The following is a 121896-nucleotide window of genomic DNA, read 5'->3' as shown; positions in this document are numbered from 1 at the left end:
TGTCCCTGTGAGCACATACGTGATCCCGCACGGCCGGCCCAGTGCTTGTGCTGCTGTGTCTCTCCTGTGCTCTCCAGGTTCCACTTGGCCAACTCAAGCCACCCTCGAGGCAGTCACCGGCTTCCCTGGGGCTGAACGGTGTAAATGCAGCACAATTTCAAACTGGGTGGCATGGGGAATGACAATGTCTGATGGCATGGGGACCATGTGGTTCTTCAAATAGGTTTTAATATCATACATCAGAAGCCAAAGTGGTTATTTCACCTAGAACATGCCTTGTCTGTGAAGGCAGCCTGAGACTTTCCTAATCCTAAGACAAACAGGCCCATGTTCTGCCATTAAGTGCTGTTCTGCCAGTCCTTTGGGGGGTGGGTGTTAGTAAGGGCTCTACAGTCACTTTGGCAGCACCCTGTAATTCACTTTATGTTGGCAAACAGCTTATTTGGTGCAAGTGTAGTTTTCCCAGGTAACAATATGGAATGCCAGTTCTGTGTCATTGTCCTGCACTGCTGTGCTGTGGGAAATCCCAGGACAGGATGGGGGCTGCAGCCTGCCCAGTGCTGAGCTCTAAATGGAGCAGTTCACCCTGCCCTGAGCGCTCCTGCCAACCTCCTGTGCAAGCTCTCACCTCAATGGCTCTTCTGTCCTCTTCTGCTTGCTCAGGGTATGCTTGACACCTATACTCTTATCCAGGAGCAATGGTCTTGACATTTATTCCATCCCTCAAGTGCCTGTCCTCTTAACTGCCAAACCCAAACTGAAGTAGTTCTCATAAAATTCCCTTGGAAACAAAATACACAGTCCCTGTACACAAAGGGAAGGGGCTGCTGGAGCCCGGGGGCATCATGTAGCCCACAAACAGCTCCATGGCTTCCTGCCCCTGCTGCCTGCGAACACATGCTGCTCCTGCTAGTCTGGCTGCTGCTCACTCTTGCCGGGCCATAAGACAGCTACTGTCTCTGCAAACAGCATTTACTGCCAGATGGGGAGTGCTACCCTGGAACTGAAAGCAGGCAGCAGTCACCTCAACATAGATTAAATATTACTCAGCTGTTGGATTAAAAAAACCAAGGTACATAGCCAGTTGCTCTTCCCTGGGAGTAGAGGTAGGTAACAGTCTCTGTAATTCCAGTATTCTGACCATGATTGCATTTTTCTTTTGCCTCTTTGAGAAAAGTGTTTCCAGCATCTAGATTAGTGCAAATTGGAGGGTATTCCCCCTTCACAGTTCAGCAGAACCACATAAATGCAATTCCTTCTGAAACACTATTACTGCCCAGCACTTCAAAAGGGAGCTGTATGGCTTACCTTTAATTGTTTAGCTGAGAAACACAATAGCTGTGTTTTCCAGAATCTAACTCTTTTAGGGGTACCAGAATGGTAAATGGAATTGCTATTTTTTTCCCTCTTAAGAAGCTGAGTTGTAGTTCAGGCCTGTTTAGTATCTGCTGAACAGATCAAAATCCCATTGCTAATGTGCTCTGGGCTACAGTAAAACTAAAGCCAGGTAATATTCAAAGCAAAATCAGGTTCATAGCAGCTGTCTCCTGCAGGATGTATTGCAGAAGTAGCCCTCAGCTTGAGTTGTCAGTCACCTGCCATCCAGATCAGCAGGAAGAGTCTCCATCTCATCTGGCAAAAAAGGGAATGAGTGCCCCCAGTCACTGCTGAGCAGCTCACAGTGAGTGGCTGCTTTTGGAGCAGCCCCACAGCAAAGTGCACCAGACCAATCCCACACAGCTGAAGGCACCTGGAGGTGCTGAGGGAAGCAAAGCTCCTTAGCAATTAGGTCACAAGTCAATCCAGGAGCTGGTCACTTGTAGCTTCCAATTTAGTGCTCCTCAAGGGAGGACTTAAAAATCATCAAATGGCCTCCAGAGAGACTGGCCTACTTAAAGGCCATTAAAGTGCAAAGAAACTGTCAGTGAATGGTTTATTTGAGCAGCCCGAGTCAAGTTCTAAATCCAAAGACCATGTGGGAAGATCTGGGCAGCCATGCAGGGCTGCACCCCTCCCAGGACTCTGCTGCCTGCTCCCAGACAGTGCCAGCTCCCTGGGACCAAATGAAGGTGATAGGCTGGTGTGGGGAATGGCGAAGCCGTAACACACACCGCTGGGGTTTCTCTTTTTTTCCTTTCTTGAGGGGCAGGGGAATCCAACAACTGTACAGAACACACCCTTCACCTTTAACTTTAATTAAAATAGAGTTTATTAGCTTTTCTTTTAATACAAACATGAGAAAGGAAAACCACCTGAAGATGTAGTGTTATTTTCAATATTGAATTGTGATCAATACCTGAAGTGCCAAGTTCGGTGGGTTTGGGAGCCAGGGGCTGGCACATTTGCATACTGCAAAAGGCTGTATGCATCACTGAACAGCTGAGTGCAGCCACACTGATGATGGCACTCACACAGCCCCACTCCCAAAGGCAGATGGACTTGTTCAGTGTGAGTTTCTGGGCCTTGGCTGTAAGAGGAAGTGCACAAAACCCGTGTCATTCGGAGGGAGAGCTGCTCCTAGGACGTACAGCCTAGAACCTATTTGGATCCAAGAAGGGAAGATACTACGAAGACTTGTAACAGGAAGAGTCTAATAATACTTATCCTGTTTAGAGTTCAGTTTCAGAGCTTGAAAGTAAGCTCTGTTCCCAAGTCTCAGAAAGAGCAAACCCCAAGCCTCTAGAGCAGTTGCACAAGATAAAATTCACTTTGGGGGAAAAAAAAAAAAAAAAGTTTATAGAAAGCTTTTTGATAATTCTCAGTTGAACACAATATTTTTCCATCTACCTTGATAGGTAGTCCAGGATTCTCAAACTCATTATTGTCTCATTATGAATATAACTTCCTCCCAGGGAACTGAAACCCAAGGAGAGCCAGATGGATGCACAATATCAGCTTTAGGAACTCACTGTATATAGCACAAGAGATCTGCAGTAGAACTCAGAGAAGCAGTGCTGCACACACGCCATTCACCACTGGATTGCTACACTGTTTGGGATGGTGATGATGTTTCCAGACCAACTTTTTCATTCAATGCCTCAGAAAAATACACAGATTACATCTCTTCCAGAGCAATATAAGTATTAGAAAATGAGAGAAGCACCATAATTCACAAGAAATGCAGCATGGACCCTATACATTTTAACAATACATAAAACCGTATCTGCCCCCAGTCAAAACATTCAAAGTCTTTTGACAATCTTTACTGGAGTGAAGTTGTGGGTGCAGAGATGGAATTCCTTCCTGCTGGGCAGCTTCTTGGTATGAACACATCACCAATAGTAGCAGCTTTTAGTAGCCAAACCAGGGAAAAGCCATCAACACGTGTCTATACTACTGTTTTCAGCTCCAGAGTGGCTTTATACTTTAAGAGTCCCATACGTTGTTTTTGTTAACACTGCATTGACCTGAAATACAAATGCAGTGAGACTCTGGATGACAGGGGAGAGGAGGGAAGAACATTGTAACTATAGTCATGTGGTTAGTGTTTAAATTCTAAAATTTAAAACTACTTATTATTAAAAACCTCAAGAGTTCACAGCTATAGGCCTACATAGTAAGCAAACATCTGTGGGGGAGAGAAGGAGATAAGTTTGTTTTTGCACCTCTGGATACATTAGAAGGAGGAGGGAGTTGATTTGACAAAGGTCTTGTCTTTTGCACCAAGTATGTTCCTCAAGCTCTGGGCTCCCTTGGCTGATTTACTCTCCTTGCTTCCTCCTGCTGGAAGACACCATCACCGCTGGCTTGTGTGCATGGAGTGGTGGATTCCTCCGGTTCTATGGATGCTGGTTCATGGTGCTGCACCTTGCTCTCTCCTCAGGAGAGGATGGCATTAGAACGGCGGATACCAACTAAGTTATCAGCACTGAAAGATCGTCTCATAGCAGCTTTTGACAAGTCTTTGTATTTGTCTTCACACAGTCGGGAGATTGCCTGGGTACCACAGACAGACACAAATGAGAAGTCCGCATTAGTAAAGTCTGAGTGCTCCAAGGGAGGTGTTCCAAGTGTAAAATACCTACAGCACAGGTGCTCTGCAGCAGTGACACAGCTGGCTTTTTACCCAGAATGACAGTAAATAAGAACTACTCTGGAGGGAAAATAGCATTGGGCTCTGCCCCAGGTTAACATGAACCCCAGCCATCAGAAAGGTAGACCTAAAGAAGGTGTGTGGTTTCCATATCCAAGTATCTTCTTCATTTTACTAGTCTCACTATCTAATGAAAAACTTGGATCCATTTCAGACTTTTTAAGTTTGTGGAAGTCATGTTGAAAATCACCCCTAGTAGCTGGGTGTGGTGCACGCAGCAGCACAAAAATTTTATTTTAACAGTGCAGAAATGCACACGGGCATTTCTCTGAGAGAAAAGGTTCAAACTGAAAAGGTTTCTGCACTTCCTTGGGCATCTTACCCTTGGCCACTCAGGGCAAGCAAGCTGAGGAAATGAAGTTCTACTAGGGTGTCTGTTTTGCCTTTACCTTCTCTACACCCTCACTCCCAACATATTCTTACCAGGATCACCCCCATGATCTGAGAAGGGAGGGCAGCCATGGTACTTTATTATAGCAATTAAATATTAGCACATGTAGACAATCTAGTGTTGAACTGTTTTCATCCATTTATTGGCTTGCCTCTGCCCTGCTTATCTAGTTATTCTAGTTACAAGACTAATTATTTAAATCCTAGTAACACAATTGTCAGAAAATACTGTGTCCCCTCCCCTGCAAGGCCTATTTCTGATTGGAGCCTTCAGGCATTATCAATGTAAATTAATAAGAATACCTGTAATAAAAAAGTCGAACTGAATTTCAGTCCTGAACATTTACTTCCATTAATAATTTACCACCTATTACCAGATGAACTTTCAGAGTCCTGTGATCAGCTACAAGCCTACACCTTCCCTTTAAGGCAGCACCCATTCAGCACAGCCCAATGTTCTGCAAGTTCAAAAGGTGAAAAGCACTCTGAGCATGAATAAAGTTCTAAGTGTATTTTAAAATAATTATTTACATTTATATCTGCCGACCTTCTGGAGGCATGCATTTGGCTCAAGAGTGGCATTCTTTGAGACACTGGCGGCATGAGCTCCTGGTGCAAAACCAGACAGACTCTCCATCCTGCTTTAATGCTAGCACATCAATCACACAGCAACCTGTGTTGACATATTTAGCCCCAGTTGCCCATATGGTGTAAATCAGTTTTCAGTTTCTGGAATTCACTAATTCACTGCTTTATACAGGCTCCTATCAGCTGCTTATGTGCTTCTAACAGAAAGGTAGAACTAAAAATTTTAGCAAATGGTTTAAATATTTATCACATTTTAGAATTAAACCCCAAAATGTCCAATAGACATGCATTAGTAAGTGCATGATAGCAAATTACATACTGTACTGAAAATTAATCTGGTTTTAAATCCCAAGCCCCCAAATACTAAGAAGAAAAAAAACAGGCTCACAATCTGTAAATCATCCACTTATGCCCTGGCACTGAGCAGTTCAGTAAACAATTTCCTATGGACTATGAACTGCCCTACAACCACATTTACACTTAGTGACAGTGTTAGCTTAAAGTGCAAGTAACAAAGGTGAGACAAAGCAGAAGAGCTGCATTGCTTAACTTTAAATAGAGGAATTCATAGGCATATCATACTTATCATTCCAAAGGACCAGGAGGGATCATACTTACTCCAGAAGTTCAGGCACTTATGGGACACAATAAAATCCCTAGCCCGTGGCAGAATTATTGGGGGTGGACGACAGAACAATGTAAGCCAGGAATACCGCAGCACACCCCTCTCTGAAAGGGACTATGGTATCAGTATACACAGGGCCTGCGGTAATGCTTTTGTTGAAAGGTCAACAAAACAACATGCAGAGTCATCAGTTAAACCTGGACAGATGAAAGGTTGCATTGATCCAACAAGAAATTTCCCTGGGAACCCAGGTAATTTATGTATTTTCAAAATGTCTTAAATATCTCCGGCAACTCGGAAGACTGACTCCGCAAAAGTTAAAGCTTTTTAAAATGAGCCGTCATGCCAAGAAGGCTGCGGGGCCTCCCCACAAGGACAGCCCTTCCCATCGAGCAGAAAGGGACAGTAATCTGCATTTACACTCCTCTGGGCATTCTGAAGGATTCCCAAGAAGGGGCTGTTCCAGAAGTTTATCTTAAAGCAACATTTCTCTGGAAAGGTAGGAATCCACAATTTATTTCTGCAGCTGTCCCCAGACAAATTGTTTATTAAACCATAAGAGCAGTAAGAGTGCTCCCTCTAAATCTAAAAGCAGCTATGCAGTGGGATGCAGTGGGAAACCTTCAGCTGGCAGTATTTAGAAGGGTGTGAGTGTGACTGTCTCTAGGTGCTTGGAATACAGACTGACCAGGGAAGGAGAGACAATCCATTACATATGACACTAATCCTTTCAATCTTAAGTAGCCTAGAACTTAAGCTGAACTACACCCAAAATAACATCCATTTTATTTTGCAATCTGCTAGACTTCTGTAATCTCTTCCAAAACCCTTCCTTTCTTCAGAATACTTGCTTAGCTTAGGCATGGTTTTAGAAGTGCTAACTGTATTTATAAAGGGGTTAAATTACCCTGTAATACACTAATCTAAAAGCTTTTTAGTTTTTCTAACCACCACTTAACATGATTAGCAACAGATGCTCTTACTACTCATACAGACAGAGTCCCCTGCTCAGCCACTCTCAGACCATTTACCTCCAGCTTCTGTGCTCTCTCTTTACTGAGAGGCTCCAGCAGAAAGCTCAGGTTATTGTCATCTGCTAGGGAGCGAAGATCAAAGTAGTATTTGGCGTAAACACTGGCAGGAACATTGATATTAAACTGCAGTAGCTCCAAGAAGTGTCTTTCCATCTCGTTCCTAGGAGGCGCAAGGGACAGAAGACAAAGGAAAAAAAGATTGTTTTAGCTGGCTGAAAACACTGAAGAGACCTCAAGCTTGTTTTAAAACCAGCAACTTTGAAACAGGTCACCGAGAGCTCTGCATTATTAGTTTCGAGAGGCAGGTCATTCCCTGGTGCTCAAAACAAGGTGCAGCTTTTGAGTCCTGGCACCTCCGGCTCGGAGAGGAAGGCAGTGCCCTGTCGTGCACTCTCTCGGCTGAGCGGGGAGGTTCATTCTTCGGAGTTCCATTAGTGCAGCTGTACAATTCATGCGCCATTCTCACTCTCATACGGCCCCACACTATAGTGATCAGATGAAAGGAATGATGTATGCTGTTTATTAGCTCTGAAGAACTTGCAGACATTTTCACCAGGCTGATAACAGGAAGGGGGTTTATTGAAGTAGAGGCGGACTAACAAAAGGAGTAGGCAGATCACCACGGCAACAAATGGATCTATGAAGAGCTGCTGCTATTATCTCACAGAAAAAAGCCTCTTGAAGCAACATGGATTCATCTCCAATAAATAAATAAATAAGCAGCATTAGGTGGGAGAAGGAATTTTCTCCTCAATAGCATTAGGAAGGATAACAAAGTACTATGTCAAAGGGCACTGTCCAGTTTTTACTCTCTTGTCTGTTTTCACTGGGCAAAATACTCGGAGGAAAGCGTGGAGAGTGCCATGACACGAAAAAAGCTGCTTCAGCTACTGTACTGTGGTCAGCTAAACCAGAGATATTCTACAGAGGAAAAACAATGTTTTACAGATTAACCTAAAAAGAAACTGGTGGTACCCAAACCAAGCAGTTCAGTTCAACAACTCAACAACAGTCTGCACAGGTAGCAGATCTGTTCCAACAGAATTTAGCAGCTGTATAGGCCAACTGTGAATACATCGGAAGATGAGTTGCACCAAGTCAGAGTCAGGTTGTTACTGCTTTTTTGGGAGCTTTTAAAATGGATGCTTTACCTATCAGCGTGGCAGCAAATAAATCAAGGAATCATCTGTGTTGTCCTGTATTGGGTGGTGGGTCTCAATATGAATAGCAGCTTTGTGCTTCTTTCTAGCATAGCAGACTTAAGTATCATTGAACCTAGTGCCAAAATTAATTTCCTGTTCATATGGCCATAAGCCTATAGAGATGTAAATCAGATAATGTTTTGATGATCAGCTGATCAGAGCTTGATTTACCCTGTGAGTAAATGCTCTTCACTGCCCCTTTTGTACTCACTAGGCTAATACATTTTAATTCTGTAAAAATACAATTCTTCATTGGATTAACAAGTCTATTAACAGTGGTTTAAAACCTGGGAAAGGATAATGCCCATGTTTTTTCTGTGCCTTTTTTACAAATATATGTAGCCTAAAGAATGAACAGCATGTCCCCCCTTACAAACAATCATGGCAAGATTAGCAGCTGTACAGTTAATTTTTCAGCAATTATGGATTCGCTCTCATCAAAGCAAGCAAGTTCCGACAAAGGATGACTTCCAAATATCACTGAATTTCTTTTGATTTTTTCCCATCAGAAATAAGTGAAACAAACCAAAAGACCCACCTCCCAAAACCCAAAAGAAAAACGTCTTTCATTAAAAAACCCCACCTTTGCCTTGGTCAAATAGAAAAGGGCTTGTGACAGAAAAAGTAAGATGAACACTTCAGCTATGTTGAGTAGGATGAGGCAAAGGCAAACGGACCGCATGTGGCAGTTGCCAGGCCTGGATCTCGTATCCCTTCACAACCTGAGAGCCCCCAGCTCCTCTAACAAAGCTGTGAGGGGGGCTGCCAGCACAACTCTGAGCAGTGGGGAGAGAGTTTGGTGGGGAGGAGGTGCACCTACGCTGCCTTCAGAAGGGGTGCCTGGCTTGTGAGCACACACACACACACTTGCAAACTGGGTGAACTAAATCAGGTAAGAAACTTTTGCCAGTTCCAGAGTGGTGCAGCCCCCGTGCCTGGCTTGCAGTGGTTCAACAAGAGTGTCTGTCAGGTTAGTGAGTCATTCTAGATACAGAGAGCCAAGAGGAAAATTCACAGGAGTTCACAAACAAAGCTTGCCACCAGTCTTGTAGATAGGCTGTTCCTGCACAGGAATGGCCCACCCAGGGAGCCATACCTGGAAGACCCCTGCCAAACGATCTTTAGCTGGGGAGCTGCTGGGATTTTGGGTGGATTTTTAGGCAGCATCACCAGCCATCTCCAACATTAGAATGCAACTGTGACTGAAATCCTTTGTCAATGTTTTTCTCTTACTAACTCTTGTATTTGGAATAGCTAATACTCACCATCAACTGACTGGTTTAAAAAATACTGCAACTACTAAGACTGACAATTAACTATAGTACAAACCATGAACTGAAAGTAGACTTACAAACTTAAGACAATTTTGCTGAGTATTTTAAGCAGTTTGCCAAGGTCCCCATTATGGTGATGTTATCTAGCCAAGGAGTGGTAAAGTCTGCCCAGTTACAGAGCCCAGGATGAACACCCTGTGCCACTGTCTGGGAGGGGGTAGTACAGTGTCTGCCCATATCTAAATTCAAAGGTCTAAGTCATCTCAAATGAGATGGGATTACAAAAATCCCATCTTCAAATTGGAGAAAAAAAATATACCTAAATTCCATCTATTTTCCTTACCACTATCACTGCTTTGAAAATGCAAGTACCGACAATTTCAGGAGACCCAGCATCGGCAATAGAGAATAAATATTCTGCTTGTTACAGGTATTTTCAGTGCTATCAATTTGATTTGTCCCAAATAGGGCTAGAAGAGGAGACATCAAAAAGAGCAAGATGTACACTCCAGCACTCCTGGCTTTGCTGACCCCACTTCAGCCATCTCAGAGTTATTTGCAGCAACGCTTCAAGTACGTTCCTCAGATAGATGAGCACTCGGGACCAGGTTGAGTGAAGATGTACATTGTATAAAATCACTAATTATGCCTCCCTGAAAGCAGGGCTGGCACAGTCCTGCATTTTGAGACAAAGAACTCCCAGGCAAGGGGTATGTATAAAACAAGTAACAGTGGTTGCTGTTGCTGTTTGAGATGTGAAATAATTTGAATAATAAAAATTGTTTTGGTGCAGAAAACTCCCTTACTTTTAGAAATACAGCCCACAAAAGGACGAAAACTAGATATTCATCCTCCTAAAGAGTCCCAAATGAATAATTACTTGCTGTATTTTAAACATTAGTTTGGGCTGAATCCAGGGAAGAGAGCTTGGGGCAAGAACACTGCCCCATCACACAGGCAGCCTCCCAGTGCTGTGTGCCAGCTCAGTCTGCTCCTGTGCTAGAACTGGCTGTCACTGCATAGGCCTGGACACATGCTCAGGGCACAGCACTGGGATTAGACTCAAACCCACCCAAAGCATGTCATGAAAGCAAGGCCAGAAAGCCTGGTGTAATAAGCTGGCCTTGTATCATTTCTACCACTGTGATAAGAGAAATAGGAGAACAAGCTGGCAGATAGAATTAAAACAATAATGCTGATGTTTCAAAGCTCTGAGATAGAACTTTGTGAGAAGGAATTTAACAGAAAACCTAATGGCCAACCACAGTCCACATAAACACACCTCCAGCCCATAGTATGAGCCTGGAGCCATGAGGATGAACATCTTCCCATACTGCAAAATCTGGCTTAAAGCTGAGTGCAGCAAGAAAAGACAGCAGATTCAAAATTTCTGAAAAACTGAAATTGACATCTAAGACAAAAATACATCCAAGGAACAGCCTTACAAAAACAAGCAGTAATAAGACTGAGGACTTTGTTTTCAGCCCTGTAGGCACGTCTAAGAACCCACCCAGAGAGGATAAGCAGTAGCTGTGTGTAACACAGGCAACCATAGCTACCCACACAAACAACACCTGCCTGCCAGCAGCAGCACTAGGAATTCAGACCTTGAGATGTTTAGGCCTTAGCTGGATACACAAGCAGACATGAAAGTCACAAATTATGATTTATCTTGCAATTCTTCAAATTCTAAAACAGAAAAGGCAGGGGGACAAATTTAGTTCACTTTGTTTCCTTCTTAAAAAACCTTCTGATGAGACTATAAATTGGGCAGTTTAGTTCCATGGCTCGTCACTGAGAGAAAGAACGTAAAGAAAACTAACTTTGAAGTCGCTCATGCAAGTCACTGAAATTATTAATACAGATTTGTCTCAAAGTAGGGTAATTATCCAAAGTTTCTTGAGGTAAAAAAGGGAATGAGGCCAGACACCAAATATACACTATATACATATAGCATAGCAACGGAGAGGTATTTTTTTCAGCATGATCACAAAAATTGCTGTTTAAAAAACCCACAAACAAATGAAAAAAATCACACAAAAAAAATCCCAAACACCAAATCACTGCTGTAGATTACCCAAACCTTGCAACTTACATGTCCTCAACAGTAATGTCCTTCAGTATTTGGCAATAATCCACATTCCACACAGCTTGATCATCCCAGACTTTAGAAGCCAGCAGAATAGCTCCTAGGACTATCCTCTTCCAGTTACTAGGGCATATGTCAATCTCTGCATAGGTTAACAGCCTTTCCAAATAAACCTACAGAAGGAAGAAGGAAAAAAAAACAAACAACAAAACCGCACAATTGTATGCGTGTAATTAAGACCTGGAGCAGAGCTGAGCAGCAAACATGCCAGTCCAATATGACTATTTGTCACTGTTAAGTGTCTCAAAATAAGTATTAGTGATTACTACTTACACTTAAGAATCCAAATTTTCAGGAGTTACAGGTTCCATTTTTTACTATCCCACGAGAGCTGGACCACCAGGGTGCACAATAGCTAGTGAGGTGTTCCTCTGAGCAATGAGCACTGCTCCTTCAGGGAGACACTGCTCCAGCTCTGTCACCGAGTCACACATCACGGGCAGGTTCTCATTAGGGCCTACCTGGGATAGCAAATCACTCAACATCACATTAGCTTTTCAGCATGGTTAAGGTTCAGCACTTGTAGCTTAACAGGAAGTGCTAAAACCTGCACTTTGATCTCTGGTTATGGGACAAAGATGTGTTAATCGCTGTCTTTCCACAATGAAAGGCCTTTAGTGCTGTTTCTATTTTGTATTGAACAGACTTCAATCCCTTGATCTCCATCACCAACCACTTAGGCAGTGAGACATACTCAAGTCCAAAGACGTTCCTTGGTCTTTTACTCATTCCTCCCATGAAATCTCAAACCAGCTCTAGGATGCTGAATCTCTCCCTTCCTTGAAAGTTCTCTACTATTTACACTCCTATAATGATCCACGTACTAAGTAATTTGCACTTTCAAATTCGAATATAAATTGTTTTTAATTTTCTATTCCCTCACCTAAATCCAAGTTTCCAATGTAGATAAATTAGTGGGTGAGGGAAGCTTTTAAGGTCTAAGGGAAGGAAGGATTAATCTTTGTCACTGAGGTCTGCCGATGCTTTCTTCCCATCCTTGGTTCGTAGCCTTCTAACAGCCTAAAGGTGTTCCTATAATAACAGGGCCATCTAGTGGTAAAATCCACTTTAAAAACTAACTCCATTTTTTGCAAACACTTCAGCTAGTTTGCCCAGGGTGAGCTGTCATCTTGTTCTGTCAAAATTGCTTTCCTGTCTTTGAAAAAGCAAAAACCTCCAACTCATTTCAGAGTTTCAATAGCTCTTAAATATCCAGCCTTTTTAATTACTCATTTCCTTATTAAAGAGAGTCCTTCTAGCTAAGTTTCCTTAATTGCTATATTGCCTTTTGGTGACAGTTCTGTTGTCCTTTCACACAGTTTTTCAGAAAGAAGCCACAATGAAGACTGAAGTTTAGTGTGCAACAAAGTGCAGTTTGAGAGACTGTCTAAAGTAGCAATTATACATGTTGCAGTTTTTAAATTTCCTTTCATATACATATATGCATATATATACACACACAAATAAAAAATCAGTATCATTGACAAATTTTAAAATCCATCGTGCTTTCTGAAATCAAACAATGAACTGTAATGAGATTATTATCTTAATATTGTTCTTAAATTCTAAGTACCTCCATGTCACCTGGGGAAAAAAGTTATAGCCTCTTTGGCTTAAGTTAAAAGAAGTTTGGTAGAAAGGTGGCAATGACTGAAGGATATAATAATGAGAATGCTCCTCTCAATCCCATAGGATTGACTCTTGATCCCTTAAGGCAGTATTACTTGTTCTAGTTAATATAAACTCAAAACTCACACTTTCCCCTCCACAAAACTGAAATAAAAGATGTCTTTGTGTAGGATCTCATCACACCCCACTGTTCTGCTCTTCTCAAGCTTCTTCACGAGTTATGTATTATGAAACAAACAGGGGTTTACTGGATAAGTAATTAAGAATTACATATTTATATACAGAAAAGGGAATTGCCCTTTTATTTAATCACTTCTGTGGCTACTTAGAAATCTCTAATGAACTCACTTGTACTGTGCCTTCATTAATAAGGTTTCATGAGATACTCTTAGCTATTTAAATGTCGGTTCAGCCCAGTTCTCTTAATGAGGAGAGGGGAAAGTCCTCCATAAGCTCGAGTTTCAGCACTCTGGTGCCTCTTACCAGTGTCACTATTGCACATTCCGCTGTCAGCTGTGCCGCGCTGAAGAGCGTCCGAACAAACCGGTAGATGTGCTTGTGGTCAGGGTCATGCTTGTAGTAGTCATCTGGGACTTCTTCGCGCTGAAAGAAAGTTCTTGGAGTTACTGAAAACCTCTCTTACTTAACACTAACTCTAAAGAACAGGTTGTTTCTTCTCACTGAGGTGTATACACCCATTTTCTGTCACAGAGGCAGAACAGAGTCATGCACTGAAAGAAGCAGCCTTGCAATACTGCAAACATTCCAAACAAAACACAGTTGCTTTAGCTGGTATCTCTCTTCTGAACACTTGTTTGATCTGTAGGACTAACAGACAAGAGCATGAACTACCATCATCACTGCAGGTGCTAGCTATTGTCCATGGAACATTTTACAGACTGGAAGAGATGTAAAAAAAGAAGTTTGCCCCTGCAAGAAAATCACAGGTATATACACACCAGGGAAACAATGGCTCTTCAAAAGACAAAATTAACAGACTTCACAAGGTTCCTCTTCCAGCAGAGGAAGTGCTGAAGAACACGTGGCAATAATTCTGTCACAGGCAGCACTAGAAGGTAATTTACACTGTTTTCATAGAATGCATTCTTGAGAGACTCCAGAAAGACAACAAAGCTAATGAACAACTAGATTTAACTCTGACACAGTGCTAAACTGTTTCTAAATACAGGGGAGAAGAAAAGCTCAGAAAGAAACAGTCTGTAAAAGCAATCCTAAAATAAGTGTTTGAGAGACATTTCTGATATTCAGCACTTTTTCTGGAGGGATGAAACTTCAAGAGCTCCAACTCTGCACACTGGTTCTGCAAGACTGATACTGAATAGATTTCTGTCTGCAGTCCAAGGTAGACCTACAGTATGGTAAAGACAGCTGCTGAGAACAGCATACCTGCTTGACACTAAGATAGTAGTTGCAAGGTAAGCAAAGTAGCAAGTGTTTTCCTGTGTTTTTCTAGTTTAAAATAGCCAGGGAGCATAGTCAAGTAAAATGCAGAGGTAAGTTAACTTTGTACTGTCCACACAGCCTTCTAATACACCACTAACCAACGGAGGTTATCTCTGCAAGGGGGACATGCAACGTTAGGAATAGCATGAGCAGGAATGCTCATTGTTCCTGTGTTACACATGGTACAGAAGCACATCTGGAAGTACATTTCTGCTGACTGGATGTCCTGAGGTAACCCAAAATGTTATTGTATTCCCCATCTATCAGTGCCCAAAAACTGTCACTGTCTCTTTAGGACCCTGCTGCGGGAAGCTGGGGATGGGTGGGTGCTATCCCAGGTGCTTTTAAACTTGGTCCTGGCAGGCAGCTGGGCCCTACTGCTGTGTGGTCTTGGTCTTGCCTTAAGCACAGGCTTTGCACTTTTTGGGTTCTCTTTTTGGTTTTTGTCTCCCTCATCTCTAAGAGACTGCAGTTAGTGGTTTTCTCACCTTGGGAAGGGTATTTCTGGCATTTCAGGTCTCTCCTTATTCCCACGGGGTGTGAGATTCAGCAGTTTGGTATCTAGCAGTTATTTACTGTTAGTTTTTGCCTGTTGCTGTTCTGCTTGTTAGTAAACTTTTATTTTTTCACTTATATCTACTTGTATTCATTCCTTATTGGTGGAAAGGGATTTGTTGAACCTATACAGAGAGGCAACTTATTCCAGAGTGTTGTCCTTTTAAATTGTCTTAAACCAAGACACTGGAACTGAGGCAGGAAGCACCAAGACTGATATTTGTGACTAAATCCATTATACCAGTAACTGGGTCACATTAGGGTCAACAGAGCCTGGTTTGGATTCCTTGCGACTGCATCTTTAGGTGTTCAGAGATTTCTTCCTGCTAATTAACCTTTCTGATGGAACAGCAGGTACCCAGGCAAAACACCATTGCTATAGAAACTAACAAGCCATGTGTGCCTTTCCCTCAGAAGTGTGACAATCAGCCATAACTCTGTCTGTATGCTGCAGTAAGAATAGAAGAGACCTTTAAGTGTTCCCCAGAGGACACAATGATTTTCTTCTCATTAAATAGGAGGTAGGCTATATGAAAGGATCAAACAATGTCAGGTTGTTAAATAAAGAAATTGTCCAATGAAGTGGAGTTCATCTTACATAATTTTGAATGCAAAACAACAGATTTGGGCATTTAAAGTAGTTTAGGTCCACACTTTTTGCTCTGAAGTGCTACAGTCCATACAAGAAATCTTGGATATAGATCTTGTCCTGAAGTTCTTTTTGTTTTTTAAATTGAGTAAAGAGTTGTATTTATTTATATTGTATTGGGCTGTACAATTTCTAGCACAATGGGTCATATTTAGGGATGAAACTCTAACAGACTTAAAATATTAAATTGTTTATTAAAATCTGTTTTGCTTTTATAAGCAAAAACGGTGAAATAGGTTGAACTACATTCACTCAGGTAAGTCCCAGAGCAAATTCAATTTTTAAAGCCCCTGGATCTCTGCTGAATTAATTTCAAATGAAAAACATAGGAAGTGGTTCTGTAGAACGGGCATTAAGCCAGGAGTGCTCAAACTGGATGTAAAAAGCACACGCTCCACTCCTGAGCTTCCCTGTACTATGAGGTTTTGCATCTTTAAGAGTGTCTAAAAAGGTGTACCAGGACCAGTCACATTAAAATCACATCCTGAATGCTCCTTGCTGTTACTGCAAGCAGTCTAAAGCATATTTGCTTTAAAATGTTGCCTTTCAGGTTTTTTAAAGGCTGAACCCATTGTTGCCTACTTTTTGTAATGCTTCGTGTATTCTATTCTTCTGTTTGCAGTCATTTAAAAGGTTAGGCACATACCTACTAACCATGTCTTCCTAAATAAATAGAAAACACTTTCGATAAAGCAGTATTAAAGAGGGGAAGAAAATAGATGGACGAGAAACTTCAGACATGGAATACAAAAGAATTTGGCATATGCTTCTTTCTATTTATAGTCAAAGCATAGAAAACCAAACATAGTTTGCAACATTTAGAAAGATTGGGCTCTGTTTATGATCTAGCTGATCTCAAAAGTCACTGTGCACTTTGTATTACATATAAAGACACAATTTAATACCAATTTGATTGTGGCCTGTTGCTAATACATTTTTACGACTTATACAATACAAATCAAGATGTTATTGATACACATTCAGAGGACCAAAAAATTACACTTACTGTGAGAGGATGAGATTTTTCATCAAAAATATCCAATGATCTGTCAGAATCTCTACAAAACAAAAATCTCTGGTTTAGCAAAAAGAGTTAATTGGTAATGCTATGCTCTACTAAAAATCACTGTTCATTAAAGAGGATCAAGGGAACTATTTTACAGTTCAGCTTTTCCTAGAATATGGTATGGAGCTACCTCATATTTTTGCAAAGCATTTAATGATGCGTCCTTACAATTAAATATTTCACGTGCTAAACAATTAATAGCTTTCCATGTTCTTGTATTATGCTTACTACAGTTCTGCCTCAAAATGTGAAACCAGGTGAAACTCATTAATAGCATTTACTTCAAAAAGTCAGCTATAATTCAGAAGCATATGCTGGAACTAGTTGTAATGGCAAGAGTGATTTGTACATGGACAGAGTGTTCCTTCACCCATCAAAACTAATCCATACTTCTGTATTCAGGAAAAGGTGAACAAAGTCCAAAGGTTGATTTGTGGTGAGTTAAGTGACCTCACTCCTTGTTTTGGAGTTTTATGTGCTGTTGGATGGGTGAATTACTGACCCTTCCACAGCTGCTCAAGAGGAGGTACAAAGAGGAAGCAGATACAGCATGAAGTGCCAGATTTTTCACCTCCTTGGTCACTGAAGTGACCAAGACCATATTTGACTCTACAATCTAAGAGGTTTTTTTTCTAGTCTTAAGTGATTCTATGATTCTATATCCCTGGCTCAAAAAGAAAGTAATTATATTTCAGCAAAGAAAGAGTTCACTCACCTGTTCTTTATATGGTAGAATATTGCTAATGTTACACTAAAAAGCAGAAAAGGAAAAAAAAAAAAGATTTAACAAAGCATATTCCGTGCAACTATTCCACTGCAAAAGCTTGTCATTCAGCTCAAACTGTTACAAATCCATTTTGCAGTGACCTCCTCTCACATCCCCAGGTACTACACATCTCATTTCTGGTGTTTAAGTGTCTGGACAGAAATTGGCCAAATCAAATCTGCCAGCCAAGCTACCTTTACATTCATTGTATAGATATTTGTGCAACAAAATAAGTGTTAAGCGACATTTTCAACATATTCCTCCATTTCCTGATTAGGTGATATTTAGTGAAAATGTGGACTATTCCCAACTAAAATATAAGTCCTATTTGGTGTTACATATACCATTGCAGAGATTCTGCAGATGTTTCAACCCTGAGTGGCTGTCTAATTTAGGACCTGTCTAAAAAGGAGAATAATACAGATGGTATCATGCCAGCATAATCCAAGAAGTGGACAAGAATGGACTTCAGTCTCTGCTAAGTGAGGCAATAGGTTTCATATATTAACACTTGTCTACTGTGGCCAAATATCAGATTCTTTACTTGTCGTGATAACAGAACGCTGCCATCACAGGAACCTGTCACAAGAAAGTTCTGACCCGCTGTCAAGCTGTACAGCACTTCAAAATGGCACAAGCATCATTTTTTAGGTTTTTGTTTCTCTAGAGAAGGAAAAGTGACATGCTGCATACCTTTGTCTGAAACCAAATTTTAAAGTAACAAATCAACTTAGACAGTTCCAAACTGTACTACACTATTAAATCAGTAAAGCCCTCTGGGACTCAATCCACTTTCCCCTCAAGCACGATAAAACTCCCTTCTCAGTTCTCAGCTGGTATCACCTAAGTGCAAATAACTGGCTTTCTGGTACTCAGGTCCAGCAGCCATTTACACTGGAGAACAGAATTATCACCTACCTAAAATAACATGTATGTGAAGAAAAAGCAGAAAAGGCCAGAACTAAACCCCAAGTCAGCAACATGCTGGTTTTCCACAACTAGAGGGCAGACTAATACCACTGGCAAGTACCAAACGCAGTCCTGCAACTTTTCCTGCAATTCCATACAAAATCCATTTCAAGTTTTCCCAGGTTAAGAATTTCTTGATTTGGCTTTCAATGTGAACTAAACTCCCCAGCTCAACACATACTTTCAAACCCAAAATGCTGACACACTTCTGCACTGCCTCAAGTGCAGGATGAGAATGACTTTGAAATAGGACAGTGCATGAGCTCTGTGACTGAAACAAGAGCTCCTCCAGCAGTCAGTTATCCAGACCTCTACACCCCTTCATGACCAACCTGCAGAAGCAGTGCTGTGCTTCTCTCATTCAAGAGTGCAGTTGACTTTGGAACAGACAAGACCCCCAGAAAATGCCAAATAACCTTTACAATGCCACTCAATGCCTTGTTGATGACAAGGGTCCTTACCACTTTATTGTGCTTCTAAGGTTAGGCTGACTGACGGTGCTGTCATCTATAAATATCGTTGAGCATGAGCTGTATTTTTTCGTGAGCTGCCCAGGAGAAACCTTGGGGTACAAAAAAAAAAAGAAGAAAAGAACTGAAATACATTCAAGAAGAGGGATTCTGTAAGATTCTGTTTAGCACACTGAATACTGGCTTTACACCTCAAGTGGTTACTGCACAGGAGGTCTCTGTGGGTGGTTGCTGCTGCAGTGTAAGCTACCCTGTAGCCATCTAGTTCCTTTGTGTAAGATACATTTACAAATCATCCCTTGGAATACACAACATGATTTTAGATAATTTACAGCAGAAATAGCTGAGCTAAAGCAGCAAGTCCTCTGATCTTCTCAGTTCTCTCCCATTCCATTCTTGTCAGTTTGTGTCTCAGTCTTCCCTCTCTGTGACGTACTCTATTAGATTTCCCTGTGACTCCATAATCAGCATCTCCCTTCTTTTACATCCTATACCTTTACACTGGCTGGTTATCCAGTATTGCCCCCTGCGAAGACAGTTTTGCATTTGGGGTTTTGTCATGTTAAAGTTTCAAAAAAAAGGAACTCTTTCCTGACATGGCTCCCTTCACACATGTCCTGTTTAGCATCTGGAATGTGGAAACAGAGTACCGCTATGACCTTACTTTTACTATTATTACTTAGAGCTAGCAATATGCTCCATCATCCATCCTCACCTGAACATTTTGTACTGTAAGAAATCTTCCAAAATAACCCTATCCAGGCTTCCCTGAGCATTTTAGAGAATACCTTGCACTAGAGATAGGACATCATAATTGAGGGAGGAATTTTAATCAAACAATTCAAGATTCATTAGATTCATTAGTTTTCACCAGAATTTTTTTTAAATGCCATGTCTAAAACTTGAAAGTCTTCCATATGAAAATGTTGACACCCTTCACAACTCAATAGCTGCCTGGGAATATCTCCCATTTCAGCTGAAGTTTGCCAGCAAAAACAATCCAATCACACTTCACCTTGGTAGTGGCAGACCAAAGCTGGAATTGTAACAAAAAAAGAAAGAGGAAAAAAAAGGGGAAAGAATCACCCCCCCCCTTGCATAATCAGGCTAAATAAAAGAGACTTGAAATCCTATTATCTTATCAGCACTTTATCAGTAGACACTTTTGCTGGACAATATTTTTTAAGCTTTATGTTACTAACTTCTCTTACCTTTACTAGTCAATGATTTTTTATCCACTTATTAATGACATCGCATCTTTTTTGCTTTGGCTTTTTTTTTGGTGAGTGAAGTGTCCAAACTGACTAATATTTGTGGAAGAAGCTCAGAGCATATTTTCAGACCTTAAAACTAATGGATTATCGCTTGTTTATCATACTGATGATATTTGTTCATTATTCTCTTTTCATACTGGATGCACTTCTTAAAAGTTCTATAGCAGTACTCAATCAGCAGCAAGTCCTTCAAGAACTGCCATCTCAGCTGAGAAATGAATGCAGTTTTGTTTCTGTTTAAAAAAAAATACAGACTGGTTTGCTTATATTTTCTTCTTTAGTTTCTGAAATGCTTAAGACTGACGCAACAAAAAAAATTCATTCTTATTTCTATGCTTTGTGATATTGTGCCTGATTATTTTTTAGAGATGGGCAAAGACAATTCAGCTTTACCTTTCTAAGGAGGATTTGGAACATGTGTAAGACTATATACCTAGAACTACTACAATTGTTTCCTTGAATTTGTCTTTGGCCCAACATCCTAATATTATTTATATAGAATCCGGTTCACTTACATGATTTATATGGTTACTCTTCCTCTTCTCTCGCACTAGAAAGAGGGAAAAAGAATGTGAACTCAAAGGTTTCCCAATTTACATTCAATAAAGTCATTCTATTAACCTAGTTTTCTAAAGTACGTGAGTATGAAAAGTTTCAAATTTTACTTTAGGTGTCTGGAAAAGTAGTTTGAGGAAAAATACCAAGTTTTTTCCAGCTAGTAAGCTACATATTACTTCTGTCTACCCACATGTACATTTAGGAACAACTACTTCCCATCACACTAAGGGGAAAAATGTCTTAGCTTCGAAAAGATGCTGAGTATCATGAAAAACAGGGTAATTTCAGATAGTTCAAACAGACAATGTCCAACATCCAACAGCAAACAGAAGCAAAACCAGCACACCCTGAGCCTGCCAAAGGCACACAAAGAGGAAGTGAGGTGCCCAGCATTTTTTACATGTTCTCTCTTCCCCTACTAGATGGCAGAAGGTAAAAGGGTATTTCACTATACAGAAGATACTGGCACAAGCTGTGCACCTATTTGTCATGTAACTGCAACCATGTCATTTGATCAATTTAAACTGTGTTAGTCTTTCAAAAGAGACTGCAAGGTTAAACTTCCAGCTGTGACAGCAGCAATACAGCAGTGTGTTAGGGAGAGCTGAGAGCTGCACACATGCACAAAGTATACAAATGTGACCTGCATGGACAGGCACCTCTCCAAAGTTTTAACCTCAGATCATTACCACTCTTTAGCAGGACACATTCTCTTATATACTTACTCTTTAGAAAAACTGATAATTGGAAAAGAGTATCCACATTTTTTTAGTCTTTTTGCATAAATCAAAACTCATAATCCTGATAACATCTCACTGAGAGAGAACTTATGGATATTAATTCTACTAATTCTATGGAAGGTCAACTGAAGAAGAACAAGGGAAATTAGAAAATAAATTATTCTGCCTGACTTCTCCATAAAAATCAATTAATTAAATACAAAGTTCAGAGAATAGTTTAAGAGTTACTACCTCACCTAGCAGAGCCTTTTTTTACATGAACACAAGTCTACACAATTCAATACATTTCATTTGAAGAAAACCAAACCATGTTTGAAAGCAATACTACCCCCAACAAGCCTGTTCACGTAGTTTGAACACTATCTGCAGCAAGGCACAGTAACAGTGTTCATGAACTCTGTCAGCTTGTGAGCTGCACCTTCAGCACTCATCTGAGAGGTGTCTGAAATGAGCGGCTCAGACCCTCTGGTTGTGTGAAGACTGATCTTAGAGGCCCCAAAAAAAGGGGTCTTTACATTTCCTTGGTATCTCCCCTTCTGGAGAACCAGGCTAGTGCTTGTTTCCACTGCTCACAGACTATCTGAGCACTGCAAAGTTGATACAACTGACAATTTAACCACTTGCCACAAAACTGAATAGCAGGACAGCAACTGACAGACCTGTCAAAGTAATTCTTTTCTGTGGCAAAGCTGTGACAAGTTAAAAGACACACTGCAGCTTTTCATCAACACATTCAAACTCAAGTGCATCACTTTCTTAGCAAAACAGTGCTTCAAACAAGAACCAACTATAAAAGAAACAGAAGCATTTTAAAAAGACTGTCTTAAAACTTTTCTTCAGTTGCAACTTCAAAATGTCCTGTTGTCAGAATTTCGTTTTATTTGTGCAATATAGAAATGCCCCCACTTTTTAACAGCACTTTGGAATGCACAAGCTATAGCAATTGTTTCAAAACTGAGTTATTAAGTAAATATAGGATGTGCAAAGAAATTGAAAATCCCAATACATCTATATAATTAAAACCAGGACTGGAGAATATTTATCCTCTGAAATTATTCAAACAATTTAAAACAACATATTCAAAAGCAATGGATACAGATTAATGGCTTAGGCTTATTATTTATTACAGAAAATTTAATTTATTTTTTAGAAACTACATTTTTTTTTACTTTAAAACAATTTTTAAAACAGTCCTTGGTCATAAAAAACACCACCATTGCCTGAAGCTTGAATTACACTAATGAAGAGAGCCTTGCTCCTTCAGACTACTAGGATCTGCACTCTGAAATCTGGTATTTAAGCATTTTGAAGAATAAGTGATTTTAAGTGTTAAGTGAAATGGTCTACAAACACGTTTCTGTGTAAATACATAAATTACTAATCCCTATGCTTTGAAAGAATTGAAGCACGATGTTTTTGAGATGTTACTTTTGGTTATTTTTCCAATTTTTTTCCTGTTTTTTGTTAAATTGGAAAAAATCTCAGCTTACCATCTGTTTGTGACTTGCTCAGGAAAATTGTGCTTGCTCTGGGATGATCAGATGGATTAGATTCCAAGGCTAAATCTGAAACAGAAGGGACAAAAAAAAGAAGATACCTTTAACAAATGATGATAACTGCAACAATTGCCACCCAGCCTCAAAGTGCTCAAGCACAGTGATGGAAACAAGATCAAACCCACATAGAATGGGCTGTCTCTCTGAAATAAAACCTTACTTTTGCCAAGATGAATAAAAATTTTACATTTTTCCCTCTGAAAAAAAAATCTGGACAGGGAGATCTCAAAAAACAACATTCATCTTCAGAAATCAATCTGTGCCCCTGCATGTTAGGGTAGGTGGGTGTGGGACATGTCCTCAGTAGTGGGCAGAAAGCTAAAACTTTATCAAGAGAGTAATTGAAAAAAAAACCATACCAAAACAACAAAAAATTATCAGTGCTGATCTTTCCCTCTGTGGTCTTTCCCTCTATGCTTTATGTACCAAATACAGCAGGAAACAATCTGTGATCTTACAAAAGAACCTAATAAGTAACATTTACAGTGCTGATAAATATCAAAACATGAAGCTTACACTGTTTGGTTCTTTTGGAATTTCAAGTAAAACCATGTAAAGCTAAAACAGAGTTATTGAAGAACAAAATGATTTCTTTAATCCTGTGCCACAACAGAGCAATGATGGCACTAGAAGAGGATATATTACTCCCTTAGATTAAGATGGAAGTGATCACAAAAGTTGGTTGGTGAAACTGTGACCATCATGATGAAATTCTGAGCTGCCTTAGCTTTGACAGAAGAAACAGCTGTTCCCAGGAAGTCATGCTACAGACACAGTGACTTATGGGAACACATGAACAGAACAATCTGGGCCTGTGATCCTCTTAAGTCCTTGAAAGAGCAATTTTGCATCCATTTACAGTTGTCATGCCACGCCAGCCATACAAGCACACACACTCGTGCATGAGCACTTGGACTTTTAAGTGTTTAAGGTGGGACACCAACACAGTTGCCACACCCCTAAAAAGCAAAGCCATCTAAGAATCACCTTTTAATTAAAAAACCCCATAATCTTTTATGCACCCAACCAACAGAACTCTGCCAAACCACAAACTGCCTGCATGCTGGAAGTCTTACCTGGGTGAATGTTTGTGCTACTGCGCCTACCCCACAGCACAGCCACAGCCCCCATGTGGCAGCAAGGGAACATAACTGCAAAAGTACACTGTAATTTTTAATCTCTACTGTGTAAGTCATGTAGCCAACATCTGTTCAGGAACACCATGACTGTTCAAAAGGGAATTTCCCCCTCCTCTCAAAAAAGACCAGAGTCAGCCATGAAAGCAGACCATCTTGTGAAGATTTAAAAAGCTAATTTATAAACCCAGTATTTCTGTTGTTGCCTTACTATGCTCATTCACAGCACACAGTGAACAGATATCCGAATTTAATCATGCAGTTAAAATAGAAGAAGTCCTGGCTTAGAAACCCTAGAATGGAACTTGCCTCACAGCTCATACCTCAAGTACTACTGATATACAGTTGATTCTCTGAAAAAATAAAATAAAAATCCAGCACGCAATAGCATGCCATACTGCCACATTTTAAGTACCATTTGTCACATCTTAACAAAATAGTATAACTTGTTTAAAAATTGTCCACGAGTTTGAGGAGTTTCTAAAACTGATTGAACAAAATCACATTTAAGAGACAGTATACAGCTTCTAATGCTAGCACTGCATTAACAAACAAATCAACAAACCCAACACAAACAGTGATTCAGAAGTGGAAGTATTTTGCCAGCCTACCAAGTAACTGAAGTGTCATCAACAGGCAGAACAAGACTGCAATATGCAGACTTAAAATACAGATTATTATCAGCAAGTTATGATGCAAAGAGAGCAAACAACTCAGAACTTATTTATTTACAGTTCAGCAGCAACTTTTAGAATAACTGCGTAAGTCAAGTTAGAACAGACCTCAGAGGTCTCTAGTTCAACCTCTTGCTGAATCAGCTTTTGGTAGAACACGAGGCTGCTCAAGACATTACCGAGCTGAGCCTTGAAAACTTCCAGTGAGGGTCCACAGAGCTTAGATCACTTTTCCCATTAGGGGGACTAATGCCTACAGGGCTGTGAGACTCACTGTGGAATGGTAGGGAAGAGCCTGTAGGACTGTACAAGACTTGTGCCGTATTTAGGGGAAGACAGCAAAGGAAAACTGGGGAGGAACAAGCACAGGAAAACTGAAGGAAAAGGGCTACTGACGTCAGTAACTCTTTACACAGGACTCCATGTTTCGCCTTGCTGAATTTCATAGGGCTGGTGTTGGCCCAGTCCTGTCCAGATCCCTCTGAATAAGCAGCCTCCAGCACATTGACGGTTGGCTGTCATCTGCAATTTGGGCATCCTCCATCGCCTCCTCCAGGTCACTGATAAATGTTAAACAGGACAGATGCTTTTTTTCCCAGGGAAGGGACAGTACAGGGTAACACCCATCTTCCCTCACCTCATAAAAAATACACTACTATCTTGACTTCCCTATGGTTTTGATTTATTTTGAAACCATAAGACTTGTTAATGCTCACTTCTTACATAGCTTCTGCCTCTTCCTGGGCTCTGCCAGTCCCTATACCCATGCGTCTTACATAGAAATCAGATCTAGGACTAAAAGCACAAGAATGAATATAACTAACTTTCATCCCAGACAAGAAGTGTCTGCAATGTCTTCTTGTCATTCCAAAGAAGATCCACAGCACTGCAGCATGCACTGAGTGACACAAAATTGACAAGGACACACAAGTCAACCCCCGAACCAAGCAGACCCACACATTTAAGGAGAGGAACAGAATTGAAAGGATAATAGACTTTACTGGCTCCAGTTCCATGGTGGCTCTGCCAGACACTAGGAGCTTTCTGTTGGACAAAGTCTGGTGTACCAGCACCCACAGCACATTAAACCCACAACACAGATTATACAACCAGAGTTAAGGCACTAATGAAGTCCAAGACGTATCACACAGCTCTCAGTACAAAACCCCACCAGAAATGATCAGGGCCAACTGTAGCTGGGTTTGTTATTCCAGGGTAACATGGCATGAGCAGACACAGTGCACCTGCTTTGGTCTTGCAAGAGACTGCAAAGAAAGATGCATTTAACAGACCACCTCCCTGTAGCTTTCCCCTTATAAGCAGCCAGAGAATTTTAACCATCCTACCTGTGCCATTTTCCCTGGACAATGCTTTTTTCTAAGCAATGGAAAAATTAGTCATGTGATTTGTTTGTCCTAAACTGCCAGTGTTGCTCATGAAATACCAAAAGCAACAGCAATACATCTGATGAAGGAAATATAAGGCAAAAGGCAGATAAGGACGTGAGCAGAGGTAAAATGTAATGGGAAACAGCAAAAGAAATGGCAGAGGAAGAGATAAATCTGCAAACAATTTGACTCACAACCAAGCATAACTCCTTATACTTCATCCTGATAGCACTTATGTGTCCGAAGCCAAGATACTAGCCCTGAAAGTAAGGGTGAGTCTTGAGTAGGAGCATCAGAAGTTGTACGACAGAAAACTCAAGCTTCACAGAAAGCTAACAGAAAAAGAAAGCACGTATGCCACAGGATAAACAGGAATAACAGAAATTAAAGCATGCAGAAACAACAATGAGAGAAGTGAGAGGAACAACAGGATGATATAAAAAACAAGAAAACAGCTCCAGAACATTTTTGTTCTAGAGGCTATTAACTCAGTAGAAATCAAAACACTTTCTATCAGATCCTCATACTTAGTGATAAAGAGGTGAGAAGGGAAAATTCCCACCTGGAATTAAATCTATGAGAGCAGCACAATAATGCTGCTACACAAGGGCCCTTCCCCTGTCTCTGAGAAGTGTATTAAAAACAACCTTTCCCCTTTGTTTCTCTGCATCTCTCAGAGCCATTTACTCGTGTGTACTACCAAGCTTGTCAGATCAACCCTGCCTCCAAGTGGAGCAGAGAGAAGCCTGAACTTGCTTCCCTCTGCCATTGTTCCCCCTTTGATTGCCTTTCAGACAATCTCAGCCACCTCTGCTGCTGCTGAGCACTCACAGTCCCCCACAGGGCAGATCACGTCAATTTTAAAAGCAATCCTGTGACCTAGCTCAAGATCTTACATCCTTTCCACAACATAAAATCCACATGAAGACTTTACTTCTATCCATGCCACGTAAGAATGTGGGTAGGTTTTAGGAATTTATAATGCTAGCTACTTATCTATGGTTTACACACCTCCACGGGTGACTTCTAATTATTACAAACACATTTTACACATTGCATCATGCTATGTGTATTATCCCATGAATAAAGCTGACAGTCAAAGATGTCACTAAGTAGCAGCTCTTTGATAATTCCAGAACAATACACTATTACATTTCCTTTAACAGTTTTAGCCCCATCCTTTGCTTTACTAGACAGCAGTAACTTTTTGATACAGCACATATTTAAAGCAAGCATCTCTTTGCTGTAAATGGAGTTTTTTCACTTGCTCAATGACTTATTAGTTGTGACTAATGCTTGAGTTTCCCTTATATTTCATTAGCTTATGCTGTAGAGATGCAAGTCACTTAACACTCCCAATAAAGATGTAAAAATGATAACAAATTAGACAAGCAAATCTGCCAATCCATTTCAGAAAGTCTGTTATTCCTAACAATAACTTCATATAAAATTATTTCTACGTCAAATTACGTTATTCTAATCCTTTTCCCAAAACGTTTTAGGAAAGTTACAACTCTGGTTTCTAAATTTAACCTGCTTTGTTTATTTGTCCCAGCCACACCAAATGCCCCAGAGAGCCCAGCATGCATAGGCTGCTTTCCATTTGCAACTCTCATTGTTAAAAGATTGTTAAAAGATTATTTCTAAATGTTATGAATTTACACAATACACACAGAAGGATGTTTTAAAGCTATTTAAAAGCTGTCAGTTGATCTTTATGGCACTACTACAGAAACAGTAATATCATTGCCAATACCCACCACATATCTAAGTGCACACTGATGTTTTGGAAGGATGCAGAAATTACTTCAATATACAACAAGCTCTCTTAATTAGAAAGGAATTATTTGCTCTTTTACACCACACTTCAGAGTTGGGCTGGAGAAACTGACACAGTAGACATTTCAAATTTGCTACTAAAATCAAAAGTATTTAGAAGGCAAAAGTGCAGAATATATATTAAATACGGGAGATTAGGGTTTAAATGATTTATTAATTTATGTGGCTTAAAAAAAATCAATACAGTATTAATACATGTTCTTTCATTTCTTAAAGTGCAGGAGGATCCACACCACTCTCTGCAGCCTCCACAGGACATCCCAACATGATCCTATTGCACCCTGTTCACAGCCCCTGCTGGGGAAACACAGGGGACAGATCTGTTCCACACAACACAACGCCCACCCTTTCTGGGACCAAACGGAGCCCAGGAAGCTTCCACATGTTTCCTGATGTACCTGCCAGGGTTATAAGCACTTCTACAGATTTTAGCCAAGGCAGGGTGTCAGGAGTGCCCCAAATTCCACAGCAAAAGCAGGACAAGTTAAAACAGCAGTAAACAAGATGCCCCCAGGATTTTATCTTTGAACTAGAAGGAAAACAGTAGCTCACAAGCTAGATCTTAGAAGTAACTAACATTTTGTTAGGGCTGTGTTCCTGTACTGCATTTAATGTAGGACCATTTAAAGGACAGGGAGAAAGAATTAGTTCTATGCTGTCACTTTTTATTCCCCACATTGACCTTCACACATAACACAATTCACTATCACCACAGGCTAAAGTAGAAGTCCACAGCTCTGATTTTCTAACTGATAAGACAAAACAAAAATTTCCAACTGTACCCATTAAAGAGCAACCAAATTTTAGAATCTTAGATCCATGCTGGCACAGCAAGTGTAAGGAAAGCCTTCCTGTTCCTCCCATGTTCTCTGCCTTACTTCCAAGCCGTGGTTCAGAAAGCAGAAGAGGTGAGTGCCAGAAATTCCAGTCTCAGGTAGTGTCTGCATGTGCAAAGCAAGACATACTGCAGTGTTTGCTGGTGTCACATGCCACCTGATGGACTGGCACACGGTACATTTTTCACCTCTTCCGATTGCTCACATTTGCAAACTTCACATGAAGTCTGGACCTTACCTGCAGTTTGTTCTGTAAAAGAAAAGTAACTATCAACATAACAAAACATGTCCAAGGGCTTTACAGAAAAGCTTTTTTTAGTCTTTGAAAGATACTGGCATTCAGCAATCTATTATCTGAGCCTAACTGACACATTTCATAACAAGCCAGTGTTAGTTTTCACACTGGAAAAAAATCAACAATGTTTGATTACTGCAATAATTCAAGACCCTTTCAGAACTCCAAACAGAAGCAAAGCTGTGCTATACACACACAGCTCATCAAACACTGTAGAATGCTACCAGGCTGACAGGGGGATTTTTGTGTAAGCTGTTAAGGTAGTCCTGATATTTACATCACCTGCAAGGAGGATATTCAGTTTTATTCATCTGGCTTTACTACAAATTTAAATAAATAGCACCAAGTTTTGTTAAGTCAGTACCATCCTCACTTATGTCTTGAAATCGAAACATTCAGAGTTTTCTTCTGAAAACACTATTTTTCTAGTGAGTGAAATGGAAGTACACATTCAAACTCTAGCTGTAATGAAAAAAAAAAAAAACCAGACTGGTTTAAAAATCTCAACATAACCTTGCTGGCAAGGTCTGGGTTCTTAATGTTTGGTAGAATTTCCCTTCTGCCTCCCATAGTAACTTCTTCTTTCTCCCTGTATGTGGAAGAAACATTGTTAGAAATGTTAATTTAACGTGCAATGTGAATCTGGGAGGAGTAGGGTTTTGTGTTTTGTTGGCTGTGCAAGAATTCATTCCCCTGTTAGTCAGCTTTTTGGTATGACCTCACCACAATGATCACACTTGAGAGAACACATACTTCTAGCCACAGAATTTCTGTTGTTCTACAACATGTACCCTGCAGGTAGGAGGGAAAACAGCAAATCTCCTGAAGAAAGCCAGTAAAGGAAAAGGATGCTAGAGGTAAGCCACACGGAACTAGTTAAAAAAAAAAAAAAAAAAAGATGAAAATGAATTCCGTTTCCTTAGTTCTGTAAGTTTCATCAAACCCCTCTCATTATATATTTCCTTTCAATACCTGTTGTGCTGAAAGCCTGAAAAAACACACCAGAAACACAAATCAGTCTCCCTCCACATGAGCTTCATATACATATTTTCCAAATCAACTACTCTTAAAAACCTAAGATTTACTTGCTTGCTGCAAGTCCCCATGACTTACTGAAGAGAGAAAAGGATAGAGGATTCTTTAGTTGCCAGCAGCATCCAAGCATAAGAACACAAATACAAATACTGTACTGCAGCAATGAATTCTTTTATTTCCAATTCCCAAATCTGTAGGTCAGTTTCATCACTGTTTCTGGATTCAGTCATTTCCACTACAGATACTTCACAGATTGTTTCTAGAGGCCATGACATCAGGCTTCTTCAGACAACAACACGGAAGGTGTTTCAGGCTTTCAGAAAGCCCAACACTTCCCATTTGTTAAGATCGCAGACTATCTGCACCTGCTACAAATACCTTTGTAGTGAATGCCTAGTCAGTTTTTGGAAAGGGATATTGACAGTTATGGGGAACCAAGAGTGAGTCTAAGTTAGGTGAAAAACTCAGTGACTACAAGGAAGAAAGGAGAGGGAACACTACAAAAGGCACCAGAGCATCATTTACTTTTTAGCTCTGGCTTCATGTTTGTCTAAATAGACAATGGTATTTGTCAATCTATGCAGCTACAGATCTTCAAATAGAGACACACAAAAACCAACACAAGATGGTTAAGCCTTTCCTGTGATGAAAACTGCTGGCATCAAAAAGCTGATTCCTTGCACCAAAGTGTTTTAACTTAACTAACACTTTAACTAGGATTTAAAAAAAAAACCCCAACAACAAAAAACCCCCTGAACTAAAAAAAAAAAAACAGGAAAAAACCTCCACCCACATGGCTGAAATAAGCTGAAATTATATAAGAGAAGCAAATGAACAGTATTTAGATCTTCTGCAAGGAGGTTTATAGACAAGCTGTTAGTGAAACCAGATCACAGACAATCAATACATCCAAATTTCTGTTCCTCTTCAACACTGATTAATAACTGCAGCATGCAGTCAACCTGAAGCTTTGAAGAATTACTCCAGGCACTAGCCTGAGCCTGTTCAGGTAAACCTCACTTACTTCATCCCTATTAACTCTCCTCTTCAAAGTCCCCTTCCATTTGCCTTCCCATCTAACCTCTTTGTGATGACCATATCCCACTTAGCTCCTCTCCTGATCCCATCTGCTGTTCCCTTTCATCCCTGACTGTCTTTTCCCCTGTCATTCTCCACACCCAGTTATTCAGGTGAGGGTACCAGGTCAGTTTGTCCCACCACTTCAGTAGGGCAACACTCTTCTCCTTGATTCAAGGCAATCAAGCAAACCTCTGCTCAAACTCAGCTAACAGCAGCAGTGGAGGGAGAGTTTTCAAGTACAAGTGAGAAACATCTGCCAAGCAAGGTCTTGTTCTAGTTTAATCCCAAGATCAAAGAATTTTTGAAGAAGTAGATCTATGTTTAAACATAGGGATCTAGCAAAAAAGTGTCAGCCATAAGAAGTTCTCCCCCAAATAACCAGAAAAAAAAAAGTACAGGGGGAAAAAAAAAAAAGGAAGCCCAAAATAAAGATTAGCAGACACTCATTTGGGGGGGAAAAACCCAAATAACCACCCCAGTAATCACCACAGACCAAATGACACACTAAGATCAAAGAACTACCATTACTAAAACTAGATAGGAAAGCCTTTTTGGTCAATTCAAACTGTGTTGAACCGTTGATTTAAGGAACACTTAATGCTCAGCTGAAAAGTCAACTAGCTGCTTTAGATTCATGGCAGCCTTTGATATTTAATATTAGCAGTAGGCATGAACCTATTTGGAAGAAACTACTGTTTTCAAAGTCATGTTTATTCCTGTTTACTTAACCCAACTTGGCTTAACATATCAAACCACAAATACAGGCTTACTTCTCGTTCGGAGAAAGCATGCACCAAACAGGTTATGGCTCAGGATCTTGAGAGCCATAAAATACAAAATCATCCTTTAAATTCTCTCAGTAGAGGATCTGATAAAACTTTCCTGTTTGAATTAACCTTTGCTGAAACATTAAACTTCCAGTTTTACTGTGTGTTTTACTGCCATTCCACCTACCACTCCTTTTTTGTCATACATAAATACCACATCATAATCTCCCCATTTTAAGAAAATGAGATTTTTCTTGTTCCATTCTGATCCGATTCAGACAATCTAAGCAGTGCTGACTGGAAAGTAGTGCCTGTTAAGAAGAGTGCTGGAGAAGCTACAAAATAATCCTTACTTAAGAGCACAGACCTACAAGGAACACATTCCACTTGCTATGAAAGAGCAACACAAAGCTATGAAACAACACAAAACAAAAAATCCAAAGCTCAGTTGGTAACTTCTGCATTCCTGATACAACCAAAACATTCAATTTTAGCCAAACAAGCGCAAAAGTACTTAAGACAGACTTAAGAACAACAAACAACGTAGAGATAGAAATTTAAGGAATGAAGCATCTCCATCACATTTGGATGCTAACTTTCTGATACATATAGCTGTTTTCTTAGAAACGCCTAGAACTGAGCAGCATGGAACAAAAATAGCCAAAATGATCTTGACTTTTTTTCTTGCAGCCTTCTCTTTTCTCCCTGCCAAAGGATTCAAGAAGAGGGCAGTCAGTGGTTCTCAGCCTTCCATTACAGACTAAGTTTGCATCTTAGCTAGCCTATGATATTATACATTAATCAATTACAGAAGTACATTTTATCCCCCAAATGAAACTAAAGCTTTGTAGTAGTCAACATCACAGAAACACGCAGGCTGTTTGCGTGGTTTGGGTATGCTGACAGCTTTTACATCCTAGAGTTTAAGAGGAATAAGCATAGCTATCTGTTCTATTACAGATTTATTATTTCATAGAAGGTATTAAATTAAACAGATAGCTGTCTCACTTCAAACTTCTTTATAAAGCCTGTTTCATAACACTTGATTTCAAACTTCACAAACAGTGCTTTACATTTTGAAGTTAATTGCTTTAATTCTATCCAGGTAATGCTTTGTAACACTCAAAAGTCAACACAGGAAGTTTTACTTTTAATATTGACTATCCAGAATTTTATTTTAATAAAGGTATCAAACTTTGATACTTTCTGCACCCCTAAAGAGTTGTATCAATCAGAAAACTTCAAATAGCATCTATCACTTGCAGCAGATCTACTTTGGAGGGCGATAGTGAACCACATACCACTGTAAAAGTGATCTTTAAAATCATCTTAAACATATACTACTTATGCAGCTCTAATTTTAGGATTATCTCCTGCCTCAAGACTGAAGCTTCCATAGTGTCCGGACACATAGCCACAAAAGTAAAATTTGTGATAGACAGCTACTATCTTACTCTTGGACTATACACTCTTATTTAGGCTTGCAAATTCAAAAAAATTAAATACTTCTCTACTTCAAGGCCAGTCCTGTAATGTGGATGAATTCACAATTAAATCGGTTACTTACCACTGCTGACATGATCACATACTAAAGATTCAAACAAATACAACCCTTATTCCTGAGGAGATTTGTTCAGCTTAGGCATTTTTACTTGGCTTATTAGAATCTTTAGAGAGTTTAGCTCCTCCTCCCCTAATGAGTTGAGAGAGTTCTGTACTATCTTCCTGCAAAAATAAAGGTTTAATTCTCCTAGGCAGCAAACATAATTTCTACTACTGCACAGCTGTCTCACAGGAGATCCAAGGGCCTGACTGTTCCATCTCACTTCTGGAACAGCTGCACCATATGGTGCTGTGCAGAACCCTCCAAGTTTAATAATTCCATTTCTGAAGGTCTCCTCACACTCTTCTGCAGCCAGTCTAATAGCAAAAAAATTTTTCTCAAGTTCGAGAAGAGTATGGATTACAGTGGTTATTGTTATTGTATACACTGTACATTAAAGATGTCAGGCAGGCTATCTCTTTCCAAGTGAATATATTTCACATAGGTGTGGTTATAACTGCGAAGAGGAATAGCAAGATGTTTGTTAATTAAACTGAGTTTTGAATATCATGAGGTGTTAGACTGCGCTGTGCGGCTCCAGGAGCACCACGTGAACGCCCGGCCAGACAGGAGCACCCCTAACCTGTTACATGCCTCGGAATTCCCGCAGCACAGCCCTGCAGCTCTCCCGGCTGAGGAGGAGATGCCTTCCAGAGCGAGTCGGTGAGGTACCAGTGCTCCGGGCGTAACTGCAAGGAATCTGAGCAGCACACACGTACTTTCCCATGAGTCCAAGGAAAGCAAATTTGGAACACCGAGAACTACGCGACAAGGAACGCCGGTGTAATGAGTCCCCAGTTATAACCCTGCACAGCCAGCGTATAAATTACCCACGTCCAGCCATGGTGATGTCATATGCACACAATCTTTGTAATTCTTAATTCCCTTACTCCCCACACACCCTCTTCCTTCCTCCTGTTCAACAGAGACTGGAAATGCAGCAGCTTTTGCGATCTGCCTGAACACTGCGACCGAGTCCCGACTCCATAGTTAAGTAGAAACGAGCGGCCAGACTTCTCCACCTCAGCCGGGAGCAGCCGGGGGCTCTGCCACGTTCCCTTCTTGTTCCCGGACCCCCTCTCCGGGACCCGGGCTGGGCCGGGCGCTGCCGGGCAGGGGAGGCGCTCCTCGCCCGGGCGAGGACTCGCTGACCGGCCCAGGCTTGTCCTGGCGGGCGGAGGTCCCGGCCCGGACCCGGACCCGCCGGGGCTGTGCCGGCGCCGTGACAGCCGCGGGGAACTTTGCCTGGGGCGCGGCGCGGGCCGAGCCCCGCGGGGCCGGCGGGACCGCGCTGCCCCCGCCGCCGGACAAAGGGGCCGCGCCTCGGCCCGCCGGTGCCGCCGGGTACCCACCCGGGCGGAGCGGGGGCACCGAGGGGACAGGGATGCGGTGCCCGGCGCCCCCCGCCCGCCCGCCGCTCACCATCCGGGAACTCCCGGTCGCTGATGTGCTGGAGGTGGGGGCCGCCGCCGCCGCCGGGATCCGAGTCCCCCGACTCGGCCTCCGCCGACCCCCGAGCCGCCGCCGCCGCCGCCCGCTGCCGCCGCCGCCTGATACGCGTCCGCCCAGCGATCGGGCCCCGGCGCTGCCCGCCGCCGCGGGCCCGGCTGAGCTTGGGGCTGGCGTCCGGGGATACGCAGCAGGTGACGGTATTGGCCCATGGAGCTCGGAGCTCCCCCGCCGGGCCCCGGCTGCGCGGCTCCGGGCTGGGCCGGGGGAGGGGAGGCGGGCGCAGGGCGGGTCGGAGCGCGGGGCGGGCTCAGCGCCGCCGCCGCCGCCGCCCCCGCCCCGGCCGCGCGCGGCCCCGCCCGCCCCCACGGCCGCGCGACCGCCCCGCCGCCTCCTGCGCACGGCGAGCACGGGGCCTCGCGCGAGCGGCCGCCGGGGGGAGCCCGGGCCCCGCCCCGCGGCCGCCCAATCGCCTCCGGCCGCGGCGCCGCGTGACGGCCGCTCCGCCAATGGGCGCGGGGCTCGTCCCGGCCGCCGCCGCGGCCCTCCCCTGCCCTGCGCCTCCCCCTCCCCTCCCCGCGCCGTTCCCCACGCGCACGCGCGCACGGACCCCGGGCGCGAGGCCTCGGACGCGCCCCATGGCCGCGCCCCCTCAGCGCCGCGCGCGCTCGGCCCCGCCCCGGGGGGCTCGCGCTGGCCGGCGCGCACGTGCTGTGGGGCGGCGGGAGCGGAGCGGCCGTGCGGGAATGCGGGAATGCGGGAATGCGGGACAACGAGGGGACGGCGGCGGCCACTGCACCGCGCAGGAGCGTGAGCCGGAGCGCCCGGCACTGCCCCCGCCGGCAGCCCCACCGCTGCGAGTGCGGGCAGCTCGTGGCCGGCTTTCCCCCCTCCTTTTAAAGGGCTTAAGAACTCCCGCCCCTGGGGCAGGCAGAGCCTCGGCAATGCCGCGTCCCGCCCGCCGCTCGCTGGGTGCTCGTGTCGCTGCTGTGCACGGTACCTGCCAGCAGCCCGGGAAAGGGACACTGCACGGGGCCGCCGGCATCCCCACGGGCCACTGAAAGCCCCCAGCAACTGCGTATTTGCTTGCTGAGTTTCAGCTACCTGAAAGCTCCTCAGAGGACTGGAATGTTCAAATACACTCCAGGGAAGATGGATTAGAGAGCGAGATACCCACAGCAGTCAGAGGCCCTGATAAACAAACATGCGTTGTTCTGCAATGAAACAACCCACTATCGCTACAAAAATTTAACTCTGGCCCCTGATAAGAAGAATGGCTCTGCAGAAGACTTAAGAACACACAAAAGTATTACAAAATGCTGCTATCATGCTGGCAGTTATTCCAAAGATAAGCAGGCTCAGGGTTTTACTCAATTTTGTAGGAAAAATCCTAATGTTGGCTCTCCCATGTGATGACAAACACACAGTTTTCAGGCAAACCATGTGTAGTTTCTTTGAAGAGAGGAAGTCATAGATGCTGCATTTCCAGAATCTGTACAACTTAATCCCAGGCACAATAAAGGGACAAACCAAATGATTCATAGCCTTATATGAGGATTATTCCCTCAGACTGATGAATGATACCTTTTCACTTACCAGCAATGTCTCTAAACTGTGTTAGCTAAGCCTGTCTACATGCTACTGACAGTTTGCAAAGCCTTGTTACTCCAGAGGAATCTGACCTCGCTGTGGATTACACGAGGGCCTTGGGGAAGATTTGCTTTCAGCACTTCTTGAACCAATTCAGCCCAACTGAAGTCCCTCTGCAGCCTCTGCACTCTGCTTGGAGATCTGTAGGCCAGCCAGTCCTGCTCCCAGTTCTGGGAAGGACCAGGGATGGTTACATTGGGTGGAACAGGAGACTGACTTGAGCCAGGGAGGGAAAAAGGGGCTTCATGTAAAATAGCCATTCAGAGATTGGTGTTTTCTTTCCTCTGCCATTGCACCCACTGATTTTTTTGAGGATGGTGGGGAAAGAGAAGAAGCCAGAGGGTTGGCATGGCTTACTGAAGTAATTAATTCTCGAGCAAGAATAAGAGTTGGCTTGCATCCGCACTGTTTAATATGAAAACTGGCATAATTTACTCTTGCACCAGAAGAGCAATACCTTCCCTCACTCTTTGCACCTAGCTGACTGTTTTCAAAAGCTGGAGCAGCTGAGCATGCTGCACTCCTGCTGCACTGCTGGGCCCCTTCCAGTGGCTCCACGCCGACGGAGGTGAGCTGCTCCATCCAGAGCAGTGGTAGGAGCCACAGGCAAATCTGCACACCTCAGCCAGACAGCAGCTGTGCCGAGTGCCCGTGTCTAAAACCAAGTCCCTCTGTTCTTTGCAGCCATGCCAGCGTGTGCCATGGGGCTGCCTGGCTTTGGCAAAGGGAGGTTCAGCTGCAGCAAGTGCCTTGGGGGATCCCAGCAGCAAGCTGGGACCTCTACTAATTCTCAGCTTTGGAGTAGCCTCAAGGGAATCCTTTGCCAAAGCTGTGATTTTGGGCAGTGGAAAATCCTTGTTCAAGGGTGAGGAAGTGAGCAAGAGTGGCTCACCAGGCAGCTGAGCACTAGGACCCAGCCATCAGGGCCAACAGCCAAAACTCCACATACTTATGCCAATAGATGAAAAATGCTGGGAACCTGGAGTGGCTGGAGTATGTGACATGCTTCACTGCAATTTGGGTGTGAAGGTTTTGGTTTCTCTGCCTCCCAGAGGCTGAAGTTTCCCATGGGTCATATTTGTTCTCAGTGTGTTATTCTGCAAAGGGGGAGAGATGAAAGCTGCTAGTGCTGTTGTAGAGTATCAGGATTTATACAAACATGCAGAGGGAGGAAAGAAATCAGTAGCTTGTTTCCATGTGAGGACTTACTCATGTAGGTCTTAAGCAAGAGGAAGCTGACTTTAATCCCTGGAAGTCACAGAAACAGCAAACTGTCCCACCTCCCTGTCCTTCCAGGAGAAGTTAAGCTTCCGCTTCCACATACCTCAGTACAGCAGTAAAGAGTAATTTTCCATATCTGTGCATGTTTTCCTTTAGCTGCAGTGATGAGGAATATTCATTTCCTGCTCCATTTTGGCAAAGCAACTCTTAAAATCTTAATACAAATCTGATTTATCAGGATAATATGACACAACCTGTTGCTGTGTGTATTTTCTGCAGAACCAGGCGATCCTGTTAATAGGTGTAGTCTGAGCAACACCCTGCAGAAATGAAACACATTATCTTTTATTTATGCAGCTTAACACTCTATTGACTTACTGCTATTGCAATACACTGAATACCTTCTGTCATGATTTATTACTGGTCCTGGTTATCTTCCTATTTTCTGTCTCATCTTTCTACTGTTCTGCTTGATTTACCCCAGTGAATCATCAGACAGTTTCCATTACTAAAAAAATCATTTACTTTGATGTACAAGGGGCAGCACATACCTGGTTCCACATTTTGCGTAAGCAGGCATTTTGTGGCATTGTGGATTGTGGCAATAATGAATGACTGAGCTGAAAATAGCTTACTACGGACTGCTGGGATCCAACCTCTTTTCCTCCTGCTCCAGAAAGAGAGGTTTGTGCCATGGGACTCTTAATTACCACCCCTTGTCTCTGAGCAGGGCACCCAGTGGGCAGCAACCCTCCCGTGCTTTAGTTTTCACAAAAGGGAAAGCAAAATAACTTTCAAAAATGTGGGAAACGAATCCTAATTTAAGCCCTCTCAGGAAGCTGCTGCAAACTTCGGGAGAACTCCACACAGCCTTTAAGGAAGGCCAGACAGCATCTTGAAACAAACCCTATATCAGATTGTGATGACTGCCAAAGGAGTAGTGACCTCTGTTCCCAATATGCAGAGATTAGAAAGACCTGTGGTTTATTCTGAATATACAAAGGACCAGACTCGCTCCTTATGTTAGTCTAATGAGGTCAGAGGAGCACTACCCATGAGGAGCACACCCTGCCAGCTATTAAATGCAGCTTCTGAGCTATAAGCTTAACTATATGTATAATTATTTGCAGGATGCATAATAAATGAGAGTGCCAGGCTTGACAGGACTAATGTTAGTGCTACCAGCTGTGTTTTGGCTTGTGGGCTTACCGGGGGAGGTAATTCTGTCTCTTTACTTGGCCCATTTGCTGAGTACATGTGAGCTGCTGTCTGCTTGTATTCAAAGGAACCCCACTTCTCAGACAAGTCTTTACATTTCCTGTGATGGATGGTTCCTTGTAGGCAGAGTTGTGCAGGTTTTTATTTAACTCCCTCTGAAATCTCAGCACTTGCATTCACAACCACACAACCCTGTAGTCCTTTGCCTCATGATGCAAAACCAGGCTTCCCTTCATCTGCGAGCAGCAGTATCCCTAAGAGATGTCTGAAACCAAAGTTACCAGCTTCTTTATGGCAATAACTCTTGAAAAATTCCCAACTCCAAGTGTATGTTCTTGTCCACAGTAACTGCAACAAGAAGATGAGAGTCTTCTAAAAGGCTTGAAATTAAATTGCAGGATTTCCCGTAAGCCATCCAGCTTCACAGTCACCATCAGTCCCAGAAATGGAGAATGGCTCCTTACACACTCTTGGTTGTGCTTCACAGGGCCAGGAATCTTAAATCCAGTAAACTCTGCTGTTATCTTCACCCTGACTTGGTACTGCATATGCCTTTACAAGGTCATGCACCTCCTTGCCTGTCTGCAGGGTGATGACACCAGCTCTGGATGCATTTTTTTCAATTTCTCCCTTCTTAGAAAGTGTCACAGCTGAGGGAGAAGGAGTGCTTTCTGATCTTACTTGGATAACTTGGAGAAGAGCCAGGGCTTTGTCTTTTCCTGGAAATGTAGCTGCAGGAAGAATGAATCACCAGGTTGAACCTGTATAACCAACTGAAAACAAAAGCTCAGACTTCTGTATCTCACTTGCAAATAATTGGGGGAAAAACAGGCATCCTGTTTTGAAAACCACTACCAGCTGACAGGACAAAAATGTTGCACGTGTGATGTCTTTTGAAGCTGACAAGTAACATAAGACTACAGCCATTTAAGGGAAAAATCCTGGAGCAAAACAGTAGTTAGGGAAATAGAATATTCCAATGTTTGGGTGAGAAAAGTAACCAATGAGGTTATTCAGAACACACAAGGTGGACTTTTAGTAGCCCTAAAGCTTCACACAGTATTAAATCTCCTGTACTACCTTGGCTAGCAGTGAATACAAGCAAACCAGGGCTGGGGAGCCCGTGTTTCACAGCATAAGGACAGACTGCAGTGCTGCTGTCATTGATTAAATCCCTCCTTTTGCCTTTGCTGCAATCTAAGATGTCATTACAGGCAATGCAGAGGCTGCTTGGCTGGCATGCGAGCATCTGGATCGCTGCAGGGATACCAACAGCACAGGCATGTGGGAGTAAACCTTTCTTTATCTGAGCTTCTCTCTTTTGCTCCTACCTTCGTTTTGTCTTCAGGTAAAATAAAACCAGCTTGACAGCTACCAAAGACTAAGTTAGAGTTAATGGAGACTTAGTACCTGAGAAGAAAATTCGAGCTGTGCTGGAGCCAAGATGGAGGCCTGCAAAGCTGTACTTTGGACTGGCAGAACCACCACTTTGATTTATCAAGTATTAGAAATAGCTGTTACTGCAGGTCATGGATACAGATTTCTTGTGTGGAAAAGGAAAATGCTTTTCAGTATTTTAACACAAACATTAACAGGAATAGTGAGTTTATTCAGAAAAGTCTAACTGTGCAAATGTAAGTCCTGCAGCAAGTTTGTTTAGGGTAAACTGCAGTTTTAATTCCAACTCTGGGCCACCAGAGCCTGGAAGGTGGTGCTAAGGGGCCCTGTTAGTTTTAAGGTACCTGAAATTGCTTAGACTCAACTCTTCCATCTTCTCCATTGTCTGATGGATTGTCTTTCTAAGGACTCGAGAAACACTGACAATACTACTAGAAATAACACTAAACCCCCACATTTTTCATATGCTTGGATTCTTCCTTCTTTTAAAAGGGTAACATTGCACTGAGGCAGATGCCTTTGCATCTATATGAATGCTATAGCTGTTGCCTGCCTGTCCATATAATTGTTTTAAAATTAAAATTAGTTGTCCTTAACTAGTTTTAAATTAATACAGTGCATTGCTCTCACTGTGATTTCCTCTCCAACTACAAAACACAGCACCTATAGAGCACATCATAAATTTGTCCACCTAATGTTAAGCCTCTAGATCCATACTCAGACTCCACAAAAGGGAGGTTTTTGCAGCATTTTCCCTGCCCCTGTCTGCTTCACTTCTCCACCACAGCCCTCTGCTCCCGGGAGCACTGCTGGGGCAGCTTTTCCCAGGGTGCACCCACGTCTGCTCACGTGTCAGTCTCGCTCAGTGGGTTACTCTCCCCTCCCAAGACCCAGCACTGGCATCTCGTGGCCTGGAAGTTCAGCAGCTGGAGATGTGGGTAAGGCTGTAGGTCTGTGAACATCCGAAAGTGGGAGCATGTTTCCAGCAACTGAAGTGCAGCTGGAAATCCAGTGGTTGGTTGTGAAGAAGAGCTTACTCAATTTGCTTTTTGTTCTTTAACTAAAACTTCAGAACAGTATCAGCTTTCAGACCTGCAAGGCCTTTGAGAGCTCACTCATGTAGTTCTACATAAAGCAAAGTGATCTTTCTGTAATAAGACACTTTAATAAATGTGGTGATTATATGTGACAGTTTATCAAGATGCAAGGTTGAAGGCATGAATGTAATATTACTGAGGGGAACAATTCCCTCTTTAGAGGTTCCAGAAACTTCCTGTGTTTCAGCTCAAGCACTTATGAAATTATACATCTTCATATTTTTGATCATTACTTCCACTGCTTAATGTAAGTCTGTGTATAAAAGAAATGACACGCTAGATCAAATCATGCATTTATTTCAGTATTTCACTTTTTTTGCAAGGACCTTGCAGACACAGCAAGTTGTAAGGTCTACTGATAACCCACCAGTTTCTGCAGAAATGTAAGTTTTTATTTTTAATTCACCCCATCAGTTTCAAAGATGATCCAAATCACTTCAAGCTGAGGCTGTCTTGATTCTGCAACTGCAAGCTGTCATCAACCAAATTAATCTTTGCTTTATTCTCTTTGTATTTAACAGCAAGTGATTCACCACCCCATCTATTTTATTGGTGTGGAGAATCTGGAAGATTCCTCCACTGGTGAAGATGAAAATGTAAAACTTTCAGTGCTAGTCATTTGAATAGCTACTTACAGTGATACTTAGGGAGAAAGACTGCTTTGTTTTATGGGTTTTCCTTCAAGCTTTGTGTTAGCTCTTGTTCATTTGGTTGATGAAAGCTCTTAGCAAAACAGATATTTGTCCAAACTTTACTTTTATTTTCATATTTCAGTGGAATGACAACCAGAAGTAGCTGCTGTTTATTTAGGGAGGAAAGGATTAAACCAGAAGTTTCCACACAAATGTAGAACAGAACCATGTGGAATAAGGTGTTGCTGTCAGAGGGTTATCAACACCACAGGCTTCTGGATAGAGTTTTTAAAAAAATCAGATTGTTTCTATTTATACCTGCCTTTGCCTTGGTAACCAGAGACTGTGTGAGGGATGCAGTATTTTCCCATCACGATGTCTCCAAAAACCATGCGCAGACATGCAGTGCATCCAGTGTCTGCAGAGCTATCACAAGAACTGTCACAGTCATTTCTAAGAGAGGATTTTACATACTAAGCAGCAAAGAGAACATTGCAGAGAGTTATATTAGTATAGATTCAAAATAATTTGTACTCATTTCTATCTTATCTACTTCATTCTTTGATCTTTTAAGTATTACAAGGACCATTGCACTTAAACACTTTTTCTTAATTACCCCAAGCAGCTTACCCAAATCTGAGGTGCGGGATTTACTCATAATTGGTTACATTATGCCTGCTCTATCAAGTAGCTGAATGAGGTAAGAATGGACTTGGTGTTTCTTCATACTTTCAATCATTCTTGCTTACCTTAAATTCAGCTGTTTCCTACTTCGCAAGATTACCTGCAGCTTAGGTATCCTTACAGCCCTCTGCAGTGCTCAAAAGCCAAACCAGCCTATTTCTCACCACTTCACTGCTGTGCTGAGCTTTAGCCCTGCTGGGAGAAAAGCATTTCAGCTCTGGGCATCTGTTTTAGCCACAATTCTGTGTTGTTGTGTTTTCCTTATCCTTTCACTGTCAGAAAAGGTAGAAGAAACCAAGTGTCTCTGTCTGCCACTATAATACCCAGGTCCTCCATTTGCTTAGAAAATGGATGTGGAAAGGGGAGGAGAAGGTAAATATAGGCTCAGAATGAATGTGGGCAATCAGGGCCCTTACTAAACTTCTATTGGACTTTTTACTCTCTTAATAGCTTCACTATCCAGTTATGATCCAGACAGTAATTTCTGACCTTCTGTCTAGGGCTCATGGAAGTCAGTGCCAGAGCACCTTTATCGGGGAAGAAGGGGAAATACTTCTGGGAAGCAGAGCAGGATTGGTAGAGAACCTGCTGCGCTCCAGAGATATTCAGGGATATCTGACTAACAAAATCACATTAGTGGGATAAAAGAACTCACTGCATTATCATCTTCGGGAACAATACATTTTCACATGCAGCCTTTTTGTACTCTAGTTGCTATTCAGCCAGACACTTGGTCTTATGAAATACTGCAGGGGAAGAAGCCTCATCGGGGAACAGAAAGGAGGCAGTTGGGAGCACTGGAGCCCTGCCACACTCCTCCATATTCTGGTTGGAGATCCCGGGGCTGGCATGTGGTGCAGGAGGCGGAGGTGAAAGCTTTGTTCCATTTGGGAGTTTCCCTCTATTTGCCTGATGGTGTAGTTTAGGCACAGTGTAGATGACTCAAAAACTCATTCAAACAGAGCTCTCATTTCAAATGTAATGACTCTCATTGCTTTTCCCACACTACCTATATAAATAATTAAAAAAAGAATCGAGATAATAGCACAAGCAATTTCAAACTCTCAAAAGCAGGAATAGTGGCAAGGGACCAGCACTTCAGGACATTAAACCACAGAAAGCTGAATCATCACACCTGTTCTGGCATGTTTATGGGGAGAAGTCTGAGTTGCCATAAGACAAGTATGGACTGGTTTGGGGCAAGTGAAATTTTGGGTTCCATTCTCCTACAGTAGCAGAACCCTAAAAACAAGCTTTACTTTCTGCTACCCGTGTGCAACCTGTAATGATCCTCCACAGAGGTTTTCATGAATCTTGACCCACTCTGTTGAAATGGACAGCTTTTACATGTAACCACATTTGTCTGCCAGACAGATGTGCTGGACTCTGTGGGAAAGAGATGGGATGTTTTCTGGATCTGGTTATGGTCCCCAACTGCGAGGGGCTGGCCTTGCCCCATTGGCTGTGTCACCGGGTGCTGTCAGGGCACAGAGCCACTAGAGATGGGGCAGAGAAGATGTGTCCCCGGCCCCTGCTGCCCCATGCTCCTCTCAGGGGCTGAGGAGCAGGGCTGCAGGCACTGCGCCTTTCTGTGGGGGACCTGCAGCAGTGCCTCCAGGCAGCCAGCTGCCAGGACACTTCCCCGGCTCTCCCATGGCCTTTAGCAGTCTTTGGAGCTAGTTCAAGTAACACAGGAGAGAAGCACTGTGTTGTTTTGCCAAACAAGAGGTTAAATGGAGGCAAAGGTGAAGAGAAGCCCATGCACAAACAGCGCCGGGGAGCGTTTCCACCGCACTGCCAGCCGAGAGCAGCTCTGGCTGTGCTGCTTTGGTCAGCGCTCGACTGAGAAGCACAAGAACTGCTGTGTTTCTGCGCTGGTTACCAGCGCCTGAGGGACCGCTTCCAGGCTGTGATGAGCACTTGCAGAGAGAATGCTCTCCATGGAGCAATGGACGATGAGGCTGGTGGGCTGGACAAATGCCTTTCCCGGCACTGACTTCAAACGCCCCCGAAGCAAAAGCCAGAGGCTGGCACCACAGGGAGGCTGCGGGGACAGCTAACAATGTCCCACAGGGCGTGACACCCTTCTCCCCGTACCTTTCCGCGAGGCAGTGGCTGTGAGCAGGCGAGGAGCCCCTCCGGGCCCGGCCTCCCGCAGGAGGCAGCGCGGGGTTTCTCCCCTCGGGCCGCCCCGGGGCCCTCGCGGGTTCGGGCGTGGGGCGCGGCCCTTCCCCGCCTGCCGCCTTGGCCCCCGCTCCCGCCGCGGCCGGGGGCAGGAGCGCTCCGGGGACCCTCCAGCCCAGCCCGGCCCTGCGTACCCGGGACGTGACCGGCCCGGCTCTGCCGCTGAGCGCCGCCGTTCCCATCGGGCGGTGCGGAGAGGCCGCGCCCGCCCCTGGCTGCGGCGGCGGGGGCCGGGCCGGGCGCTGTGCGGCGGCCCCGAGGCTGCGGCGCGGGCGGAGCGGGCGGGCCGGGCCCGGGAGAGGGGCCGGGCCTGTCCCGCGGCGGCCCCGGGGCAGCGCGGAGCTCGAGCAGGGCCCAGCCGGCGGCCGAGGCCGCGGTGAGCCGGGACCTGGGGCTGTGGTCGCCGACGGCGCGATGGCCATGGTGCCCTACGAGGAGGGAGGCGGCTGGGCAGCGCGGCAGCTGCACAGGCCTTCGGCCACCTTCCACTTCGCCAGCCGCACCATCCGCCTCCAGCAGGACTGGCGGCGGCTGGGGGTGGCGGCCGTGGTCTGGGATGCGGTAGGTGTTCACGGCCAGCGGAGCTTTTCTGCACTCGGTGGCCTCCTGTGTCTCTTGCCGAGCTTTCAGAGTCACCGTAGAAAATTATTTAACGTTGAATTGTAAAGGGAAGGCGCTTTTTTTTTTTTTTTTTTAATGGTAGGAAAGAAAATATTAAACTCTGTTTTATTTTTCCCTCTTCCCCCGTAAGAGATCCTGCAGGAACGCAAGGGAAAACCTAAACCCTGCACGGCAAGTACCCAATACAGGAAATATTCTGGATAACTCTCACCTATTTCTTTACAGTGGGTGGTGATGTTAGCTTGGCACCCTTCAGAGCACAGCATGGATTCCACTGCTTGTAGCCTCAAGCAGGACTGCTGATAAACTTCATCTTGGGGATAAGAACTGTCCAAAACAGAGGGGTTTGTGGCGGGTCCGAGGCTGCAGGGCAGCTGACAGCCTCACTGTAGGAATCCAAGGGCTTCCCATCGGGTTGGATCTCAGTCCACACACAAACTGCACTTCTGTCTCTAGTTTAAAAGAAGAAGCATAGCATTTTTAGCAAACTTCTTAAATGAATTGGTGTACAGGGCTGCTGATCTTTTCTGGACATCAGCTTTGATGGAACTTGCTGTGGGGAGAGGTCCTTATCAAGATCTATGTTACATATAACACGCTAGATAGAACCAGCTGGAAGTACCACTTTATTTTCCCAGTATCCTTCCCGAAGGCATGCCAGTGTTGTGCAGAAACCTTCTGAAATACCATACAAGATACTATGAAACCTTATTCTGGACTTCTGCAATACTGTGTTCATTTACTTGTGTTTGACAACCCTGCAGCTTTTCCTTTCCAAATACAACTCTTTCTATCTCCTGTCACGTTTGGGGATTTGTGGAGCAGTTACCATATCCAAGTTGTAACCTCTGTGGTTCTTTTTTCCTTTTGCCAGTAAGAGTTTTCCATAAAACTCTATGAAAAACTTCCATAAAACGTAAAAAGACTACATGTGCACACAGGAGGCAGAGAAGGGCTCAACAAAGTCTTGATGCAGACCTGAAGCACCTGACCCTTCCCATAACCTTCTCTCTCAGGTTAAACCAGAAACCTTGTATTCAGTATGACTGAAATGAGCCCTGTGCTTAACTGCCTTTGTCTCTTGGCTTAGGCTGTTGTCCTGTGTGCTTATCTGGAGATGGAAGGCATTGATCTCAGGGATCGGTCTGTGATTGAGCTGGGAGCTGGAACTGGATTGCTGGGAATAGTGGTCACATTACTAGGTAAGGGCTTTTTTGTTGTCTGATTTAAAGCAATTCACAACTGTAGTAAAACTGGCCTTTCTACATGTACATGCCTGGTATAGAAGTGAGCACCAAAGCTGCATGTGTGAACTGTGATGGTTCTTCTCTGAGTCATCTTCCTTCCTTGTTAGCCTTGAGAGCCTGCTGCGATATTTGTTGTAGTGATGGTGCCACTGCAGTTTACTTTATGGCGGGACCCTGTTAAGGCTGACGCCTGTTGCCATGGCAGGCAGCTCAGCAGCATTCAGCTCTGCAGCTATTCCCCCCCCAGGGAACAAGTGCTGTGCTTCCCGTCTTCCCCTTGTCCTCGGATGCAGTTAGAGCCACAGATAGAAACCACTCTCTGAGCTTGCATAAGCCTTGCATTAGCCTGTCTTGCAGACAGGGAAGCCAGGGCATGGAGAAGTGAAGTGATTTGCTGCTGATCTGTCTGTGGCTGAAACTGGGTACTATGTTAAATTTGTGCTATCTTTCCCAGGTTAACTTTGTAATTCAATGCTCTAATGGCTCTGAAAGGTGCCTATTGAAATAATAGAAACAAAGCAGTTTGACAAAATACAGTCATGCCATGCAAAATCACACAGGCACAACTTTTGTCTGACCTGTGAAAGAGGCTCTCTAGCTGCCTCTCTCCTAGAGAAAAATATGGAATTGGAGCAGGTTAATTGTAACAACCCCTGTAATTTATTCTTTTGTTACTATGGAAAGGCTAAAAGTAACTCCTTGACTTTCATGCATTAGGAAAAAGCACCAGAAAACATGCTTTTTCCCCCTACCCAACTTAATCTTCATGTAGAGTACACTTTATATTCTTAAGTGACTGATGAAGGGTAGGATGTCTGTAGATGGAGGGGGGGCGGTTTGCTTGTTATGTTCTTTTGTTTGCTCGTTTTTAATCAAGCAGCTCAGGGGAGCTGTTAATGTTTAACAGGAACTAAGGAGCCTGCTGGAGTTAGAGCATTGTATTCCACATGCTGTACTGAGGGACATGGACTGTTAGTGTGAGCCGTGTCCTCCTGTCCCCCTTAGGTGCCCGTGTTACCATCACAGACAGGGCGGCAGCACTGGAGTTCCTGGAGTCAAACGTGCAGGCAAACTTACCCCCTGAACTACGTCCCAGAGCTGTGGTGAAGGAGCTGACATGGGGAAAAGACCTGGATAACTTCCCTCCAGGAGCATTTGACTTCGTCCTGGGTGCAGACATTGTTTATTTGGAAGAAACATTTGCTGAACTGCTTCAGACGCTGGAGCACCTGTGCTCAGAGCAAACTGTGATTCTTCTTTCCTGTCGTATCCGCTATGAACGGGATCTCAAGTTCTTGAAGATGCTGAGAGACCGTTTCTCTGTATACGAGGTCCATTATGATTCCAGTAAGGATGTTCATATCTACAAAGCACAGAGGGGTAGTCGCAAGGATGACTTTTGACTCTGTGCTTTGTTAATAACCCACGGATGCTGTTCAATTCTTCCCTTTGTTTCTACTCAATACACTCGTTCCTAAGCATGAAGTTGCAGTTGTGTTATTTCACTGTCTTGTTCTGATGGTCTTGACTGATCACTTGGTCTGATACAGCAAGGATCATTCTGCATATTGAACCTCTGCTTCATTTCTGAGTAGAGTTGTATAGGGTGTTCCACTGTCTTTTTATCAAATGTAACTTTTTTAACTGATTTAAGTTGCAGAAATCTTCTGCACCAAAATTGTTATGTCAAAAGGTATCTTGTTTGAAATCAAACCACACAACTTCTGGGGAAAACTTAAAGAGATTACAGTGGGGTTTTTCCCTTTACCACTTCCTTAACTCCTGAAGAGTAAGAGCGGGTGAAATAAAAGCTAATGCTCCAGCTCTAAATGCTTTAACTCTTCAGGACTTCTGCATCTTAGAAGTTGTGGTAAAAGAAACCACTTAAAGGGCAAAAAGAATCAAAGGCAGATGCTATAAAGTTGTTCTATTGCTGTCACTGCTGCACTGAAGAAGCACAGTGAAACAAAGAACAAGATCTGGAAGGGCACTGGGAGCAGGGATTGCCAAGTAAGCCAGCTTAGAAATCAATTTTTACCTGACTTGCAAGTGAGTGGGCTACGCCTGCAGTACCAAAACAGTTGTGGTTTCTGAGTTGTCCCTGACAAGTTTGCTCACACAGATCAAGGCTCCTTGGAGGAGATACACATGCACATGTGCCACCAGGAAAGTGCAACAGGGAGACTCAAGTTGTTCTTAAAATATCAAATCAGTCCTTGACTCTCAAAGTACTGTTAGATAATGTTCTACTTTGTGCCTTTGTTTGTGCTCCCTCTGTCTCTGAGAGCTGTTTTTTAGGAAAGGAGGGTGCTCTGTAAAGCCTCTGTAGCCGGGGATGTACTTACTCTTGCATTACTTGGGACCTTGGGGCAGTGTCTAGATTTCAGTGTGCTTTCAGTGCACAGTGGTAGTTAAGACACTGTCCTGAGTAACAGATTTCATACCTTGAGCTTGTAAAATACATCTGTGTGTTTATCCCGCAAGGTCTGGGAGTCCAGCTCACACCAGCAGCAGACTTCCTTCTCTTTCTAGTGGTGGAAGGATGAAACTGATGAAAACAATGGGTGAACAGAAGATACCTACATATCTAAACGCAGGAATTGCTTTACTACTTTTTTTGTGTGTGTGGATGTGGAGCTTTTTTGCTTTAAACTTAAAGCCTCAGGGCAGGCTCAGACTTGGAGCATGTGCTTGTCTTTGGCACTGGCAACAGCAGAACAAAGCAGCAGCTGCTTTGGGCCATGGACATTTTGGAACTTTATGTCATTTCTGCTCCCATCATACTTCCTGGTCAGTGGACCAGAAGTGCAGTACTGACTGTAATCTGGAAATGACACATTTACCATTAAGGTTTGTGCTTCATCCGTGGCACGTCTTGCATGTTCTCAGCAAAGTTCCTTGCTTGGCTTCAGACCCAGTCTGGGAGTTGCTGCTCTGAATCACTTGGTGTAACAGTATCCTCAGAAGCCACATGGTGTCACTAAAACAGTTCTTAGGCGGCTGGCTGGGAATTCGCAGCCTGAAACGAGTTGAAGTCAGTTTGGGGAAAGGAAGACAGCACCTTTAATTGAAAACAGATCATGAGATGAGCTCTCATGTGTTAGGTGTAGCTTCTTCTGTCCTATCAGCTTGGTGAGCAATAGTTGAAAAGAATTATGAGCTCTCCCCACTCTCTCTGGCTCTAGTTTTTGGAGTGTGGCTGTAAGTTCTCACCTCTCCTATTCCTTTTCCTCCCCACTGGTGTTTCCTTGTCTCCAGGCTCATCTGGGATTAGGCATTAGGCTCATCTGTAGCTCAGGCTCCCCTCGGGCTGGAGCTGGCAGAAAGCCGTGTGCTGGTGCCTGGGCTCGTCAGTGCCCAAGGGAACTTTTCTGCGGGAAAAGCCTGGCCATGCTCGGCCCTCACAGGAGGCTGGAGCCTGCAGTACTGACAGCCATAGCAGCTTGCACTGTTGCCATAGCAGGAACATGCTAAAAAGCCTGCTCAAATAGCACAGAATACAGCACAGAATAAAGCCTGGTGCAGCAACCTACACACTTCGAAGAAGGGGGCTTTGCCCCAGGCCTTGTTTTGACGTTAGTGTTAGAAACAGTTTTGTACTTTTAAAACAAATCAGTTTAATTCCATCTCTTTCTACTTGTCAAGTTTTCAGTGTCAGATTTCCCATTGCTGCTGTTACAGCCCAGCCATCCTGCCAGAGCAGGCATGTGCCAGTGGAGACCAGGCTTGGCTTCTTTTGCCACGCTGCTGTTACCCAGCAGCTGTATGCACACCCAAGGGAGTATGTTTGAAGGCTGAAGTGATGCTACTGCCCATAAATAATTCTGGAGAAAAGCACGAGATGGCACTGGCAGCTCAGGTGAGTGCCTTGCTCCTGACCTGCAGAGCTGAGCTCTTGATGGCCCTTCCCCAGCCCAGCAAGTGGCACCCCCAAGGGGACACCTTCTCTGACTGCTGCTGGGGTGCAGGTTGTTAGATTTAGGAGACCAGATCCAGGAATACTGCAGTTAGGCCACAACCATGTATGTGTCAGTTGTGGTTGCATTTAAAGGTACAGTGTTTAGGGGCAGGCATCAACCCTGGTAACAGTAACTCAGCTGAAACCTGCAGTCCATCCCTCCTGGGCAGTGCTGACACCCACGTGCACCAGGCAGTGAGCGCTGCCTTCTGTTGTCCCAGGCGGGGCTTCACAGGTTTTTTGTATTCCCATCACACTTACCTTCAGGGAGAGGTCAGGAGTGAGTCAGGCCATGAGTGAATCACGCCAGGCGGGCAGGACAGAAGTAGCAGAGATGTAACTGCTGGTGAGTGAGCAGAGAGAGCAGCCCTCTGCATTGACCCCTGCAAACTCCAGTGTCCCAACCCGCGGGTCCCACAGGAGCTCCTGCTCTAGTATGAGATGATGCATGACAACAGCTGTTGCCAGCAGCTGTCTGGCAATTGATACTAACACCCTGCCCAAGCACTTTCTGTCACCCTGTTCATCCCAGCACTAGAGAATCCCACTCTCCTTTGGGTGGTTCCATTGCACTGGTCCTGTTTTGTAACAGGTGATCTGAGCTCGTCTGTAGGAAGGCTGTGTTTGGCACGTGTCCCTGAGTAGTGGGGCAATGCACGAATTGTCTCTTGAGAAATTCACTCACTCTAGGGAGTAGGTCCAAGCCACAGAACAGTGACCAGGTAAGACACAGTCATGGTGTGGGACTGAGAAACCATCCCTGAAACATGCCATTTTGCAAGAAAACAAACTTTTCTGAAATGTCATTGCAACTAAGGTAGTGTTTGATTGATCTTAAGATACATAGTATGAGATTCAGCTCTGCATCTCATGGACAAAGAGCTTTAAGGTACAGCAGTGTCAGAAGAATCAGGTTTACCAGTGGACTACACAGGGACCTGTGTTACCCAGTTCTTTTCAGTGCAAAATTCAAGCCAAACTGCATTTTCATCTCAGGGACTAACCCCTGCTTGGGATTCTCCCTCATTACTGGAGATTTTTCTGAGCAAGAACACGAATGGCATTAAAAAAACCTACAAAATCCCAGCTGTAATGAGCTGACCTTACTGCTTCCCCTTGATTTCACTGGAGGTGTGTTTACCTCCGTGCTGAATTTGTTCTCCTGGCTTCCATCCCAGTATTTGGATCCAGCCTTGCAGATTACATAATAGGGTTGCGATCCGTGCAGTGTTTGCTGCCTTCTGTTTCTGTTCTGTTATTAAGATCAGTAGTACATGGTTTACAGGAATGCTTAAAAGTGAGACATGCAGCACACTTAAACTGTGAAAGGTGTAAGCCTTTCAGACATTATTAAACAACAGAACTGCCACCAGAATGGATACTGAAGGCAGGTTTAAAAATATCAGGAGGAAGAGAAACTTTGTTTTTCAGGACTTAACCTCTGACTAATCTAATTCAATTAAGATTAAAAAAGCCTTCTCTTTGGGGAGAATACCTTATGAATACTTAGGGCAGGCCAGAGATTGAGAGGACACCATAGACTGCTCAAAATACACCTTTTCCCATATTCCTCTACCTACCATTTGCCACTAAATTTAGTGTAAATGGAACATCCTGCTCAAAAAAGAGACTTTGTAGAGTTTTTTAAAGCATGTTTATGTGACTGCACATAAATGTTTGTGTAAAAAGGGAGTTATGACAGTTTATACCACAAAGGTTACAGTAAGAAAAAGCACTTCTTTATGACAATAATTCACAAATTCACAAGAATCACTTTAATATACAAAGCAATTACTACCATTCTGAAACACAAAGCAGCTAATATGTACATAGTGTTAATAAAATGCATTATAACCCAGTACATTTTTTTTTAAACACAGATAAAGCACAAAAAAAAAGTAAAAAAAAAAAAAAAAGGAACAGAACACAACAGGGATGTTTCTAGATTTTTGGGGAGATGTAAAAAAGAATTTATTTCCGCCCAATAATGGATTTTCATTTAGTCTTTTAACTTCCACAAGTATGTGGGAGTCAAGCTCAAATACCCTGTTCTGTGCTGACATGGTTTGGGTAAAGAATCAGAAATGCAGATGAGGTGAACATACTCTTTCCAGCTTACACTACAAAGGGAGAATAATAACCCTCGCTCTGGAAGCTTCCCTGAAAAACATTGTTTCAAAACAATTTCAAATTATAAATCCAGAGTAGAAACAACTTGTTTTTGAACTGAACAACCAATCTGTGGATCAAAGTCAGTGGAGGGGTTGGCTGCCAACTAGCACCTCTTCTTGCCCTGTTCCCATCCCAAGAAGTCCATTATAAGCAGCACAGTTTCAAATCTCATATAAACTTGAAGTTGTAGAACTTTTTAAAATTAATGTTTTCATATAAATAAATGTAATTAAACACACAAAAAATGGAGTGGCACCTGGATAAAACATACCTTGTGGAAAGCACCCAAACATCCTTAGTTCGTAAGAGTGGCCATTTCCAGATACATGACTGGCTCAAGGCCTGCCTTCCCCATGCTCTCACTCAGCTATCCCCTCATTTAGAGAAATACGCAGCTGAGGCTGAGTGAACCGACTGCTCGAGTCCTGAGTGCACGAACACTCAGCTTATGGAGTGTGCCAGCCATGGGTCATTCCAGCCTGGCCCTGGCCCTTTCCCTGCCAGCACACAGCTCCTGAGGACAGCTGACTGCTCCTGCCTCTCCTGCTGAAAGCGAGCCCTGAACTCACCACAGAGCAAGTCACAAACCTGCACTTGCAGTGCCAGAAAGCAAACAGGTCACTCTCTTCAATTTGTGCTATGCAAATCAGCCCAAGCACATCTCTTTGCAGGCCACAGCTTGAATACATTTAAAAACACATTCCAAGGCAAAACACTTGAAATGCAGACCCTCTTTACCACCTGGATCTGGTCCCTTTTCCCCAAAGATGCACAGGCTTAAGCCTACCTATCTGCAGACCTGAACCTGTCACAAGCACACAGTAGGTGGATTTCAGCACCCTCTCTCACCAATCTGGCTCCTTCCAGACCAACTGAGCTTCAGGATACATTCAGGCTTCTGTAAAATTGTGTCCTTTACAGCTAGCAAATTACACAGCTCAGAAAGGTTCCCAGACAGACGACAAAGAACCATCAATGTACTGTATGCTTTTTAAAACCTGCTCACAGTGACAGACTTCAGGGTTATAGTTGAATTATCAATATTCCTGCAAAAGAAAGGTGGTTGTGCTTTTCAAGCAGGGTGACACATTGTCAGTGTACCTTTACTTCCTGGTGTCAAATTATTGGAAAGCCTTTTGATTCATTTTCTTGGAATGCAGCTTGTAAAATCTGCAGACAAATCTCAAATTAAGAAAAGAGGAATAAAGTGGCTGAAAAATAGTTTAGCCTTCCTTCCAAATTAACATCCTTTTCCCACATGGGATCACTGAACTAGTTCTACTCTAAAAGTAATTTCACATCCATCCTCTACATACTGCTCTGAGACACCACACGCTTGATTCTTGCCCCTTCAGCTCTCCTGCCCTTCTGAAGCAATGCCTGCTGGGCACCAGGTGCTGATCTGCAAGTTAAATCACAGAAGGAGTCAACTGCTGGGGAGAGGAGCGAATTGTGTCCAGGCAGCAGGATTACAACAATTATGCGAGAAATCTTCTCAAACAAACCAAATTTATCTTAAATTTTGTTCTCTGTATTTTGTTTGGGGTTTTTTGTTTTCTTTTTTTTTTAAAAGTGCACATTTTAATTAAGCATTTACAAAGAACATAGTGTAACAAAAATAAATACATGACCTTTTGGTTGGATCATTGGCAAATGTTACATCACTAACCAGGCTCCAGGGTGCAAAAATTAAAATAAAAACAAGGTCTTAGAAAATCAATTAAATCCTCTATGAACTGTCATAGATTTGCAACCACTGATATTGAACTTGCTTTGATGGGTGGACTTGTCTTTAAACCACAAAAAGCACTGTCTACCATAAATGAAAAAATAAATAAAAAAGCAGGTGCTGGTTTTCACTAACAGATGACTACTTTCTGCTACAGTTTACTGGAAGCCCAGATTTAAAAAAAGCAACCTGCGGTACAAATTCAGGTCAGAAACTATCAGGGCTGTTTTTCCTTATTATATCTTTTTTTTTTCCTGAGCCTCTTTATGATTCCAAACACCCCACCAATTTTCTGACCGATGTACAAGTACCAGAGAAGACAGTGATCTACAATGCAAATGCCAACAACTACAGGCCAGCCCGACCTACTGGTGTCTGAGCAGTCCTGACGAGCACAACCGGCTAAAATTGTGCTTTTGGATACAAGCAACGGTGCCGGCAACTACCCAGTGCTGGTGAAATTGCTGCCTAAGTAAGAATGCGTTGCCACCACCCCAGGAGGAAAACACAAGTCTTACCAGTGGTTCCTTTAGAAAATAACACCTTACTAACTTTTCCAAATGTTTTGCCTTTGATATATAGCTGCCAAAGAGAAAAAAAGCACGAAAGTGAATTACTCTGGGTGGTGGTGGTTGTAAAACAACTGTTTATGTAATTTCAAAAATCTTCATCAATAAAAAATAAACCCCACAAAAGCCACGAAAGATGAAATAAAATTATTGAAAATGGATAACTGAGAAACAGCACAAAACAAATCAGTAATAAGCGCTAGAATAACGCAGCCCAGAGCTACTGGGGTGAGGGGAAGCTTTCACACACACATACACATCCACACACACCCAGACACACACAGAAAAGTAAAAATTCTTTTTCTGACCTCCATATACTATAATACTCAGCATTCCTGACTTAAAAGCTCTCAGAGCTGTAGATTATATACTGTGTGTATATATATATATATGTACATATATTATACATATGTATTTTCCAAGAATATCTAAATTAAAAGAGCACCTTTGACAATATCTTAACTGCCTGATTGGTGCTGTTGTTTTGCAAAATAATGACATTACAAAAATTATATTTCAAACCAATTCTTGTTTATTATGAACATAATGGATCTAGCCCTTTCTAACCCTCTCTTCAGGTAAAACAGGCTATCAGTTCTTGAAAACTCACAACCGTGAGATATAAAACTAATCCTCCCTCCCCCTTGTCAGCATAATTTACATCCTACTTCCAAATGGCCTTAGTTTATAGAAGCTTATTACCCCAACCTCACTACTTGGTAAATAACATAGGAATGGATTCCTGTGTCATATTCTTTCCCTTTTTGGGTCAATATGAATAGTAAAGCATGTATGGGTAGCCTAGCCAGCCCTGTACTTGGTCTAATACATTTTTTATTATTGTAATTTATAATTTTCATTAAATAAATTTGTGTCCCTAAATCCTCAGTGCAGCACAAATAAGATTCTTGCAGACCCCTATGTACTTTAAATTACATTCTTTTTCTTAGCGAAACTTTATTTGCTAATGAAGTCTAGGCTAAAACCACAGCAGGCCACTTGGAGACCACACACAGACAAACTGGTAACACAGCTCTCCGCTCACTGCCACACAAATTTGCACCAACTCTGTATTAGGAGAACCCCACCCGGGCACTGTTTTAGGCTCCCATGCCCATTCAGCCCCCAGGCTTTGTGGCCAGTGATTATCAGCAAGCTCTAGGCAGTGTTTTTTACCCACTAGACAGCCCTCAGAGCCCAGCTTGCCCTGCTCAGGTTCACAGCAAAACCTCATGTTGTTGCAAACAGATGTTCTACAAAAGAAACAGCCTTAATGTGGGCATAGACAGCCTCTTCTGTGTTTCTCAAAGCTGGAGGAACCATTCCATGCAATTGCAAATGAGGCCACCATGAGCTTCATGTTTTACAAGAATGACTCCTGCATTATCAACATTTCTGCTTCAGTACTAGTTCTGGAAAATGTAACCGTTTTATGTATTTGTATTCACCCATTTTAAGAATCAGATAATTTTTATAAAAGCACTGCTGAGAACTTAGGGTCTTCTTTAAATTTGCATTGCTAACTAATAGATTCATTTCCCATTAAATAAAAACACAAAAATCAACTCTCTATGGCAGATAAAAATAGACCATTTATAAACCCCCACAAAACTTGTGAAAGTGAATTACGTCATATTTCTGATATTTATGTTCTCTTCTTGAAATACAAATGTAATTTGAAATTCTTGATAACTCTAGATTTAACAATAATGCTGTAAGTTTAGCCCTGCTCCTTTTAAATTAAGTCTCTTGGAAACTGAATGCCCTCTCAAATGAGAAATCTAGAACTTTTAATACTGCTTAGGTGTTTGAGACTCAACTGCCCAGAGTGTTCCAAGTATTTTTCTTGTAACGTCACACTGATTGTATAACCTTTTAGAAGCTTGTGTGTGAAATTTATCTTAAAAACAGACAGAGTGAATGGGAAAAAATATTAGCTAATACTCTGCTAGGCAAGGCATTAGTATAGACCAGAGCCTTACCCATGTTTCTATACATAGAAGTTTGACCAGAAGACCAAAGTAAACTTACTCCATCAAATGACCCAAGTTAGCATAGTGAGAGCCTGGCTTCAGAGGGCCAGTACACAAACCGCACATGATTCTTTTTGACACATTCTTTTTGACAACTTCTTGACGTTCTTTTTTGGTTCCTTTTGAGCATGATTCTTTTAAAGTCCTAATGCATAGTACAGAGTTTTTTTAAATATGAACTACCTTTTTTAACATCATAAATCTGGGGAAGATCACAGTTCCTCAGTGCACAGAAAAAAAATTGATCTTGCAAACATCTGAGGCACATGAGTAATTTTAGTTGCAGGAATAGATTACTCAGTAAATCTGAACCTTACCATGAAAAAATACCCCAAATAAATTAAGAGTTTAGCTAACCTGGCCAGGTTCAAATAATCAGTGTTGTCCCTTGCAAAGCAGAGTTGGAATATTTGTGTTTGAAGTCCTCTTTAATATTTGAGATTGTCCTAGTAGTTGTCATACTGCAATTTAATTTATGTATAGAAGGCAACCTCAAAGTTTGAAAAAGAATTTAGCAAACCAGGCTGATATTTCTATTGAGTACAATAATTTCCATTGCGTAAGACAGTGGTAGGGAAATAAAAACAACCTCATTGCTTGAGAGGACTTGGGACACAGACCATACTGTCATCAGGGAGTACTTAAGTGGAGTTGGCCATGCTTCAACTGCTTAGTTGTTCTGCATACAAATAGGTAGTGCTTTCATGTGTTACCCCTGCTTACTATGTGACTGTTTTCAGAACATCACTATTGCATCTTTTTAAAAATTATTTTCTTTCCCATCCAAATATAATTTCCCAACCTATATCCTATGAAGTTGGTGTCTGTTTTCTGTGCATTCAGAATGCTGAATGCACGTGCACACATAAGCTATGAGAAGCAACAACTGACCAGTGAAGCTCATTTCAATGCATTTGTTTATGAGGTATGGAGAAGGTTTTACTAGTCCAGGAGGGCTTAATTGAGATTGCAAATCAACCCCCCTCCTGGGCTAGTTTGAAAAAGGTCTGTTATCTCCACACCAAGAACGTGACAGTGAAGCGCCCTTTGTTTGGCATGCTGCTTAGCCGTGTGTCTGTACAGTTTATCGTGAATGTGTGAAACCAATTTGGCAACCATTGCTGCTTCATTGTACTATGCATGCTCCACCTATGCGGCCCACAGTTGTCTGGACCAAGAGGCTGGGATGGTTCTGTCTCTAAGGCAATGGAAAGAGCTCAGCACAAATTCTTGACATCTTTACAAAAGGACCCTCCCCACAGTAACTTCCCAAGTGACCACTGTTACTCCTTGAAGAGGATCGGGAGATGAGAAAGAAGCCTGTTCTTCTTCTTCTTCACGCTGAGATTGATGATGAAATTCATCTTGTAAGGGGAGAAGTGGAGGCAAGTACTTGAACATTCACAGTTTGATGCAAAGCACAGATGAAGTATATTCTGTAGTTGCTTCAGGCAGTTTTGCGCATAGAAAAAAAGAAATGTTTAGAAAATAAAAAGTTTACTTTGTCTTTCTGGGTATAGCCAGAACCAGTCTCTATCCCAACTGGACAAGTGAAAACGAGAATCCAAAATTAATCTGATTTGTGGCAGTAAAGGTCCTTAAGTGCTTTCAACTCCTCAATCAGTGTCTTGTTTTGGTTTTCAAGCACAGCCACTCGATTTTCTAGACATTTCACATACTCCTTTTTCTTCCTGCGACATTCACGTGCTGCCTCTCTGCAAAGCAAAAAAGGCCATTGAAACCCAGAACAATCATTTGCAGACATGGGCTACTTAACTGCTTTCAGGCAAACCTTTACTAGTACTGCCATTTTCAGCATATGGAGGTATTGTTAAGAAATGCAAGTGAGGAAAAAACACCGAGTTCATAACTGCTCCTCACAAATCACACAAACTCAAGATCCACACATCATTTCAACATAGAGATCCCAGTAAGACAGCACCAATAAAATTCTGTTTCTGTGAGAAAAGGATCCTATTCAGTGATAAAATTTTGCTTTCAGGATTTACATTAGAGCCTTTAGGCTGAGTCAAGTGCTGCTGCAATAATTTAACTGATTTTATTATCATCTATTATTCTTTTTATAGTCTTTAACTTTTCCCTTTGCTGCAGTCCAACAAGATGATCAACTGGTGCAAAAAAGCACTATTTAGAGCATTCGTGTATCTGCTCTTGAGCAATGCTTTCATTTTAATAATGATGTATGGATCACTGCAATAATATTAATGACTCAAATAAAAACATCACAAAATAAACAGTAACTAGGAACCATATAATTCTTTAGTCCCTGTCAGCTATGCCAAAAACAGACCTCAAGATAGTCAAACTTCTAAGTCTTGCTTGTAAAGAGTGAGCTGCCTGTAGGTAACTTGGTAACATACCAAGAACACCAGTGAAAAATACCAGAAAGGTATTAATGTGCTGCTGAGCATCCTGAAGGCAGGAACACCAAGGCAGGAGCTACCCTGCACAGCAACACAATGGCACCAATGTGCAAAGTAAGCACAAGGCTAATGCCATGGGCAGATGGGAGCCCAGGCAGAGGGCTCTCCTCCTGCAGTGCAACTTGTCCAAGGAGCACTCTGCAGACACATGGAAATAAACACACTTGTTTGCCCTGAACCTTCAGGTGCAAAGCAGAACAGCTTCAAAAATAAGAGTCTGTGTGCCCCTTCATTGCAAACGCTACACAGACTGGTGAGACAGTCAGTGTTCTGGGAAATGAGAGGACAAATTAGAACCCAGTGCCTTCCCTTATTAGATAAATAGTAGCTGTAAAAAAAGAATGCATTCCAGGACCTAAATGATAAGAAGCCTCTAAGTAATTTTTGAAATTCAGCTCCACAAATGAGACAGGATGAAGAAAACATAGTCTGTAAGCCCTGAAAGGACTCAGGTATTCATTTGTCAAATACAATTTCACATACTTGCAGTGCTTCAGTAAGCCAAGTGTAACATTTAGAATTTAAGTAATTTTGGGCTGGTACCAAAACATTAAGTACTACTGGATCAGGGAGTGCCTCCCAGTGCAAACTACTAACATGTCCCCTTGGGTGACAACATTTTCTTTCTGTGACTTTTTTCCAGCTTAGGCTGTGTATATTAAGCCACCTCAAGTCTGTGTGTGCTATTTGTTCATTATGAACAGCCGGAATTATACTGACTTGCAGAGAACTTTAAAAATGTAAAATTTATACAGAAAATTTACACAATAATATCTATGAATATTTACACTATAATCCTCCAATAAGTACCACCTTACCATCTGCCTCTCTATCCTTTTTCCCCACTTTGCTATGGAGCTTAGATTTGCAAGTATCTATTAAGCAGACAGCCTAAAAGCACCACATGCAACATGATACTGTTGCAAAAGCTGTGGATTTAACTCAAGTGGGGTAATTCCCCATTGTTTTTCTTGGCTTTCACAAACACAAAAGCTTTCTTTTACTAGAGTAAGACTGATGATTAAATGAGGGTATTCTGTGATCCTAATTAAATTTTTTTCAAATGCAGAGCCTGAAAGGGTGGTATCTACTATCTACTATTCACTCGTAGGAGAAAACTATATAAAAAGGGAGAACAAAAACCTTTTAAAAAAGTGAACTCTGCTGTTCAGCATTATTTCCTTCATTAAAGCCCCTCGAATAAGCACTGGGTCTGCTCAAGTAAGTTTCTATTGTGTTCACAGCACAGCAACCTAGAGAAGATAAATGAACCTGGTTTTTTTGTGAACATCAGTTTTTTCGGACTGACAGATGAAGTTAACAAGGCTCTCAGGGGGCTTCCCCTGCTCAGAAGGGTGGGAAGCACTGTGTTCCCAGTGTTACAGTACAACACACAGGCTCCAATCTGTGGCCTGTGGATAAGAGTTTAAGGCTTGATGTGATGGGTCAGTTCAGGCCCACCCCTTCCCACTCCGACAGTAACAGACTTCAGGAACATCGTGCCCACCTTCTCCCTACTGCTCCCTTCCTTTGCTACCTCCACCCACTCCCACCTATGTAAGCTTAGCTGTTCCTCCTCACAAGCTGAATCCTACAGAATCAAGTCTTCTCTATCTTTCTTTCAGCCTGTCTGCTGCTACAACTGGCTCCACAAGACTTCAGTCAAAAGGAATAGCTGCTCGTTTAGCCTTTGCTTGAGCCTTTCTGCCCCTGGAGGAGAAAACCCAGAGCAGCTAAAAGACCAAGTGAGACAAACAAGAAAGTACTCACGAAGAGCACACGTGGGCCAGCAGCAAGGAGAATGCATGCAGGAGGCTAAGGGAAAGAATCCAGGAAAGGAAACCACATGAATGTAGTAACTCCAAAAAAGCAACTCATCTTGGTGTTTGTAAGAACATATCTGCAGTCATACAAATATCTCACCAATTACTTTTCTCCTTATTGCAACAACCAAATTCACGTACCTCACAGAGTGAGTCTGACACTTTACTCAAGGTTTCACAGTCACAACACACGGCATTAGTAGATGTGTATCTTTGCTTTGCATCTTTAAATAAAAGCAAATTCTTCATAAAGCATTTCATAACATGACTAGGAAAGATCAGGACTCTTAGTGCTTGACACTCCAGGCCTGACTAGAGCTGACTGGGAAAAAAGAAGTGATGTGAATATACGTGCCTGTTCTTCATCAGACGCACTTCTCTCTTCCGCGCGGCCTCTTCTGCTGGCTGGGTCGGAAGTGCTGGAGAGGATGCCATGACTACTCCTGGTGCAATGGTGCTGGTCGGGGCGGTGCGGATCTGGTAGGTCTGCACATCTCCTGAGGCAGCTACAGGGACACACGGGAACAGGATCAGTCTGGTGACAGCGCTGTCACACGTGCTGTGGAGAGCACCCATTCACCTCTCTGACCTGTCATCTCTCTAACCGTGCACCCTGGGCCACAGCTCAGGAGGGACGGCCATCATCTGGGCCATCAATGATACCTCACACTTAGTTTAATAATACATGCAAGGTTTTGGGCATTCCTGCTGAAGAAGTCTTCACTTGTGCTTGATAGCTTGATTTGTCTTGCAGTATAGCTGTGCTTCTTTCTCCCTCAGTGTATTTCTTTGTACTTCTCTGGTTTTCGGGAAGTTCTAGCAGTTCCAGAGAAGGATGGGGTCAACACTATTTTCTAGCTATGCTCCGAAAGTCTATCTTCAAAAGGAGGAACTGCATGTGTAAGTATCTAGCAGAGAAAAAAAGGTGAAAAAATGTAGTATTTATGCCCACAAGAGGAGGACAGCGCACTCTATTGCTTCTCTAAAATAAGCAAGGTCTTAGCTTTCTTTTCTTGTCTTTATTGTAATCTAGCAGTGTGTTAATTTTGCCTGAGCTCATAAATAACCACAATACCACCTAAAGAAATTAGATGTCCTTAAGAACACAAAAAAGAAGATCAATGCACCAGTAGTATTCTTCTCTGCTCTGCATTTTTACTGATGCCTGGTAAACTCTTCACTGGATAACTTTCAAATGAACTACTTTACAACCACAGAAGCAGGGGTACCCTTCTGCTGTTATTTTCAATAAAAAATTTTGTAATACCCCTCAATTTTTAATAAACCAAAATATGTATTTTAATACAATAGCCCCCCACATCTTATTCTAAGAGAAAATAGCTCTGCCAAATTGAGGGCTAGACCAAATAATCACTTAAGGCACTCTCCTAAATAATTCTGTGATTCCAAGACTCACTGATTGAGTCACTCACTCAGTGACTAGTTACAAAAGTCACAGTGGGAAGGAATTATGACTTGCAATTGAAAAGAGGAAAAAATTACTAATAAATTGAAGTGTCCTTTTAGAAAGAATCAAACATCCTTCTCTCCTATCTTTAATGCTTTGCTTTAAATTTCCTATTGTTGCAGATATGGGAGAACTCAGAACTCTAAAGCGGTATTAGTTTTTGCAGAACATATAAAAAAATTTGTGTGGACAAAATGCAGGAAATACAGCATGGAAAAGTAAAAATAAATATATTAAACCTCAAATATCCACAATTTTACCAATCTAACAGAAGAGGCTTTAAGAAAATGTGACAAATAGCTTTGTCCAAAATTCCAGTAATTTTATGGACTTACCTGTGCCAAAGCTGTTAATTCTGTTTCCTGACACATTTGAGGGAGTCAGGTTGGCAACTTATATCTGCATGGAGAAAATATTACACAGAATGACTGCCTGTGAAGTTTCTCACCTTGTACAACAACTTGGTTGCTGGGTACAAGTATCTGCTGTCCATCTGTGGTCTGTGCATATTGTAAAATGGTGGTGCCAGGTTGGGTTGCAGCTGCATTGGTCATTGTCAATGTCTGGAGACCTTGTACTCCATCTGTGCCATTGTTAGACAACTGTATTGCTCCTCCTTGGGTGATAGCAACTGCAGACAAAAAAAAATCAACCCAGCATTTAAGACACTAATTTACTCATTAACTTACAGAAACCTAGGTCTGGAAGAATACTGATCTGAGCTATAAATCCTTTGAACACTAACACACCCCCAAATCAAACATGTGGCTTCAATGCACATGAAAGAAATCATCCTTTGAAAGCTAAGTTTTCAAATGTTTGTGAGGGCCAAAACCCACAGCCTAAAATACAAATTAGTTTCTCTAATAAAACAGCATCACACAGAGGAGCTACAATCCTTCCCCAGGAATATTTTTTTAATTTGTTAGTTAAGATTTTCTTCTTGGTTGGTTTATTTTTCTCAGTCCTTACTTTTTCTTCTCATCTGAAATTCCTCTCATCCTCTGTGCTTTATGCCCTTCAGTCTCCTCTGCTGCTACTGCTATCCATCTTGTGTTTCACTTTCCTTTGCTTTGGCATTTTTTTTCCTGCTGACTGTATCCCCCCTTCTCTACAACTTCCTCAAACCCTTCCTAGGCTGTTTTTTCATTCATAAAGGTACAGTCTGGTTTAGGCATTCTTAACTTTGCTGTTTTTTTCCCCTTTCTTTCCCTCAGTCCTGTCATGCAGGTATACTGGGACATCACCCCTTTTGTGACTGCACAGAATTTCACTGTGTTCCTGTATTCAGACACAACAAAATCTCAAGTGTCTGCACAAGCAGTTATTTTACAGTTATAATAGGAATCAGAAGCAACCACATCTGTTTCAACAAAATTAAGCAGGGTACAAGGCAAAGGGGCTAAGGAGTAAACAGAGATACAAAATTTTACAGAGATTTTAAGAGACAGATATAAACAAGTAGTTCTCCCTTTTGTATGTGTTGTATGTCTCCTACTGTATGTGTTTGTGTGAGATATGTGAGCATGTCTTTTATCTTTACTGCCATATCCTCAATCATTCTTCAAGTCAAAGCACTGACTCTATAAAATCTTATAAATAAACACAGAAACATGTACTTATGATATATATTAAGGTTGTTGACATTCTCATTGTTTCAAGACTTTCTAAAAATGTAATTGCAGACTGTCATGTTTTTTCCTAATGATGAGGTTACAGTTTCGTGAACAAGTGTTAATAATCTGCCAAGAAAGAAAAGAAACTTCTGAATCCCCCCATCTAGTTCCTGAAGTGAAGAAGTTTATAATAGCATTATAGTTAGTTCTTATTTTGCCTCAGCATACACTAGCTGCACCAAGTGGCAAGCAGTCCCAGAATGTTAACTGAGCCTTTCAAACGCTTACAATAGAAATGTGTTTAAAAGGCCTGGTTATCAGTCAAAATAAACTTTTTTTCACCTCCTGCTTTGTCCTAGTCCAAACAACGGTTATAGAAATAATAGTTCTTCATCTTCTCATCCCCACTTACTAGCACCACTGAGAAATTCAGACTACATACTGTACTGCCCACTGCTGGTTTGGTAAATGGGAGTTGGCACCGTAACAGTGGCGATGGCAGGTGCTGCTGTTTCCTCTTCAGACTTTTCTTCTTCAATCCTTGGCACTCCTGGGGCGTCTGAGGACAAGTCATTCAAAATTTTTCTGGCAAAGACAGTGTGTTGTAGAGATTTTAATAAAAATTGGGGGAGAAAAATAGTCTATCTGATACACAATGTTGGGGAAAACTGTGAAGTGCAGCAAGCCAGTAAGGAAAATATGAGTGCAGAATGAAAACCACACACTATCTTCAAACTCTTACTGGAGAGGATTGTTCAAAATGCCAAGCAGTGATGGGCAAGGGAGCCAGCACAGAACAGCTGTGCTTCTCAAAACCCACGATACAGCTATCACAACCTTCCCTTTTTCTTCAGAGCATGTTTCTCTCATCCATTTTTGTTTCCTGCTTTTAGCTATACAAACATTTGAAAAGAAGTTAGAACCTGTCACCTCACTTACGCTGGGGGAACTGCTCCATTTCAAAGACTATAAACACCTTAGCCAGACAGCTAAGTACCAAGGGAGTCGGCAGGAATACTTGCACAGAGCAACCAGTTCATAATTTAACACCTGCCTGGGAGACAATACCAAGTGTTTGAGAACAGTCTCACAGTTATGTTCACAGGTGCCTTGCCTAAGAAAGTTCATGGGTAAAGGAAAGAACAGATTTTTTCATTATTTCCATGAGCTAATTACCCAAAGTCAAAACTTCTAAAACATCACTGCTACAGGTCCCACTGAACATGACTGCAGACTGACCACTACAGTCACTGCAATTTGCATCACTGAGATCAAACACTGTCCTTCCTCAGAGGACTGTCAAGCCCTTCTCACTGCTTGCATATTCTATTATGTCACTGCAAAATGCAGTAAATGCCCTTAGGTAAATGTAATGCCTTCAGGTAAAGGGCAATATTTTTTGTAATTCTTCTCCAATGTTTTCCAGTGGACTGGCACTAGAACTCACAGTGGGATGAAGCAAACACAGCTGTAGACTCCAAGTTCCAAGACAACACTAACTTCTTATACAAGCATCCTAAGGCTGTGGGAGCCAGAACACCTGTATGAAGCTCTCTGAGGAGAGTACTCATTCTGCTTAGCAGCTTGACCAACAGAGCTTTGCTGCTGCTGTTTTGACTTTGTGCGCATTCAAGAACCCCAGCATTGAACAACACTGTGAAGAACCGCTTGGACAAATAAAAAATTCCCATCCAAAGAGTTTGCAATCTAGGTGTTAGACCAGAAACTAGGTGAATGAAACAGATGAAAAAATATGGAGAGAGCAGGGATGATGAAGAACAAAATCAAAACAGATAAAAAAAATCACTTTTTAACCTCCTATCATTATGACATGGTGGTTAAAACCTACCTTTGCCATCATAAAGATGGATTTAAGGTAAAAGATAAGGTGGCAGCTTTACAAATACAGGAGCTATGAACTGACATGGAATATACGATGTACTTTAGTAGCAGAATCACAGAAGAGTCTTTGTGGAAGAGGTATAGCTTTCAATTCTGTGAACATATCTGCATCTATCTTGTTTCTGGGGCCAGTTACAGCAGGTTGAATAATGCCAGCTAGGAAGTCACTGAAGACAGAAGTGGTCTGGCTCAGCCTTTCCAACATAACCAACACCAGCCCAGAGTCTGAGCTGCATATACAAGTTTTAGAAGTTACCAAGTGTTCCTGAGTCACCACAATCTGGTCTGAAGATAGAGGCTGTGTTGTGGAACCAGTGCATGCAAAGGAGGCCTTCTCAATGAGAAGTCAGCATGCACAAGCACCCTCTTCTCAGTTTTGTTGCTTGTTTATTTAGCTCTGTTTTCTCACCATATACAGCCACTCTGCCATATATAGTAAAATCAAGTGTCTTGCTGCAGAAGCAGACTGAAAGGAGTCTGTGGTCGCCTTGAAGTTAACACTGCTCCTCACAAATAAAAACATTTTCCCAGATCTGTTATGGCTAGGGGTCTTCAGCAATGATTTTCACTATCTTCAGCAGAACAGCCTTGAAGGGCTGCTGGACAAGGTACAGAATAATCTCCCAAGTGCTAAAAAAGTATCATGGTTGAGATATGCTCAGGCCTACAGTCCAGCTTCTATTTCCAAGGCTATGCTCATAAAGAAAAAACGAGCATCTGAATTTTCTAAATCAGCAGGAACCCACAGGTCACTTAAAACCTATGGAACCACAGAGCTGTTCCTTAATGCTATTTAGCATGTTTTAAGAATGGAAGTGGGATTTAGTACAGACACAAAAAGCTGTACGAAGGCTATTGATTAAAAAAGTAACATGACTAACACCATGTGAAGGAGAACCTCAGTTGGTTTTGCCAGAGGTATTTGCCATGAGAAACAGAGACAGTAGATGCCTTTCACTACATTTAACTCATACACTGACTTAAACTTTGAATACAAATGATTTTGCTCAAGCAGAAATTCTCTCTGAACTATGGAACATCACATGTTCATTAAGTCTCATGGGAGAAAGGAATTAAGCTTGATTGGTGCTAGCATTTCAACAATACTGAAAACCAGTAGAGATGATTTTTTGCAGACTACAGATTACACAGAAGTCACTTTTTGCAAAGCTTCAGTGTATTTTGGGCATTAAGTATTCATTAAAGTTGTTTCTAATGCATCTAGCACAATGATACCTCAATTTTCTGAAATGTGGCAATTAGCATATTCTCAGCTCACTTCTGTCTCAAGTGAATATAAATGCTGAGGTTTCTTCCTCCTCCTTCTATTTGCTTATCTCTTTACATCCTATTCCACAGACATATTCCATATTCCAATTCCAAGACATTATAGAAGAGAGATTTCAGTTAAATGGTAAATCTAAAAATAATTTATACAATCCCACTGTTTGTATCTCCATGTGAATGCATCCATCCATCAAGTAAGATGCTTCTGCTTTAACCTCCATACCTGTAGGAGGGTCGTCTGGAAAGAATTTCTCTTCGTTTCTGTGAGTCTGTGACACTGTCTACTGATTCCTGTGAATCTTCACTTTCTGCTATAGTGGAGATCTGTAAGTAAGAACAGCAATCAAATTTAACAAGACCCTTCCAATGTCTTTATTTTAAGGAAATGTTGACATCCTGTGAAAAACACCAGAATGTAAGTATTCACAATGCAAGTATTCTATCTAGACAATGAACAGAAAGTTACTGCTTAGTAACAGATCCAGGAAAGGATGATCACAGTCAGTGATCTACCCATCAGAATGTTCTTTATAATTTAAATACTCCAATAAGAAAACATAAACAGTAGTACCATTCAGTTTTTGTCTTCTGTGGTATTTTGTTTTCATCCATTGCAAGGAAACAAAGATTTTTTAGTAAAATTAAGGGAGAGAATAACTAAATCAAATTAAGATAGCAGAAACGTTCAGAAACAAAGAATAAAATACTGAAGAAACATCAATTTATAAATAATGAGGTCGATGTGTTAAAGAGAGACTGCCTTTTACAGGGGAAATTTCCAGGAAAATGTCATATATGAAGATATTAAAAAATAATGTAGTGCTGCAATTCTGAATAGCTGTGCTAAAAAAAGAGAAATGTTTATGCAGGAAAGCTAAAATAAAAATATATTAAAGTAATTTAGATAATTTTAAATTACAAATGTGCATGACAAAATATACAAAAGCTAATGATGCTTATGTGAGAAACAGAGCTCACAGCCTGACATTTTATGCACTGTAGAGAAGATTCCTAAAGGCTCAAAACTCTTGCTGGCACCCACACTTCACAATCGTCAGATAGAGGACCTGAATATGTCCAAGGCTGACTGTGTGCTACTGGGCTCTGAATATCAAAACACAATGGATCTGCATTGAATCAGGTGAATTCCAGGCATGGCTTCATTGCCAGTCTCTGATCTTCCACCTCCAGGCTTGTCTTACTTATCTCAAAACTGCTCACGTCTGATAGATTAAAACGCTGAACTTTTGACTGCAATGGCTGAGAATGGTAGAGCCTGCCACAAACTCAGCACTGAAGCTGATAAGGAAAAAACAAAGATTATTATCAGAATGGCCTGGTTTTAAATTATGCACGCCTTATTTTTTAAAATAATACCCAGTAAAATATCTGTATGAAAAAGTCACAATACCTACTTTTTGAGATTAAATATGTTTTGGGCTCAGTGTTCTAACAGCAAATAAATAATGTACAGTCCTTGTCCTGTGTAGCTGCTGTACACCAAACAATTTTTGCATTCAGTAACACTGAACGTCAAGTGAATAAGAAGCAAGTTAGAGGTTTAAAGATTTCAGACTACTTGTCTCCTCTATACTCAAGCTACCTCACCATATCACATTACCTATCCTGCTTTACAGAAGAAAAAATGCTAAGGCTTCACAAAACACACAACACTCAACCGGCACATTTTAAAACCATTTCTATGTAAGTACTGGTAGGTTTTATTTTAAGCACCAGTAACATACAGAGACCTGTTCTGTAAACTAATGCAAATATTTCCTATAGAGCAAAGACTCTCATCCTAGAATACTGGCCTCATTAACTACTAAAAATTACATTATTAAAAGAAAGTTCATCCTTTTGTTCACTTCAGAATAGCATGAACTCTTAATAAAAATGTATGGAAATACCGTAGAGAGAAAAAGTAGAGTAATACTGTAAGAAAAACTGTAAAGCTGTTAAACTCACCAAACAAATTCTAGAGGGAAATGAAACTCAGCAATGTTTGAAAATGAAAAGTGGTTAAGCCAGAACAGAAAAAATAGTCAGAGTAGCAAATACTGTACAGCTTTGCAAAAACACAATCCGGACACAAATACATTAAAACCAGTGCAACGACAGGCCTATTTCAAAGGCCCAATTCACATATTAGGAATTTCTTCAGTCAGTACCTGAACTGTCTGGACCTGTGGAGACTGAATAACTGATGGCTGGGCAGCCTGAATTACTCCATGCACTTGAACCGTCTGCCCATTGGGCAGCTGAACTAAGGTCACCGTGGGTGCAGAAGACGTTGCATGAGCTGCTGGCATAGATACCTACAAAGAAGAGACAGTGAGCATAAATTAGGTTACTGCAAAATCTCCTTAGTTCAGTATTTGTTCTGGTGAAAGAACTATGTCTCTTCTAGACCCCAGTTAGATGACCCAAATGTTTCAGCACAATATAAAACCCCCTGAACTGCTTGAGACCAATATCTGACCTACTTCACAAAATAATCTAATGCAGAATTTCTACAGGCTCAAACATAATTTGTAAAATCACTGACAAGAAAAACACAACTGTCTCTATTTTGAGGTAACCTGATACGAACACATCATTACCTTTCACTTACTTCACTTGGATACTGCTCAGACTTGGGTATACTCCTACAGACACTGCTGAGTCAGAGGCAGAAACATATGGGAGTGGAGCTATTTCTGTTCTCACTCAAGAAAATGCAAAGAGTTTGCCAGATGTAAGAACATTTTTAGGGAATCATACCTTTCACTTTCTACAGATTAAGCCGTATGAGTAGCTGGCAAAGTGCACGTAAATGAAGAAAACTGACCATGTGTTCAGACAGAAACCCCATGAGTTTGCAGTGGAAATAAGTATTCTGTAGGCAGTCATTGTGATTATTGTGTAACAGGTCAACACAAACCCTAGTTTCAAGGGTTATTTCTATGAGGAAAAATTGCCCACGTTTGTAAACACAACTGTGTTTCTCCAGCACAGACCTGCAGGCATGGCAGCTATGCCAACAGGGATACACTGAAGACCTCAGCATGGCACATTATGGCTTGGGCTTTGGGGACAGTGGTAGCCACACAAAGCTCTTTCACACTGCATGGAGCAGCCTCGCCCTGGCAGGCCACAGGAACTGCTCTGGGTAGCTGAAGTGCCATGTACCAAGGCTGCTCCATGGCTGGGCCAATGCCCAGTGCACATCCAGTACTCCCAACTATCTGGTGACACGATGTGTATGTTTGGGGCTGGGGGGGTCCTGAAAGGCTGCAGGGTGCCAGGACTGCTGTGCCAGCATACCCTGCCCTCAGTATGTGTCCCTCCCACACATCATTGCCCTCAGGGAAGGACTGCAGGCAAGCTCGAGCTGCTCTGGCAGACCTCAGCCGGGTCATGGGTCACTGACTAGCCAGCCTTCTTCTAGACACCCAAGTTTGGAAAATCTAACAATCCTCCAGGGTTGAACAGCATTTAAAGAAAATTTGATCCACACAGCTGTAGTGCAAGAAAGGGCTGCACTGCTGTCCTACCTAATCTCAGAGGGCTGCTATATACTGGATGCAGAAGGAAATCCTCTGCTTTCCCTGTGAACACATGGTTCTCAAAAAGCTGCAATAGCTCATCTCTGAATTTCCATAAACATCCACCACTTATAATGAAATCTTGCTTAACAACAAAATTAAAGGGAATTACATGTAGACCTCTCTCCTCCACAGCTGTCTGTCCCTAATCCACCAATTTGCATTTGCAATTTTCAGGAAAATTTTTCAGGAAAGCAGCTGCAGCATTACATGGTGGTACTTAATTCATATCTGAGAGAAACCGGGACTGAGATTAACATGAGAGCACTTTCCTCTGGCAAACTGTATTCCTTTACCAAGCAACCTTTCTTAATAATGTATGTCTGACTAAACAGTCTCTGGCAATGACAGCAAAGCTGATCAACTGGAGGCCACTGTGGTTGGATTAAGCCCACAGCAGAGTGTAACTTCCGCAGATGTCTCTGACTCATACCTTGTGGAACTGGGACAAGTTTCCTTTTGATGCTGAAAACTACCCTGAACTTACTAAAAATGCAGCAATTAAACCAAGCTTGCAAGAGGGGTGACCTTACAAGAGATAATGAAAGAATTAAATTGACATAATTAGTTATTTGTATTTGGCTAAGCCTCTGAGGGCACTCCCTAATGCCAAACACTGCCACTTCACTTATTAAAAATATCATAGTAACGTAACACTGATGTGAACAACACAAGGAATTATGTTTAGACTGTTGTATCGCCTCCACAAACCATGTACAGGCTGGGGAAAAGCTAAGGTGCAAATAATACAGTGAATGACAACATGGGGATTTTAACCATACCTCTATAGTGTTTTCTCACTTGGGAAAAAATCTCATTCAAGTACTGGGGTAATTATGTCTGAGTAAAGTGCATTCTACCCACTACATACGTGTACGTTCAGCTCCCTGGAGGTCACTATGTTAGCACTTAAATATAAAACATTCTTGCTTCTCTGGACTAAACCTTAAAGCACATCAAGTGAGAAGCAGTTTACTGATTTTGCAAGAGAAATAAACTACTTCCACTTCGTTCACACTGAAGTGTTATTCACACCACCTACATCCTGTGCCTAAGTTAGACAGTGAGAAAACTGCCCAAAGAGGCAAGCTGGTGCAGGGCAGCTGGTGGCTTGTAAATTCGCACTAGAGCTTCACCCAACTAAATCACCCCGTGCATTTAAACAGCTCCAATCCCTACACTATCACTTGAATGGAAGTGTACTATCTCTGAACTACCAGAAGGTGTAATGACTTTAAAAAGACACTAATCCTTTATAAAAAGTTAAGTGATTTAACACTTGTGCCATTTAAAAGACACTCAATTCCATAAACTATGAGATCAAAAACACCTATTTGTTCTTTGCAGACTACAAATAGTTTTTAAATTAAATGGTTACAGAAGAGAGACAAACAGATTCTGTAGTCATTTATACAACCTTGCTTCTGCCAACCATAAGTGTATTTCCAAATGAAACCCAGTTCCAAAATCAGAGATGTGGCTGGGATTGCATTTTTTTTCTCTCCAAAATAATTTGGGGATAACAAATGATGTACTTCTGTCTCTCTAACTTGCCAACCATTCTGTGAAACTCTGGAGGCAACAGGATAACACGAGCTGTCAGGTACCAGATTGTTCCACTTGATTATAATGCTTATAATATTAATCCAATTTGGTAAGATGTTGTATTTGCTGCATTATTTATCTGTGTATTCAGTTTGTTTTCTTCAGAATTAAACTGACTACTACAAACAAGTTTTTAACAGAAAACACAACAGCAAGACAATCCAGTCAATATAAAAAAGACAGTAGATCACACGTACTGAAAAAAATACCTGTCAGTGGTATGACTGTGGTAAAGAATGCTAGAAATATTTCCGTTCACTACTGTGTTAACATTACACAATTTACACACATACGGTTCTTCAGAACTAACACAGCCTAATGCGATGGGAAGTTAAAAATCTCTATTGCTTTAAAAATGTGAAGACAAATATTAAAAGAACTATACATCACACCTGTTTCAGAATGGTATCAATGGAATCTTCTCTCAGGCCCGTGTGCAGACATTATCCCTCTTAAAAATATTAACCATAAGTAAAACTATTACACCATATGATTTTTATACCTGGGCTAACGTTGCAATCTGTGGTTGTGCCTGTACTGTCATCTGTTGGGTTTCTGCCTCTGTACCGGCTGCATCTCCACTCTGCTGGTTCTCTGCTCCAGATTCCATGGTCATTTAGTTACCTACAATCACAATATTTGTCGTAAGTCTGGGTTGGTATCAAGTCCATTATTCTTGGTGGATCTGGCAGCAATCACTGCAGCTGAATTCCCATTACTACATACTGTTTTAATTTGCTTATTAAATGTTGCCAGACTATTAGTATTCAGGCAAATTCTTTTCATGCCAGGTGTTTGCCTCAGGTTGATTTTTCTGCATGTCATGTTTCTGAAAAACAAGTCCAGTCTCCTCCAACAATGAGAACAGAAAAAAATGTGTCTTGCTCATCCTAAAAAAATGGAGCAATTGCACTGTGATGACCTAGCACCTCTGCAATTTGGAATAAAGACCTGTCAGTATGTCAGGAAGGGCACTCCCTCAGTGCCAAGGTGACAACATGCCCTGTTACAGCCCTCCCTCTCCCCCCAGCTGCAGTCTGCAGATACCAATAGCAATTGTTTCTGTGCTGGGTGCTCAGTTCTGTCATCTCTGCCTGAACTAAATATGCAACATCTCCATGCAAGTTCCTTCCACAACCAGACTGTGTATGGCTCTATGTCACAGCAACTTAGCCTCTTCCACCTAGTAATTTTAAAGCCAGTATACAAAATGATGGAAGCCACTTCCACTTGAACCTTACCGCAAATGTTTTTATATTTAGAGGTACACAGTAGTTTGCCATGACCTACGTTTTTCGTCATATATAGCTCCTAATGCACTTATATTTCTAAGCACTAACTAAGCAAACCTAGATCACCAGAACACACAACTCTATAAAAAGAGGTTGCATAACTTCCAAACCCATGCATGTAGGCAGAGCACAATGCCTGTTAATTCTGCACTGATCTGAGAAAATCACTTTTCAGTTCTTCTTTAAGTACTGATATGAAAATATTTGATATAAAAAGGAACTTCAAAATACCAGGAAATTATATTGCAATGTTACTGTATTATACAGAACTCCAAATACCAAATATTAAGAATGGGTACTACTACCATAGCCACAACACTAATTCTGTGTAGCACCCTGTGCTGCTCCATCTATTCAGGCCTCTGGCTGCCCTAGGGCAGCACACCTCTCTTCAGAGCTGATCCAAAACAACCTCTCTAGAGCATTTCTGCTTTGGGAAGGGGCCTGGAGGCAGAGGATGCTCAGATCAGAAGAAAGGTGGAAAGAAGCAGAAATGCCCCTCTCCTTCCTCAGCTTAACTGGCCCCCTGAGGAAGACTCAATAGCATCAATACAGGTGGTGGCACCCTGTTCACACTCCAGACATTTCATTTTAAACACAAAGTCAGGGAAACTTCCATTTCAATGCAAACTATACCTCAGTGTTACAGGAAAGAGAATACCTTTTATACTGCCTATAACAGCAGAGTCATATTTCAACCCTGAATATGAAATGTCTGTCTTACAATAAGCGATTGATAATCAAAAAAGATAAAACAGCATTTCACAGTAGTAACTGCATCCTACATCTAAAGAAAGCAAGTCAATGTATAAAAGCCAAAATCTGTATATTTACTATTGAAAGTGACCATTCAAACGAGCTTGTGGGTTTGTGTGTGTGTGTACACTGAAATGTAAAATACCAAAGATTTAGTTCCAACATCAGTAAAGAAGGAAATGAATTAAACCTGATTTTCCTTAAAAGCGAACAACAAAAGAAAACATACCAGATTTTAAAAAAAGCAAATTAAGCTTTTTTTCTTTTCTAAGCAGTGGAATTTTGTTATGCCTCTCTCTCCCCAAGATTTCTGCGCTACAAACCAAGTATTAGTCTGACATGCCCATAGATAAATAATACTCTGTCTGTAAGTATATACTTGTAAACTGGTTATGAAAGAAATTAGTTGTAAACTCACTGCATTTTAAGTAGTCTAGATATTATAATTTTGTAAGAATTTCAAGAATAGCCTGTATCAACGCAAATACAATAACTCAGTTCTTTCCTACAATACCAAGTCTTTCCCATGTTGTGTTTCATATTTCAAAAAGCACACACGAAAATGCATGCACTATTACTATTTGCAATATACATTAACAAACAACTTTTAAAGACTTAATTACAACAGCTGAAGTGGTTTTCTATCCCAACTTTAACGCACAAGTTATATTTTAACACTTAGTCCCATGCTACATGCCCACTTTTGAGTATTCTGTACTTTGAAAACTACAAACCAGACTACCATAGGTTTCCCTTTGATTTTTACCATTTCCACTACCATTTTACCATTTGCCAAAGGTAAGCAAATCAACAACATTTTCCCAATTCTCTGCATGTATCATGGTGACTCCAGCCAAAAGACTACCTCATCAGAACCATTTCAGGAGCAGATCTTTTACATCAGCAACATCTCCTAACAAGTATCTCCGAAGAACTTTAAAAAAAACCTTCCCAGCTATAAATCCAAGTATATTGCAAAACTAATAATGCTTTTGTTTTCTGATAGAAATAGTGACTCCACCATGGAGTCAACTGGGATTAGAAATGGATGAAACGTGCAAGTATCAGGTGTTCAGCAATGTTCACAAAGGTAAATGTGTTGCCAAATTCCTGCTGATAAATGCAATGTTTTCCTAGGAAGAATTTCCAGTCCTCTCATGCACTATTCAGCAAAGGTCCTCTGTCGTTACAAGCTTGGCTTCCACACTTGCATCATCTTTTGCATATATAATCAGCAAAAGGATTAACTGTTTGAGATACTCCCTCTTCTACAACACCAACATTTTGGAAATCAAATTAACATGAATTGCAAGCACCTAAAAGGAACTTCCTCTTTTCATACTGTAAGCACCAAGCAGTGCAGGAAGCTGCCTGCAAGATTTACGTCTTGACACATGCAGTTTCAGTGAGTTTCCAATGACCCGTAGTTTTTTGACAAGCTCTCAGTCTCATGTTATTTACAGGTTCTAAGGATTCTGGTTCAATTTACCTTGCACTTATACATCATTTGTATTCTAACAGCTTCACTACTACCTTTTACAGTAATTTGTGAGAAAAAGGAGGAATCAGATTTTTGAGCATCAAGGCATCATATTCTAGAGACATTGGTCACTACACTGTTTTATGCTTGGGTATGATCAAAATTGCCAAGATATACAGCACCATGCACACCAAACACACTTACTAAGTTGTGTGTATGGGTAAGGCCATGGTGGCTGAAATTAAGGTTATCAATTCCTATTAGTTCTTGCAATTTACAGTGTTAACAGATGAAAATATGTTTGGTTTGAAACCTTAACCTCCCCACGCATACAAATGAATGCCAATCTGTACATCTTCTAAGCTTTCGTACCCCTAGTCTAGACAAGCTTTGCTGATCAGTATCCCAGCATCTTCCTGTTCTTGTGGGTGCCACCCCCTCCTTATTCCTCCTGCCCTGTTCACAGTGGCCCACCCTGCTCCCTGGCACTGATTTTCCTGGCAGGCACCACACCAGGACTTCTCAATTGGAGACAGGGATCTGAAAATGCCCCTAGTGGGAACAAGTCTCCAGGGCATGGACAGCATATGGGAGTCAAGGGAGCACACTTCTCATTTTTCCTTGTTTCCAGGCTACTTTCCAACTTGTCAGGAGAGGACACCCACATGCACATACTTTGAGAAAAGATTAGTAACTGCAGTAGTTGAACCAAGTATTCTAAATGAAACTAACTGAAAACAACAGCTATTAACAATCAGAGCTGGAAAACCAGAGACTGCTTGCATAAAACATCCTGGGTATAAACTCTGAACACCAGAAAGCTGATGAGACTACCTGGTTAGAGAGATGGTTTAACTCATGACTTTTGTAATACACTTTCTTCATTAGTTCAAAAGTGGCAGCAGTATTATATTTACTAATACTTTTTATTAGTAACATACTTACTAATGATCTCAAACTCTGGAAGCGAAGAGCTGAACAGCGAGACATTCAGCTGACACATCGGCATTTATTTTAGCCAAATCAAGACTGGGAGAAAGGAGTTCAGCAGAGGGTAACTAACTGTCCCAGCTGAATTTACACCATGAGCACAGAAGACAGATGCTAATAAAAACAAACAGTTGCAGAATGCAACTGAACTACACACACTGAAGAAAAATCCAAATAAATCTCTCTCCTTAGGTGCATAAACCTGGAAAGGGCACTTAGCTAAGGACTGCTGCAGAGAGATCACTTCAGATTTCTCCTTGACATGCATTTACGACAAGAAAAGCTAGAGAGTTAGACTGCAACAGTAACAAGAAACAGGGTAATCTTTAACTACTATATTTGTATAGCTGAACTCTATACATCAGCGGGATTACAGTGCAGAGGCTGGGAGCCCGTATTAAAAATGGTTTCTGTGGAATTTGGGTGTTCAGAGAAAGCAAGTATTTAGGGCAATGAAAACCTGTTGTATGAAGAGACTAGACAGGTTTTTATTATTTATCCTAGAAAAGAGAGGAATTCTTCAAAACCTAGAAAATCTATTTAAATTATTTACAGGGTAAGTAAACAAGAAACATGCACTGTCTGCTTATAAGAAAAGCTTAAAGATGTCAAATTTTAAAGTATAAAAATGAAAAATAAAAAAAATTATTAAAAACTTTGAAAATTGATACTTCATGTACTGCATAAATGGAGCAATGATGCTACTGAGGATAAGAATTTTATTAGGATTTAAACATCGGTTAGACAGGCACTTGGGTAAAAAGCATATCCAAGAATATCCTAAATCAGTACCGTTTTTTCATGCCAAAAAAAGTGCAGAACTGAAAGGAAGATAAAAACCTAATGAGTCAGGATTTAAATTGATTGATAGGCTCTGCTCCTTGGTTTCCCCTTGCTCACACAAGCCGTGGAGCTTTCCTACTCTGCAGACAGGCTGCTTTTCGTCTCCCAAGGCTGACTGGAGAAAAGAAAGGTGGAGGTCCTTCCCAAACACCATTAGATCCAAGAACCAAAGTACCACACTGTGGCTGTTAGAGCAGATGAAACTTGCCATCCACTTTCGTATGTGAAAGTCCTTAATACCCCAAGGTTTCCCATGTTTTTCAGACGGACAGCTGGCACAGTAAAACACAGCACCTCTCCCCGCAAGCCTTTCTTTTCACTCTTTATTAGCATTACGGTGACAATTCACTGTCAGCAGTTCAATTTTACACTGACAGTTACTGCCCATACGACACAACCGCACCTCCAGGCAACACGGTTCGCTCTACACCTCGGAGGGACTGTCCCACCTGCTCCCCAGCTTCACCAAGAGACACGCTGTAAAGAACCCTCCGACTTCTGGATTTATTTTATTCAAGTATATACACAGATTCTGAAGAAAAATGACAGCCTCCAGAAACAGTGCAGAGCAGAGACCCAACAGACTCACGCCTACTCTGAGCCTGACTTGTACCACACCCACTCATTTGCTCACCCAACACCTTCAGAGGTCACTCTACTGACACATTAGGCTCCTGATCCAGGGAAATATCCAGTCAGCCAGTTGCTCACGGCAGTGAAGGACCAGAGCAGCTGAGGGAAGGGAAATTGAGGCAATGCCTGGTTCTCAAGCCCTGTATTCACAGCAGGTGTGCCAGTACAATTGTTCAAGAAGCAAGCACCGCTCCAGTATCCAAAGTTCCAGGAATTTGACTCATTCTGTATTTACTGCATGTGGCTTTATAAAACCACAGATCCATTACGACAGCACTAGAAGATAACAAACAACACTCTGGTACACAATTGTTTTCACAGTTCCAGCATAAGTACTGAGAACATTGACCTGCAATCTGTAAACATTTCCACTGTCACCTTGCAGAGTGGCAGCCCTTTCAGCCACAGCTCAACAGCCACTTTATGAACTCCATTCAGCAGCTGCCAGACTGAAAATGTCCAGAGAAAAATAATTTTATTTACAGCTAACACATGGGACTTCAAATAACCAGTAACAAGTGCTTAACAGGACAAGACAGGCCCATAATTATCTCTCTTTGTCACTAATGACTATAGTGGGTTGGCACAAGAACTGCAATTTACACCACAGCTTCTTTGTCATCCCAAACTGGCACTGCCACTGCTCCTGGGTATTTGCTCCCCCTGTCCTATCCCTTGGGTGACAGGTCTGTGCGTCATACTGTGAACACAACCTACGTTTGCTGCTTCATCTGAAATCTACCTTTTACCACTTCACTGAATGGGTTCTCCACAAAGCCATTTGATGATCACAGCAGCTTCTGGGTCAGGGAAGCCCAAAGGCCAGGCAAACCAAATGGAAGTGGAAATAAAAGAATGGCTGCAACAATCAATGCCACTAAAAATGCCAAAAATGAAGAAGAGTCTTCAGATTGTGTTCTGCAAATAATCTGCAATAAAGCAATCTGCCAGGCAAACTGAAGAATAAAAAGCTGGAAAAATTCTTCTTGTCACTGAAGTTAAAGTATTCATCTTGAACATACAAGAAAAATTTAATCTCACTGTAAAAATATCTCGCACAAATTAGAATCATTCCATCAACAGAATGTAATATCTGTAGTCCCACCCTCCGTCTCCATCAATATGACACTCAGAGCAGTATCTAAAAACTCTCTGCTGACTGAATACAGGCTGTAAAAGCCACTGCAAGAGATGTTAACAAGATAGTATTTTCACACAGAACACAGAAGAAATGCAACCAGGACTCTTAACTAAAATTAACAGACTTTTCTGGCTCATGACTTTTTCAACAAAACTTCTATTACACTTCTAAAGTCAGTGAAAATTTCTCATACTTACCAGATTTAGATAGATGAGTGATGAAAGTATTGGAAATTACTTGTGTTGCATGCTCAACCTCCCTTTCACTAAAGAAAAAGCAGTGGCAGATTTTAAAACAAGGGCAGAAGACCAAAACTGTAATCTCACAACTACAGTGGTGAGCACCCAAACCAGCAATCTCCTCTAGATTTTGTTCTCTGTTAGCACAGTTCAAGCAAGCTGGCATTTACCAGGCAGATGGTGAATCAGTAGGCACAGGTAAGGTGTATGAGTGAAAGTTGCTTAAACACTCTTCATTGCTTTATCTTCCTTATTTGACTCCATACTCTTGGCATTGTTCTAGCATCTAGTGTTTCTGCCTTCAAGCTTTTAAGAAGGAAAAAAGACTCTGACAGCTATTAGCTGCAATTAGTTTCCTATATCACAAATTACACTAATAAATACAAAAGCATCCAGCAAGCATTTGGTGCACACACATAATTTAATTCAAGTTTAACCTATACTGCCTTTTTTTGTTCAATATAGATTATAAATATACATATATATAACCCCCCTGCCCCTTTTTACTAACCTTATCTAATAGTTGGGATAGGTCTTACGTGAATACATAAGCAGAGCCCAGTAGAAGTGCCCAAGGAGAGACACCAAAGCAAGCATTTCCTAAGGCATTAACAGTGAAAAGCAAACATGACTCTCCACTGTCTCATCCCCTCCCTATTCAGAAATGTCTCCAAAATACTCGGAGACTTTGCTTCGACAAAACAAAATGTCAAAACAAATCGCAGGAAGGTTATAAAGTCATTAGGTAACTATTATTATTATTATTGAAAATGTAATCCATAAATATGTTCTATTTATAAATGCTCTATGCTCATATTGAAGGCACTTAGGGTATTAAAAGACTAATTCACATGCTTTAAGTCTGTGATCCTCAACATGCAGAACAGAATTATGATAACTATTTATAAACACCTTTATATGCACAGTAAAAAAATCCAAAACCCACCAAAGGATATCTGTCAAATTGAATTTTAGAGAAGCAAGACATTTTTAAGAATGTCCTGGCCAACATATTCAATCTATTCACACAGACTTCTGAGAATTCTGCCCATTTTGTCATTCTTAACACATTCGTTGCCAGTATCATATTTACGCATTTCAATTACTTACGAACTGACTGCACTTTACTGCAGCTTACCATCTGTTCTCTGACATTATTTTTAGGACATAAAAATCACCTAATTTTCAATCTAGGCAGATTTCTTGCAATTCCTAACAACTGTAAAAGCTTTCATTTCGCAAAAATGAAACCACATGAAATTGCCAAAATACATGCCTCTTTTCTCCCCGTGTCTGCTGAAAGTACTGTGGCTCATCTCATCACGTGTAGCTGCTGGTTACTTAACAAAACCCACTACAACAGTGTATCTGAACGGTATCATTTGTCAGCAGACATCTTTAACACAACATAAAATATAGGCACCAAATGATTTTTTATCATGCTGTTGGGGAGCTAATGCTCCTGCTGAATACACCACAACTCCAGGAACAGGCTCTTTGCAATTGGTACAGGCCTACCAAGTGCGCAATAATCAGCACAGCCACTCATGATGAGCTTTAATTTCTGGCCCTAATCAAATTCTCATTTTACCTTTGACTGAAACTGCTGTGGGGGGAGAAGTGAGGAATCCATGACTCCATGGCATCTGAAGCTGACCTCAGCCCAATTGAGGGCAGCTACCTGAAGCCAGCCACTTCTCATATTTGCCCTTCTAACTCCAGTGCTGAACTGTGACTGCACACCAGTGTGATGGCAGTTTTTATTTAAAAAGGATGACATGATTACATCTATACTATGACAAGTGAGGGGGTTCTGCTCAGCCCTGGGTGGAAGCTTGCTGGATGGAAACAGCACCCATCTAAAAGCCTATTAATGCAGCCTGACCCCAGGTAACTGGAATACAGAGATGGGTACAGTAAACTAACACCTTTTCTGCTAAGGAGGCCCTGTGCCCGAGCTGCTACACCCTGACTCTCAGCACAGGCTGTTAGCCTGGGCTCAGCACCACACTGAAGCAGCTCCATGACCCCTGATAAGGAGGCAGGTTGTACCTGGCTGGCACAGTGAGCAATCTAGAAACAGTTCTCTCCTACCACCCAGACATGTAGACATGCCAAATAAATAATTTACCCTGCTGTGCTGGTCAACCAGCAGAACATTTTGAGCCACTTCCTTTCACAGCAAACACTGTTTGAAGTGTGAAGGTGTTCCAGCAGAACAGCTAAGGCAGCCCAGAGTGACAGAAAGGAGAGTAATTCTGCAAGCAGTCAGAGACCTTCTTCTTTCCCACTGACAGGGAGAAAAGAGGACTGTGTCACTACAGTAATTAAAGGAGTACCCAGAGCAGAAAATGACACCAAGTTAGCAAGGCTAAGATCCATCTAGAAGAAGGTGCATGTGATCTTTTTCTCCACTGGGCAGAGCTATCAGCACTTGAGATTTCCACCGGCCCTGCCGGAGTCATTCAGATGAATATTGTATTTGTTCTCCTCCATATGCATTTCTATGTTTTATGGTCTTTTACTGCCTCACCATTCATTTTGGCAGAATAAGAACCACCTAAATGCTGTATGACATATTTTGACAACCTTTTGACATGTTGTAAGGATCTCTGTCCGCTTGCCAAGCAACCTTTAAATATTCCAGGTCTGAGGCATCAGCTGGAAGAAGTGTTGCAATTCCAAGCCTGGGGCAGCCTGTAACTCTGTAGGAAGAGCCTCTACGAGTTCTTATTAAATAAAGGGTTATCTCTGAGGTGAGGGAACAACTGAAACTTGTTCTCAGCAAACAACTACAGGAACGATGACTGACTGCTCAGCAGAGTCACTCTCCTAAAGTGAAGAAGAACTAAGATGTTGTTAGGACAAGGGTATTTAATGTGACTGCCTCCTGCACAGGCTTCACTCTGTAGATGTGCTAGGGAAATCCACAGTCTCAGTCACTGGGTGTGTGACAAATGCTTATGTGAACAAAACTAAAGCTACTTTGAAACTATACAGATCACCCAGCTCTCTTGTGGTGCTCTGAGCAGATGAGGAACAACTTCTAAAAAGATACAAATAAAAACCAGAGCATTACACAGGCCTACACCACTGGTTAACCTGAGTGCTCCAAGCCCAAGGGCCAAGAATACAACATAGAGTAATCTCAGACCTGTAACAGAAAAAGGAATCACCTCCATATAGGTGTTTCCTTAATTGTATTAATTTAAATTACATATCAGGTATGCTTTAATGGAATAATGTGATAAAGCCAGAGAACCACATAAACATGTTTATTATTACCTGAAATCTTTTTATTCCAAAGAAATGTTTCCAGAGTCTCTGTTAATTTTACAGTGTGAAAATATTAATAGACACATCTAATTTAGCAGAATAGAGTACTGTAAGACTGGACTGAAGGCTCTTCGAGATTACATTGATTAAATATGACATTCTAAAGTAATATGAATGTAAATTTATATTCTGAAACTCAAATCTTCTGGGAAGTCTGATATTCAGGGGACTTTCCCATGAATAAAGTAAATGTTTCCTTTTCCACTCTATAATGAAGGAGATCAACCATCAGTATTTAAAGTTCTTTGTATGGTCTCAAATGTTAAATTAGATACCTGAATTTCATCATCCATTTGTTTTATGTAATAATAATTAATAATAATAAAGCCTGAGGTTTAAATAATGTAGGTCACCTCAGCAAAATACTGTACACTGTAGAGTCAGATACTGGAATCCCAAAGTGACATATACCACACTTATTTTCATATTATTCTTCTGTTGCAGAGAACTATCAAATCAGTTAGGGAACTCAGGGCAAGCACAGAGTTTCAGGTATTTATAAGCTGCAGAGTTAAACTTGACATGATTTTAGGTAGAATTTGTGCCTGCTGTGATTTTGTCTGCTGGTGACAAGGGACAGCTCCATGACTTATGTTTCTAACCCACTTCTGAATGTCAGTGGCTAAAGCATTAATTCATAAAAAATGTCACTTCAGGTATCTATGCTGCAAGCTTGACAGACGTAACTATTAAAACAAACAGTACTCATTCTGTTTAATGCCTGGAACGTATGTGGTATTTCTAGAGTTCAACCCATAGTATAAAAGCATGAAGTTATGTAACTTGGTAAATATTGGAAAGTCTTGTTTAAAAAAAGCAGAACACTTCTAATGAGTTCAGAAAGAAAACACAACAAAATGGATGTTTCAGACCAATGCTTTCACTGCTTTATTAAGATTTAGAAATGGTCACCTGAAAGTAAGACTGAGTTATTCATACAAAGCTGACAATTACCAATATCAAGTCAAATGTCTGAAAATAATTGAAAATAACCTGTATCTGTAAAAGCAACACACTTTTAAAAAATGATTTAATAGCTTTGTTTCATTTTTAACAGGCAGTATAGAGTATTTTTTGTTTCACTGCTCTCCAGGAAGTGAAAACCTTAAAATTCTTTCTGAGGTTGAAGTGCTAGAGTAGAGTATGCCCAAGTAAAACAGCACTTCCTTACAAACCTTGCCCTTGTCCAATTGCTGAATGGATCCTATTCACGAAATTGATCGCAACATTAAAACCAAAAGATCTAGGTCTTAAACCACAGCTCACACTTGGAAATACTTTTAAATCCTGAAATTGCTCTGGCTTTACTAGTTTTATTGAAAACATCACTGCTTGGTCAATTAGCACTAGTCTTGAAGCATTATCAGACTATGTTGCTTAATGCACCAAAATTAAATCTGTGACCCAGCCTCTCTCTAAAAACCAACTGAAAGGCAACAGTGATCAAACTTTGTAGTAGAACAATTCTGACTAACATTATAAACCAAGTGGATTCTGGTTGATTTTTCGTATATTTTTTAAATTTGCCTGGGCAGTGCAGGAGAGCCTTTTAAAGGAGAAAGATCACTCACATGCCTGCCAGCCAGATCTACTCTGCAAAAGCATTGCCTCCAAACAGAGAATAATGTTTCTCAAATACCTAACTGGAGTTCAAGACCTGCGTTACCTGTGGGCAACATGACTGCCTGCATGTAACAGGGGTGTGATTTGCTGGTAATGCTGAAGGTCTGCAGTGACCCGGAGTAAGCAACGGGAGCCACTGAGGAACCAGAAAGGGCAAGACAAAGAAACAGAATCCGTGTTTTACATCAATGCGTTGCACACAAAAGAAAGTCTCTGTTTTGCTTTCTGCAACTACAGTCTTGCAAGTATTTCTGCTAGCAGCACTGCCAGCTAAGGCTCTGGTTTCCTCTAAATTCTTCCTTATTTACACCCTTACACTTGCCTGTGAAGCTGTGCAGTAAATGTGGCTGGACAACCAATTTGCACTACAGACAAGGAAACACAATAAATTTCTAGCCTGGACCAGTTATCTGATCAGTTCACAGGCAGCAGTACTGGTGCTACTGGCACAGGAGAAGGAACAGGGAAGGTGGAGCAGAGTCTACCCTGCTGCAGCCAGGCCTGTCAATGAAAGCAAAGTAGATCAAATCATGGGTATAGGTGTCACAAGACTGTGAGAAGCCAACAAAGATGCTGAAAAAAAACCACCTATATTCTGTAATTTGATTATTGTTGTGATGACTCTGCTTAAGAGTGGGAGGCTGGAAACAGGATGAGTACTTTTTATATAATCAACATTATCTTTCTGAGGACTGGGCAGAGATGCATTTTTCAAACAGTCATGTTGCTGACAAAGCAGCTATTTGCAGCAGGTAACATACTTCTTCCTCTCCCCAACCCAGGGTAATGTGCAGTGGTTACACAAGCCACATTAACTTTACACTACAACTTCCATGCCAGTAGTTCCAGCCACGATTAATTATTTTACAATCTGGAAGACAGGCCAAGGCATTTATCTGTTTGTAGCAACAGTGACACTACAGCGAGCTCACTGCCCAGGTGCTTTGGGCCAAGTGACAGGATGCACACCCAAGTGTTGGACCTGGACCCCTTCTGGAGCTTCATATTTCAACTTGGGCTTCATTTAAGGTATGTTGTTCTCCTCAGCTGACTGGGCTCCTCGTAATGAAAAAGACCTAAAAGGAACACTGATCTAAGCTCTTGAGAGAAGACTGACATCTGCCTCTGATAAGGAGCAGTCAGTTCAATCACACAGGTATCACTGGACTTTTAAAACAAGGAAACCTTCCTCATTTGGGGTTTGTCTTTTTGCTTTGACCTACTGTGCTGTAGCTTTCCTAGCTGCAAAGACAAACTCATGTGGCTCTGATCACCATGAACAGAGTCTGACCCTTCCTTCTGTCGCTCCAAGTCATGGATATGCTGCCATTCCCCAAGGTGGGTCTGCTGATGCAGCTCTCTGCTGCTGAAGGGAGAAAGCTGTGTCCCCCTCCTTCCTTTCCACAGATGCTCTGCAAATTTGCACCGGTGTTTGTGCTAACAGCATCTCAATCACCAACCAATTCGGCTCACTCATGCAGGGGAAAATTAATCTACTAAAAAGCACAGTTCTCTCCTGAGTTAGTGATCTGAACTGGCTTATTACAATTTATATACAATCAACACTACAGCCAATGTAAAGGGATGGTCCAACACCACACAACCAGGAGCAGGAGCGGAGAGAGCAACATGTCTGTCTCTTGAGAGACACATACAATTTTATCAGCTCAGACAAAACCACAGCAACATTACTTTTGTTGGTATGCTGTTGGTTATATTGTGGCATTAGTACACAGTACCCTTTTTACACATCTTCCCTCCCTTTTTATCTCACAGAATTTTCCTATCAGCACAAAAGGAAAATTGGATAAGAGGGCAGGGGTCCTACATCTACAGTAATACCCTAGACTTTTTTTTTCCCAAGAGAAAGAAAGCTCACTACAATCTAAAAAGGTGTAAATTTACAAATCCTGCTCATATTGTATGCTACTTGGAGGAATGGACAGGCACCACTGGATTTTGAGGCCAGGCCAGCTACACACAGCTAGATGATGTGTCATCAGAAAAAAAAGGCAAGAAAATGCTTCCCATCCATTATTCATTGGGGTATAAAACATGATGAGAGAAATTTTACAGATGAGAAGAGATTTGACATTCAAGTCCCAGGTAAGGTGCAAGGGAAAGTAAAATCCAATTGATACTGGAACAGCATAGAGAATGAGAGATTTAGGGTAGCACCTATAAGAAAAGCGCATGTAATACTGGATCCAAAATGTCACAGGAGGTTGTAGAGTTTCTGAAGACATGATTAAAATATTGCAGCAAAGAGCTGCAGAGAACAGCAACTGGCAAACTTAAAATGTGAAGAATATAAAAAAAATGAAGTAAAGGAAGTGCACAGAGAACTTGCTAAAAAAACACACAAAACGTACTTAAGCCAAGTAAATAAGTAGCACAACAATCAAAATGAATACATGAAACTGAAGTTTGGGAACAGCTGCTGTTCATGTTCATTTGCTCATGGTTAGCACATGTAAGAACTTAGACTTAGCTCAATGATCCAGCTCTGTGGCAAGAAGAACCCCAGCAGGATCTGTGTCATCCAGCTTAGTTATAAACACAGCAATAATTTAAAAATTTTTACGTAGGCTGCATTTTCTCATTTAGCCTCACAGCTGCTTGAGCTGCCCTTATCTCCCGGCTCATTCCAGCCCCATCCCTTCCCCTGATTATGCTGGTACAGCCACTGTGCAGCCATGCACCAGCGAGGGGAGGGAATGATCCAGGTGAAAAAGAACCAGGCTCCACACCTCTCAACCAGCTGGATCAGTTCCCCATGCAGTAGCCCACGCATTTGCGCAAGTGCAATGGAAAAGACAGGAAAGATGCTTCGGCCAGTATTACTACCAAAAAATGCTATGAGGAACTATGGTTTCACTTCATCAGCCAGTAGAATTCCTGCCAGCTTCAAGAATTCCTGATCTTTTATAAGTTTAGAAATCTATCTGAAAACGTTTCTGCCTGAAGAGAAAAATACAACCCAGCTTTAGTTCTTCCATGTGCTGGGAAAAGGAGTTTTCCTGATAACCTCATTGACTAAACAAGCTATCACTGAACAACACTTAGAAGATCAGAGATTTTTACACATCAGCTTAACTCTCCAGTCCAAAAAGCATGAAAGCATCGAGGATAGAGATTTTTATTTGTTTCCTGCACTAAGGTAGCTTCAAAATAGTTCACTGTAAGGCTTCCTGCAACTTTGTCTCGAGTAGCCAGTCTAGTCTCCTGTCACAGAACAAGTGAAAAGTTACAAAACCCAGAACAGCAACTGGCAGGACCCTCCTATCTTCAGAACTATTTTTCCATCTTTCACCTAATGGTCTTGATTTGTTAAAAATACCAAATCTCACAATATTCTCAGGAGAAAAATAGGAATGTTTATTATCTTAGGATAATATCCTGTACCTCTCTGCACTCTACTCAAAATCACTGTAACAAGTATCAGTGCTGCTTCAAACTTATGTGTATGTACATATGTTGGGTAAACCATATACATGCAGCCAAACAGGAACACACTTCCTCCAAATTCTTTATCCTCTCATCTTAATGTGGCTCTTCCAACACTGAGTTTTCTATTCTTTCCACTTCACACATAATACTATAAATTCAGCACTGCCAGACAAAAAGCGCAGCAGAGAATCCTTGGCTGTTTTCGAGTGGTTTTTTTACCTGAAAAACCAACTAGAGCCTGGCACATTTTCACCTCCTGTACAGCTCACAAGGCTGTTTTAAAAATATGGAAAGTTGGAATGTGCTGTATTTGTTCTCACTCACCTTTTTTTAATTGCAGTACAATCAAGTGATCTAAAAGCTTTGAAGAACAAAATAGGTATCAATGCCTTCATGCTGGGAGATGTACGTAAGACCATTAATGGCAGGCTGCTCAGGTTTTCACAATCACTATGAAATATGACCTCAGAGACTGCATATGAGGCAACACAATTTCTGATTCAGAGAAAAAAAAAGTCACTGCTTTGTCATGAAACTTCAGCTGTAGGCACGTAGGGTGCCAGAGAGCTCAAATCAAGCTGAGTAGGGTTGTTTCTGTAGATGAGGATTGCTGTCACCTCCCATGAAACTAAGTTTAGTTAGATTAGTGGCAGAAAGCTAACACGGCCTTCTCACTGCACAAAAGCCTTGAGAAGTGTGGCATGAGTAACCGATCTCCACTTGCTTCCAGAGATCCAAAAATAGAGGTGAAGTGTGAATATCTCATTTGTTTCAAAGCAGTGCCAACAGAAATTCCGAGCTGGGGCCTTGTCTCCTATCAAAATGTGCACCTACAGAGCTGTAGCTGCACTTAGGCAAGAAGAGGCTGCTTCTTACTGCAGCAGACCAGCTACTCTGCGGAGTACGATCTACAGATGATTTTGTATAGCAATAGATATGCTGGTGCGGGTTTCCAAAAACCAGCCAGATTGATGACTTGACAGTCTAAATGAGATGTTTCTAAATTCTCTGTATCAGCAAACCCCTCTCCCCCTTTCAGACCTTTGGGGTGTTTTTTGTGTTGGGTTTTTTTGTTTGTTTGACTGATTCTTTCCTTTTTTTACCCAGAGTAATAGACACACCTATCACCAAACCTACGAGAAAAAAATTAATTAGATGCAGATCGCTCAGTGCAGATCCAAACACCATACTGAGAGCACTAATCTGAATACTGGTGTTCTCTCAATTAAATGAAAGCATTAAAAATCATTACACTCTTCTTAGCTACATGCAACTATTTCATTTTAGGTCATCTGTAAGTGATGCTTACCAAATATACAACCACCTCTCTGTTCCCTTTTCTCTCTGACCTGTGAGCGGACAAAGCTGGTGAGGAAACACAGAGATCTGTGTTTGAAAATATGGATCTGAGAGTCTTCCACTCTATTATGAAATAGAATGTTTTTCTAAAACTACAAAAAAAAAAAAAAACCAAGCAAGGATTTTCTGTCCCATTTTTGTATTTAAAATGTAGTGCGTATTCCATCAAACCAAGAATGAATGAAATACACCAACAATTACACTCTCTTTAATCACTATCAATAGCTACATTGCTTACTGAAGTCCTCATATGTCTATTAATCATTTAAAACTTTAGAAACCCTCTTCTCATGTTGGTATTAATTCAGTGAAGTGATGTAGAGCATCTTTGGCCTTCATTTCAAAAGAAGTGGTGGAAGTGACAGAAAACAGAAATTCACATACAAGGAAGTATACATGTGAATCACAAATATCCATTTTGAATAAAACCTATTTCGGTGACTGCGTATTTTACTGTATAAATCCACATTTGTTGATACACAGAAAGGATGCAAGTAGAGTCTCAAAATTCCTGTATTCTAAAATAGTGTTTAGGAGTGGTCAGGAATGGGACTAAACAGAGATACATGGTATTTCTAAGAAGTCTCTGGTCTTTTATTTAAGAAGTAGGAAACATGCTTCTAACCCCAGGGAAAAAAAATACAGGTGTTATTCCAGAAGCAGATTGTGAGCAGGAATTCCAATATCTAAGTGGAAGAAACAAAAATTTAAAGTGTTTCATGAAGAAAAGTATTATGACCATTTAAAATTTTATATCCTTGTATACATTTAGGAGGTGTAACAATCTTTGCTTAAAAAGTTTCTTAAGTCTGCCACGTTGTTTTTACTTATTACTGTACATAAAACTGCAGATATCCATGATTTGAAAGCAGAACAAAGTCAAAACACTGTCTTCTATTCTAGGCAAGAAAAGAGGAAAAAAAGCCCCACCGCTGCAGCAAGGCAAGGCTGGTGTAAGGTGGAAAAAGGCATTTGAGCTGACATTTGCTATTAAAGCTGGGATAGAGGTCAAATCCTGTTCGCTGTGCAGCACCCAAGTCTGTGGAAAACTGGCAAAAGCAAATCCCAAACCGAGATTTACCAGCCGCAGCCTGGCTCAAGTTCACTTTGGGTTAAAAATACTACCAGGGGAGAAGCAGCGCGGCAAGAGGGAACCGTATCCCTGTTACGTGACCTGCGCGCCGGGCTCGGGCTCTGCCCGCGGGTCCCGCCCGGAGCGCGGTGTTGGGTGACCGGCACCACTGCCCGGCGCGGCCTCCCGGAGACGGAGTAACAGCGAACCACCAGACCAAGCGCTGCCCCGGCTTCCGAGCACAGATTTTATTAAAAGCTTCTCGTTACAGAGCCGGGGAGCGCCCCACGCACTCGTGTCCATCACGGCGGGAGTCTGTTTGTTTATCCGTACAGCGCGCTCGGGGCGCCGGGGAAGCGGAACTCCGGCGGGCGCGGGGGGCCGCGGCGCCCCGCGGGAGGGTCCCCGGAGCCCGGCGGGGCCGGGGGGCGGCAGCGGGGGAGCGAGAGCCGGAGCGAACACGGCGGGGCGGGGGCGCGGGCGGGAGCGCGGCCGCCCCCCGCTGCCGCCGCCGCTCCCCCTCGTCGTCGTCCTCCGCCGCCTCCTCCGGGGGCCGGGGGGCGCGGTGCCCCTTCCCCGCCGCGCTGAGCGCCGCCGCTGGCTGCCGACAGAGCCGCCGCCGCCCGGCCGTGGCGGCCGCCGCCGGGCCGGCTCCCATCCGCCATTATCCTTTGTTCGCGGCGCGGCGGCGGCGGGGATGTTGCAGGGCTCGGCTCCATCTTTAAGGCGGGCGCCCCTCCCGCGGGCGTTGCGCGGCCGGGCCCCCGCGTCCTGCCGCCCGGCGGCTCCCCTGGTCCCCGCCGGGCTCCATTTCCTTCCCTCCCCCCCGCCCCTGTTTGCTGGGCGCCGTCCTCCTCTTACCGGTTACCAGGCTGCTCCGTCACTGCTTTCGTTCGCGCCTGGGATCTCGCCGCAGTTTTATTCTCTCCCCCACGTAACACACCGCGTCAAACTACACCTCCGCCGCGTCACTCACACACACAGGCGCTCCCAGCCCGGCGACAGGCAGGCAGCGGCCGACTGAGGAGCGCCAGCCAGGGAGCAAGCGCCGAGCGCGCCCGGCCCCGCACGGAAACCGCCGAGCACTCACGGAAAGCGCCGAGCGCCCGGCAGGCGGCGGGAACGGCCGAGCGCGCCGCCGGCCCCCGCGGAAAGAGCCGAGCGGCCGCGGAAACGAACGAAGCGCCCCGGAGGGGGAGGCGGAAAGAGCCGAGCGGGCGGCGGGAAGGCGCGAGCGGCGCTTCCGCCCTGGGGCGGCCCGCGCGGGAAGCACCGAACGGGGCTGCGGGGAGGAGGGGGGGGGCGCGCGCTCACCCCCCGGTACCCCCGCCCCCGCCGTGCGCGCGCGCGGCCGAGGCGGCCGGAAACTCGCGAGCGCTCACGGAAGCGGCTGGGAGGATCCGGAGGCGCGTGTCCGAGCGCGCGCGCGGTTCCTCTCAGGCACCCGCGCCCCCGCCCCCCCCCCCCCGTTTCTCCACGGAGCCACAGAATCGATTAGGTTGGAGAAGACCTCTGAGATCATCGAGTCTCATCTGTGACTGAATACCACCGTGTCAACTAGGTCACAGCACAAAATGCTTAAGTTCCTTAAACACCTCCAGGGACGGTGACTCCACCACCTCCCTGGGCAGTCCATTCCAGTATCTAATCACTTTCTGTGAAGAACTACTCCCTGATGTCCAACCTAAACCTCCCCGGGCTCGGCTTAAGATTGTGTCCTCCTGTTGCTGGTTGCCTGGGAGAAGAAACCGACCCTCATCTGGCTACCCCCTCCTTTCAGGTTCTCGAGAGTGAGAAGGTCCCCCCTGAACCTCCTCCAGGCTAAACCCCAGGTCCCTCAGCCTCTCCTCACAGGATTTGTTCTCCAGCCTCTTCACCAGCTCCATTTCCCTTCTCTGGACACACTCTAGCACTTCAGTGCCGTTCCCAAATAGAAGGGCCCAGAACTGGACAGCACTCAAGGAGTGCCCTTACCAGTGCAAAGTACAGGGGGACAATCACTGCCCTGATCCTTCTGGCTACACTATTTCTGATACAGGCCAGGGTGCCATTGGCCTTCCTGGCCACCGGGGCACTGCTGGCTCATGTTCAGCAGCTGTCAAGTAGTCCCCCAGGTACTTTTCTCTGGGCTGCTTTCTAGCCACTCTGCCTCAGTGTGTAGAGCTGCATGGAGTTGTTGTTACCCAAGTGCAGAACCTGGCATTTGGTCTTGTTGAGCCTTTTGCCGCTGGTCTCACCATTGATCCAGCCTGTCCAGATTCCTCTGCAGAGCTTTCCTGCCCTCCAGCAGATCAACACTCACCCAACTTGGTGTTGTCTGCTAATTTGCTAATGGTAGACTCAACCCCTCATCCAGATCATCAATAAAGATATTGAAGATAATTGGGTTCTGTGCTATACTTGGGGGACACCACTAGTGACTGGATTCACCACCACTCTCTGGGCCCACCCATCCAATTCTTAGCCCAGTGAAGAGTGCACCTGTCTACATCATGGGCTGCCAGCTTTTCCAGGAGTATGCTATGGGAGATCAGGTATCAAAGGACCAGGTATGTCCCCACTAACATACTGGTGCTGTGGGGGACCTGCTACCCCCAGCTCCACAGGGCTGTGTCCCTCCATGGGGATCCCCTCCCTGTGTGCCCCACTGCTGGGGCCGCTGCCCAGACCCCCTTCCTCAGTCCCCAATGTCACCCCAAGACCCAACCTTTGCAGGTATAGCATTGCAGGTGAGATGCTGTGGCCAGGCCATTCTGCCCCTCAATGCACCCTGGCTTCCTGGTGTCCCTACTGTCCCCTCCCCATGTGGTCCTTCAGGTTATTCCTCTAAACTTTCCTCTGCTGCCTTGTTTTTACTCCAGCCTGCGACTCCTGTCCTGCTGCCTGCCCTTTCTGGCCCTGTAGGCAGCCCTTGCAGCCCAAAACCAGGCACAGGGTTACTGCTGCTCCATCATGACCCAATATCCCCATGGAAAACCCCAGCCCTGAGCCACTGGCCCCACGGGTGCTGGAGGTGGCAGAGATGTGGCCACCAGGCACATAAGCTATCAAACCACCATGTTTAGAGGAGCTGTAGGCAAGGTGGGGGTTTGCACACATGGCACCAGCTCCCTGCTTTGCCGCCTCTCAGGAGAGACAAGTTGGCACCCCAGGGCAGGGGACCAGGTATGTGTTTTTGCCTTGTCAGAGAAGAGGAGCAGCCCTGTGCTGTAGTCCTCAATGTCATCTGCAGTGCTAGCGTAATGTCCTTCGCTGGGGGTTTTAAATGCTGGATAGGTGAACTGTTTCTGGGAAAGGTGTTTCAAAGAGCTGGTGCCACCAGGGAGCAGGGAAAGAGCCAGTGGTGCTCCAGCCACATGAGTCCACCCCTGTCTTCTCCAGTTCACAAACACAGCTGAATGCACTCAATCACACACCCTGAAGAACAGACTGCTCCAACTACAACCAGATAAAAACTATCTGTACTCAGAAAAGCTGTTTTTCATTTCCCAAGACCTCAAGATGGCACTACATAACAAGATTTGGAGCTCCAAATCGGGTTCATTTTTGCAGCTGGCCTGGCACGACACCGCTGCCAGGTGCACCGCATCGCATGGCACTGGTGCGCCATTTAGTCCAGTTCATCTCAAGTCTTGTTTTCTCAAAAAGGTTGAACTGATTTTACTTATGCCGAGTTTCATCTAACTCCCCCCAAAATTGCAAGAGATGGTGCAAGGAGCTATTACAGCTGTACTTTGCCTTAGATTTTGTTGATTACAGTTATTCTAAAATAAACCTTTGATATTTAAAAAGGAGGAAAAGGTAGCTCAGGTTGAACAGCTAAAACATTGTTTCATTGACAACACTTACTATGGCCTGGGCCACAGCTCATTTTCTGCTTCTGCTGCACTTTTCCCCTCTGCCCTGCCTGCAGACAAGGTTGCAGGACAGCATAGCCTTGGCTGCCGCCCGTTTTTGCCCCAGCTGTTGTGGACTTCAGCTGTGCCTTTGGCTCATACCCGTTCCTGTCTGCAGTGTATGCCTGACATAATTTTTGAAAATTATTTTTCTTTTTTAGACTCTGCTAGGATATGATAATCTCCATGCACTAAACAGGTCTTTTACAACTCCTATTGTGAGCAAAATGTTTCTTCCACTTAAAGATTTTGAGACAAGCAAGGAATCTAAACTCAGTGTTCTTGATTTGGTCCTTTCACTGGCAGTGAATGGAAATGCTTCTCACTCCAAATCACCAACAGAGGTGCAAAAGTCTTGTCTTACCATGACATCCTTCTCATTTCACAGGATACTGAGGTGGAGGGTTGTTTGTGATAGTGTTTTGACACTTGAGCTCTAGCCCCATTGCACAGAGTTTTAATATTTTAATGTGTGTTTTAATAAAGTATCTTCTCTGCACTTTGTTATCATATACAGATTTAAATCAAAATAGGTAATTTAAAATATGTTTTAATTCATCTAAAACATGAACATTTTGACATTTTGCTAGAACTTCTGCATTTCCAGAAGTGAATCCGAGATAAAAGTATAAGGATTCAGCCTTTGTGCTCCTTTTAGTAGTAAAGTACTTTGTGTGAGAAAATATTTATGATGAGCAGAACAAATGTAGCTATCTGAGTCTCTTGTTTGACTCATGGATTTCTTTAACTGTTTTCCCATCCTTCTCTTCGCCCTTTATGTTAATGTTTGTGTTTCGTCAGCTTTTTTTGCTCACACAAGTGACAAAAATCACATACATTTACCACCCATGCATGATTCCCAGAACTGAATTGCTTGCTCCTGTGCAGCAAGCCTAAAGAATCAGGGCAATTAGAATTCAAGGGAATAAATTCTGGTCCTTGAAAGGCAAATAAAGTCTAATAATCAGATCTGAGCATATGGCTCCCATCAGAAACCTGGGCAACACTCTCAGCCTGAGTGATGAGAATGCCACTGGTGGTCCTCCAGACTAGGCAGGACTGCCTTTACGCAGCTGCAAAGCTCCTTGCGTGGCTCTGATCCTGCTGCGCCTTTGGGGCTGATGCCCTGGCACCCTGCCGACTCTGCCAGTCCTGCTCTCACTCACAGCTCCCTGGCAGCTCCTCTGCACTTCTCTGAGAGTCTGTCAGCTCACTGATGAGTTTGCACAGGGCATCTTGAGCAGTGGCTACTTCTCTGCCAGTCAGTGTAGGCTCCCCATATAACAGACAGCCCCAGAGAGCAATTGATTTCAAACTAAAACAAATGCCTCCGATAGGCCAGATGTCCGAAGGGATTTGAGATTTCACCCAGTGTTGTGTGTCTCCATCTCTTGTGCCATCACAGAGGCTTAAACCATAGACGGATTGGAGTTGGATTCATGCTTGACTCATACTGGCTCGGTGTCAGGGCAGCATGGACATCTCATACACAACTGCTGTGGAACCTTCTGACAGCTGTTTTACACATTCTTCCTTCCCTTCTGAGCAAACTTGGGGCACTAAGCAAACTTGGAACTTCTTTGGGAGAGGGAGCAAAAGTCTGAGCTGCAAAACCCCCTTCCCTCACAGACATCTACACCTTCATTTAGCAGATGTCTCTAGGGGAATCTGTAGAAAATAGGATAGCAACAGTGTGCCAATTACCCACAAAGTCCAACAGGGAGAGGCTGACTTGGAGAGTGAATTGGAATGCTCAGCAGTTTTCTTCTTCATCATCAAAAGTTTGCTTGACAATGAGTGAAACCCAGCAAGATTAATTACTTTTCTCACACTTAAGCCTCAGAGGCAAATTCATTAGTTTTCAGCTTCCAGGTTGGGTACCCTGGGCAGTGGACTACTTGCACACAGCATTGCAATTGATTGCCCATGGCCCAGGGTCCATAGAGGCTAAAGAGTGACAGGTAGATCGAGAAAGGTGTGGGCTTGGCTGTGTGGCATGGCAGAGTTACAATGCACACGATGTCGTCTGGAGCAGTCAATGCTGCTGCACTGGTAGCATGAAAGACAGTATTTATTGTGGAAACACAGAAGCAGAAGCATTTTCAGTCTACATACAGCTGTAAAGAGAGCAACAGAAAAGTATTTTTTACAGGCCACTGCCATCATTGGGAGTGATTTATAACAAAATAATCTTTCAGCATCAAACACTCGCTGACAATTTCTAGAGGACCACTGTGCTCTGGCAGTGCAGAAACAGAGAGAGTGTGTTTTGTACAAATATGACATTAAGCACAAGTATTGCTGGGGAGAAAAGAAGGCAAAGAAGGCAGGGTGTACTCTGGGGCTTTGCAGCTGCATGCAATAATGGATATTCTCCCAAGGAAAGGAAGAGTGTTTGCAAAAAATGAATGTGGAGGGGGACAGATGTTGCATTAGACAGTAAAGCATCCAACACTTTTCACTGTGCAGAGTATCACAGTGCAATTTCCAGCCTATACAAACTGAGCAACTGGTTTTAAAGCAGATGTAAGAGAAGGCAGGAGGTGCATCCATACCCCTATGATGGACACGGCCAGTCAGCAGCACAGACAAAACTCTGAACTGGTGCTGACTTTCTGAGGACGAGGAAGATAATGAAGAGGTGTTATTCTGAAATCCAATGACAAAGGCATGCCAATTCTCCATTTTGGCCTCTGCTTCTGAGATAGATGGAGGCTTAACTTCAAATTCCCATACAAAGCAGTCTTCTATCATTTCATAGCCTCTCAGGATCAGCTAGAACTGCTTACTCATCAGGATGTGGACAAAACCCTACAGGTTTAGTATCTGCCACAGAGAACAAGATTCACTGGACTCCCTGAGCACTTTATTACAGAACTAGGTCTAAATTCACAGTTAACTCAGAACAAAGTAACCGATAATAGAAATGGTTTTTCAACATCATCCCACTTAAAGTTAATGATCTGCAGCTCAGGTCTGCCCTTACTGCTCTTGGACATTCATCATTGCTAATACTAATAAATCTTCCTGGCCAAATACAGGCTTTACAAGCAGGCAGATTGCATGCTCAATTAGCCCAAGGAAATTGGTCACTTTGCTTAACCCCTGCTGTTTGAAATATGGAGCCCCACTGCTGCACCATCCTGCTGGACCAGCATCACATCTCTTCCACTGATGGAGCAGCCGGGGAGGGGAAATCCTCTGCCTCGAGCCAGGGATTCAGCTGTTCCCCACCACACCTCTCCTTGTGTGGAGCAGAGGACCTTCCCAGCTCACAGGTGGCTGCAGCAGGGTTTGCCTGCTCTGGCTAGTGTAGCCATTACTTATGGAGCTCCGAGTGCTTTGATTACAGTCTGTGCTAAATAACAGCCCGTTTCTGAATTATCAAGTATCACCTCTCCCGGAAGCAGAGGGGATGTTTCAAGGGCAGGAGTGTGGGAACAGATAAGCACAAGCAGCTTTTTGACACTTTGACAGTGTGCTGTGTTTTCTAAGGGTAGCTGGAAAAATAAATCTTCTGGCTTTTTGAGCACACTGCAGAAAGCCCAGCCTATCCAACTGTCTGAACTCCATGCAGACTAGGAAGAAGTCTAGCCTTTCCCTTCAATATATGAAAAATGCCTCCTGAAAGCCAGTGTTTTCTTCCCATTAGAGCTTCACTTTTCTTTGTCTTCCTCATTAAGCTGAATTTCTTCTCACTTTGCTTGAGGCCTGTTTAACGATTTCTCGTTTTGGTTACTTTGTTCTGAGAACTTAGACCAGATTCTTCACACAGTGTCTTCTCATTGCAGAGATATCCTAGCATATATATCCTAGGCTTCTGGGGACCCCCAGTCCTTATCCAAAGATAAAAAATGAATTGTGTTCTCTCTGCCCCTCTGACTTAGCGAAGGTGTAACTTAGGCTCAGCACTGCAGTGCCAGCTCAGGTACAGCCTGTCGGCCTCCCTCTTCTGTGCTGCTTTCCGCCTTAGGATCGACAGATGCCGGCCCTGCAGAAGCACCGGTTGTTGTTGTTATCCCATCTTATGGCAAGTCCCTCATGTGCCAGATGTCAGCAAAACTGCTTTGGGCTGAACCTCTAAAGGTCACATAAGCTTTAAAGAGCATCTTGTGTTTTCATGTGACAGATTGTCACACAGAAGGGAGAACTGAAATGAACTGGTGACCAGGGAGGGGCTTAGACATGCTGTAAATACCTGGTACTGATCCAAACAATGGTGACTGTTTTCCTGTTTATTAAGCCCTTTTATCAGATACTTCATGGCTTGTAGGCCTGGGTACGCTCAAAAACTTTCTGTTGCTTCAAGAGCTAGAAAAAGCTATGATTGGTATAATTAGCATTCAATAAAGTACCAGGCATGGCAAATATAATATGAATGGGATACTGACCTGGCACTGCGGTATACCTGGGACCCTGCATGCCATGATGGAGTTGCTGTCATGAGGCCACATTGGCCCTACACATGAGGGAGAAAGAGTTGGGGCTTCCCAGTAACATACCAGTTGGAGACCTCTTTCTTTCAAAGAGGAATGGGATTTCATCTGCTGCACATGGAGGAAAAAGCTGTTGGATGAGACACAGTGGAAGTGAAAGCTGAAATGAGAAACCAAACCAAACACAGTAAATTCTGTCAGGGTGAAAAGGGAAGAGAAGAGGAAATCAGGGAATAATTCCTGGAAATACCCTCAGCTTTGGCCATGAGTGCCTACATTTTAACTCAGAGGTGGCTGTTGAGGGTGGTATATTCTATATTGCTCTGATGTTAAATATCCCATTTCTACTGCCACAGCCTGCTGGTTTTGAGCCAGTTCCCATCATATAGAAAGTATTATTTAGACTGACTTCACAATTTGAAAAAAATAAATCTTACCCCTCAAGAAGCTAGCAAACACTAATTTGGTGAATAATTTTGGTTCTTCTCCCAGAAAGAGAAGAGCCTGCATGTGGTGCTTGGTTTCAGGATCACTATCTCACAGTCTTGGTTAAACATAATCCGTGTACATTCATCAGCTCCATTTCTTAGCACATCCATTTAGTATAAACTCAGGTTGCAGGAGTTAGGGGAAGGAAGGAGAGGTTGTTTAGAAAAGAAAAATACAGTGAAAACACTTAAAAATTAGTGCAGGTTGATCTGAAACAAAATGCAGGCGAAAAAGAGGGTGGGTGGAAGGAAAGAATGATTACCATTAGCCCTCTTTGGTTTCCATAACAGGCGTGTGCTATCTATTACTAATTTAGCTGATGAGAGAGCCACAATTTCTTTAAAACATGCCAGGACTCCAGTCTGTCTCTCAGCCTGTAATATCCAAACAACAAATTGGGTCCCAGCTGGGATGTGTTTATCAGCTTAAAAAGAACTGATTTTCTCTTCCACAGTCAGAAGGAAAGAATTGTCTGACAACACGAACCAAGATCAATGGTCTCTCCCAAACTCCCTGCAAATGGGCAGTTTTGGCTATTGGACTGCCCAGATACTGATTCTGGCTCTGCAGCTTTAACGCTGCCCTGTTTCTGGCAGCCCATCGCTATTGTCCATCCCCATCCCCATCCCCATCCCCATCATCCACCCCACCAGCAGGGTCCATGATCACCTTTTTTCCACCTCCAACATCTTCTGTAGAACTAATTATGCTTTGACCTCTCTGCCCAGAGGCACTGGCTTAAGTGAAAATGAGTCTAAGCTGCTTTGAATCGGAAACAGGCAAGCAGGAAGTCTTGGTCCAGATAACTAGGTTTAGCCTTTTTGTGTGTGTGTGCTTGTTCTTGCCTATTGTCTTTCAGGTTGATTTTTATGCACTGCTAACTATTAAAGCACAGTGATTTGTACAATACTTCCATTAGCCTTGCTATTATGCGTAGGTAGGAATGAGATACTGCATCTAATCACAAGTATTTATTTATCCAATGATATAACATATTTACTTGTGTGGCTATATAACATACAATTTAATTTGTTCTATGAAAATAGTGAGCCTTCCTTACTAGATTTGTGTCAAAGCATCTGAACATAAATTGGAATTCAAATAAAAAATCACATTACATTAAAGTATTCTTATTTAACTATTGATAAAATAGCTCAGATGGGCACAGTGTAAATGACAGTAAAATTGGCATTTACAACAGCCCTATTAGACAAAAGGGAATTGGACTGAGAGAAGCAAATCGATTTTTTTCTACACTGTGCTTGAAGCAAAAACTGTGTGTAGAGAAGGAATCTACTAATTTAGAAAATCTTAGTCAGTTAATTGGGGTACAAATGTTTGCTTTCTCCCTCTGTCTCTCCCTCTGGGGGTGATCTCCCTGGTGTGTAGGCGAGGGCTGTGGTGGGAGGTAGCCTCTAGCCCTCCCTGAGGACCCTGTCTGACCTGGTGTCCCCTCTTTGGGATGATGACCCTCAGTCCCACTGAAGTGACCCTCACATGCCACTGCTGGGAACACGCTCAGCAGCATTTTCAGCACTGCCCGGGGGCTCCTGATGCTGCACCTGCCTTGTCTGCTGCTTCCAGGCAGCCCCAGTGAGCTGCTGCTGAGGCCTGGGGAAACAGCCCTGGGACTGTATGTGTGAAAAAGCAGCTCCTCACCTCAATTTATATGCAAAGTATCCTTTTTTTTTTTTTTTTGGGCAGCCCCTGCTCATATCATACAGCTGTGGAAATGCTTGTTTCCCTCCCATTCTGTGGTTCCCCCAAACCCCAAGGGTACAAAGGGTTTGTGTTTCCAGGCCTCCAGCCACAATCAGTGCTCCCACAATGCTGGTGGTGCCCCAAGAGCTGCAGGGCACAGCCGGCTGTGAGGTGCTCTCTGGGTGTCCAGCCATGGGTTGTACCTGCTGCCCAGCTGTGGGTGTGGAGCCATGGGATTCACAGCACCAGCCTGGCTGGGCAGCAGCAAGTGGAAGCTGGCTCTGTGTGCAGGAAAACTGGAGGCTACAGACTGCAGATGCCCTTGGCAAGATAACTATTGATTGCCCCCCTTTCCCCTCTCCCTTAACTGGTAAGATTTGATATAAATGAGTTCCCATGCAGAGCTATATACAAAACAATATTATACAATGGGGAAAAGGCAAAGCCAAGCATTTGGCTGAGTTTAGGCTGCTCTATGCACGATAAAATTAACAGAATTATCTCTGTGTGTGCTAGTGCTTGTGGAAGGTTAATGGTGTCAAAATGGCAAAAGAAAATGAGGACAGGTTTGGGAAGGCAGCATAGTGTTATCCCTACATGAGAAGATTTGTGGTTTAATTTGAATAGCTTCACCTTGCAAAGACTCTGCTCTGAATGGAGAGTAAGTTATTCTGGGAGAGGAGTTCTCCTGCCCATTTCTAACGGTAGGAAGAGATTAAGAACAGTGGGAAGGATGCTGCTGTATCTGGATGCAGCCCATGGAGAGCTGATGTTGCTTAGCAGAGAATATTTCCTCACTTTTATTTAGTTCTGGGGCGTGGGTGCTCTCTAACCCTATGCCCACCACACCTGTCTCAATCTGCCAAAGACATTTAGCTCTTTTGGGAGCATAAGTAAACAAGTAAAACCGATGTAAATATCCAGTTTGGTTTCATTCATGGATGCTTTTAGCAGAGAAGGAACAAATTGGACACTACCTATCCAGGTTTCTTGCCTCAGTTTGGAGTTTCTGCTGAACCTCATCCAGATGAATCTCAATATCAGAAAACAGAAATGCAGTAGGAACTTCGTAGTTTGCAAAGCCGTAGTCAGGTCTCCCACCACAGATTCCCATGGTTGATACGACACCTGCCCTGAGTTACAGCAGTTTTTGTGTTCCTAAGCTCTGAATTTCATCCTCCTCTCATTCTCTGGGCTTGCCTTCACTGTCACTTCCATCACGGCTACATCAACTACGTGTCAAACACAAAGGTGGGATAAATATCCCAATGCTGCTTTTGTCTTTGAGGCTTGGCAGCCCTTATTGTAACTGTGATTTGAGAGGAACGGGAGGGATCATGAACTGCAGAGTGAGAAAACAATGCAACACAGTACCGTTTCAGTGCCAAATTTCCATGAGTTGGCTGACACAAACATCTCAGCAAGGCAGAAGCGTGGGAGCCACAGAAGTCTGAAAATGCAAGAGAAAGCACCATGCTACGGCACTAATTCCTGGTGAACAGAAACAAGCTGTTTCTGTAAGCACAATGCCAGCGCTCTGTTAGAGTGTGCCAACCACAGTCCACGAGGAATAACCTCAAGTTAAACAGCTGTGCAGGCCAGATAACCTGGGGTTGGCTTCATCTGCAGAGGGTAGTGGGCCGGGGGCCAGTTACTTAACCAAGTAAAAATTTGGGTGATGGTGTCTGCTCTGTTAGGCAAGCTCACATCAACTACCCTAGGTCAGACACCTTTGGGGAGGAAGTCTGGTTTTTCCCAGTACTGATTTCTTTGTGCAGGATCCCTGGTTGTTAATGACATCTCACTTAGCATGGGCTGCTATGCAGCCATGGGCTCGTCAGTGCTCCAGAGCAGTGTCTGCCATGCCGACATTTGGAATGATAGCACAGCTGCCAAAATCCTGATAACAGTGTTCTTTGATCATTCCTTTCCCCATCATTTCTCTCATGTCATTTCTGTGGGGAGGTATCTCAGGTGATGAAAGGTTTGTAGGGAGAGGTGGTTTTTCTGATCTGAACAAAGAATACAGTTGGAAAAACCAGGCAGACTTTGGTGAAGCCCTCCTCTGTGCTGCTGTGCAGTGCAGGGCAGGGGTGGCTGCTGAGTGGTCTGTAGGATACCAGCGGTTCCAAAACTCCTCCGTCAGCTTTTACCACAGCAGAGGGTCTAACAGGCGATATCACCTTACCCTGCAGATCTGGCCTTGCTTTTGAGATGGAAGACTGGGTTTCCATGGCAAAGTCTTGGTAGTGGGGGGCTACAAGAGTGGTCTCACTGGGAAGGTTCCAGAAGCTTCCCTTAGGTCCGATGGAGACAATGCCAGTTGGCTCCAAGACAGACATGCCTCTGGCCAAAGCTGAGCCCATCAGCAAAGGCTGGTAGTGCCTCTGAGATTACACATTTAATAGCTACAGAAACACAGGTGTTACTGCTACAGGAAAGAAAAACTGCCACGGAAAAAGGTTTGGTTAATCATTAGATTTTCCTATGACTACCTGCAAGTAAAATCAAACTTGAAGTCCTGTTTAAGATGGGCTTAATGCAAGAAATCATGGAGTGCCATGCCTAGGAGTATGTAGGATGACATAGGTATCTGGGGTTTGGAACACTACCGTGAGAAGCTATATGTATACCTTGAGTTACTCCGATAATTCTCTTTGACTGTGCCACCCTGCTGGGACACCAGCATGATTTCTCTCCCCAGCACTGAGACAGTTTCTGGGAGATCAAGATTGTTATTTTTTTTTCTCCCTTTAAATCTTCTGAACAAGAACTTATATGCAGCCTAAGCAAAAAGTCCTGAGGCTGCAAATAGCAGAGAAAGAAGTTATAATGACCATATATATTTAATGGCAGGTTGTAAATGACTGGTGATGTGTCAGCTGGAGGTCTTCAGCAGTGGAAGACTTGCTCTCAGAGTGGTAGCTGCCACCCATTATCTGCAATGAACCAAATGGAAAGACTTCTGTGTCTTTGCTTGATGCTTTTTTTATTGTCCCAGGTTTGGAGATTTCCCTTGTTCCTGTGAAGCTGACTGTGCTGACAAAAAGGAAAATGGCTTGCAGCTGGCTTCAGTGTGGGAGTCACGCTGCTAGCACAGCCTGCACGCTCCCAGACTGCTCTCTGGGGCCTGGCTTCTGCTGTCCTGCTCCCATTGCAGTCACGAAAGACAGACCCAAGCTCCTTCAACCCTTGCTCCTTCCTAACTGCTTGTGTGGACAGTCCCGTCCCAAGGGGATAGCACTGGCCAACTGCTTCAACCAAACGTGGGTGCTGGTGATAGCATCTGCTGTAACCTCCGTCAGACCAAGTCATATCTGTTCTCTTTATCTGCCTTCCTATCTTTGACCTTCTCCACCTGGATTTGTGCTCATAAAGAAAACAGTAAATTCTTACTGTTTGTTTTTTTCCACACAGTCTGTGGAGTCACACAATTTCTAACCAAGCCAGGAAAAAGATGTAGTTCAGATCGGTCCAGATTGTTTAGCTGGTATAGACCCTCATGGAGTTATTTCACTCTTTCTAAAAAATTCCATTTATATCCAGTGCAACAGCAAAAAAATCTGTTTTGAAGAAAAAGTGAAATATTTTGATGCCCTGCTCCGTCACTGTGAATGCTTTATGAGAGACACAAAAACCTCTTGGGACTTCAAACAATTTATCTCGAGTGCTGATTTTGCAGTGGTGTCCATCCAGTGCAGCTCCCTGGCCTGGCAGCCAGCACTCCCGACAGTGCCAAGTGCTCTTCCCGTGAGCAGCCAGGACAGGGGTCTGCCTGTGGGAGGTTACCCAGCGTGCTCCCCCTGCACAGCCCTGCTGCAATGCATTATCAGGGCAGAGCTGAAGATGGCAGCAGGAATTTGGTTTCTCTTCCTGTATTTTGTCTCCTTGGGAAGCGCAGCGCAGGGCTGCTGCAAATGGGGCTGTGATATGGGTTTAATGACATTGTTCCTGGGGTCACTGCAAAGAAAGAAACTTTTATTCCCTTGCATTTAACACCATTTCATGCACAAAGAACACTGCAGAAACCCAGAAATCTCCATGTGGGTCTTGAACTAAGATGACTGCCTTCCCTAGGGGTCCTGTATTTGATGTGGGGACACAGGCTGTAACTCCAGACCCATGAGCTACCTGCACACCTGTGCTCCCGGACAGACTGACATCTCCATGCTATCTCTGATGGGTTTCAGGAATGGGCACCATGTGGGTTTGCAGTGCACAGCTAGAAAAAGAAAAAAAATTCAAGACAAATTTATATTTGCATGCTGGATGCCTTGCATCCCCACAGGGCTGATGGCCAAGGGGCTGGCAGCACGTGGCTGGGGAGGGGGCACTGATGAGGGTACTGGGGACTGGGGCTTTGCCTGCTCTACCAAGGGGGAATCATGGCATAAGATCTGCTTGTATTATAGCAGTAGGAAAAGGAGGGATGCCTGGTGCTCTGCCAAGTTTGCAGTCGTGAGCACTTGACTCTCAAGCCAACAAGAGAGAGGCCAAGGAAAACAGCAGGAACTTTATTCTACATCTTAATTTATTGATGTTTCCTTAATCCTCTCACAGACCTCATCTGTTTGAGAAATCAGGTTCATATGTCACCTGTAATGTCTCCTTCCAGACAAATAGCACCACAGCATCTGCAATTTTCATAAGTGTGTTGCACTTTGAAGACGAAGATACATGGGACACTTCAGCGCAGATTGCTTTTAAGTGCTGCAGGATTTGCCTCATCAACATGAAGGTCTATTCACTGTACAGTGCGTGCTGGTATTAGTTTCAAGTTGCTCAGATGCATCAAAAGCAGAAGAATCCATTGCCCCAGGCAGGCACTGTCAGCTGATGCATTGCCCAGATCCTCATTTAGAAGGCAGAAATTGAGAGGAGGCCTCAAAAAACGAAGGAAAAAAAAAGGAAAAAAATTCCAACCCTGTAAACTTTACATAATTTCCTGGGTTTCATTCATTTTACTGTAATTTTACACATCTTCACATTAAGAGCTTATATTGTCAGAGGAGCACTCAGGATAAGTAATGTCACTCAACGAGTCACAAATGGAAGCCATGTCGGCTGGCATTGCAAAATGGATCTATAACTGGCTTTTTGTCCCTCAATTTGACATGATTTAATTCGATTTCTATGATTTATGGCTGGGAGGAGGATGCTTGCTGTTGCCCCATTCCCTCCGTGCACCCAGGCTTGATGTCTTCTCCTCTTCTGAATATCCTGGCTTTGGAGGTAATGAGTCTCTGAAAGGGCAGTGCATGTATTTCCTGCCTGAACTGATTTGTAAAGCAGTAAATGGGAGAGGGAATTCTTTTACCTGTCTGTGCTGGTTTGGACAAATTTGGAGGAAAATATCCTCTGATAGAAGGGAGGTTACAACCATCCCTCCCTCCCCCACCAGGTTTGGGAAAAAAAAAAAAATTCCTCAGAGGAAAGTGAAAGAGATGAAAAACTATTTATTTAACAAACACACAGGAAAAGGATAATAATGCTAAATAAAAAAACCTCTCGCTGTGGAGAGAAACCTTCTGTAGGTGTAGTCTCTCCCCTCCTCCTCGGATCTGGGTCGGTGTGGGCCTGCCTTCAGGGCCTCGGTGGAAAATTCTCCTGATGTGTTCTGATGTTGAAACAGTCCAGAAGAGAAGAAGGGAAAAACCGAAGTCCCAGGAAAACAAAGTTCAACTCCTCCAGAGAAAAGAGCTGAAAGCTGGCTGAAAAGCAAGCAGGGTGCTTCCTCCACTCTTGCTGCTGCAGAAGCAGAATGCAGAGGAGGGTGTATCTGTGTCCTTGAACAACTGTTTTGAAAAGTTTGCTCCTATTTTTTTCCTCTCCCCCCTCTCAGGCTCAGTTTAAAGGCACAGAAAAGGCACAAAATTAATTTCTGGGCATAGAGCAGTGATAGGGGATACAACATCATAAAGTCACCCCAAGGCACTGTCCTTGCTGACGTACCAGGATAACATGTATCACTCATGTCAGCCCTGAATTTGGAGATCATGGTGAAATTGCATTTGTAAGAAAAATGAGTGAGGCATTTGGGGTGAGTTATGGAGACCTGCAAGAATTTACCACCACAGCACGGAGCTGCCAGTGACAGCAGCAGCACCCGGTGCTACTCCAGGCTGCTGCTGCTTGGAAGCCTCCTCTCTGCATGTTTATTTACTCACTTAGCTCTGACACAAAACCTGCCCTGTCGGTGAGTTTCCGTGGGCTTCAGCAGGATCAAAGCTGTGACCTATAACAATAAACTGTAAAATCTTGCAAGCTGCTCCTCGGGTGAAGAAAGAACCATTGCTTAATGTACTATGTCTGATTTAGCAAGAGGCATTGCATCCCACTATCAAATACAATTAATATCAGGATAATCATGCACATATAGCAGAGGGCCAACACATTCACCTTTGTAGACACAGTGTGTTGACATCCCCGCCGCCAGCTGAGGCACTCCTGCTCCTGCTTGCAGTGCAGAGGCCGCAGCCTTGATACACCACGTGCAGCTGAAAGCTGGGGCTCTTTGCAGCTCACCCCAACTAGAGGCCAGAGCATCAATGTACGAAATCCACTTGCTTAAACATCACCTCTTCCCCTGTGCCCGTGCCAGCCACTGCAGTTTCCTGCTCCCTGGAGTGAGGCAGCGAGCCCCTGGCTCCCAGCAACCGGGTCAGCACCAGCTGTGCCACAGCTGCTTGCAGGCTGTCTGTTGGTGTGGTGTGCAGGGCAGGGGGCTAGCCATGGGCACACAGGGGCTCTGCACTCAGCTGGGCACTGCTGTGTGCCACGCACACCTACACGTGTGCACATGGGTGCACACAAGCACTGCTCCTCCGAACTGACCCCAGTTGACAGCTCTGGCAGGGTAGATCCGCACTGCCAATCTAAAACCTCTCTTACTGCTCACCACACGCAGTGCTCTCCCTCTCTTGTGCTGAGGCAGGGTGTGGGTATGAGCTGCTGACCAGCTGCAGGTTCCAGCAACAGTGGTTTTGGCGTGCAATGAGCTCCCGAAGCTGCTAGGGTGGAAGGCATCCCATGAAAGGAGAGACGATCATCCCTCATCTTGCTCATCCCAAAGACACTTATGTTGCTAGCTCTGTGAACAGCTCCAGGTAAGCTTTGTCCTGACCTTGCCAGTCAGGATTTTAGGAAGAGAACGGTCAGGGCTACTGTTGTGTACCCTGTGCTCAGGCCGCCCACCAGGCCCCCACACTACACACCTGTAAAATCTGGGCAAAATTTACTGCTGGCTGTGACAGTAGTAGGACGGACAGACTCCTGCCATGACCCTGGTGGGTCATTCATGGCTTCCCGGTACCCTCTTTCCTTGCTGCATTACGGTTGAGTCATGAATATATGTATTAACTACAGAATAGTCTTAAGCAAACATTTATCTTGCGGAGCAATGGCTGTTGTTAAAGACACCAGGGATGGATGTCTAGGAAAACAAGCCCATTCAAGCACAGCACTGGAAATGAGGACGTCCTCACAATAATTTTTTCCTTGGATTAACAGTTTCCAAATAAGCAGGTGAAATGGTCTGAGGTGATTAAAGCAATAGAGAAGATTAGTTTTGTTATATGTAATCACCTTTGCTTCTCTTTTATGTGTGGAGTGATTTTCTCAGCAGGATGTGTTATCTATTTTAGGGAATGCTAGTCTTTTTGTTATTCCTTTTTTTTTTTTAAATGTAAATCAGCTTTTTAATCTTTTTGTGTCAATTTGATAGACTGTAATAGCAAGTCTGTTTGGTAGTAGATTCCCCCCTTCCCCAAGCACTTCTTTGCCTTTAATTGCCTTAATTGTTCTAATCTGAATAAATCTGGGATCACACCTTGGCTTGTGGAAATTTGCTGCAGATCTGCAGTGTTCTGCATGGAGCCACTCCTTCAGATTTCTCTGTCAGTTCTCACAGGTGGGATGGCAGGGGGTGGGGGGAAGGTGGAAAACCCAGGTGGGGACTGCTCTTGGCAACGAGAGGGTACAAATGCTCCTCTAGGATGGGCTACATCTTCATCTCAACTCTATTTCACTCCTGGTCCTACAGTGAGTGGACACCTCATCCTGCTCCCTGGCTGCCCCCATCTTCTCAAAGAGATGAAGTTTTGGGTTAAACGAGGCAAACCTCAAAACACACCTGCATTTTTTTACTGTTGCAACTTCTTCTAGCAATACAGGCAGTGCTGGGGCACTTGTTTCGGCAGGATTTCCTCTCCCTGTGCCTTGGAGGAAGGCATGGATTTAAAGTGCTTATTTTAAGTGACACAAAGCAGTAGCAGCCTTTTTCAACAGTGCTTAGCTCTGTTGCCCCCAGCACTCTCCTCATTTTGGAGGGAGGATGCTCATAGGGGACATTCCTGTCCAAACCCCTGTGCTGCTCATTGCCTCTGGAAGTTGCAGACCTTGAGCTGTTGCTCTACTTTGGATCACAGATGGAAAGAAGGGAAAGGTGTAATTTGGCATCCCTGTGCATTTCATTGGTGAGATAAGATAATTTTACCCTGGCAAAAATACATATCTCCATCAATCCCTAGACCTTGGGTGGGGCATCCTCACTGAAAGATGCAACAAGAAGATAATGCCTCCATCAGTATGGGATCTGTTCATGGTGGCATGTGAGCTGATACAGCCTGTCAGGTACATGACAGGGTGGAGAAGAGCCTGAGAAATTATTTCTTATAGATCACTTGGAAAACAGTCCCTGGAGCAGCCCAGATGAGAAGGGCTCCCTTGGGAGCACTGGGAAATGAGCATTCATCTGTCAGGGATGTCTTCAGGAGGTGGAGGTCTCGGCTGTGGTCCTCCTCCTGGGCTGCCTGGCCCAGACAGGGGGATCTGTGAATGGTGATGGGTCCCTGCATGTGGGGTGTCGCCTGCACTGAGAAGCTCCAAAATCAATGAGGAGGTAGAGAGGAGCTTTATTTCCAAGGAAATTGTGCCCAGAAGGCATAGGGCAGCACAGAGAAGGCAGTCCTCCTTGCTCAGTCTGTCCCCATGTCATCCAACCCGAAAGCTGCCAGGACTGGGGGGAAGTGATCTTTTGATTAAGCTGCCACGGGGGCACTCGCCAGCTCTGGGGTCACTGCCTGCTTGCATAGAGAAGTTAAATGGTATTGGGAAGTAAAGAGGGAAAATGCTAGGTGATTACTGGGGAGAAGAAAAGGTTGCAGTAAAGAAGGGAATTAAGAGAAAAATAACAAGTTGACCATTATTAGGGAGGGAGATGCAAAGAGATAACGGGGGGAACAAATATCTAGTACAGTATATTAGACTTGGGTGCGGATGTAAGTATAAAATGCTCCACAAGTCCTGTAATTGAGAAAATCCATCAAATGTCCTGACAGCTGTTCCAGCATTTCCAGAAGCGATAAAACTTGAATTTATTTCACTTCTGGAAAGGGGGCAGTATCACCTTCTGGCGGCTCTAATGAAATGCCATAAAATTTGAGGAAAAACTGTGCTGTAAAGTAATAAAAAAGGGCAGTCGGCAGCGAGTTGTTTGCTGAAACACTGTCGTAGGGGACGTGGCGGGGTGGACCTGCTCCCACTGGTCACAGCACCCAAGCTGGGGGGATGCTCTGGGCCCTGGCCCCATTCCCTGCAGCCACAGTGCTTGCAAGTGGCCATAGCAGAGCTGAGCAGAGCTGGGTCTTGGCCCTGGTCGGGAGGCATGGAGGTCACAGAATAACCATTAGCTTGTGCCAAGGCTCAGGCAGGGCTGCAGAGGAGCTGGGAGAGGTTTGTGTGGCAGGCACCCACTGCTGGCCAGCCCCAGCACCTGGGCTGATTCAGAGCAGAGGGAGGCTGCAGAATGCAAGCACTGAGGAGATATTTTTAATTTGGGTTTTTTATTAACTGTGTCATTTGGTGACAGGAGAGAAGGTCATTGCTATTTACCTCCTATGGTAGCTGCTAGGCAATAAGCTTGTTTTCTTATTTAATTCGTTAATTGAAACTAAATTTGTAATACAACGTTTAAGTTATTTGAAGGCTCTTGGACTCTGTAATTTCACCCTAATTTGTTGGCAGGAGAGCACACCTTTTGCATACATTTTTCTTTTTGGCTCACCATCATCTCATGTAATTGCTGAGATAGTTTTCTTCCATTGCCTAATTTTGTGTAAATGCCGCAGGCACCTTGGGAGCCAGTGTTACTACCCTCAGCTGGCAAATATTAGGGATCTAGGTAATATATTTAAACAAGAGTGGGAGGAGACGTCTAAAAATAGAAGGGAAGGAAGAGCAGTGCTGGCTGTGCAGAGGGACCCCTCTCCTCCTCCTCACCACTGTCAGGGGTTGGGTGCAGGTGTGACCAGTCACACCTAGTCTTCCCTGGGTGATACAAGGGGAAAGTGGCCAGAAAAGCAGAGCAAGAGCCACCCATTTGCTCCCACTAAAAGGTTAGTAATGTAAAATCCTCCATGCCAGATGAAAAGCTTTGGATGAGGCCATAAGGATGATATGAGCAGTAAAGCACTGTGTACCACTGGCTTCTGCTCTGTGAGACCCTGTACCCAGGCACTGTGGCCATGGTCAGTGCTGGGTTTCCACCAGCATCTCCCACTCTCAGATACCTCCTGTGGCAGATGGACCTTTTGGGGGGTAACTGGGACAACTGTATGGAATCCAAGTCTGCACTTTGGTCAGACTGTGGTTCCCAATACCTTGGCTGGAGGATGAATTATGGGAGTCGTTTGGGAGTAGGGGTCTGCTGGAGGGGGCTCAAGTTGAGGGAAGCATCTCATTGCCATTGTGCAGGAGGTGCAGCTGCTCGTGCTGCACAGCACGCTGGGCACTTTACACCTCATACCAGAAAATAAAGACAAAAAAGGTGATCTGTGAAAGGATTATGAAATTTCTAAGTGGACTTGTCCTTTCACACGCATTGTTGTATATTGGCCAAATTGGAGAGGCTGGGCTCTGCTGATAACCTGTGTGCTTTATTCTGTGTTCTAAGCCCAAATCCCTGCTGCTTACAGAGGTGTTGAAATGAGCAAGGGAATGATTGTGTTCAGCCCATCATGAGAATTCAGAGCCCTTTTCTCCCAGCAGGCTGTTTGTGGTCTCTGTTCTCTTGCTTGGCAGTGTGTGCAGTGGGAACTAGAGCCATCCTTTGGTGTCTGACCAGGTGCCACAGACATTTCCTAGACTGCACATTGAAAGGAGCGTTCTCCACAATGAGTACTCTGGTGCAGCCCAGGACTTCCAGTAGGAATTACCTGAGTGTTAGGGAGAGGATTTCCCAAAGCTTAGGTGACAGTGTATTGGAGGCTGATACTAAAATACCCTTTAGCGGGGCAGAGCGAACCCCTTCGCAAGGAATGGTGCTGGCCCTGCATGGGGGAAGCCCAGCTCCTGCCCAGCCATGGGAAGGATCCTTCTGATTAACCCAAGGTCCAGATTTCTACATGAGGGTTCCCATGGCAACCAGGCTGCATAGATTAAATATTTAAAAATATGGAAGTGATGCTGATGTGCGAGGCGAATGCAAGAACTTTAGGGCAAGTGGTGTCTCTCCGTTCCATCCACATGGATTGGTTGTGGCTCACGTTGTTGTCCGGCAGCCTGGCCACTGCCATCTCACCTGGCAAGGCTTCTCCAGGCTGGGAGCAGCCACTCTGCCCATCATCCTGCCCATCAGCATCACTGCCCACAGCCTCGGTGGGACACCCCCTCTCTCAAAATGGTTTTCCACACCAAAAACTTCGGAACATGAGGCCGCCCCTTTTGGCAGTTGCTTCCTTTGCTACCAGTGCTCTTTAGAAAAGAAAGGTGGAAAATGCAATTTAAGTGCTGAACAAACCTTCCCCAGGCTTCAGCCCAGTGAAACATCATTTGTGGAAAACATCAAAGTGGTTGCCAATAATCTGGGGAGTTGGGGGGAAGTAAAGCAAAGAACACTTGCTGATTTGCCTTCATTGTACACCTGTTGGAAAGCACTGACTATTGAAAAGCAAAATGCTCTGTGGGAAGTGATCAGTTTAATGATACTTTGATGGAAAATTTCTAATCCACTAGAAAGGAGTAATCTGCTTTGACCTTGTTTTTTTTCTGACACACTGTTTCACACATAGCCTGTGGCTTGGGTAGCCCTGCTCACTGCGCTAAGATTATTCTGCCAACTCCAGCAGTACCCATCCAGTGGTAAACCAAAAAATACCACCTACAGCAACACAGGATCTTCACTGGGAATTGCATATTTCAAGCTCAGGGTAGTCATGTCTTTTCCCACTAGTCAATGCTAATTTATTGATCCAGCAATTGAGAAATAGTGGCAATACTAAAGGAAGGTGGTGCCAGCATTGGGGCATCTGCAGGGAGGTACGGATGGCCTCTCCAGGCAGAGTGGAGGTTTAATGGCACCGCAATTTCAGCTCCCATCTTTGAAAAAGAGATATCTCATCTCTGAAATGACTGGAAAGTTAGGGAAGTTGAGTTTTTAATGGCACCCACCATACCTATATCCACTTTTAAGGTTTCAGCCTTGTCTCTAAGGTAAAGAAGAGTGAGGCTCATTAGAGCCCTTTTCCTAATTAGCTGCTGCAAACAGATTTTATTTTATAAATGCCTGAATGTAAAGTTATTTGTGTACCTAATTTCTTTTTTATGTTACATTTATTTTTAAGTGTAATTCACAAAGGCTTCACATTTATAATTCTTTCAGGGGCATTACAACCAGCGATGCACATTTATTACAACCCCTTAATTTGCTGCATTTTATTTCCATATGCTTTTGAATCGCTATTGAGCTTGTTTCATGCTCTTCCCATCGTTAAATTGTATTTTTTTATTGTACATAAATGGTAAATAATTGATACCTGCCATCTGGTGCTAATCATCCTGCCAGCCCTATGTCTCCACCCTGTCCTTTCATTCCCTGCTAGCTCTCTCCCATCAGTTCTTCCCCTTTCTTTCCCAATTTTCTCTGCATCTTCACCCCTTTGCTCCCTGGAGGTGCTTGCAGTGATGTGGTGCCAAGAAATGCACTGCCCTTCATCTCTGCTCAGTCTAAATACTCCTGACACCTTTTGGGGGAGGCAGTTTCCCTAGGGATACTCAATCTGCCATCCCTGCCCAAGCTCCCCTCATCCTCATGGTCTGTCCAGTCCCATCACCCAGGGATCACTGCAGACCTCTCAGCTGGAGCCATTCTGCACCAGCAGCGCTGGGCTTTGCAGCACATCTCCTGCGGTGCCCATGTGCCTCATTGCTTCCTTGCCAGCATTTCCTCCTGTGTTAGGCCCCTGAGAGCTGAACACTGAACTGCAGGGCTGGGTTTCTCTCAGTATAGAACTAGGCTGGAAAAAAAGCCGCCAGACATTAGAGATTAATGGCAGCAAACCTCCTGTGCTGGTGGCTTTAGAGAGAAGCAGCAAGCCAGAAGCCGTGATGCTGTGACCACCTCCTGCCCTGTCACAAAGCTCCTCTGAGTCCTGACATTGCTCAGGAGTGAGGTACATGTGTACTCTAAAAACTACATTTGCAAAGTATTCAGTTGCCAAAGTCAAAGTAGGGAAAGCCCAGAGCTGCCTAAAACCAGAGAACACTTTCCATGAGCAAAGTCATTTCTTTGTCTTAGCCTGAATGAAATCTTTCTAGACATAAATAAAACCTCCTTGAAGGCAGATTCTTGGGATGGAGAACATTTGTCTAAATGGTTCAAATTCCGGCAACATTGTGAGTAACCAAAAGCAATGCTTTAAGATGGGGAATACTTGGGAAAATTAGGAGCCAGCATTATTACCAGCCCAGCTGATAATAACAGCTGGCACTGAGCAGATATGTGACCATCCGTGCTAAGCTAATTGTTGATAAAATCCTAGGAGTTATAATTAGCCCCTATGGGACTCCTCATGCCTCTAAAATGAAGCACACACCTCTCTGTTTGCAGGGGAGAGCTGCAGGGCAGGGGGTGGCTCAGCACCCTCAGGGTACAGGGTGCAACCTGGGGATGCAGACCCTGCTGGGCAGCGCTGTCCCCAAAGGAGGGAAATCTGGGGCTGTTTGAGGGGATTGGGATTAAATAAACCAGTGCTTCCTACCTTTCCACATGATGGCCAAAATGGGCTGTTACAGGACAATTTTTCCCCTGCCAGAGCACAAGCCCTTCTGCTGCTTCTGCTGCAGGACAAAGAGGTTTTGGGATGCTGTACCTGAGTGCCCATCTGTCTGTCCTAAGCACTGTATGCCAGGCACAGGTGTGCAATGCTCCTCTCTGCTCTGTGCAGCATCCTGAGTGCAGGAGTGTGGCTGCACGCGATGCCCAGCCCCTCCAGCAGCCCCCAGCACAGCCTGGCCCTATCCCCAGGGGCAGGGCAGAGGTGGTCCCGGTACCCTGTTGGGGCAGGTACCAGTGCCGCTTCTGCAGCTGATGGGCTTTTGGCCTGTCCCTCAGCGCATCCGTGTGGGCAAGCCGGGATGATCCCCGCAGCCCTAAACCTGTGCATGGCCGCGGCAGTGCCAGCCCATGGCCACCGCCGGAGAACGGGACTCCGCGGCGGCAAAGAGGGGCAGCAAAGGGGCCATGGGCAGGAGAGAGGAGGTGCGAGGAGAGCAGCGGGAGGCAGGAGAAGGAAGGGAGAGACGTGGGGAAGTCTGTGCCAGTGCCAGGGCTCAGTGCGAGCTCTCTGAAGCGGAGGGCACTGCCAGCCGTGGGTCAGAGGAAGCAGCTCTGTGATGACCGGTGGTGCTAAGCGATGGAAAATCGGCTGAAGGCTAAAGGCATCACTCCTGCTGGACTGCTGCCTGCAGTGTATTCAGTAAAGAACCAGGCTCCTTTCCATACTGCCTGCATTTTAGTGCACAGGGAACAGCCCTACTGAATGTGCCTCGAGCAACTAACACCCAGAGAGACACAGATGGGCTTTACTCTGTCCTGAAACCTCCTTTTTGGCAATCTCACTTCACTGGGGGACTGATCAATCAATAATTAAAACACGGGATAATTAAAATCTCATAAAAACCTTCTCTGAGTCCTCCAAGTGAAATATATCCGTTTCTCCACCAGCTACACTGCTTGTACAGATTTAGTGACGTCCCCCACACATGGTGATCTGACCACAGTTTCTTGCTGCTGTGGAAAGCAGGAGCTGACAGCCTCCAGGAGCACCAGTCGCCAGCGGCTCTCTCCAGGGCCCTGATGCATTTCCAGCAGTGGTTGCATCATTTGCAGCATGGCTGCGTGCGGGGATGTGCTCATGTGTGTGCATGCCAGCTTTTGTTTGGGAAACAGGGCAGTTTTAGACACTTACATCTACCAGAAACTGGAAGCTCTGGGTACCCTTGCAGCTGAGTAATGCCTCCACCAGACCTGAAGAGTCACTGAGAGCGCAAAGTGAAATCCTACCACAACAGAGGAAGACTAAAGGCATTTTACCTGTTTACTGCCAGGTAAAAGGTGACCATTCCAAGACCTGAACTGGTAACATGGGCCCTTTTTTATGTGTTAATAAATCTAGTGATGACAGTAAAATGGCAGTTTTGCTACAGGAAACACAGACCTTTTCCAGGCATCTAAGGGTTAAAATGCATCAAGCAGACTTTGAACCCTGAAAGAAAGCCCCTCTGCCCAGGGACCCTTTCCTGGGTGCATTCAGGCCTCTGTCACACTCTAGCTAAATGGCATTCATTAGTTCAGAGGAATTTCTTTAGAGGAAAAAACCCTGTACTGGAGCCAGGTGCTACCAACGTGTGATTAATAGCAAGTGGTGGGGTCTGCGCTCGTCAGCTGAGCGAGGGAGGGGGTGGGGGGTGGGGGGGCTAGAAATGCTCTTTCCTTCCCCAATGTCTTTGGCACAAGCCTCAGCAGCTCTTTCTAAGCTTTTCCTGAAATCTAGCTCACTTGTGGGATTAAAAAATGCTGCTGCATCAATAGCTGTGGTTACGGGAGCAGGTGAGATGCAGCACTGACATTTCGAGGTTATCCAAGCGAGACAGTTCCTGACCGTCGCTTTGCCCGGGTGCTAATGTTGGCTGCCAGGCCACATCCCCCTGGATCCCCCAGGCACGCAGGGGAATAAGCTGCAGGGTGGGGTGTTGTCGTCCTCCTGCAGCCACCCGGCCACGAGGCCACTCCTGCGGTTCCCCCCGGGAGCCCGGATCTCTGGGGGCGTCCGTGTGCCCTGCAGCCTCCGCATCCCTGCGGGCCACGGGAATCTGAAGAAATGGCTGTCATTGCCAGAGCTGCTGGTGCCCAGAGCTGGCACTGAGGCTGCTGCCGCGTCCAAATCCTCCCACGCCCCCGGCGAGGCTGCGAGGCTGGCACAGTACCCGGCGGCTCTGTGGCGGCGCTTGTGGGGAGGGGGACGTGCCGGCTCATGGGCCTGAATTTTCTCACTTGTGTCTGATGGGCTAATTATTATTGATTGACATTTTTGGAGGTTTTGGGGCACTTTGGGGAAGCGTAGAGTGTGGGAAGAGGAATATGTTGACAACTTTTTCACATCCTTTCCAGCCCCCTCATTATTCAGTCAGCCATGGAACGCATCCAAATATCTAGGATTTTAACGAAATTATAAGCAAGCAGGCCCAAAATCCCTTGAAAAATACAACAAACCATCCACAAATTTTTGTTTCCTTCCTCTCCAGCCCCCATACCACAAGACTGGGATGGATATCCAAGGAGGTTTGGTGGTGATCTAGGGAGGCTGCCCTGGCCCTTGCTCCCAGCCCCACACCAGGGCAGCTGTCCTGGACCCATGGCACTGCATGGCTGCCCTGCATGGGTGATCAGGTGGTGTTTGGTGAGAGCATCTTCCCCTCCCTCCATGGTCTGCCACCAGGTCCTGTGATAAGGACTATTTATGTGACAGTCCTGCCCACACCAAGAGCTCCATGGCATCCTCAATCCTGTTCCAAGGGAAGGTCCAGCACCCCTGTGTGCTGAGCTGGCTTAAGCAACATTTCAGGAGTTATAGCTGCTGGTGTGTATTTATCCTAAGCTCTGAGTGAAACCCCACCAGGAGCTGCACTTCAGCACACACAGTTCAGGATCCCCAAAGGGCTTCAAGCATGTTTGTTGCAGGAGAAAAGGATAGCTCTTGATATTAATAAGCAACAGTCTACTTTAGCTTAACTGAAGTGAAGCAAGCAATTTGTGTGGCACGTGCCGTAACAAAGCAGTTAAAGGTGGTTACAGGGGACAAGCAATCACACATCCTGCACACAGGAGCGTCAGCATGTGCAGCCTCCACCTCAGCTGCTGTAAATGCATTCACACAGGTTTAGCCACCGCTGCGGGAGGTAACTCTCCTATTGTATCATGGACAATGGAAACTGTTGTACAGTAAATACCTAACTGACAAGCTGGATTTTAAACAAATTTTCCTTGGAAATGGCAACCCAAACTGCCTGCATGGCTGGGAGCATCGCTGCTTCCTCACTGCCGTGGCTGCTGGCACCGGGCAGAGCCGGCATGGCGACGTCTACAAAAGATGCTCCCGTTGCATGCTAATACTGCGAAGGTACAATCCAGACACAGCTGGAGCTCTGGCTCCTACAAGATATTCAAACCTCAGCCTGCAAACACATACTCTTTCTATTTTCCCTGGACAGCTTGCTTAGCCTTTAGGCTTCCTGGGTTTTGAATTGACTCTGCCTTTTGAGTGGGAGTTTTAAGAAAAAAAACCCCAGCAGGTTGAAAGCAAAAGAGCCGGCTGTGCTGACTAACCTTTTTGATTTAAGGCAAATGTGGGGAATACTGAGGGGAGAAGCAAAGCCTGTGCTTTGTGAGCAGCGCAGGAACAGTGCAGCACGCGTTTAAAATGGATCCCGATACCTGCCGTCCTCAGCTCAACATTATTAATGTTACTTAACCTAAACAAGACTGGACAGGAGGATTTTCCCCCAGCATGGATTAGTGAGTCAGGAGAAAAATGAAATTCAGCAGAAATCCTCTTAGTCATTTTTATTGGGGGTAGATTTTCACATCTGAATCTCAGCTGCCAATTTGCATGGATAATCTCAGATTAGCTTTAGTCCATGGTTCATTTTTTTGTTTCCCCACTAAATAAGCCCACTTTTGCAGTGACAAAGGAGGCAAACAATTCTTTAGGAGAACGGCTGTGACATCTAAATAACAATGATAAAAAAGTCCATCCAAAACCGAGCAGCTCGGCACTTTTGGCTCCCCCCTCTTCGCTATGCATTATTCATGGTAGACAACAGGACCAAATGTGTATGCTCCCTGTGCAATTACCAGGAGAACATATTCAAAGACATATGCTAGTGCCTCTTAGTGAAAGGAGATGTGCAAGTACCCATTATTTACTAGGCACTGTTATAAAATCTGCAAGTTTGACTCCAAGGTTGCAGCTTAATTGACTCCCCCTGGTAGCTCTTGTCATCCATCTAATTCAAGCCATGCGAAAGCCTGGTTGTTGTTTTGTGTGTGTACAATACACTGGCTGCTTTGGCACATGCTGGTGGAAAAAATGTGGTTTGCATCAATTAACCTTTTTTATAGCAAGGAGAGTGGCTGAATGACAAGGCTTCTGAGAAGCGTGTAAAACTTCAGCGTGTCACTCACAGCAAATCATCACTGAGGTCGTCTGTGTTATCATCATGGCTGCCTTTGGCCCCGCTCCCCCCAAGCACAGAAGCCTTGATAAGGATCATCTGCTTGGTTTATTGCCTTCTTGATCCAATAAATATATTTCCTGTGAGAAAACCCTTCTGTGGGATTTATTTAAATCAGCCTCCCCAAATTCGTCTCTGCAAACTTCCTTCCTCTTCCTCCCACACTGTTTCTCTCTGCATGCCGTAAGCTTTAAGGATCTCTGCACTGATTCCTTTCCACATCCCCTTCCCAAGCAAGCAGTAACCTCTGTGCATGTGGAATTAATTTTCCTCTAATCAACCATAGCAGTCCAGCTCCTCATCCTGCAGTGCATCTCCCGAAGATGCACGCCCCTTTAGAACTGGTGCACTGAGGGGCAGTGGGAATGCCTGAAAAAGGAAGGACAACAGTTAAACAAAGTTTTGGGAAGAGACTACAATACTGTTCCTTAGCCAGTGAAATGAACATAAGCATCTGTATGGAAACCCTCATTCTAATTCTGAATAGGAACAAATTCAAATAAATAGGTATGTTTTGGAGAATATGTGTGGAATATGCACACTTTTTTAAGCAGTCCTGCTCTCTGCAGTTTGGGAAGTAAAGCATCGCTTCCAGCTTGCTGAGACTGGGAGGAGTGACCGAGCGGCGATCCAGTGTTCTTTCCATGCAAACCCTTAATGTAGACATGCTGCAGCACCGCAAAAGGGAATTGACTTCACTGCAAATGAAGCAAGGCCTTAAGTGCTTTGCTGAACAGCAGCCGAGCTCTTTGGTAATGAACAACAGTGACAAAAGAAATAAAGAAGCAAGCCGTGATAGCCCGATGTGGTTGCAGTGGAGTAGCTGTTCTGATGGCTGCTGGCGTGAGATGACATGTGAACACAATCTATCTCCACATGCTGCTGCAGTCTTTCACCAGAGGCTAGTTTAAAAACCTTGAAGACTTGGCAATTAAGAGGACCTCTAATTGAAACAGAACAATGGTAGCATTTTAATTGCCATGCAGCTCCCCTCCAGATCATCATGGTCTAGCAGAAATTCAAGGATTCCACAAGCAGGTTTAAAAGCAGGTTTTAAAAATCATACAGAAACCACGTCATGTGTGTTTTGCCTCAAGAGCCATTTGAATCCTTGGGAAAGGGATTAGTTACTCCACAACACCAGGGCCACACACTGGGGTAGAAAAGACATGTTGCTTCAGTGGGTGACACGTGCCCTGGAAACATTCTTGCTGGAGGACAGGGACACCAGCTGCAAGCACCAGGCAATTTAAAATGCATTAAACCATGCACTGGAGCCCAGATTGGAGCTT

The 121896-nt window shown here is 43.5% G+C and overlaps 3 protein-coding genes across 5 annotated transcripts; 1 reads left to right on the top strand and 2 right to left on the bottom strand.

The window, feature by feature from the left end:
• Positions 1-2191: 2191 nt before the first annotated feature.
• Positions 2192-35457, bottom strand: CCNYL1 (cyclin Y like 1; the record flags this gene model as incomplete). The annotated part of the gene is given in 12 exon segments (XM_039555084.1): positions 2192-3936; positions 6728-6890; positions 11302-11468; positions 13468-13587; positions 16659-16710; positions 17434-17469; positions 18915-19015; positions 20713-20747; positions 22986-23060; positions 35127-35217; positions 35219-35292; positions 35295-35457. Coding segments are annotated over 12 exon segments (1194 nt in total), but the record flags the coding sequence as incomplete, so codon positions are not given.
• Positions 35458-45535: 10078 nt separating this feature from the next.
• Positions 45536-48590, top strand: METTL21A (methyltransferase like 21A). 2 transcript variants are annotated; one of them, XM_039554621.1, is made up of 3 exons: positions 45536-45798; positions 46949-47060; positions 48111-48590. In XM_039554621.1, exons 1-3 carry the CDS (start codon positions 45652-45654, stop codon positions 48506-48508), a joined length of 657 nt encoding a protein of 218 aa, XP_039410555.1. In that variant the 5' UTR covers positions 45536-45651; the 3' UTR covers positions 48509-48590. The 2 variants fall into 2 exon arrangements, with proteins under 2 accessions (XP_039410555.1, XP_010404942.1); XM_010406640.3 differs by lacking the exon at positions 45536-45798 and adding an exon at positions 45989-46029.
• A 4110-nt stretch (positions 48591-52700) lies between these two features.
• CREB1 (cAMP responsive element binding protein 1) lies at positions 52701-92803 on the bottom strand. 2 transcript variants are annotated; one of them, XM_039554619.1, is made up of 8 exons: positions 92374-92802; positions 73801-73922; positions 70278-70424; positions 68330-68430; positions 65360-65502; positions 63750-63932; positions 62189-62339; positions 52701-59281 (listed from the first exon to the last, which is right to left on the bottom strand). In XM_039554619.1, the coding sequence occupies exons 2-8, from the start codon at positions 73912-73914 to the stop codon at positions 59137-59139; spliced, it is 984 nt and encodes a 327-aa protein (XP_039410553.1). In that variant the 5' UTR covers positions 73915-73922; positions 92374-92802; the 3' UTR covers positions 52701-59136. The 2 variants fall into 2 exon arrangements, with proteins under 2 accessions (XP_039410553.1, XP_039410554.1); XM_039554620.1 differs by lacking the exon at positions 73801-73922 and having other exon boundaries at positions 92374-92803.
• Positions 92804-121896: the final 29093 nt, after the last annotated feature.

The sequence above is a fragment of the Corvus cornix genome, chromosome 7 (assembly GCF_000738735.6).
Source record: "Corvus cornix cornix isolate S_Up_H32 chromosome 7, ASM73873v5, whole genome shotgun sequence".
NCBI lineage: Eukaryota > Metazoa > Chordata > Aves > Passeriformes > Corvidae > Corvus > Corvus cornix.
Note: the sequence above shows the minus strand (reverse complement) of the source record. Positions and strands in the feature narration are given on the sequence as shown.

Bases quoted from the DNA above. Each gene is read 5' to 3' on its own strand.
- METTL21A (XM_039554621.1), top strand. From the start codon at position 45,652: ATGGCCATGGTGCCCTACGAGGAGGGAGGCGGCTGGGCAGCGCGGCAG. The intron at 45,799-46,948 runs GTAGGTGTTCAC...CTCTTGGCTTAG, and splicing joins CGGCCGTGGTCTGGGATGCG to GCTGTTGTCCTGTGTGCTTA. The intron at 47,061-48,110 runs GTAAGGGCTTTT...TGTCCCCCTTAG, and splicing joins AATAGTGGTCACATTACTAG to GTGCCCGTGTTACCATCACA.
- CREB1 (XM_039554619.1), bottom strand. From the start codon at position 73,914: ATGACCATGGAATCTGGAGCAGAGAACCAGCAGAGTGGAGATGCAGCC. The intron at 68,431-70,277 runs GTACTGACTGAA...TCTTACTTACAG, and splicing joins CACAGGTCCAGACAGTTCAG to ATCTCCACTATAGCAGAAAG. The intron at 59,282-62,188 runs GCACGTATATTC...TTTGCTTTGCAG, and splicing joins GTGCGTCTGATGAAGAACAG to AGAGGCAGCACGTGAATGTC.